Source organism: Euleptes europaea, chromosome 11 (genome assembly GCF_029931775.1).
Source record: "Euleptes europaea isolate rEulEur1 chromosome 11, rEulEur1.hap1, whole genome shotgun sequence".
Lineage (NCBI taxonomy): Eukaryota > Metazoa > Chordata > Lepidosauria > Squamata > Sphaerodactylidae > Euleptes > Euleptes europaea.
Window position 1 is genome coordinate 65674008 of NC_079322.1, and position 144179 is coordinate 65818186.

General features: G+C 46.0%; 2 protein-coding genes across 2 annotated transcripts; one reads left to right on the forward strand and one right to left on the reverse strand.

The window, feature by feature from the left end:
- The first annotated feature begins 18106 nt into the window (after positions 1-18106).
- On the forward strand, positions 18107-53903 carry PITRM1 (pitrilysin metallopeptidase 1). Its single transcript, XM_056858018.1, has 26 exons — positions 18107-18198; positions 20579-20685; positions 21205-21356; positions 22629-22743; positions 22838-22934; positions 24817-24977; positions 25251-25377; positions 26499-26587; positions 28196-28324; positions 29986-30099; positions 30785-30881; positions 32438-32572; positions 33899-34037; positions 34884-35000; positions 36221-36353; positions 38663-38787; positions 39764-39836; positions 41267-41432; positions 42596-42696; positions 43513-43633; positions 45836-45907; positions 47792-47904; positions 48890-49015; positions 51351-51496; positions 52893-52995; positions 53745-53903. The coding sequence occupies exons 3-26, from the start codon at positions 21227-21229 to the stop codon at positions 53836-53838; spliced, it is 2823 nt and encodes a 940-aa protein (XP_056713996.1). The 5' UTR covers positions 18107-18198; positions 20579-20685; positions 21205-21226; the 3' UTR covers positions 53839-53903.
- A 1685-nt stretch (positions 53904-55588) lies between these two features.
- PFKP (phosphofructokinase, platelet) lies at positions 55589-118738 on the reverse strand. The gene is made up of 22 exons (XM_056858017.1): positions 118654-118738; positions 104807-104880; positions 97258-97335; positions 94683-94872; positions 94194-94359; positions 92536-92580; positions 92348-92456; positions 91288-91383; positions 88396-88488; positions 87079-87204; positions 86486-86550; positions 84753-84822; positions 82166-82312; positions 79588-79658; positions 78792-78879; positions 72415-72567; positions 62722-62886; positions 60087-60148; positions 59467-59578; positions 59161-59260; positions 57463-57568; positions 55589-56139 (listed from the first exon to the last, which is right to left on the reverse strand). The coding sequence occupies exons 1-22, from the start codon at positions 118733-118735 to the stop codon at positions 56001-56003; spliced, it is 2337 nt and encodes a 778-aa protein (XP_056713995.1). The 5' UTR covers positions 118736-118738; the 3' UTR covers positions 55589-56000.
- Positions 118739-144179: the final 25441 nt, after the last annotated feature.

The window sequence follows — 144179 nt, forward strand, 5'->3', positions numbered from 1 at the left end:
TTTGCAATTTATCCAGCTTTCTATAATGTCTTGTATGCACAGGTTGCAGAAATCAGGTCTCTTGGTACAGAATTCTTATCGTTTTTAGTGCAGATGAAACTGGCTTGTCGAACCCATCCAGTTATTCATAACTCTCTTCAATCATTTATACTGGTTCCATCAGTCATAAGGACTTTTTGGGTGGCCTTAGGCTGATCAATACGGTTGCCAGCTCCGGGTTGGGAAATACCTGGAGATTTTTTGGGTGGAGCCTGAGGAGGGCGGGGCTTGGGGAGGGGAGGGACTTCAATGCCATAGAGTCCAATTGCCAAAGCGGCCATTTTCTCTAGGTGAACTCATCTCTATCGGCTGGAGATCAGTTGTAATAGCGGGAGATCCCAGCTAGTACCTGGAGGTTGGCAACCCTACTGATTGGCATTGGGGGGCAGCAGTTGGGGTGGAGGATTCCTTGCCCCTGGAGGGGGTCTGGCAACCCGGCAGTTGCCCCATAGCTAAGACTGCCAGTGTTGATATCCTCGGCTAAAGGATTTCAGATAACAGGCGATCTCTATCTCCACTCCTACACATGAAGCCTGCTGGGTGACCTTGGGCAATTCACAGTTCTTTCCAAACTCTCTCAGCCCCACCTACCTCACAAGGTGTCTGTGGTGGGGAGAGGAAGGTAAGGTGATTGTTAGCTGGTTTGAGACTTCTTAAAGGTACAGAAAATCAGGGTATAAATACCAACTCTTTTTCTTCTATATCATAATTCAGGGTTCGCACAGAGTTCTTAAAGAGGTGGAAGTGGCAGGGACATTATTGATAGAGATTTTGATGCATTTTTATGTAATATGTATCATTACATAGAGCATAAGTAATCAGGTTAACAACGTTCATTCCAATGAAGGAGAACTAGGATTATTACACAATAAAATAAAATGGGTACTGTTTTGTTAAAAAAGAAACTTTCTCCTTTTCAAAAATGTGTGGAAGCTATGACTACCAGCTGCTTTGCGAGTCCATTATGATATGCTGCGTTTGGCTCCCTCCTACGGCACATCTGCAAAATTAAAGCGTACAGTTCCACAACCTTGACCTAGCCTTGGCTATGGCGAGATGAATGAGCGAGAGATTGCCAAGCATGTCAGAAGGGCTACGGAGACACGCACGCAACCCCCTTGTTGGTTTGTGATTATTTTTTAAATGCTCCTGATCTCTGGGAAAGTTGAAAACGGGTCCCTGAGTCCCTCGTAATAGCTATTCCTCAGGTTTCCAGATGAATCAGAAATAATAATTAGGCTTCCCCCCTCCTTTTACCTATTCAGCCAAGGATCTCTCTCGAGCAGCTTCTTTAATAATTAAGCAGCGCGAGGTAGCAGGTCTTCATTAGGAGCTGAGATGAAAGGGAATCTTTCGCTTTAATGGACGAGCAGGAAGACATGTTCTGAACATAATGAACCTGATTCAGTGGGGGGGGGGGACGCGGCCGGCTGCCCTCCCTCCATTTGGGGGAGAAGACGATGAAGATGAAACGAGAAGGATCATACATCCTAGGGAAGTTCACTGAAAGCTTCAATCCACTCAATGAGAATCCTCGTTTTTCAGCTGATAAAGGCTTTGTCGGGTTGCAGGAGGTACATTCTCTATTTCGGAAGATTATTCAGGAGATGAATGACCTATCCAGGCCTGCCCGTTTCCCACGTCTTCCACCCTCTCCCATTTTGAAAACTTTGGTTCAGAATGATCAGGTGCACTTTCCACGCAGTTTGCCAATGTATTATTACCTGCCATGTAAGCTTTCCAAGATTCAAGCTCAGGGCCAATAGGAAGAGCAGGAGGAGGAGGAGGAGGAGGAGGAAGAACCAACCCGGTTCACCAGATTAGCGTCCGCTGCTCATGTGGAGGAGTGGGAAATCAAATCCGGTTCTCCAGATTAGAGTCCACCACTCCAAACCACCGCTCTTAACCACTACACCATGCTGGAGGAGGAGAAGGCATGAGAACAATTCGTCCCGGGCCTCACACTCAAAGGCAGCCACAAATTTAATTTTTTGGCATTTGCTAATTCCATAATTTGTCTCACTCTTTGATGCTTAATTTTGTTCTCGTGAGTTGTCATTTTTTAGTTTTTACTGTGCGTTTAATTTTGTAGCCTTAAAACTACAAACAACATAGAATACATTACAACATGACATACACAACACAATACAAACATAAAATCTAAAATATCAAAAACAAGCAATTCTGGGTGAGCATATAGAGTTTCAGTATCTTCCCTATTCTAGCTTTGTTACATTAAGTATACTACTTTTTATTAATTCTTACACACTCATAATCTTAATACTTTGCAATTACATAATGATTTTTTGGTGATTATTTTTTTGTCATTTTTTAGTCATTATTGTGGCCTTTTTTTGCCATCAAGTCACAGCCAACTTATGGCAACCCCCTAGGGCAGGGGTGTTAAACATAAGGCCTGTGGGCTGGATCCAACCCCTGAGAGCTCTTATCCGGCCTGCGAGCCAGCCGTGGTAGGGGCCCCCCACTCTCAATCTGGACTGGCAAGGCATGACCCGGCCCGACCAAGTGACATTTATGTCATATCCGGCCCTCGTAACAATTGAGTTCGACACCCCTGCCCTAGGGTTTTCAAGCCGAGAGATGAAAAGAGGTGGTTTGGCATTATTTGCCTTTGCCCAGGAAAACCCTGGATTTCTCATCCAAATACTAACCAGAGCTGACACTGCTTAGCTTCCCAGATTGGGTTAGCCTAGGCTATCCAGGATAGAGATGGGGCCTCAAAAGCTGGAAATGGCCTCTTTGGACCTCTGAAAGGGTCTGTTGCAGCTTGACAGATCAAAGCATTTTGTCATTAAAATAAACCTTGCCAATCCTGGGCGACTAAAATCAGTCTTCTGAAAACTAACCTTAGAATCATAGAATCGGAAGGGAGCACCAGGGCCATCTAGTCCAACCCCCTGCACAATGCAGGAAACTCACAACTACCTCTCCCCCCCCCACATCCCCAGCGACCCCTACTCCATGCCCAGAAGATGGCCAAGGTGCCCTTGTTGTGAGGATAACATGGGAAAAGGGGAGAATGATGTAAGCATTTTTGAGTCCCCATTGGCATTGTCACTTGCTAAACCTGACCTGCTAGCAGGCTTACCTAGGGGAGCCCCCTACCAGCACTCTGAAGTCGTGCAAGGGAGTAAAAGAGAAGACCTTTCCACAATTCAATGTATTATCGAAACGGATGTGGGGATTCTCAACCATGCCAACAACTGCGAATACGGATACAGAAAGTGGTAACTATTGTAATTAAGATAGAAAGCTGCCTCATGCCATGTTAGATTATTGGCCCATCTAACTCAGAACTGTCTGCTCTGATTGGGAGTGGTTCTTCAAGGGCTTAGGAAGGGAAAAAAATTTTCCCCTATCACCTGTTATCTTAAATCCTTTAACTGGGGATATCAACACCAGCGGTCTTTGCTATGGGGCAACTGCTGGGTTGCCAGACCCCTTCAAGGGCCAAGGGATCCCCCACCCCCAACTGCTGCCCCCCCCAATGCCAATTAGTAGGGTTGCCAACCTCCAGGTACTTAGTAATAAAAAAAATCCACCTCTGGTGCTGGTATAATTATTGGAAGATATTACAGCACACTTGCTCAATGTTATTCTAATAAAAAAAAATATTTCCAACCATCAATTCTTTTTTAGTGTTTTCAAAATGCAACAGTGTTACTTGCACACTTTAGATATTATATACAAAGTACAAACAAAGTCAAATAAAGCAAAACATAACACTCAGTGGACACTCTTTTACATCAAGTCGACACCAAATCAACACTTCTTTTTGGTGGCTGTTCCAATCTGTCCGTTTCATAGTAAAGTTCCCGTCTGGGAGGTCCGCAGCAGTAACTGAATGAAACTGACAAGCAGTTACTGCTGCGGGCCTCCCAGACATTGAGCAAGGGTGCTGTAATATCTTCCAACCTCCAGGTACTAGCTGGAGATCTCCTGCTATTACAACTCATCTCCAGCCGATGGAGATGAGTTCACCTGGAGAAAATGGCTGCTTTGGCAATTGGACTCTATGGCATTGAAGTCCCTCCCTTCCCCAACCCCGCCCTACTCAGGCTCTGCCCCAAAAACCTCCCTCTGGTGGCGAAGAGGGAACTGGCAACCCTACCAATCAGCCAGCGGGTGGGGGGACTTAAAGGCAGTGAGGGAGGCCTAGGCCGGTGACGTCACATGGAAAGGCTGCTTTTTGTCTCAGTGGCACATGCAAGTTGACAATAAGAAAAGGGGGGAAATATTAGACTTGGGGAGTGAGAAAAAAATAACTCACAACAATTGATGTAAAAGTGGCTTTCCTTTTTTTTTTTTTTTTTGAGTAATAGGCATTTAGATGTTCTTATGAATGGGAGTGGCAGAGAAAAGGGGCGGCTACCTCGGGCTGCACAACTGGTGGAAACAGATAAGTGGGGAGGAAACAAGCATCAGCTCCACACACAACATGACGCAAATAGAAAACTGATGCTAGCTGGAATAGATATTTGATTTCACTTCCCAAGGCTGGATCTTCTTTTTACAATAACCCTACACAGCCTTTCGGCAGGACAGGGTTTAAGGCAGCCAACAGTAGGTTCTAAAACGAGAATTCAACCCTAAAATATTAAACAGAAACAAAACAAACAAAAAATCGGATAAATTAAGCCCAAGCACTCCTACAACTTCCATTTGGGAATAACAATACTAACAGCGCAATCCTATGTAGAGTTATTCTAATGTAAATCCATCAAATTAATGGGCTTAGACTGGAGTAATTCTCTTTAGGATTGCACTGTAAACAACATCACAGGGCTGTTGTAAGCATTATATTGTATGGCCATGCAACACTTTTAACACTTGAAATTATATGAACACCAGAGTTATAGAGCCTGGGTCCCTTGCACCTGAGTAGGCAATATTGTGTTACTTCCTCCCCAGATCGCTATATTAGCATACCTACATCCCCCTCCCTCCAACGAAAAAAATAAAATGAAACTGGTTCCATGGTCAGAATTTCTGCCACAGGTGCTTATTTCAGGATTGAGCTCCGCGATATTGTCCAGTTCACGTCTAAAGATAAAGGTAGTCCCCTGTGCAAGCACCGGGTCATTCCTGACCCATGTGGTGATGCAACATCCCGACGTTTACTAGGCAGACTTTGTTTACAGGGTGGTTTGCCAGTGCCTTCCCCAGTCACCTTCCCTTTACCCCCAGCAAGCTGGGTACTCATTTCACCGACCTCGGAAGGATGGAAGGCTGAGTCAACCTTGAGCAGGCTACCTGAAACCGACTTCCGTGGGGATCGAACTCAGGTTGTGAGCAGAGCTTTTGACTGCAGTACTGCAGCTTACCACTCTGCGCCATGGGGCAGTTCACATCTACATGGAAGGAAGTAAATCCCGTGCTGTTCCACAAGGCTTATTCCTAAGTAAGATTCCCTAGGATCCCATCCCTTCTAGACATTAAAGTGTTGTGAGGGTTTTAAAATGAATTGGAGTCTAGTGGCACTTGAAACACACTTTGCTTTAATTCCAGCATCAACTTTCAAGGACTACAGACGGCTTCTTCACACCCTATGAGTGGATGCAATTATTTTATGCAATCGGCTACTATATGCACACCTTCTGCAAGTAGAATAGATACTTCCCCACTGAACCACATCCTTAAAGTAATTATGGAGCCCCCCCCCCATATTATGGGCATGGAGTAGAGGTTACTGGGGGCGGGGACGTAGTTGTGAATTTCCTGCATTGTGCAGGGGGTTGGACTCAATGACCCTGGTGGTCCCTTCCAACTCTATGATTCTATGAATTCAAATCTACTCAGGAGTAGCCCCAGAGCACGCTCACGAGTTTAGCTAAGAGGGGAGTGGACACATTCATGGAGGAGAGGGCTATCTATGGCTCCTACTCAAAATGGATACCAGTCATGATGCACATCTCCAGAATCTGAGGAGCATGCCATGGTGCAGTGGATAAGATTGGTGGTTTGGAGCAGTGGAGTCTGATCTGGACAACCAGGTTTGATTCCCCACTCCTCCACGCAAGCAGCAGAGGCTAATCTGGTGAACTGGGTTGGTTTCCCCACTCCTACGCATGAAGCCAGCTGGGTGACCTCGGGCAAGTCACAGTTCTATTAAGACCTCTCTCGGCCTCACCTATCTCACAGGGTGTCTGTTGTGGGGAGGAGGAAGGGAAGGTGATTGTAAGCCGGTTTGATTCTCCCTTAAGTGGCAGAGAAAGTCGGCATATAGAAACCAACTCTTCCTCTTTTTCTGCCATTATCTTAGTTGCTGTAGAACACAGGCAGGACTGTACTGCTGCAGTCGTCCTGTTTGTGGGCTTGGCCACTGTGTGAACAGACTGCTGGACTTGATGGACCTTGTTCTGATCCAGCATGGCCTTTCTTATGTTCTTATATTCTCTCCAGGATCAGAGGAGCATGCCCATTATATTGTGTGTGTGTGTTAAGCGCCGTCAAGTCGCTTCCGACTCATGGCGACCCTATGAATGAAAGTCCTCCAAAATGTCCTATCTTTGACAGCCTTGCTCAGATCTTGCAAATTGAAGGCTGTGGCTTCCTTTATTGAGTCAACCCATCTCTTGTTGGGTCTTCCTCTTTTCCTGCTGCCCATTATATTAGGTGCTGTGAAATACAGGCAGGATGGTGCTGCTGCAGTCGTCCTGTTTGTGGGCTTGGCCACTGTGTGAACAGACTGCTGGACTTGATGGACCTTGTTCTGATCCAGCATGGCCTTTCTTATGTTCTTATATTCTCTCCAGGATCAGAGGAGCATGCCCATTATATTAGGTGCTGTGAAATACAGGCAGGATAATGCAGCTGCAGTGGTCTTGTCTATGGGCTTCCTAGAGGCACCTGGTTGGCCCCCGTGCGAACAAACTACTGGCCTAGATGGGCCTTGGTCTGACCCAGTAGGACTTTCCTTATGTTCTTATATTCTCTCCAGGATCAGAGGAGCATGCCCATTATATTAGGTGCAGTGAAATACAGGCAGGATGGTGCTGCTGCAATCGTCTTGCTTGTGGGCTTCCTAGAGGCACCTGGTTGGCCCCCGTGTGAATAAACTACTGGCCTAGATGGACCTTGTTCTGACCCAGCAGGGCTTTCCTTATGTTCTTATATTTTCTCCAGGATCAGATGAGCATGCCCATTATATTGTGTGTGTGTGTGTTAAGTGCCGTCAAGTCGCTTCCGACTCACGGCGACCCTATGAATGAAAGTCCTCCAAAATGTCCTATCTTTGACAGCCTTGCTCAGATCTTGCAAATTGAAGGCTGTAGCTTCCTTTATTGAGTCAATCCATCTCTTGTTGGGTCTTCCTCTTTTCCTGCTGCCCATTATATTAGGTGCTGTGAAATACAGGCAGGATGGTGCTGCTGCAGTCGTCCTGTTTGTGGGCTTGGCCACTGTGTGAACAGACTGCTGGACTTGATGGACCTTGTTCTGATCCAGCATGGCCTTTCTTATGTTCTTATATTCTCTCCAGGATCAGAGGAGTATGCCCATTATATTAGGTGCTGTGAAATACAGGCAGGATAATGCAGTTGCAGTCATCTTGCTTGTGGGCTTCCTAGAGGCACCTGGTTGGCCCCCGTGCGAACAAACTACTGGCCTAGATGGGCCTTGGTCTGATCCAGCATTGCTTTCCTTATGTTCTTATATTCTCTCCAGGATCAGAGCATGCCCATTATATTAGGTGCTGTGACATACAGGCAGGATAGTGCAGCTGCAGTCGTCCTTTTTGTGGCTTGGCCACTGTGCGAACAAACTACTGGCCTTGGTTTGATCCAGCAGGGCTTTCCTTATGTTCTTATATTCTCTCTAGGATCAGAAGAGCATGCCCATTATATTGGTGTGGGCCAACGCAGGCTTGAATTGGTGCCAAATCCATATCCTAGGCAGATGTATTTGCTACAGGCTTGCGGTGCAATGTAGCACTACTGTATATCACTCCCCTCCCCCCAGAATACACCCTCCTTTTCAGACCAGCTGCTTGCTCTGCAAAAAGCTGGTCTTGCCCAGAATGCTTTGCATGCATTGCCTACTGAATCAGAGGGGCATGCCCATTATGTTAAGTGCTGTGGAGCACAGGCAGGATGGTGCTGCTGCAGTGGTCTTGTTTGGGGGCTTCCTAGAGGCACCTGGTTGGCCCCCGTGCGAACAGACTACTGGCCTAGACGGGCCTTGGTCTGACCCAGCAGGGCCTTTCTCGTGCAGTCTGGGATGCAGCCCCGCTCGGCGTCCCGGGCAGCGTCGAAGCGCGCATGCGCGGTCTCTCCCCGGCGCGGGCCGCCGGGGGAAGAGGCGGCGCCAGAGCAGCGAAGCCGCCGGGGTGGTGAGCCGCGCCCCGCGCATGCGCGCCAGGGGAGCGGCCCGGGCAGCGGCAGAGCGCGCGGCGCGAGCGGCCGGACGATGTGGGCCCGCTATAGCGCTGCGGGGCGGCGGCTCCAGCAGCTGAGCCACGGCCGGTGAGGAGCGGGGGCGGGGAGGTCGGGCGGGGAGGGGCGGGCCTGCGTTCTCCCCCCCCCCCACCGGCGCTCAGGGGAGCACGAGGCGCTCTGCACGTGCGCCGAGGCGCCCTTCGCCTGCTCCCGAGCCTTGCGTCTTCCCCCCCCTCTCTTTTTTGCTGCCTTCTCCCCTATTGCAACGCTGTGGACTTCTTCTTACGTGAAGAAGCCTGTTTTCGGGGGCGAAGGGTGGAATTCACATGGGGAGTTGCCTCTGGCCGCTTTGCATGCATGCTGTTCTTGCAAACTTAGGTGGTGGTGGCTGGGGGGAATGGCCGTGGCTCAGAGGTAGAGCCTCTGCTTGGCATGCAGAAGGTCCCAGGTTCAATCCCCAGCATCTCCAGTTACAGGAGCTTGGCAGGTAGGTGATGTGAAAGACCCCTGCCTGAGACCCTGGAGTGCCACTGCTGGTCTGAGTAAACAATACTGACTTTGATGGACCAAGGCTCTGATTCAGTGTAAGGCTCAGTGGTAGTCCCTCTGCTTGGCATGCAGAAGGTCCCAGGTTCAATCCCCAGCATCTCCACTAAAAGGGACTAGGCAAGTAGAGGATGTGAAAGACCTCTGCCTGAGACCCTGGAGAGCCGCTGCCGGTCTGAGTAGACAATACTGACTTTGATGCACCAAGGGTCTGATTCAGTATAAGGCAGCTTAATGTGTTCGTGTGTTCAAGCTCCAGTTGGAGCAGAATGCTGTGGCTTTGCTATCATCAGGAGCTAGATGGAGCATGCATTCTATCGGCTTTCCATCAAGTGGTTTCCGACTCATGGCGACCCTATGAATAAAAGTCCTCCAAAATGTCCTATCTTTGACAGCCTTGCTCAGATCTTGCAAATTTGCTTACACCCTACCCCTTCTAAAACAATCTTACAGAGTTTTCCTTAATGTACAAACAGGAGACTATACAGTTGTATACAGTTGATCCCCGGCATCTCCAGTTAAAGGGGCTAGGCAGGTAAGTGATGTGAAAGACCTCTGTCTGAGACCCCGGAGAGCCGCTGCCAGTCAGAGTAGACAATGCGGACTTTGATGGACCAAGGATCTGATTCAGTAGAAGGCAGCTTCATGTGGCTCTCCAGGGTCTCAGGCGGGGGTCTTTCACATCGCCTACCTGCCTGGTCCCTTTAACTGGAGATGCCGGGGATTGAACCTGGGATTTTCTGCGTGCCAAGGGGTCTTATGGGGGGGGGGGTGTTCTTGGACCAGTCTGACTGCATGGTGTTTTAAACAGGCAGCTTCATGGGTAAAGCAATAGTCATATTTGTCTAGCCTAGCAAAATCAAACAAAAAGACTTAAAAGACCGAGGGCCTGATTCAGTATAAGGCAGCTTCATGTGTTCTTTCCACCCAACCTTGGGTACCCAGCTTCTGTTTTTAGGTTGTGTTTTATTCCCCTCTTCTTTCTTCCACAAAGAATCGAGGCCGCCACTGGTTTTTCTGGAAAACCAAATGTCCCAAGCTTTCTGCTACACCTTTTTGCTCAGTCACCCACCACCCCCTTTAAAATGCTTTGTCATACCCTTTCAGTAATAATGCCCCGCACACACACACACTGGATTGCTAGAGGGGCTTGTGTACGCTGACTTGTGATTTTCTGCTAGGACTCACTGGGAGCTGGAGGCTCTTTTATGGCCTGCCAGCCCCCCACCCTCTATTCTGGGCATCGGGGTTAAACTAAAAGGGGGGCGGGGGTGGCAAAGTCCTGGATTTCTTAGTAGAGGAGAGTTTCTTGTTAAGAACTTTGCATGGACATAGGGATCCACGGGATTCTTGTCCCCCCCCCCCAATTAACTAGGAGCCCCATCATGCAATTGTTCTCCACCCCCATGTAGGTCACTCTTGCAACCCCAAGAGCAGGGCTGTCGAACTCAATTGTTATGAGGGCCGGATATGACCTAAATGTCACTTGGCCAGGCCATGCATGCCTCGCCAGCCCAGGTTGGGGCTGGGGGGTGGGGTGGGGTGGCTGGCTCGCGGCCCGGATAGGAGCTCTCAAGGGGCTGGATCCGGCCTGCGGGCTTTATGTTTGACAACCCTGCCCTAGAGCGCTCTCAAGATGTGATTGTTCTTCACCCCAGTGTGGGTCCCTCTTGCAGCTCCTAGAGCAGGGGTGTCGAACTCAATTGTTATGAGGGCCGGATATGACATAAACGTCACTTGTTATGAGGGCCGGATATGACATAAACGTCACTTGGCCGAGCCATGCCTCTCTAGCTCAGATTGCCTCAGCTGACTCGTGGGCTGGATAAGAGCTCTCAAGGGGCTAGATCCAGCCTGCAGGCTTTATGTTTGACCCCCCGCCCCGCCCTAGAGCACTTTCAAGAATGCGGGCGTCGTGATGTAATTTTTCTCCATCCCCATGTGGGTCCCTCTTGCAACCCCTGGAGCCATTTCGAGAATGTGGGCATCAATCACCTGCGAGTGTATTCTTGTGGTGCTCCTGCTTTCTGATTCTGGATTCGTCAGGCTACTGGCTCGGTCAGGCTACATGGCACCTGGTAGTCTACCAGGTGCCATGCACAAACACTGGTGGAAACACGGTCATGTTGCTGAAGGTCCTTCGCTACCTGTTATTGGGGAGCAAGGGGCTGACCCAGGTGGCCTTTTGGACTGATGAAGCCACAGGGCTGCTTATGTTGGGAGGCCATAATTGTGTAGTTTAATTCATGAATGTATGTGAACACACATGAACACATGGAGCTGCCTTATACGGTATCAGACCCTTGGTCCATCAAAGTCAGCATTGTCTACTCAGACTGGCCTTTGGGAATGAGGGGCTGTGGCTCAGTGGTAGAGCATCTGCTTGGCATGCAGAAGGTCCCAGGTTCAATCCCTGGCATCTCCAGTTAAAGGGACTAGGCAAGTAGGTGATGTGAAAGACCTCTGCCTGAGACCCTGAAGAGCCGCTGCCGGTCAGAGTAGACAATATTGACTTTGATGGACCAAGGATCTGATTCCGTATAAGGAAGATTCATGTGGCTCTCCAGGGTCTCAGGCAGGGGTCTTTCACATCGCCTACCTGCCTGCTCCCTTTAACTGGAGATGCCGGGGATTGAACCTGGGACTTGCTGCATGCCAAGGGGTCTTATGGGGGGTTCCTTGGACCAGCTGGGCCAATTCTGACTGCATGGTGCTCTAAACAGGAGGGAGACAGACGACTTCTAATTCCTACCATCTTTGCTCCACAGACTTTGCACGGATGGCATTCTTCCTAACCCACATCTTACACCCCTGTTTTCCATTTTATTCTTCTTTGCCCGTCCTGTACTGTTCTGCCCAATCTTCTCACCCCACCAGTGATAAGTCTACATGATATGCATCTCACATGTGATACGCATGTATGTGTGGTATACATATATACACACACTTGGGTGGAAACTAGGGTTGCCAGTTCTGGGTTGGGAAATACTTGGAGATTTCGGGGGGGTGGAGCCTGGGAAGGGCAGGGTGTAGGAAGGGGAGGACCTCAGCGGTGTGCGATGCCATAGAATCCACCCTCCAAAGAGGCCCTTTCTCCAGGGGACCTGGTCTTGATTATCTGGAGATCAGTTGTATTAGCAGGAGATTTCCAGGTGCCACCTGGAGTGTGGCAACCCTAAAAGTGACTCATACGAAGAGTGACTTCTGCAAGGCAAGACTGCGGCTTAAGGTTTGTGCCTCTCCCTGGCAGGTGCAAACTTGTGCCCCCTCCTGGGGAGGGGCTCTGACTCAGTGATAGAGCATCTGCTTGGCATGTATAAGGTCCCAGGTTCAATCCCCGGCATCTCCAGTTAAAGGGACTAGGCAAGTAGGTGATGTGAAAGACCTCTGCCTGAGACCCTGGAGAGCCGCTGCCAATCTGTGTAGACAATACTGACTTAAGTGTTCGAGAAAGTTGGCATATAAAAACCAACTCTGCTTCTTCTTCTGCTGCTGTCGGGTTTTCAAGGCAAGAGACATTCAGAGGTGGTTTGCCATTGCCTTCCTACACGTGGGCTGAGAGAACTGTGACTGGTCACCCAGCGGGCTTCATGCGGAGGAGCGGAGAACTGAACCCGGTTCTCCAGATCACAGTCCGCCCCCTTAACTACCACACCATGCTGGCTCCCTAGCCTATCTCTGTCCTAGCTCTGTCTGCGGGAACAGAGAAAACCCCTAATCTATTTCAGTATAGTTTTATACAGGGGTTTATCCACTGGTTCAGTGAGGCTGGCAAGTGGAGAACAAGACCAGTAGAGGTCTGTGCCCCCGCGGCTGATATTCTGAGATAAACTGCCTCTGAATATGGAGGTTCCCATTGGCCTTCTGGCACTGTGCTCCAGGTATTTTCCAAAACCTCAGACCTGTCCTTCAGGTATTGCCTGTTATCTCTTGTTTGTGTACTCTGATTCTCCCCACCCACCTTCTCCCAGTTGATAATCTGTGCAGAGATAAAATAACTTCATAGCAAAGGGATCTATACAGGGTACTCAGGTTTTATTGACATAGGGGATTTAAAAAAAAATCCTACGTGGATGCACTGAGAGTAGCCCCTGTTTTGACCTTCTGAGCTTTGGTCTGGTGGTGTCAGCCAGTTGTAGCTATCCTTTGCATGCAGGATTTCTTTTAGCCCCTTTCTGTGTAACAAAAGTAGGATAAAATTGAATAAAACAACCATTTTACATACACTGTAGCCATTATTATTGTTGTTGATTTTTATATGCCGACTTTCAATACCGCTTAAGGGAGAATCAAACCGGCTTACAATCGCCTTCCCTTCCCCTCCCTACAACCGACACCCTGTGAGGCAGGTGGAGCTGAGAGAGTGTGACTAGCCCAAGGTCACCCAGCTGGCTTCATGTGTAGGAGTAGGGTAACAAATCCAGTTCACCAGATTAGCCTCCTCCACTCATGTGGAGGGGTGGGGAATCAAACCCGGCTCTCCAGATCAGACTCTGCCGCTCCAAACCACCTTTCTTTTTCTTCTTTTTTTATTGCTACATTAGGCAGTGTAAATCATATACCATAGCTCCTGATTAATAACACTGAGATGTAGTGAAATGCAAAACCAAATTCAGAGAGAGGAGTGGGCATCTCATCTTTGCTCAGGACCCCAGGAATCTTTGATCTTCTTCTTTACAGCAGACTCTGTTAACTTCTGTGACCTGAATCAGGCAGATAACAAGGGCCAGAGGCATGAAGCATAGTCAGTAAGTCAAGTCAAGTAGCCTTTATTGGCATAAAATAAAATGTATAAAAGCAAATACATAAAATCCGTACAGTACAAGAAATTCCATAGTTTTTGCAGTAAAATCAGTTAAGGTGCGTTAGACAATTTAGCAGTACTAGGCCAGCATTATTTGGTGCACGAGCGCTCACGTCCTTGGATCGCGAACTGTAAGAATCTTGCCACCAATTCAATTTTTATGGGGTCCTGGGTGGTCATGAGGAAAGACAGCTTAATTTTGGCGGGTAACCATCCCCTGTCCACAAATAATGGGTCAATAAATTGAGAATGGCCCCTAGAATTTGAACGTGCTAGTTGGACAAATTTTATCGAAAGCAAAATTAGATCAATTGTAATCCCCTTGGACTCTTTGCTCTGCCTCACAGAGAAATCAGCTTTTGAGCTGATTAAGAACAGGCTTTTGGATATAGATCTGCAGGAGCTTAGAGGAGCGGCCTGCAGTAGATGCTCCCCTATACACTGGAAGCCCGGGACATACAATCAGTCCTTAGCATACTACCTCTCATGCTTAATTGATCCCCAACAGAGAAGGGTTTACATGCTCGCTAGATTTAATGCCCTTCCTTCCGCCTTGCTCTACGGAAGATTCAATAAGGTCTCATACGGATAGGGCTTGTCCTTGCGGGGAGGGCAAAATAGAATAGGTTTCCCATGTCCTCCTTAACTGCTCATTTTATTCTGATAACATATGATGGGCAAAGCTGTTGAACTCTGGTTTGAAATGCCAGTGTAACCAGAATTTGGTTGTCATGAGCCAGGCTCTGGTTTCCAAACGCATTTGGTTTGTTTCTAGACATAGCGATGCATAGGGGACACAGGATGGTAATCCTAGAATTTTCCTTAGGAATTTGAATTGCATTTTTTCTACATCCTGATTTAGAGCTTGGATCCAGATTGGAACTCCATATAAGAGATGAGAAGTTGCCTTAGCATTAAAAACTTTGAGAGCTGCAGGGACATATTGATGGCCCTTAGTATAGTAAAACCCGGTGATTGCCGAAATGCTATTCGTAACCATAGTTATTGCTTGTTCCTGTGTGTCACCCAACTGTCTCTATAGTGAAAGTGAATACCAAGGTATTTAAACCATTTTACCTGCTCGATCTCATTTCCTCTTATCCTCCATTTAAGAGGGGTCCATGATTTAGCAAAGACCATGATTTTAGTTTTTTCAAAATCCGCTGTTAATCTATTTTGATCACAGTACTCTAGGAATCACAGTACTCTAGGAATCGTGATAGCAGCCATCTCAGGCCAACTCTTGTAAGGGAAAGGGCTACCGCATCATCCGCGTATAGGAGTAACGGGACGTGTATTGAGCCCAATTTAGGGCTATGACAGTCAGGTGTACTCAGAAAGGGTGCAAGGTCATTTATAAACAAATTAAAAAGATGAGGTGCCAATAAACACCCTTGCTTTACCCCTTTGTTAATTGGAATTTTTTTTCTGTGAGCTCTCCTAAATGGGAATACCTAACTTGGCAGCTTGTGGAGGTATGGAGCCTTCTTATCAAGAACAGTAATCTCCTATCTGTCCCCATTTTTGAGAGTTTATCCCAGAGCAGATCTCTAGATATAGAGTCAAATGCTCCTTTTAAATCCAGAAAGGCCGCCAACAGTTTGGGGCTCATCCCACTGTTGCATTTATTAACCAGATGTGATAGAATAATACAATGGTCCAGTGACGATTTCTCTTTACAGAATCCAGCTTGTTCGGGTCCTAAAAATTTCTGCTCTGCCATCCATTCTATAAGTTTGTTACGCAAGTGTCTGGCGTATGGTTTCCCTATTGTGGAAAGCAGACTGATAGGTCTATAGTTGTTGGGGAGCAAGCGGTTGCCCTTTTTGTATATTGGGACCAGGATGGCATTTGTCCAGGCATCTGGGTGTGGCCAGTCTTATCAACTGCTGTAAACAGGTCGGCCAAAAAGGAGGCCCACCAATCAGGGAATTTTTTGATGGTTTCAGGGTTAATTGCATCTGGTCCTGCTGCCTTCCTCGGTCTTAATTGGTCAATAAGGCCTTTGACCTCCTTTGTTGTAACCGGAGGCCACTCCTCTACATCATCTAACTTGAGGCCCTCCTAGTCTCCATGTCCTCATAGAAAACCTTCATAAAATATTCTTGCCAAGTCTGTGACGCGGAAGCCAAGCGGATTGGCAGTCTGTCCAGGATAACACCATCAGAAAGTCCTCTGCTACTTAGAAAAGTGTAGTTTATTTCACAGTGCAAAGATATAATACAAATACTTCTTTCACACTCTCTGCTCTTAGCATCCCACACAGAGCTTCAGTTTCACTCCATTATATACACCTGGTGGATGCAACCACCAATCACAGTAGATGCTTAGTCATCCTGACATGGCTACTGTATTGCATCAGCCACCTGGCTATAACTGGATCAGGCCAGCTTCCTCTAGCTCTCCAGGGACTTTCCAGGCTGATTGCATCATTACTAGATCCATCTGATCTAACCTGCACCTGTCAAACTAATCTGACCTTGTAATATTGACAGTCTGTGCTGTAATGACCGCATTAGGGAGGCATCTCCCCCTAGTGTCATCTGACACTAAGGCCCAAAACTTTCTAGAGTCTTGAGTTCGTGGCCTGGATAAGCCTCTCTCACTTTTTTTCTAGGAAGGCTTTTTGTTTACATTTATATAGTTGCTGCACTTGAGTTTTTAAGTCAAAATATTCTTCTGGGAGAGTCAAGGCCCTAGACTCCTTATATTGATGGTAAATAGCATGCAATTGTGATTTCATTTGTTGGCATTCTCTATCAAACCAGCCACACTCAGCGTTGATCTTCATGTTGTTTTGTGTTCCAGGATGTCATCTAAGTACTGCAGAAATATTAGCGATAGTATTATCGTATTGTTTAATTAAGACTGTCACCTCACTTGTGTTTTTCATTAAGTCTCTAAGTATTAGTGGAGACACAGCCTTTAAGCAGTAGTCAATTTTTTCTTTTACGGACCAGCGCACATTGGCCAAACTGTTTACAGTAGGTCTCAAGTGTAAGGTCTGCCCTGGTGACCCCGGGCTGATCGGAAGTCTTAAGAATCAAGGACAGAGGTAGGTGATCGCTATCAGGGCGCTCACTTACAGCAAATGCTTCAACAAAATCAATTAGATGTGCAGGGATCAAAAAGTAGTCTATTACACTATTTCCCCTCCTAGATACAAAGGTATATTCTCCAGGAAGATTGTAAGGGGCAGACCCATTCAAGACCAGCTTATCAAAGCGGATGCAGAATTGGGCTATACAAATGCCTGCTTCATTTATGATGTAATCCTTGGAGGCTCTTGGGCTGGAGCAACATATGGGCAAGGAGTCATCGCGGTCAAACCCAAGCCTTCTTGCCAGAGCCGACCCATTAACACCGATCCTGGCATTGAAGTCGCCCGCCACTACCAATTCCGTGGCTGGAAACTTCAGCTCCAGGTCCTCAATGAACGATGTTAGGAGTTCCCAATAAAAGTGGACTTTTTGTCGGTCTGGACATGGGGGGGATGTATATGTTGACAATTATTAGGGCACAGTTCATAAATTCCAGCAGTAAAGCCTGGGTGAATGATTCACATGTTTGCAGATGGGTCATTTTAAATCCATTTTTATATGAGCATAGGAAGGATAACCCTGCTTGGAACCGCCCCTTTGGGTTTAACCTGTGGGCCGGGAGAGAAAACACCTCAAATCCCTTTAAATAGATATCATGGGGTACCCACGTTTCCTGTAGCAATATTAGATCAAACTCACTAATATAACTAATACAATCAGGGTTAAGGGCCTTATTTTTCCAACCAGCAATGTTCCATGATAAGATCTTGAGGGTTGGGCCATTATGGCTTTTTGAGCGTCAGTCCAACTCAGTTAGCTGTTTTAGATTTTTATGAGTATCCTGGAACACACTGCCATTTCTCCCACTCCAGCAGGCAGCCCTAGATTCCAGTTTGTTTCCTTTACTATGTGGAAGATGATCAGTCCCTTCCTTGTGTTCTCTTATTGGGGGGCTTATTTCATCTAGTCAGTAAGGCAGTCCAAGGTTTAACTCAGAGCTCCATCAGAGCCCAAAGCATCAACACAAGAAAGGGCAGTCCAAGAAGTCAAGGTACCAGGAGTCCAAAATACAGCAGAACCACATAACCAATACCCAGGATGGTTGCTCCCACTAAAGTTCTTAACCACTACAAAGTTCTTAACCACAATACCACGGTGGCTCTCAACTGTAGATTTTGGGGAAGCGGGGTATTTATTGACTGATTTGAAGCAACCTAAACTGTTTTCTGGTTTTATCCTTTTTTTAAAAAACTGCACCCATAGTTCCACATCATTCGGCCAACATTTGTGGAGATGGAAAAGCAGCGCTGCCAACGAAAGAGCCCTGCAATACAAGGCTGGAGACCATATCCAGGGGTTCACAGTAAACCAGGTACTGTGGCTTTTGTTCTTTGGCTATAGTCCCGCGGCTTTGTGATGCTCCTCTTCCAAGAATTTGGGGTAGAGATTCACTTTGGTACCCTGGATCTTAAAACAGATTCCGTGCCAATGCTGTAAGCTGTGCCATGTACTTGTGTAGAGTGCTGGACCAGGCCGTTGTTTGGTTTGACCTGGGAGTGCAGCCTAGAACACAGCCAGAGGTCACCTGGAATCATAGAATTGGAAGGGACCACCAGGGTCATCTAGTCCAACCCCCTGCACAATGCAAGAAATTCACAACTACCTCCCCCACACACACCCAGTGACCCCTACTCCACGCCCAGAAGATGGCCAAAATGCCCTCCCTCATCATCTGCCTAAGGTCACCTGTGGGTGCATGTTGCCAGGAGTAATGGTGGGCAAGCTGTCTTTTTGGGAAGCTGGCTTGCCGTTATCAGCCTTCTTCCAGGAATCTGTGACAAGCTTCCAAGTAGCGGTAAGAGTGTTGAACTCAGATCGGGGAGACCTGGGTTCAGATCCCTGCTTGCCCGTTACACTTACCGTGGTCCAGTCATTTTCGCTCATCCTAATCTAATCTCACAGGGTTGTGCGAGGAGAGGCAAACAACGTTTTCAGCCACCTTTGGGGTCTCCGTTGAGATAAAAGTGGAGCACAAATATCTGAAATAAATAAATGGCGCACTGCCTGACCTCTTCTTGGATAAAAACAGATAAGCAGCTGCTCGGAACATGGTATGAAAGCAGTGGCCCTAGACTCATGGCTCAGAGCCAGTTTGTGGTGTGTGCTGGGCTGGAAGCTGGCCTGTTGAGTTACTACAGCTCCTGTACACTGCATTGGTCAGGCCACACCTGGAGTATTGTGTGCAGTTCTGGAGGCATCACTTCGAAAAGGTTGTGGACAGGATGGAGAGGGTGTGGAGGAGAGTGATGAGGACGATCAGGGGCCTGGAGACCAAGCCCTATGAGGAAAGGCTGAGGGAGTTGGGAATGTTTAGTCTGGAGAAGAAGAGGTTGAATGGGGACATGATTGCTCTCTTTAAATATTTGAAGGGCTGTCACTTAGAGGAGGGCAGGGAGCTATTCCTGTTGGCAGCAGAGGATAGTACCCACAATAATGGGTTTAAATTGCGGGCGGAAAGGTACCGGCTGGATATTAGGAAATTTTGTTACAGTAAGAGTTGATGGACAGTGGAATCAGCTCCCTAGGGAGGTGGTGAGCTCCCCCTCACTGGCAGTCTTTTAGCAGAGGCTGGACAAACAGTTGTCAGGGATGTTCTAGGCCAGAGCTTCTTAAACTTTTCCCACTTGCGACCCCTTTTAGCCTGAGAAATTTTTATGCGACCCCAGGTATATAGGTATATAAGGCATACAAATCAAACATTTACTGATAAATGGTTCAGAAACCTTTCACTGTTGCCAGATGTTTCGCGACGCCCATATTCAGTTATACGACCGTATATGGGATCGCAACCCACAGTTTAAGAAGCTTTGCTCTAGGCTCATCCTGCATTAAGCAGGGGGCTGGACTAGATGGCCTTTATGACCCCTTCCAACTCCATGATTCTATTATTCTAGCCAGTAACCTGTAGCTTCACTTCTAGCTGGTTCACATTCAGAGCTGGCTTTGAGGGAGTGAAGTGATGCACAGGTTATGTGTAGGTGGGAGCTTTGTGTGTTTGTGCCGGCTGGAAGAGACTTTGTTCGGTACCTGCAAAGCTGATTTCTTAGTTTATTTTTAATTGTCTTCGCACGCTAGCCGAGGCTTTACAGCTATCGAGAGATCTACGCCACTTAGCTCCCATCTGCACCATCGGGTTGAAAGCTTTCGCGCAGCTGTATATTGCTCGTTTCTTCAATATGAGGCTGTTTGGGCGATAGTTGCTGAAACAGATGCATCCAATAAAACAGTATTGTGGGTAGCATCACACTCAATCCCCTCCAACAAGCAACTTAATGCTCAGTGCGTTGGAATGGGAGAGTAAACACAAATCCTCTGGGTACATCTAATGTTTCCTATAATGTGGAATAGTAAATATTAAATACTTAGTTGTGCCCTAGTAGAAAATGTGTATATTTGTTGATAAGCAGGCTGGTTGTTCTTGTCCTTTTCGAACACACGCAATGTTTTCCAGAGTATCAAGACAGGCTTATGAACTTGGTTATGGCAAGTAAGAATTCTCTCTGTGCAGGTAGACAGAAATGTTTCACGAACTAGAAGTTCAGTGTTGTGTTTGAATCTTCCCCCTTTACGGATTGTCACTGTGTCACAAAAGACCAGCACAGGAAGGCTACTTTATATTTTTGAGGGCTAGAAACTTTAGTGGACTTGTTTAATATTTAATGGAAACAACAAGGTATTCCCCCCCCATACAGGTGACAGCTGTACCTGAGTTGTTCTTAACTGCTGTTAAACTCGACCATGATCAGACAGGAGCCAAGTATCTGCACCTGGCACGAGAGGATTCCAACAATCTATTCAGGTATGTGGTTCTCCTGCTAATGTGGCACTGTTAAGAATCTGCTTCTTCTTTTTAAACCTATTGAAACTTGTGTCTCTGGACCAGGGTGGGAAAAAAGGACTCTGGAAAAGGGCCTCACTCCCACGAAGGAGGGGGGGAAGGGAGAAGGAGCTGGCCTGCTCCACATCTGCTTAGCTGGGTACAAGCAGCCATCTGCATGCTGCATCTCCCTCCCTCGTGCCAGGTGCCATCCTTCTACCCTGGATTGAACTGTCCAAGTGGTGGCATCTATAACAGCCCGTGCACCCCTGGCTATCACTGTTGGAAGCCTGTTGATGGCTCTTGTACACCTTTCAATCACATTTTCCCTCAAAAGAAGAGTAACTCCATATATTCCACCTTGGGTTTCTAAAGGAAAGCGTGAGATGCTCTTTTGATGCATTTTGCTGGGAAGTACGACATGTCAATCTCAGAAGCGCTTTATCGGTAGGACAATGCTGCTCAACTTTTAAACGCAACCATTTCGCGGGTCACTTTCAGCGTTCAGTTCCGGACCACCCCAATGGACAGCACGGGCGTCCCCCATATCCTGGAGCACACTGTGCTCTGCGGCTCTCAGAAATACCCCGTCCGAGATCCCTTCTTCAAAATGCTGAACAGGTCGCTCTCCACATTCATGAATGCATTTACAGGTGAGCTCAAGATGATCTACAGTCTCCTTGGTTTTGGGCAGGAAGTGGCAATTCGTTTTTGCGATGTGGCCCCACTTGTTAATGTGAACAGCTACAGTGTAACTGGGCCTTATGAAACCACGTTAGCCCATCCAATGCATTTCTTAACAGTGGTGAGAAAATTAGAAACTATCCAGCGAGATGCAGAGCCGTTTAAGTGGATAGACTTTTGCAATGGGGTTAGAACTCTATTGGTGCCCTGTTTCTTTCCTGAAGCGCGAATCAAGGCAAGCCTGAACATGCAAAACGTTCAAACATTTCAATCCTGAGCATGTTTCTTGGCTGCTTTTTCAGTCACTTTTTTTTGGGGGGGGGTTGAAAGTTTCTGCACAATGGGGGAGTACTGGTGGAGATTCCGGCTAAGGCATCTTAGTGAGGCTGGGAAAAGCCTCTCCCTGAGGTCTTGTAGAGCTGCTCCCACCAGTTAATACTGGGTTAGAGAGATCAACAGTATGACCTGGTATAAAGCAGCTTGAGCATACGGACCCGTGTTGCCTTGGTGAGCAGAAGTTAAGTGATGCTGCTACACCTTTATATACCATGCAGATTTCAGTTTGTAAATGGCTTGACAGATCTAAAGCACTTCCTCCGCTAGATCTGTAGTGAAAATGCTCAAGAGAAATGCAAACTTATTAATGCGAGTCCAGAGGAGGGCAACAAAGATAGTGAGGGGGTCTGGAGACCAAGTCCTATGAGGAAAGGTTGAAGGAGCTGGGTGTGTTTAGCCTGAAGAGGAGAAGACTAAGAGGGGATATGATAACCATCTTCAAGTACTTGAAGGGCTGTCATATAGAGGATGGTGCCAAGTTGTTTTCTGTTGCCCCAGAAGGTCGGACCAGAACCAACGGGTTGAAATTAAATCAAAAGAGTTTCTGTCTAGACATTAAGAAGAATTTTCTAACTGTTAGAGCGGTTCCTCAGTGGAACAGGCTTCCTTGGGAGGTGGTAAGCTCTCCTTCCCTGGAGGTTTGTAAGAAGAGGTTAGATGGCCATCTATCAGCAATGCTGATTCTGTGACCTTAAGCAGATCATGAGAGGGAGGGCATCTTGGCCATCTTCTGGGCATGGAGTAGAGGTGGGTGGGTGGGTGGGTGGGGGTGGGAGGTAGTTGTGAATTTCCTGTATTCTACGGCGGGTTGGACTAGATGACCCTGGTGGTCCCTTCCAACTCTATGATTCTTTGATTTTAAATAAATAATATTAATTGCAATATATATATGTTTTTCCCTACAGCTAGTGACTATACACTCTACCCATTTTCCACCCAAAACCCCAAGGATTTCCAGAATCTTCTCTCCGTATACTTGGATGCCGCGTTTTTCCCCTGTTTGCGACATCTAGATTTTTGGTAAGACTGTAGCATTTTGGCACGAAGCTTGTTGGGATGATCCAAAGTAGCGCTAGCAGAGGGTTTGTTAAACACGTTCCTTAATGTCTTGTAGGCAAGAAGGCTGGAGGTTAGAACATGAGAATCCAAGAGATCCTCAGACACCATTAACCTTCAGAGGAGTCGTTTTTAATGAAATGAAGGGAGCCTTTGTAAGTCCTTTTTAATGGTTTTTCTCTCTCTTAACAATTTGGGAGCATGTCAGCTGGGAATTTAAATGTACGCCTTCATACTGTTTCCCAGTAGCTGGATCCAAGATGGAACAAATGGAATTAAAATGGATTAAGAATAGTCTTGAAAGCCGGGGTGGATGGACAACCTCTTGCTGAATGTCTCAAGTTGTGGGGCACGCTGATTTATTTTTTATTTTATTTTACAAAATTTGTACCCTGCCTTTCTGCCCTCGTATTGACTGCCAAGGAGACCTCATGGCTTACCGCAGGTGGGGGGGGGGAGTACAAAAGAGTTTCCGTCTAAACATTAGGAAGAACTTCCTCACAGTTAGAGTGGTTCCTCAGTGGAACAGGCTTCCTCAGGAGGCGGTGGACTCTCCTTCCCTGGAGGTTTTAAACAGAGGCTAGCTGGCCGTCTGTCAGCAATGCTGATTCTGTGACCTTAGGCAGATCATGAGAGGGAGGGCAGGAAGGTTTGCATTAGTGTCTGACTCCTCATGGCCCTTTCTTGCATGGCCAGGGTTGCGCCAATCGCCACTTTGAGGTCAGGAAGCAATTTTCCTCCAGGCCAGATTGGCCAGGGATCCTGGAGGGGGTTGGGGTTTTTGGGGGGGCCATCTTCTGGGCGTGGAGTAGGGGTCACTGGGGATGTGGGGGGTGGGAGGTAGTTTTGAATTTCGTGCATTGTGCAGGGGGTTGGACTAGATGACCCTGGAGGTCCCTTCCAACTCTATGATTCTATGAGCTGAGCTTTCTGCAAAATCAAGGTTTCTTCCTCATCCACAAAGATTTCTGTCTATTCAGAGGACTGTACTGGAAGAAACTGTGCCACATAATGTGTGTGTGCCCAAAAGGGTTTGTGTGTGTAGGACTTAGTATCAGGTCCCTTTTGTGTAAGATGCTAAAGATCTACTATCTGTTTTAAACTGTACTAGGCTATTTGAAGCAATGTTCTAACTCAAGTTTGTAAATAGCCACTCACCTATGGCGAGTAAGAAGTTATTTGAGGTGACTACATAGGGCAAGTTCTGTCAGTTCTATGAACATATTTGCAAGGTTGGTTTAGCTATTTATGAGGATATTAATAAGTAACCTAGTCTTGAGTGACATTTCTGAAAACTAAATCAGTTCAATGTAGGCATCATACAAGACTATGGCTCAATGTAATTTATGGTTTGGAACCCATCAACCTCTGACTGTAAAATGGCAAACATGGTTTAGAACTTCTCATTCCCTTTAATTTTCAATTTGTTTATCATTGCCCACACTGCCATGCAGTGGGTTCTTGAGTTACACCCATGTTTAAAAAATTACAAAAATGCAGAAATAAAATAATATACCAATGGTTCATATAACCGAAACCTAATCTTGCTAATCCTGGCATGTAGGCAAGAAACAAGCCGTAGTTTGTGGTTTGTGTATAATTGTAATCTGCTGTTTGTTGCAGTCCAGGTAGTCTTCCATTTCTAAGACATGCACAAAGATTGGCATGCACACATTAGCCAGAGGACTTTCAAGGTTCACTCTCATCATGCCAAAACTACGACTTGGCCCAACATTGGAATGTAGCCTATGTCTTAACCACGGTTTGCCTTGATGCTTGAATTTAGCTGTTGTGTCTTCTTTTGGTCTCATAGTGCAATGATAAACCAGTTGACTTCAGTATGCTTCTTCACCTTGCTGGAAGCTGTTTCCACCTTTCTTCTCATGTTACTGCAACCTGTAAGGGGTTATGGGCCCCTATGTCTTACCCTTAAACTTTGTTCAACAATGTCTGGCTCCCCCCAAAAAAAAAGTATTGTAGTGATGATCACATGTGACTTGCCAGTATTTTTGGCCTGACTGAAATATTTCTTTTAAGACAGACAATGAGAGAGTGTTCTCTCAGCACCTTCAGAACAACATTCTCCCTGATCACACGTATGCGGTAGTGTCTGGTGGAGACCCTCTGAAGATCCCCGACCTTTCCTGGGAGCAGCTCAAACAGTTCCATGCCTTGCACTACCATCCCAGCAATGCAAGGTATCAAGAGTGCCTTTTCCTTCGTTTTTTGATAGCGTTATATGTGCTGTGATAATCCTGGATTTTGTTTAGCAAGGCATATGCAGACAATAAAAAGTGCTCCTAAAATTCATGGGACCGCCAGAACTACATTCGGCGTGGCATGAGGGTCTGCAGCCAGAAGGGGGAGTCGGTTCTGCTAGAACCGATTTTCAAGCAGGCAGGCCTTTGTGGATTGAGACACTTGTACAGAGCCTTTTCCTGTTATGACGATAACCTTGCATCGAATTCCAGGTTCTTCACTTACGGTAACTTTCCACTGGAGCAACACTTGAAACAAATTCACGACGAAGCGCTGAGCAAATTCCAGAAAATCAAACCAAATACGGGTGTCCCCCCGCAGCAACTCTGGAACAAGCCTGTGAGTCCCCCCCCCCCTAGTTATAAGATTTTTATCCGGCTTTTCCACGTATAGAAATGGAGCAGGCCTTTTGGAGTTGACTGCCGGGTACCTCCAAGTGGCCCATGCTGGGTTGGCAAAGCAAAGATCCTTCTCAGCCTCGTCTACCTCTCCTTTCAGTATGGTAGCAGCATGGAGGCCTCTGGAATAATTAGTTCCTTGCTGAAAGGGAGCATGGAGGGATTGAAAGTGGAATAAATGCAGGAGTTTGCCTCTCTGCTGTTCTTGCTGGAGAAAGGGGGCTTCTCACCTGGACATAAGTCCAAGTATGTATGTTCATATAAGGGTTCATGCCTATTATATTAGGTGTTGTGGAACACAGGCAGGATAATATTGCTGTAGTCGTCTTGTTTGTGGGTTTCCTAGAGGCACCTCGTTGGCCATGGTGTGAACAGACTGCTGGACTCGATGGGCCTTGGTCTGATCCAGCACAGCCTTTCTTGGAAGGCCTTTCTTTTGGAAGGCTTTAAGAGGGGAGTGGACATGTTCATGGAGGAGAGGGCTATTCATGGCTACTAGTAAAAATGGATACTAGTCATGATGCATACCTATTCTCTCCAGGATCACAGGAGCATGCCTATTATATGCTGTGAACACGGGCAGGTTAATGCTGCTGCAGTCGCCTTCCTAGAGGCACCTGGTTGGCCACTGTGTGAACAGACTGCTGGACTCGATGGGCCTTGGTCTGTTCAGCAGGGCCTTTCTTATGTTCTTATGAACTACTACTTTGCATCAAAGTCTCTTTCCACAAGGGAACCCTTTGCAGTTCGTGTTTGAGCTCCTGTCAGGACAGGCCGTAAACTGAGGCCACACACATGCTTTGCATGCGGAAGGTCATAGGTTCAGTCCCTGACATCTCCGGTTGACGGATCGTGGGCAAGGGAAGACTGCAGTCCGAGATTTTGCAGAGCTCTGCATTGCTCAAAGTAGATGAGACCAGAAGGTTTGACTAGGCCTCTTTTTTGAAATGTATTGTGCCAGCAGCATCCTAGCAAAATGCTAAATTGGGGGTGGGAGCTTTTTCTACAAGGAGAGGGAGCTGCATTCTCCCCCCCCCCCATTGTTTTCTTCTTGTTCCACAGAGAGAACGCCACGTAACGTGTGGCGCAGATTCATTTGCTACGGACCCTAAGAAGCAGACCATGGTCAGCGTCAGCTACCTCCTGGCCAAGTACGTGGGTTTGGAAACGAAGGGTTAAAGAAAAGTAAAGATTGTTGTGCTTTCTTTTTTCCTACAGAGGGTTCCATTGGGAGCATCTTCAGCAGTGAGGAACTGCATTTCTCGTTTGCACGTTCCCAGCATCTAAGCCCAGGCTCATAAATGGGTAACCCCAGTTACTGAAAACGGATTTGCTGGTTTGTGGCTCTCATGGAGATGCAAAGCCTCAGCTAGATAGTGCCTCAGCTAGAGAGCCAGTGTGGTGTAGTGGTTAAGAGTGGTGGTTTGGAGTGGTGGAGTCTGATCCGGAGAACCGGGTTTGATTCCCCACTCCTCCACGTGAGCGGTGGACGCTAATCTGTTGAACTGAATTTGTTTCCCCATTCCTACACATGAAACCAGATGGATGACCTTGGGCTAGTCACAGCTCTCTTAGAGCTCTCTCAGCCCTGCCTATCTCACAGGGTGTCTGTTGTGGAGAGGGGGAAAGATGGCCATGGTAAGTCGGTTTACAAGGTCGCCCAGCAGGCTTCATGGGGAGGAGTGGGGAATTAAATGGGGAATTGAACCCAGTTCACCAGATGAGGGTCCGCCGCTCTTAACCACTACACCAACACTTGGTATGCACCAGTAAAGGTGTCGGCAGGCACCGTGGTGCCCACAGGCAAAACATTGGGAACCCCTGCTCCAACAACTATATCACGGTAGCCCCTAATTCTTAACATGCCAACCTACAGTTCAGAGACTTTCTTGTGATGAGGTGAGCTCTGATCTTGGCTTAAGACATGCAGGTGTTCACCAGGATGGACACCAAGCTCCCCCCCCCCTCGGTCTTGCACAGTCTACTATGGCAATGTTAATTGTGCTTTCACCCTGTCATAACATCATGTGAAACCCCAAATTTTCACAGTTCTGGGTGCAGTTTTTAAAGTAGTATTCAGCGTCACTTGCATTTACAGCTTATTTGAGATGTAATTTTTTGGGGGGGGGGTGGGGCTCTGCTTTGGTGCTTCGCACGTCAACCAAGCTCAGGGCTGCGACTGTTGGTGTCATTAAACCATTCTGCTGAAAGTTTGGATTAAATACTGCAAGTCCTATGTGTCATGGAGAGTGCGTTCTTCCTGCCCTGCCTGCTGTTTTAACATGAAATTAGTCCAGCCCTTTCTGCTTGTTTTTGATCTGTATTTGTGGAGTAAGCAGCACTTACTGTGTGAGTTAACAAAATGGCTGTTCTTTGGTGAGTCATTTCTGTATTAGAAAAGAAAGTGAGAAGGAAGCTGGCACCCCTAAGTCGATTATATAGTAAAAAATAATACACACACAAATAGAATTATGTTGGTAGCTTGGTTCCAACTCTTACAACAGTAGGTCATGATTATTATCATCCCCCCCATGGGGGGAAGCTGAGGATGTCACTTGCCTAACTCCTTCTAGTGAACTTGTGGCAGAGATGAGGGTTGAATGGGGGGGGGGCATTCTGCTACTTAGCTCATTCTCTCAGTCACTGTGCTGTGGTGTAGCAGAGGTAATGTGTTGTGTTCCCCAAACATATAACCGTAATCAACAGATGTGTTTTGCTGACTCCCAAGGTGCTATTCTAAACTTTCCTGTGTTTTTTAGCGTTACAGATAATTTTGAAACCTTCACACTCAACCTGTTGTCGTCGTTGTTGGTGGGTGGTCCTAATTCGCCCTTTTATAAAGCTTTAATTGAGGCTGGCCTGGGTACAGATTTTTCACCAGATGTTGGGTAAGTCTGTAGTTCTTTCAGTCACGTAGAGGCACTCTGACGTGTTCCTTCCATTGCAGGATGCCCAGCAGAAAATTTCACTCATACCTTATGGTGGACATCAAAATGAGATTTGTGTGTGTGTGTGTGTGTTCAAAATTTTTATTTTAATCTTACAAATGACAATAACAAAACAGCACAACATCACACATAACAAACATTATTTTTAGTTGTTACCAAATGTGCCTTTCAATTTATGTCTACCATCCCTTAAAAGCTGATAAGTTCTTTAGTAAAATTCACATTGATTATACCCTAATTAAGCCTATGTTACATGTATCACTAGCTTCTTATCTAAAACGTTAATTTATTATCAAATGTATATTTTCGCTTGTTTAATCTCACAACGTACAATAAAAATCTGGATGAGATTTTTGATGTCCCTCGATTTGAATTTTCTCCGAATTCATTAATTAGTGTGCGTAAAGTTGGGTGAAACATCACCCCTGCTTGTTGAACTGGAACCTTCAGGCTCAGAGTGGCTCACGGCCTGTTAAAACAATCTAAAATCAATCCAATGTCATACATATAATAATAAAACCCATTAAACCCAGACGCCCATTCTATTACAGCAGCAAATAACAATACATAGTACCAGAGGAGCAATAACACTAACTTTCTATTTGTGGGGGAGATAGCAGAGGGGGGGAGGGGAGGCCAGCTAGATGGAAAACCATCACTGCCCTCAACCATATGCCTATGGAACAGCTCAGTTTTACAGGGCCTGTGGAATTGTTTTGGGTCCCGCAGGGCCTGAACCTCACTGGGCATTGCATTCTACCAGGCCGGGGCCAGAGCCAAGAAGGCCCTGGTCCTTGTCAAGGACAGATGGATGTCTGGGTTTTGATGTTCTCCTGTCGTTGATCTAAATGTTGAGTTTTTCAATCACATTTTTATCCCATCTTTTCTCCAAAGGAGCTCAGGGTTTTCCCCTCCTGTCTTCCCCCCCCCCCCCCCAGGGTTCTTGTGAGAATAGGTTAGGTTTCTTAGATTTAGACTGGGGATTTGTAGCTGGCTTTTCCTAACCTAGGGTTGCCAACCTCCAGGTACTAGCTGGAGATCTCCCGCTATTACAACTGATCTCCAGCCGATAGAGATAAGTTCACCTGGAGAAAATGGCTGCTTTGGCAATTGGACTCTATGGCATTGAAGTCCCTCCCCTCCCCAAACCCTGCCCTCCTCAGCCTTTGCCCCATAAATCTCCCTCCAGTGGCGAAGAGGGACCTGGAAACCCTATCCTAACCCTAGTCTGACATGCTGGACCACACGTTGGTGATGATGGAAAGGGCTCTTAAATCATAGCTGATTTAGGGTGACCACATAGGGTTTTCAAGGCAAGAGACTAACAGAGCTGGTTTGCCATTGCCTTCCTCTGAATAGGGACCCTCGTATTCCTTGGTGGTCTCCCATCAAAATACTAACCAGGGCTGACCCAGATTAGCTTCCGAGATCTGACGAGATCAGGCTAGCCTGGGCCATCCAGGTCAGGGCACCACACATTTGACAATGGCATAATTTCTAATGTAGTCATTGGTGGCTATTTTCCCCTTCCCCAGAAATTGTTCTGTCAAGAACCAGGTTCTGGGGAGTTGTAAGTGGCATTTTTTCCAACTGTGTTCCAGGTTTAACGGCTCCACAAGAGAGGCTTACTTCAGCGTTGGCCTTCAAGGGATTGCTGAGGGAAACATCAGCACTGTGAAGCAAATCATTGCTAGAACCATAGATGAAGTTATTGAGTAAGTTAAAGGCTTCCCCCACACACACACCTTTCTCAGGAACAAACTGTGTGCTTGCTAAGTGATTTAAAATTGCCTTTTTCTTCCATTTTTATGGAAATAGCGCTAAATGGCAAGCTGAAGAGCCAGCGTAATGTAGAGCGGCTAACTCTAATCTGGAGAACCGGGTTTGATTCTCCACTCCCTGCTTTTCTTTGCCATAAGGAGTCTCAAAGCCGTGTACAACTTCCTTCCCTCCCCCACCCCCCACAAAAGGCACCTTATGAGGCAGGTGGGGGATGAGAAAGCTTGGCGAGAACTGTGACTAGCCCAAGGTCACCCAGCTGGCTTCATGTGGAGGAGTGGAGAAACCAACCCGGTTCACAAGATTAGTGTCCGCCACTCATGTGGAGGAGTGGGGAATCAATCCCTGTTCTCCAGATTAAAGCGTACCGCTCCTAACCACTACACCAGACTGCTTAATGACTTAGAAAATGTCTGTGCTGCCTGTCCAGGAACGTTCGCAAGCACACGTCTGGATCGGTTCAAGTGTTGATAAGATGCCGAATTCTGTGGCTGGTTCTGTGTGTTGCACAGCTCGATGCTTCACTTCCATGAGCACACGGAGCCCTTTCCTCCTCCCTGCTTACATTGCCGAGTAAAAAGGGTTTACTTATCAGTTTGTTTTTTGTCTTTTCCTTCCAAGGGATGGATTTGAGGAAGAGAGAATCGAAGCTCTGCTTCACAAGATTGAAATCCAAATCAAGCATCAGTCGACTAGCTTCGGGCTTGCCTTAACCTCAGTAAGTGTTTTCTGCCCAATTAAAGTTTAAGGTATTCATTTAGAATATTTATACCCTGCTTTTCTCCCCAGTAGGAATCCAAAGTAGCTTACAATGTCATTATCCCCGCTTCTATCTTACCTTTACAACAACCCTGCGGGTAGGCTGGGCTGAGAAAGCGATTGATGTAAGGTCCCCTGGTAAGCTTTTGTGGCAGAATGGAACTTCGAAACTGGGTCTCCCAGATCCTACTCTTGACGCAATAACCTCTATGCATTGCTGGCTTTATGAGGGCCCTACTGGGCTGGACGTTTGGCTGGTCAGATATATTGTCAATAGATCACCTATTTTTATCAGATGTGTCCTCATAACTTGTGCGGCCAAGAATGCCTGCGCGTTGGTGACAATTTAACTTTTTAAAATTTATTGGGTGTCATTTGTTTACAGGAACAGGAAGAAGGCCTGCTCCCCTTCCGCCAATATGGTGTAGTGGTTAAGAGCAGGGAATCTAATCTGGAGAACCAGGTTTGATTCCCTACTCTTCCACATGAGCGACGGACTCTAATCTGGAGGACTGGGTTTGATTCCCCCCACTCCTCCATATGCAGCCTGCTGGGTGACCTTAAGCTAGTCACAGTTCTATCCGTTCTCTCTCAGCCTCACCTACCTCACAAGGTGTCTGTTGTGGGGAGGGGAAGGGAAGGCAATTGTAAGCCGCTTTGAGACTCCTGACAGTAAAGCAAGGTTATAAAAACCATCTCTTCTTCTCTACATAGTTAAAGCTGCTTCTACCAGCTGCCTTTTATAGCGGAACTGTTGATAAAAGTAACTTCTGTCAAGTTTCAAGTTTATTAGTACAGTCGACTGACCAATCACTAGCCAATACATCAAAATTTCCAGACACAATAGTTTTGCACCACAGAATCACAGACTGCCCGTACATATAAAGGTGTAAGATCAATAAAAGCAACCCCTGGTTAAAGTTATCACATTAAAATTGATAAAATTGTAAAATATTCAAACAATCATTCTCTAATAAAGCTCTTCATATTTTAATAGCAACAGCGCAGAACTTGGCAGTTTGGACCGTAAGCTGAGGGTCTTCTCCTAATAGGAGCTTCTTTGCCAAAAGCTCAACTGACTCATCAGGGAATTTACCAAGTAGGGGGGAAATAAGCTTTGATCTAACTTTGTGGTAGAATGGGCTACATATCAGTGCATGTTCAATGGTTCTAATGTCCCCTGCAACTTCTGTATTTGGTGTGTTGCTCTCACTTTCCTTTATTTCTGAGCTGTTAGGAGGAGGGGCGGGATAAAAATGCAGTAGAGCAGGGGTATCAAACATAAGGCCCACAGGCTGGATCCAGCTCCTTGAGAACTCGTATGCAGCCCATGAGTCAGCCGAGGCAGCCCCCCCCCCCCGTCTCGATCTGGGCTGGCGAGGCATGGCCCAGCCCGACCAAGTGACATTTATGTCATATCTGGCACTCATAACAATTGAGTTTGACACCCCTGCAGTAGAGTGTTCCTTCACAGACAGCGTGCCTGTCTGTCTCCCTGTCTCTTTCACCCCCAAGTATATCGCCTCCTGCTGGAATCACGAGGGAGACCCTGTCGACCTTCTGAAGATTGCTGAGAAAACCACCCGGTTCAGAGAGTGCCTCAAGAAGGATCCTCGCTTCCTTCAGAAAAAAGTAAAACAGTACTTTAAGGTGAGAAATGGTGACACACTATGGAGGGGGGGCTCCAGATTGCTCGTGAATGGGGCATACGATCCTCCTGCCCTACCCAGCATCCCCTGTTTTGTCCGTCGAAATACATTACTGGTTCTGCAAGGCCATTGCAAGGCCATTGCAGCACAACCACAGTCGCTTTTCCCTGTTTGACTGTGAATGCCAAGGGTTAGTACACTGCTCCCTGGCCTGACCCTCCCAGACGCGGGGCCTGCCTCGTGGTGTCCCCTGTTGATTAACTTTGACTGCTGCCTTCTGGGAGCTGCTACAGCACCATCCCTTCCCTTATTGCCAGGGTCACATCAGAAGTCCCACACCATGTGGGGGTTGATCCCATAACTGTAAGTCCCTCCTCCTGTTGGGGTTTTGTCCACTTTCCATAGGTTTGGCATTGGCTTGGAGAGGAGCTGTGGAATGTGTTCTTGTCACATGACCTGCATCTTCTTGTCTAACTGGATTCCCAAGTTACTTTTAATTACACTGTTTAAATAGGTGACCCTGACTGCCTTCTCCTTTCCGGCTGAGGTTCCTGTGTGCCAAAACTGAGCGCCACTTGATTTTAGGTTTTACATCAATATATTTTTTTTTAATGAGAGCCAGCGTGGTGTAGTGGTTAAGAGCAGTGGTTTGGAGCGGTGGAGTCTGATCTGGAGAACTGGGTTTGATTCCCCACTCCTCCATATGAGTGGCGGAGGCTAATCTGGTGAATTGGATTTGTTTCCCCACTCCTACACACAAAGCCAGCTGGGTGACCTTGGGCAATTTACAGCTCTGTTAGAGCTCTCTCAGCCCCACCTACCTCACAGGGTATCTGTTGTGCGGAGGGGAAGGGAAGGTAACCCGGTTTGATTCTCCCTTAAGTGGTAGAGAGAGTCGGCATATAAAAACCAACTCTTCTTCTTTTATTGTGCTATATTCTATGGTGTTTTTAACTGCTGTCAGCCACCCTGAGCCCGGCTTCTGCCAGGATAGAGGGAGGGATAGAAGTCTAAAAAATAAATAAATTTGTGGATGGGAGTGACTTTGGATCAGCTCCCATGCTGTTAGTACCATGTTACCGACTCTTCCCCAGCATCTTTGTTTACAGCTAGATTCTGGCTATAGGTGCCATTTCTTTTCAGTGCTTTTCCTCTCCCCAGTAAGGTTGGGCTCTGTTTTCAACGTCAGCTCCCATATTAACGGTGCCGTCACATCTAACACAATGGTACCATTAGCTGAGAGACCTTGGATGTGAAGGTAGAAGAGAAAATCCACGCACTCACTGATTTACCGTTTTGTCGTCTTTGGCATGGATCGTGGCAACAGGATAACCCTCATCAACTTACTCTATCGATGAGTCCAGATGCAGCTTTCTGTGACAAGCAGGCCGCTCTGGAAGCAGCCAAACTGAAAGAGAAGGTGGAGGCTCTTTCTGAAGAACAAAAGAAACAAACCTATGAAAAAGGTTGGTGCGTTCTGGCTTTTGATGCATTATTCTTTTGCACCACGTATATATGAATTCCTACTCTTGATTCACACGTGTACATCACATTCACTCTGCTTTGTGGTAGCGGGAATGGGTAATCTCTGGGCTCACACATCCTCTCTCCTCTCCTTTCTGAGTCAGGTACAACTCGGGAATCAATTATTTATCTCTGGCAAATCACAGTTGCTATGTCTAAACCATAAGCTATCATTTGTTCACTTGCCGCCAAACCTTGGTTTGGAATCCTGGCTTGGAGGCAGGAGGCTGAGGTGTAACGATAAACTCTGATGTGTCACAAAAGCCAGAATAATTAGTTTTGGAGTGAAGGGATGGGATAGACCATTCAAGCCAAAGGATTCCTGAGGTTTGCTGTTGTAAGGAAAAATAATTGTTTGTCATTACATGTGAATTATGCCTTAATAACTTTGTATAGAGAGCCCGCGTGGTGTAGTGGTTAAGAGGCGGAGGTTAATCTGGAGAACCGAGTCTGATTCCCCACTCCTGCACATGAAGCCTGCTGTTTGACCTTTGGCTAGTCACAGTTCTCTCAGAACTCACTCAGCCCTCCAATTGTGAATTTCCTGCATTGTGCAGGGGGTTGGACTAGATGACCTGGTGATCCCTTCCAACTTTTTATTTCTATGATTCTATGTTTTGGAAACAGTGCAAGAGACTGTTTTGACAGTTCCCTGGAGAACCTTGTCAGATTTTTATTATTTCTTCTAAACTGTGTTTCTGCTTGTCTGGCTAGCAAACAAAATAACCTATTGGATAGTCTTGATAGTGCTCCTGGCTAATAAATGAATGTTCTCCCATGTCTGCTAGGTTTGGAGCTGATGGATCTGCAGAGCAAGCCTCAAGACACATCCTGCCTTCCAGCCCTAAAAGTTTCGGATATTGAACCTAGAATTCCTTTTACTGAGCTGGAAACATCGCTTACAGGTTGGGAGTAGCTCAAGTGTTGAAAACCTGTGACTTTTACCTAAACGGCTATGCCTCTGCATTGCAGGATAGAATTGTAGCGAGATGAATAGTAGCTCGGTCTAGGATTGCATTCCATAGACATAAACAAATGGCAGTTTGTTCAAGGCAGGCACAAGCCTGTGATCCTTTTTTAATTCCCCTCGTGAGGGAGGGAGAGGGAGAGGGGATTCCTCCCCAGTTCTTTTTTTTAAGATGGAGAGGAGCCAGAGTGGCCCCAAATAATGCCCAAAAAACGTTTTAGCATTATCTGGGGTCCTCTTTGTGTGTGTGTGTGTGTGTGTGTGTGTGTGTGTGTTAAGTGCCATCAAGTCGCTTCTGACTCATGGCGACCCTGTGAATGAAAGTCCTCCAAAATGTCCTATCTTTGACAGCCTTGCTCAGATCTTGCAAATTGAAGGCTGTGGCTTCCTTCCGCTTTTTGGCTCCCTTAAATTAAGGTAAAGGTCCCCTGTGCAAGCACCAGGTTATTCCTGACCCATGGGGTGACGTCGCATCCCGACATTTCCAAGGTAGACTTTGTTTGTGGGGTGGTTTGCCAGTGCCTTCCCCAGTCATCTTCCCTTTATCCCCAGCAAGCTGGGTACTTGAAGAAGAGGTCCAGCAGTGATTACTAGGCATGGAACATCCACATCCAGAGGCAGCAAAACACTGAATACCAGTGCTGGGAGGCAACATCAAGGGACGGTCTTTGCCTCTATGACTTGTGGTTGGCCAGGAAGAGAAACCGGATGGTGAACTAGATGAACCAGTTGGTCTGATCCAGCAGGGTTCTTCTTACATGCTTAACTCTTATTTATTTATTTATATTTTCATCCCGCTCTACCCGACTAAAGCCGAGCTCCGGGCAGCTGACAGCATAAAATTACAATTAAAACGATAAATACCATATGAATAATTAAAACCTTAAATAGTAGCAAACAGTAACCGCGCCCCTGATCATGGCTCTCAGATGACATTATCGTTTCCAGGATCTGAGAAACCATGCATGCCTATCATGGGGAGCCAAAAGATGTTGATAGATGGGCATAAGATAGGATTAGGGGTAATACAAGTAGGGAAAGGAAAAGGGGAGGGAGGGGAAAAAGAGGAGGAAAGGGAGGGGGGAAGAGGGGAAGGGGAGGCCTGCTAAGAGAGCTTAGGGTGAGGGAGCTAATACTTTGTGTGTGTCTTGCCTGTAGCAGAGGATGTCCCGGTCCAGTACTGCGCTCAGCCCACGAACGGCATGGTGTACTTCAGAGCAGTCTCCAGTCTCAACACCCTCCCGGAAGAACTCAGGCCCTACGTGCCGCTTTTTTGCGGCGTCATAACCAAGTAAGGGGACTTGGCGTTTTGAGTCCGTTGTGATAACGTCCTAGCACATTCCGGTAAAGGGTGCTCGCGAGAGATCCCTTTTCTTTCCCCCAGCTGGTCAGTGCTTCTTTTTTATTTAGCCACAACGAAATGCAAAGTACTTTATACAGCTGGAGGAGATCAAGACAAATAAAACCGAGATTTTTAAAATAACAGATTCAGTTTGTACAATGCAGACTGTAGCAGCCCTCTTACTACAGGCAGGACAAAAAACAGCCGTGTTCTGTTTGGCTAGTTGGATGTTAATGTTATATTCATTATACTGAATATAAGAGATAAGATTTTGCATATTTGGAATGCTGCATTCCCTCAAGTCGCAAGGCATTAATGCTATTGCATTTGCAGATAAAAGCTTTTGAAAACCCCTTTTGTTATCTCCACTTTTTCCCTTTTCTCGCTCTGGGATGCGCTTTTCACCCTAGGATGATGGCCCGAATTAGTTGAGGGGCCTGATTGAGACTCGTGTTACAGATCTGGCTGGACGAGCAGCCATTTGCCCCTGTCTTAATACGAGCTTGGATTCGTAGCGTCGTCTTGGACGCAGCTGCACATGTCATCAGCTGATGTTTAAGAAGCATGACCTCAAAGCGTCTTGGAAGTCCTTTGTGCTGGTGGGGGCAGCGCAAGATACTTGGGAGTGGGAACGTTCCAGGGAAGGAGAAGTTTATGCAGCAGGCGAAAGCCAGAAAAACTGTTGTCTGCAGAATTTTAGCATTGCAGCCACCAGGACAGCTCTGCTAGCCAAAGAAAAAACAAGGGATCACAGTGTGACATACAAACCAGAAACACATTATGTATGTATGTGCGTATTTAGACTGACTGACTGATATCCCACCCTCAATCCCCGGCCTAGACCGGGCTCTGGGCGGGTCACAACAAATCAACTATCAGTAAATACAATGAAACTATAAAACATAATCCATTAAACTATGAAAACCGCATTACAGTGTTAATAAATAGACAGTCCAAAGAACAATAAATAGAACAAGATGGTGCCACCGAATATAAAAGCCGTCGCGGACCTGGTAGAGTTGTCAGGTCCCCCACTGTTTAGTAAAACTAAGAGTTGTGGGGGTAGGGAGTACACCATGTTAAAAAACAAAACCAAACCACACAATATTCATTTACTACGTCAAAGATTGAACAAGTAACTGACAGATGTCTACAAGAATTACAAAAATGTGGCCAAATAGTAAATAGCCAAAATGTTACCAACCATGTTTACAGTAGCAAGAAAAAATGTTTGGAGTAGAAGGTGCAGGAGAGTGTTTCTTGCCAGTGTAGTCAGCATTCGTCCTTGCTAAATTTGTGCTCCTGCCTGTTATCAAATCTTCACAAGCAGTTCGACAGGTAGAGCTCCCATCTTAGGATACTCCTAAGTATATCCTAAATATATCAAGAATTAATCTCTGGCTGATGAAGATTTTCAAAGCGGGATTACATCTGGATTCCTGTGCCTACTGCCCAAACACTTTGCAATACTACTGTAAACGTTGTTAACATTTTGGCAATTTACTATTTGTCCGCATTTTGTAATTCTTGTAGACGTCTGTTAGTTACTCGTTCAATCGTTGGCGTAGTAAATAATTGCTAATATGTTTTTTTATCACAGTGTATTGTGTTTCTGGTCTGCTAGCCAAAGAAGCTACAGAGAGGTAGGGAATGTCCAGACAATTTTTTTTAGCCACAACTGCTCTCCTACCAGTTGTAGGAGTGAAGCTGAGATGCCCCTGTTCTAATGTCAGTGTTGAAGAGCCAGCCGGGCTTAGAGAGTCGGAGTAGAATCGGGGAGGCCCAGGTTTCAGTGTCCACTCTGCCATGGGAGCTGGCTGGGTGACCTTGATGAATCACACACACTCAGCCTAACGGCTCCCATGGCAGAGTGGACACTGAAACCTGGGCCTCCCCGATTCTAACCTCCGCGATTCTAACCTCACAGGTAGGTTAGGTGTTTTATCTAGTAATGAAGTTGGGGCTGCTGTAACCTGGGCCTCCCCGATTCTAACCTCCCCGATTCTAACCTCACAGATAGGTTAGGTGTTTTATGTAGTAATTAATTTGGGGCAGCTGTAATTTGTGTGGTCCATTCCTGCTCAAGTTAATGCAAATAACTAGGAAAGAAATTACATACAGAATACATTTTGCATGCAGAGGCACTTGATTTGTGAGATGGATCGGCCGTTTTGAGGGGTGCTCTTTGGATTTTGCTGGCTGTGCGGCCCATCTGTAATTGCCAGCGGAGGCCCAACTGTCCTCTGTTCCTGTTGCAGAATGGGATGTGGAGCTCTCAGTTACAGAGAACAGGCCCAAGAGATTGACTTGAAGACTGGAGGGCTTTCTGTCAGCCCACGTATCACTGCTGACGACTCCCATCTGGATGTATACGAACAGGCGAGTGGCTCTCCACTTAGATATCTTGTGCTGATCTTCTCACGTCGGGTTTGAAGTGGATTGATGCTCCAGAGTATCGTACACAAGCCTTACCGAATCATTTGCTATTGTTTCATTACCTTAACCAGTGCCATATTCCCCACCCCCAATATAATATGACCCATAGGCAGTCTTGGGTCATCTTAGAGTGGCCTTGTTACAAGAGCTATTGTATTGTACTACGGGAAGAGCCGTAGCTCAGTGGTAGAGCATCTGCTTGGCATGCAGAAGGTCCCAGGTCCAATCCCTGGCATCTCCAGTTAAAGGGACTAAGCGAGTAGGTGATGTGAAAGACCTCTGCCTGAGACCCTGGAGAGCCGCTGCTGGCCTGAGTAGTCAATCATGACTTTGATGGACCAAGGATCTGATTCAGTATAAGGCAGCTTCATGTGTTCATGTGTAACACAGCCACTAAGTCATGAATCAGGAAGCTGCTGGTTCACATCTGGCAGCTGTTGAAATCAAGACGAAGGCAAGGCGAACAATTTCTGTCTCAGTCCCTGCCTGTAGTATGGGACTAAGAAGACGGGCCTGTTTTATAGGGTGGGTGGTAAGAATGACTGAGAGAAGTGCCCTGGGAACATTTAGAATACTCAAAGGCTCCCTCTCTCTACATTAGAGCAGTGGACTCTATTCTGGAGAACCGGGTTTGATTCCCCACTCCTCCACATGAGTGGCTGGGTTGGTTTCCTAACTCCACCACATGAAGCCTGCTGGGAGACCTTGGGCTAGTCACAGTTCTCTCAGAACTCTCCCAGCCCCGCCTACCTCACAAGGTGTACTTGTTGGTGGGGGAGGGAGGGAAGGCGATTGTAAGCCGCTTTGAGAGACTTTTCAGTAGAGAAAATCGGGATATAAAAACCAACTCTTCTTCATGGTGTCTGTTTTTTTTTTTACTTGTTTCTCTGACCTAATTTTTCACCCTGTCTCCTTCTAGGCAGTGCTCTTCTCTTCACTGTGCCTTGACAGAAATCTGCCGGACATGATGCACATATGGACGGAAATATTCAACCAGTACTGTATATTTTGGAAGATAACTGTGCTCTCTTATTGTTAATGTTTATTTTCCTGAAACCTGCCTAATAAGCTTGCTTTTCATACATGTCAAAGAGCTTGAAAATGTTACTCGGGGTCAGTTTGCATAGATTTAACCCAAGCATGATTGATCCTACTCATAGTCCTCCTTTATCCCTTCTCCTTGACATGGCTTAGAGATCACGGCCCTATCATTCAGCTGTCCTGAGCTGTTGTCACGTGCTGATGATATCATCAAAGCAAGATGTGCGAGTCTGGCACATGGAAGCTTGCTGTTCCTTGCAGGCCATGCTCTGGGCAGCAGTGTTTTCGCTCAGAAGAAATAACGCAGGCAGATTTTACTTTTACAAAAGAATCTGTAGGAATCAGTCTCAAACAGCTTCATGTTAGGATGCTGTACTTAGTGTTCGTAATGATTTTTTCTTAGAGCCAGCGTGGTGTAGTGGATAGCAGTGGCATACTTTAATCTGGTGAACCGGGTGTGTTTTCCCACTCCTCCACATGAAGCCAGCTGGGTAGTCGCAGTTCTCTCCGAACTCTCTCAGCCCCACCCACCTCACAAGAGGTGGGAGAGGAAGGGAATCTGAATGCAAAAAGGCCATGGATCTTCCTATCCCAATGTCATATCTTCCCAAACTTTCTCCCTGCTGCCTGAGATCTGTTAAATGCTAGGAATCTGAATGCAAAACCTTGTGTGTTCATGGCAGGTTCTTGACCACTGAACCATGAGTTGTCCACATGAATAAGCATGTCGCCCTCTTCCTCCATGTAATGGCAAACAGCTTACATGTAGTTTCCAGGCGGGGTCTCATCTGAGCAGCTCTGGAAGCCAACCGATAGATGCCTTTGGATTGTTTGCTGAGCCAAAATTATCCCCTCCACTTACTAGAAGACTTCTCTACATGACTGGGATATTCAGGCTTGGTTCATGGGAAGATGATGTAAATAAGGAGCTCTCTGCCAGTCCTAGGGGTTAAAGCAAGACTCTGGGAAGGCATTGGTCTTCAATGGGAAGGCTTGGTAGGGTGTAGTGGTTAAGGTGTCGGACTAGGACCTGGGAAACCCAGGTTCGAATCCCCACTCTGCCATGGAAACTTGGTGGGTGACCTTGGGCCAGTCACACACCGTCAGCCTCAACCCCGGCAAATATTTGGACGGGAGACCATCAGGGCAAATATTTGGACGGGAGACCATCAGGGAAGTCAAGGGTTGTTACACAGAGGCAGACAATGGCAAACCACTGCTGAACATCTGTTGCCTTGGAAACCCCACCGGGGGTCGCCATAAATCAGCTGTGACTTGATGGCAAAAAGGGGGGGCTTCAGAACATTCAGCGCTTGGATCATGCGATTTGGTTGCAGCGGGTGGTTCATTTTCCTTTTCTTTCTTTCCTCCCCCTCCTTTTGTAGCCCCCATTTTGAAGACGAGGAACATTTCAAAGTCTTGGTGAAGATGACGGCTCAAGAGCTGTCGAATGGGATCCCCGATTCTGGGCACCTGTACGCCTCGATTAGGGCTAGCAGAACCCTGACGCCTGCAGGAGAGTTGCAAGAAATGTTTGATGGCATGGAGCAGGTAAGGCCAGGGTGGGGCCAGGAGGTGCTTGAGTTTGGGCTGTGCTGGGTGCGACCTGTGGGTTTGGGGTGGCAGCAGGGGGCACTGTTGCAGGGTGAGTTCTTGAGGGAATTTCAGGCAGCCCAGTCCAATGGGCCTCTTTCACAGCAGCGTAGCTCTAACACACGAGATGGGAGATGCTAGTCGGGAGAGACACTACAGAGCTTGCATGAAGAAACCAGGGCCTCATAAGGAATGTTTTTTTCTTAAAACTAATCAGCTGGTGGAATTTGGATGGGATGCATGTTCCTGGTACGTTGACATCATGTCAGCGGTGATGGTAATTGTGATGCCCTAGAAAGTGGGAGCCGTGCAGGAAATACAAAACAAGGGCCCTCCGTCATGTTTTCGCTTGCTCTTTCATCGTTGGAACTGGAGCTGAGCAGATGTCCTGTTCCAGGCATTGTATAAAGAGCTATGAATGGGGAAATCCCCAGGTTGAGTCTCACCTCTGCCTCGTCCCTGTTCCCCTTAGATCAGGGGTGTCAAATATAAGGCTTCCCGGCCAGATCTGGATTCGCTGAGAGCTCTTATTTGGCCCTCGAACCAGACGGGGCCGCCACGACACCCTCACTGTCAATCTGTGAGGCAAGGCCCAGCCCAACCAGGTGACCATTGATGTCCTATCCGGCCCTCGTAACAATGTAGCTCGACACCCTTGCCTTAGATTCTAGGATGGGAATAGCCTGCCTGTTAATGATGTTATGGGAATTTTAGCATAGGAGTGGACAAGACGCATCTTAAACGCAAGACAGCACCACTGTAGAACACACACACACACACACGGTACATTGCTGCTGCTGGGTCCACTTCTGTCAGTGGTGAGGAGCCTGTTTGCTTGCAAGAGGTCACAGGTTCAATCCCTGGCACCTCCAATTCCAGGTGCTCTGGTCACAGCTGTTACGGATGGACTTGCTTGAGGCCCTGGAGAGCCATGTCCTGCTGGTCAGTTTTGAGCTAGGTGGACTGGACAGGGCAGCTTCATAAGTGGAACTTGTCAGGGATTCCTGGATCCACGCTTTGATGTATGTGTTAGCTTCTCAGTAACAGCGCCTAGTGGGTTTTAGATCTCAGATCTATATGCGCTTACTAATTCTTTTTTCCTCCCCAACAACTCATTTTAGGTGAAGCTGATGAAGCGAATTGCAGAAATGTCTGATATTAAGCCAGTGCTGCGCAAACTGCCCCGACTCAAGAAATACCTGTTAAACAGTGACAACATGCGGTGAGATTCTCTGGTCTGCCATTGCACATAGACACAGCATAGACTTGCCTAGGGAGGATCGCAGGCCCTCCCCTGGCTTTTCTGCCTAACCCTTTAAACAGTTTCTAAAGTTAATTGTGTTGTGTGGTGTCCCAGGCAGGGCTAGCTCTCTCGCCACCACCCCCCACCTCACTGGGTGTCTGTTTTGGGGAGGAGAAGGGAAGGCGATTGTAAGCCGATTTGATTCTTCCTTAAGTGGTAAAGAAAGTCAGCATATAAAAACCAACTCTTTTTCTTCCTATGCCTTCCATTGGTGTTGTACAAATCAATGGCCGCAAGATCTCAGCCAATAGATGTCAGTGGAGTTTGACAAGGGCCTTTTGTTCCAAAGTACCTTGAGATGGGGATTTCATCTTGCCTTCACTGCATCATGCTGAGTTTAAAGACTATAATTCTTACATAAGCGGTCATGATGAAACAAAATCATCCATACTTTTCTGCCATTGCGCTTCCTGGAGGGCATAAAATGCGTATGGAATCACACCTAAGAAAGAAATTGTGTACTTTTCCAATACAGCCAGTTGACTGGAGAGCGCTTGACTTTCAAAAACGATACTTGTGAAGTTGGTGTCTCAGAGCAGAGGGGGAAAATAACCTTTGAGCACATCTCAAGATTACAGTCATGAGAATCCAAGTGTCTGGACATTGATCATACATTGTTAAGGATGGTACAATTCAGCCTAGGCAGGTGGCAGTTTTGAGGCCAAAGATTTCCCCAGGCTCCAAAGAACTTTGTTTCTGGCCCCTGACTGTGCATACGAACTTGTTTCCCAACAGGTGTTCGGTGAATGCCACTCCGCAGCAGATGCCCCATGCTGCGAAAGCCGTAGAAAAGTTCACAAAGGATATCGCAAGGAGTAAAAAGGAACGGAAGCCTGTCCGTCCACATGTGGTTGAGGTAAGGGGGAGACGGAGTCCTCTGCATGATTCCTTGGGAGCAAGCCCCGTTGAGCTCGGCGGGGCTTGCTTCTGAATAAATTTACATAGCATGGGGCTGTGCTTTAATATATAGAAAACTGGTAGGAGGACACAAGTTATTCTCATTTTTCAATTCTTACTCCAGTGGGAAGCATAATTGGTCATATAACTAACATATATTCTAGTGCAGCGGTTCCCAAACATTTTGAGTCATGGAGCACTTTTCAAGAGAGAAATTAGTCACGCAGCACTAATTTTCACCTAGCACCTATATACTAAACCGAATAACAGTAGTATTTTTCTTTCCAATCTCTTCATGGAGCACTAGGAGATGTTTCATGGAGCACAGCTTGGGAACCGCTGTTCTAGTGGCTAAGCAACGGTAGCTTACTTAAATACAAGTCTTGTGGGATTTAATGTATAGGTTTTAACGAAGCTGTAACCGAGGCAGGGGGCGGGTACCCAGATCTCGCCTCTACTACAAACTCACTAGGTGCTCTTAGGCAAGCCTCAGCTCTCCCTCTTTGCAATATGAAGTTAATAATCCTAGTGTGCCTTGCTGGGTTGTAAGAATTACAAGAGGATGTGAAACTCTGAACAAAATAAATGTTAAATATTTATTTGCCCCGGGCATCTGTTGATTTAATCCTACCACCAGGAAAGTGACTAAACTAAGGTTATTGTACTTTGGTCACATTATGGGAAGAGTGACACATTATGGGAAAATACAATAATGCTAGGAAAAGTCGAAGGCAGCGGGAAAAGAGGAAGACCCAACATGAAATGGACTGACTCCATAAAGAAAGCCACAGTCCCTCAGCTTGCCAGACCTGAGCAAGGCTGTTAACGATAGCATGTTTTGGAGGACATTGATTCATGGGGCCGCCATGAGTCAGAAGCGACTTGACAGCACTTGGCGCAAACACCCCCCCCCCAGAAAGATCACAATGGGTAGCTGTGTTAGTCTGTCATTAGCAGTAGAAAAGAGCAGGAGTCCAGTAGCACCTTAAAGACTACCAAAATATCTGACAAGATATGAGCTTTCGTGAGTACAGCTCACTTCTTCAGATCTAGCTGTATCTGAAGAAGTGAGCTGTGGCTCGCAGAAGCTCATACCCTGCCAGAACTTTTGTTTGTCTTTAAGGTGTTACCGGACTCCTACTCTTTTTTGTGTGTGTGTTAAGTGCCGTCAAGTCGCTTCCGATTCATGGCGACCCAATGAATGAAAGTCCTCCAAAATGTCCTATCTTTGACAGCCTTGCTCAGGTCTTGCAAATTGAAGGCTGTGGCTTCCTTCATAGAGTCAATCCATCTCTGGTTGGGTCTTCCTCTTTTCCTGCTGCCCTCAACTTTTCCTAGCATAACTGTCTTTTCCAGTGACTCTTGCCTTCTCATGACGTGACCAAAATACAATAGCCTCAGTTTAGTCATTTTAGCTTCTAGGGACAGTTCAGTCTTGATTTGATCTATAACCCACTGATTTGTTTTTTTTTGGCAGTCCACGGAATCCGTAACACTCTCCTTCAACACCACATTTCAAAGGAATCTATTTTCTTCCTATCAGCTTTCTTCACTGTTCAGCTTTCACACCCATACATAGTAATAGGGAATACGATGGCATGAATTAATCTAGTCTTGGTGGCCAGTGACACATCCTTACACTTCAAAATCTTTTCTAGCTCCTTCATGGCTGCCCGTCCCAGTCTCAATCTCCTTCTGATTTCTTGGCTGCAGTCTCCCATTTGGTTGATGGTGAAGCCAAGGAATAGAAAGTCTTGAACAATTTCAGTTTCCTCATTGACAACCTTAAAATTGTGTAATTCTTTTTTACACACCAGAAAAATACCTAGGGACATCCCCATATGTTCTAGCCTCCCAGCCAGTATCTAGTGATTAGCAACAGAAGCCCTTCTCTGTGCACAGAACCTTTTGGCCTCCAAGGGCTGTCTGTGCACGCTTATACGTGCATCTCTTTGCATGCAGAAATGGCACATAGAGATCTGGGGCAGGGATCAAGGAAGCACCCTTGCCATATTGCCTGCCATCACATTTGATGTTGGTTGTACTACCTCTAGTGTGAGTGTATGGAGGGGGCTGCAAAGGAGGTCCACGGGGAAGCGGCATGATCAGCTAAGGAAATGCACGGTGTCTATTGCATCTCAACCAAGTCTCTTATTTACAGAAACCTTTGGACCCCAAAGCTACTGCAGGTGGGGCGCTCGCAAGTGCTCAGATCACAAGGAAACTGATTACAGTAAGTCCAGCTTGTTTGGATGAGATCGTTGTTGCCAGTATCACACCTCACTATGCTGTGAATTCTACTTATTGTGGCCCACGGGGAGATGCCATAAATTTAGGAGAGCGGATCCATGTGCCCCTCCCTGAGTTCCTTGGGAGAAGGGTGGGGAAAATGAGATAGGTTGGGGTACTTATGGTACCTCCCTGTAAGATCTCAGTTGTTAGTGCCTGCTGTGTAATAGAAGCATTCAGATGGGCTTTGCATGGAACATGCATGTAGTTGTTGCCCGTCTGTAGGAGTCCAGAATATTGGATTCCTTTCAGGTCATTGGCTTCCATAAAAGGGAAGAATGCTATACTGTCCCTCCACTGATATAGTTAAATGACATTTGGATTGGGCCACTAGCATAGTTAAATTGTGGAACTCCCTGCCCCAGGATGTGGTGATGGCTGCCAACTTGGAAGGCTTTAAGAGGGGAGTGGACATGTTCATGGAGGAGAGGGGTATTCATGGTTTCTAGTAAAAATGGATACTAATCATGATGCACACCTATTCTCTCCAGGATCAGAGGAGCATGCCTGTGATATTAGGCGCTGTGGAACACAGGCAGGACAATGCTGTTGCAGACGTCTTGTTTGGGGGCTTCCTAGAGGCACCTGGTTGGCCGCTGTGTGAACAGACTGCTGGACTTGACAGGCCTTGGTCTGATCCAGCATGGCCTTTCTTATGTTCTTAAAGCCGGGGGGGGGGGGGGAATGTCCTTTGTGGTGATACTTGGGAATATTGGTCACCTTGGTGAACTCTTCCCCACCCCTCGGTTCTTTCCCAGTCCTGAACACTGGATTGAGGCAAATGGGTGCCAGTTCTGAAATGGCATCACACCATCCCAGTAGGGTTCACAGATTCAACTTCTCCAATTACAATGCTTGCCTGAGCATGTCTGTTTAAATTGGCTTTCGAACTAGAGAGGCAAAGTCTCCGCTCGCTGAAATCTTTTCTGTTCCCCTTGGATGGTATCGCTAGATTGGAGTCCAGCAGCACCTTGAAGCCCAACAGGATTTTTGACGGAGGGATATCTGACGAAGGGACTTCGGCTTCCGAAAGCTCATACCCCCAAACAATCTTGTTGTTCTCTAAGGTGCTGCTGGACTCAAATCTGGCTGTACTTCTGCAGACCATCACAGCCACCCTTCTGAAACTAGCTCCGTGGATGATATTGGTCCCTGTGCCACCCCAGGTACTCTCCCAAGGAACCCAGGCTCCCCACAGGGGTCTGGCCCCAGTCAGCCTGCCTGGTGGTGGCAGGAGCAAGTGTCCAGGGAAAGGGGTGGAGAGGAAGCACCGCAGGGGAAGCGAGTCAGAGGGGCACTCGGGGAGTTGGGCGACAGGATGCCCGAGGGAGCACAGACAAGGAGAGCACAGGGGAACCGGGTGCCCCTGGGAGGAGACAGCTGCAAGAAGGGGAAGGTGAGGGGGACAGGGGGGACCCGGGAATTTTACTATTTTGTGCTCTGTCGAAACAGTTGTACAGATTTAACCATTTAGCACGGTGTACATTTTAAAAGCTCCTTACTGCCAGCATGGTGTCGTGGTTAAGAGCAGTGGACTCTAACCTGGAAAACCGGGTTTGATTCCCCACCCCTACAATTGAAGCCTGCTGGTTGACCTTGGGCCAGTCACAGTTCTCTCCGAACTCTCTCAGCCCCACCTTCCTCACAAGGTGTCTGTTGTGGGGAGAGGAAAGGAAGGTGTTAGGCAGTTTGAGACTCCTTAAAGGTAGAGAACATTGGGGTATAAAAACCAACTCCTCTTCTTCAATGCATAAGAAAATGGAAAGTGTGCTGTCTACGACTCTGTTTGCAGTGTTCTAACAGAAGAGGAATTATTTTGTTTTTCCAGGATCCCACTTTCATTCCATGTCAGATGAAGACCCATTTCCTGCTTCCCTTCCCGGTGAATTACATCAGCGAGTGTGTCCGAACTGTTCCCTTCACCACCCCGGACCATGCAAGGTAGGAGGATGGAAAAGATTAGCAGTGAACTGCCAAGCTGCGTTGGAGATGCTGCCCAAACTTGAAACTGCAGGTAGTGGAAAGAAAGAATTGCAAATTGCGATAGCGCTAAGGAGGGGATTCAGTATCAACAGCGGGGCTCTCACAAGGACTTCTGTTACATAGCACTGGCCGGTTTTGTGACATGCAGGTGCCGCTGAGCAGCCGGAGAAAGCTCTGCTTTCCTCTTCTCTGTTACGTTGCAGCCTGCCACTCTGCCAAGTAGAACAGGAACCAAGTCACTGTGCCGAATGGTGTGGTCAGTGCAGAAATGGCCCTTTGACCACTGCCAGGGTCTGAGCCGGCCCTTTTCCCCTGGGAGATCTTGGCAAATGGGGCAGCCCAGACTGCTGAGCGGTGTTTTCTGAGCCTGCAGTATTTGAGCCCTCCCAGTGCTCGATAAAGGGAGGGACCTCCTCAGAGCCCTCCGGGGTTGAACACATGAAGCTGCCTTCTACTGAATCAGACCCTTGGTCCATCAAAGTCAGTATTGTCTACTCAGACTGGCAGTGGCTCCCCAGGGTCTCAGGCAGAGGTCTTTCACATCACTTAGTCTCCTTAACTGGAGATGCCGGGGATTGAACCTGGGACCTTCTGCATGCAACACAGATGCTCTGCAAACGGAGCTACAGCCCCTCCCCGGTGGGAACAGCAGGCTGGATTCTGCTCTCCGGTCAAACGTCCCTACTGTGTGGGAGGTTTGATGTAGAAGGGGGAGGTTGGAAAACTCATGCACAACTCCAAGGAACAACCGATTCAGACTAGGGGCGAACATGAGGGGAAGTACCCATGCATAAACGGCCATACTGTCTAAACTTCATTTTATGATGGACAAGTATGTGCTAGTATGAATTAAACTGTACGTAAAAAGAAACAAGAGGCCAGTGGGTACGCAGGGGATCTTCAGGGCAACCCTCTTATTCATCGTATTCCCTTCTCGTTTCAGCCTTCGCATCCTTGCCCGTTTAATGACTGCTAAATTCCTACATGTGGAAATCAGAGAGAAAGGAGGAGCATATGGAGGGGGAGCTCAGCTGGCTCACAACGGCATCTTCAGGTTCTATTCCTACAGGTAAGTTTTTGAGCAGTCCCTCCCCCCCACCCCCCGGCAGTTTCTGCTTCTCAATTTGAGTCAGAATTCTTGGCATCTTTGAGTGGAGAGGGGCGTACACCCTCCTTCACAGGTCCGCCCCCCCCCCCCGGCGGTTTCTCTGCTTCTCAGTTTGAGTCAGAATTCTTGGCTTATCTTAAGATGCCAAAGAAATGGACTGGGAATTGGAAACTGAGTAGATATGGGATGACTTAAGAGAAGGGAAGCTTATTGCCACCTGTAAGGGCATGTCAGAAGCAGCTGGACAGCCTGCAGGAGGGAAAATGCCCGAATTGCTTCCATGGCCAGAATCACAGCACTGCATGGCTTGCATTTAAGATGTGTGCTTTCTACGATGGGGTTTTCAAGCTTTCAGAATTCAGGAAATGCATCTGCATTGACGAACCGCGTGCAGGGGATTCTGGAGAACGCTTGGAAAGGAAAACATTCACTTGCTGTGAATGTCCATTCTCGGTTGTATGGGGTGGGGCTGCCTCTGCTTCTGGGGTGTAAAGAAGCTGTTGGGTGGGCTGGCATGCTGTTACTCCCAGTTGGGACATTTTCCTGCCAAGAAGCAGCATCCATTGAAGCTGAAGTACGGGAACCCAACGCTGAGAGAAGACATGAACTGGTTGTCAAGTGTGACCACTGGACATACTAGCCCCCTAGAGGAAGATCCATTATGTGTCACAGAGCAAGCCCTTTCCTACGGAAGATGGCAGTCATTTTTTCTAGGGCTGCTGAGTGCATGTCCTCAGCTAGATAGCCCAGGCTAGCCCGATCTCATCAGATCTTGGAAGCTAAGCAGAGTTGGCCCTGTCTAGTATTTGGATGGGAGAACTCTAAGGAATACCAGGGTCATGATGCAGAGGCAGGCAACAGCAAACCACCTCTGACTGTCTCTTGTCTTGAAAACCCTGTGGGGTCACCATAAATCAGCTTTGACTTGACAGTACTTTCCATCACCACAATGAGTCTAGACTGATACGGCATGTCTAAAAGGTGCAAGCATCAGGTCATTTACTAACCCACGGGGTGACATCACATCCCAACGTTTACTAGGCAGACTATGTTTACGGGGTGGCTTGCTATCGTCTTCCCCAGTCGTCTACCCTTTACCCTGGGTACTCATTTTAATGACCATGGAAGAATGAAAGTCTGAATCAACCTTGAGGTGGCCACCTGAAACCGACTTCCGTCAGGATCGAACTCAGGTCATGAGCAGAGCTTTTGACTGCAGTACTGCAGCTTATCACTCTGCGCTTCTCATAATCCATAATCTTGACAGAGAGGATTCCTCATTCTGGGAAGAACTGTTGAAGAGGCAGGCCGTGTCTGAGACCTTCCAAAGGCTAGACACACGGGACTTTATGACAAAGCAAAGCTTTGGGTATTTCAGGCAGGAGCAGGGGGAGAAATGGAATCTCTTCCAAGTGAGAGCAAGGCCTACAGCATGCTCTCTGCTAGCCAGACAGGGCTGGACTGGGGATTTTTGAGGGAAACCTCTCTGGCTGGAGCCACCTGAAGACCTGCCTGTCACTAGAGGAGGAAGTGCTTTCCCTGCCCCAGCCACCAGAAAATGTACCCTGGTTTCATGAGATGCTACTAGTTTCACCGTTGGCCTGCATGAAGGGAACATTGGTCCTAGAACAAACCTGGTGATTTTTTGTGGCTGTATGTTGTGGGGTAGCAGCCACCAAACCGATCTTGCATTAAGGAATCCCTGAAAGGCTTTCCTAGAACACAATTCGAAAACGGTTATCCTAAGAAGAATACCTGTGCAAACGAGAGTTGGCTGGTCATAGAATCATTGAGTTGGAAGGGGCGATACAGGCCGTCTAGTCCAACCCCCTGCTTAATGCAGGATCAGCCTAGAGCATCCCTGACAAATCTCTGTCCAGCCTCTGCTTAAAGACTGCCAGTGAGGGAGAGCTCCCCACTTCCCTAGGTAGCTGATTCCACTGCCGAACAACTCTTAACTGTTAAAAAAAATCCTAATAACCAGCCGGTACCTTTCCTCCTGCAATTCAAACTCATTATTGTGAGTCCTGTCCTTTTCTACCAACAGGAACAGCTCTCTGCCCTCCTCTAAGTGACAGCCCTTAAAATCCTCAAAGAGAGCAATCCTGTCCCCCCTCAACCTCCTCTTCTCCAGACTAAACATTCCCAACTCCCTCAGCCTTTCCTCATAGGGCTTGGTCTCCAGGCCCCTGATCATCCTCGGCTCTTTCCTCTGCACCCACTCGATTCTGTCCACATCCTTTTGGAAGTGTCTTTTGCTTGCTTTCACTCTGTGTTAACCAACCCTGAATTTTAGGGATCCAAACTCCATTGCAACTCTGGGTGCCTTTGAGAAAGCTGCTGAATGGGCCAGGAGGGGCAATTTCACGCAGCAAGACATCGATGAAGCCAAGCTGGCTGTCTTTGCGGCTGTAGACGCTCCAATTGCACCATCTGACAAAGGTAGGGAGTTCCCTCTCCTAGTCTCGAACTGAATTAAACCATATGTGCTCTCCCGAAATGGAAGCAAAGAGTTCTTGCTAACTTGGCATGGCTTGGTTTGTTGGTTAGAAAGTACTGGTCTGTAACAGAATTAATCCTTTTAATGTAGCATGTACTTGCAGTTAAAGAGAAACACGGTGGTGAAATGGAAAAGAAAACTCAGGGTTACACTTCCTTAAAACTGATAGTGCAAGTTAGTGAATAAACATAGGTATTGTTCTTTGCTTGAGTGCAGCCATAAGAATGGATACAGTTAATGCAGTACTCATGGTAAGAATTCCAGAGAAGTAGTGTGAGTCTGTCCTCGCACTTTAAAAACTGACAATATATTACAGCGTGTGCTTTTGTGAGTCGGAGCTCACTCAGATCCATCAAAGGGTACATCCATTAAGCCTGGTTTTAAATACCCAGCAGAGGTGGCAAGGTATGTACCTCCCCCACTCTCCTCTTGGTATTTAACTAGGCCTAAGGCATGTAAGAGAGCCAGCGTGGTGTAGTGGTGAAGGTGTCAGACTAGGACCTGGGAAACCCAGGTTCACATCCCCACTCGTGCCATGGAAGCTTGCTGGGTGACTTTGGGCTAGTCACACATTCTCAGCCCTGGCTAGTATTTGGATGGGAGACCTCCAAGGAATACCAGGGTCGTGATGCGAAGGCAAGCAATCCCAAACCACCTCCGAACTTCTCTTGCCTTGAAAACCCTCAGGGGTTGCCTAAGTCAGCTGTGGATTGACGTCACACTCCACCACCACCAATGCATGTTTGCTTCTGTGCGTCTGAAGAAGTGAGCCCCGACTCATGAAAGCACATGCAGAAATACATTTTGTTAATCTATAAGGTGCTGTAGGACTCCTGGGTAACAGTTCCTGTGGTCAATGGAAGCTTTAGAGTTACACTTCTGGAATCAGTCGTATACTCTTCTCAGAAAAAGCCATTGGGCTTCTCAGGGCTCACAACCATGCGGAAATAGCAATGCCAATGTAAAATTGGTCCAAATCCTATGGAATACGCAGCCTTGCCCAGTTGGAAGGCAGCAAGTCAACTGTCCACAATTGGTAGGCAAATCCAAAGCTGCTGTTCAGTGAGAGCACGTCTGTGTCATTCCAACTTGAAGACTGGCAAGGAGAAGGTTTTGGAACAGTCTTTTCACTGCCTGGGACGATCTTGTGTTACGTAAACCAGCCATCTGAATCATTACAAGGCAGCTTCATGTGTTCCTGATTCTGAGTAAATTGGGAGTGGTGAGCCGAATCATGTTTACCTGTATGATAACCCTATGCACTAAGGGGAGGGGGTTGCCACCGCCTGCCTGCTGTTTCCCAGTGAGTTCCTAATCATGATGAATTCTCTTTGCTAGGGATGAATCAGTTCTTGCACGGAATCTCCGATGAGATGAAGCAACAGCACAGGGAGCATCTTTTTGCCGTTTCGAGGGATCACCTGATGGATGCAGCCAGCAAGTGAGTTTGGGTGCTTTGCCGAGAAACGTTGCGCAGAGCCTTGCAAGAGCCACGAGGGGAAGGGAAGAACTTGTTTGGTGTGTAATTGTGCCCTTGTGTGCCCTGCCAAATCTTCCCAAGAGCAAAAAGCCTGCCCAGCCACACAACCAGAAATTGGGCTGAAATAGGAGGGGCTGAACACATGACGGTTTCTTTGGTGGTTCTATGACTCGGCCTTTTCTTCAGAATGGGGATGGCCATATTGTTCCATCTTGGGGGATGGGGTGTCCTGAACCTGCCCTGTTTTCCCAGGCTGTGGAAGGTATCACCCCCAGAGATTGGAAACATAGAATCATAGTTGGAAGGGACCTCCAGGGTCATCTAGTCCAACCCCCTGCACAATGCAGGAAATTCAGAACTCTCTCTCCCCCCATACCCCCAGAGACCCCTACTCCCATGCCCACAAGATGGCAACCAAAACTCTTCCAGGATCCCTGGCCAATCTGACCTGGAGGAAAATTGCTTCCTGACCCCAGAGTGGTGATCTGTGCCGTGAGAGCCAAACACCGACACAACCCTTCCTGCCCTCCCTCTCCTGGTCTGCCTATATTGACAAATCAGAATTGCTGTCAGATGACCATCTAGCCTCTGGTTAAAATCCTCCAAAGGGGAGCCCACCATCTCCTGAGGAAGCCTGTTCCACTGAGGAACCGCTTTGTTAGAAAATTCCTGATGTTTAGCCGATTAATAACATGGGGTTTGTCTTTCAGATACCTTGCTGCCGGGAGGAGCACAAGAGGACTGGCTATTCTTGGACCAGAAAACCCTGACACTGCCAAAGACCCTACCTGGATTATACGATAACACCTGCTGTCAAATCTGTTTAGATGGGATAAACCAGTTCATATGCCAAATAGCAAAATAACTGTAAATCCTCCTCCCCGTAGACATGCCTGCAAGCAGGGACGAGGAACTGTTGTGCGCTGTGTTTCCGAAAAAAGCCCTACAACAGTGTTCATCGAAGGAAGATGTTGCTCTGTGTCTATCTTTCACTAACCCTGTAGCGGCTTTTTCAACTGAAGTTCTAGCCAGTCCACCTGAAGTCAGTTGTGCCTTTGCGCCTAAGTACCATTGGAGCACATTCGTTGGGACGAACGTTTCACTGCTGATTTTTGGTTGGTCGTGCCTGATACAAATAATATGCAAATCAATATTTTATAGAAGCACCAAAATTTAAGATATCAGGTAATTTACCTTAAATCATGTCAAATTAGTAATGCCAGCTATTCTTTTTTTAAGCAATAAAAACTTTTGAGATTCTGCAGTGTTCTTGGTTGAATATTTTGCATCCACTTTGTAGCATTAAATCTCCCCCTTTGAATTAATACCTGCATTCCTTCTCATGGGACTTTTGTTCTACATAAGGTGATAGTGCCTTTCTCTCTAACTGACTCTACTTTGGAGAACCGGGTTTAACTTCCCACTCCTCCACATCAGCAGCGGACTCTAATATGGTGAACTGGGTTTGTTTCCCCACTCCAGGTAAAAAGCTGGATGGGTGACCTTGAGCCAGTCGCAGTTCTCTCCGAACTCTCTCAACGCTGCCTACCTGACAAGGTGCCTGTTGTGGGGAGGGGAAGGGAAGCTGATTGTAAGCTGCTTTGAGACTCCTTAAAGGTAGAGAAAGGTATAAAAACCAACTGTTCTTCTACGTAAACAATTGTTCCTAGTATCTGGCTGTGTAAGCATTTCACATAGAGTTGGAAACTATAGGACTTGGTTTGGTAATTGAATAGTCTTGTCTTGACCCCGGTGTGATTGCAGTTTTCAGCTTCTCCCTATTGTGGGGGGAGACCTTTAAGTCTAAGTTGCATTGTATTCCTGCAACTTCTTGTGTTCCAAACTGGCTGTTAAGACATGGCTGGGGCTTAGGCCACGAAGAAGAAGAGTTGGTCTTTATATGCCGACTTTCTCTACCACTTAAGGAAACCAGCTTACAATCACTTTCCCTTCCCCTCCCCACAACAGACACCCTGTGAGGTAGGTGGGGATGAGAGCTAAGAGAGCTGTGACTAGCCCAAGGTCACCCAGCTGGCTTCATGTGTAGGAACAGGGAAACAAACCCAGTTCACCAGATTAGCATCCACTGCGCATGTGGAGGAGTGGGGAATCAAACCCGGTTCTCCAGATCAGAGTCCCGCTCTTAACCACAACTGCCCCAAGGACAGGGAACCCACCATTAACTCCGTGGCCATTCTCACCCTCCCAGCTACTTGAATGTGTGAGGAAGAGGCGGCTACGCTACCTTGCGGAAACCTGCAATGCAATCCAATGCAGAGTTGCTCCAGTCTGCACCCGTGGATTCCATGGGCGTAGACTGGAATAACTGCACAGGATTGCACTGCTGGACTTGAATGCTGAGGACATCCTCAGTCAGAATTATCGGTTGTGATTTCCGAGAAGGCTGACTCTGGGAGCTCTTGCTAGAAAGACACCTCAAATGAAAACCATTTTTAGCCAGGGCAGGTGAATTATTCAGCTGAGAAGAGGAGGGGTGAGGAGGCTGTCGCAGGACGTTGGGTTTTGTTTGTGCAACAGATTGGCCCAAACCTTATTTGTAATACAGTATTTTATTCCACTTGGGGTAGACATACATTTTTTTTTCATTTAATTTGACATAAAACTAAGCCGCTCTAATATTCATTGAGTGTAAACACTATCTCTGGTAAAAGTGCAAGAGATAATAACATCAAATTTGAGTGCATAGACCAGTTTTGCACAGGTTACTGGTAAGGGTCACATTGGTAATTGGGTCATTAGGCGCTAGGTTTGGTGTACGTATAGAAGCCTAAGACAAGGCCTGGTAGAAAACTTCTGTGACACTAACGTTTTGTTTTTCCCACATAAAGTGCTGGTACAATAACTTAGATGTTACAAAAAGAAGCTGTAACGAGTACTCTAAAGCATTGTGGACACACAACGGAGAGCAATTGCAACTTTGGCGTTGCAACTCCTTGGTCACCCGCTCAGGCTTCTGTAGGTTTTGGTCTGTGCAGGTGCTCGAACTGGCCTGAATCTGAAATGTCGTAGCTGGTCTTGTACTTGGCCAGGATTTTCATCAAGGGACGGAGCTTCAACCACCACTGTTCCTTAGGGATTCGGTGCCTGTTGAGGGCCAAGCAAAAGCCGTCACTCATCTTTCAGCTCGTCATGGCCTTCAGTTTGTTGAAGGACTTTTAACACACAAGCAAGATTTGAGTCCAGTAGCACCTTAAAGACCAAGAAAATCTCCAGGGTGTCAGCTTTGGAGAGTCAAAGCGCCTTTAGTCACATCTGATGAAGGGAGCTATGACTTCCAAAAGCTACTGTACTTGAATTTTGCTTTTCTACTGCAGACCGGCATGGCTACTTGCCTGAAACTTTTAACACATGAGGCTGCTTCTAAACTCAGAACAGTAGAACTGGTAAAAACAGAGCTGCTTGCCTGTAACTGTTGTTCATCTGCGTGGTCTTTTGTGCAGGCACACAAGGGAACTGAGCATGCGCAGGCTGGCCTGTGCATGCACAGTTCTCATGTGGGACTGCACAGAGACCAGGCAGATGAACTATGATGGCGAAGCTCTACCAGGGAGGGGAGCAGGCACCATCCTCATACTGTCCTTACGAGTAGCTGGCTTCTACCGACAATACTGACAATTACCACAGGCGGTCCATTTGAGGGAGCTGTCAGCTCACACCAGCTAGCTATGGGACTTGAAAACAAAAAAAGTCAAAGGGTGATTTCTGTTTTGCATCTGAGCAGTTTAAAACAAGTCTGCCACTAGCTTATCGCTAGGAATAGACTGACTTGAGACTACTGAGCCATCAGATCTAGCACGATCTACTACATATGCTGTTTCGCTGTGCTATATTCCAGTCTCCTAGCCGGCTTCTCTAGGATCTGAACTCCGTGTCTTTCAACCACAACAAATCATTTCCCTTGGGCCAAAAAGATCTTTCCCATATCACGCGCAAGTTGGCCACTCAGGCATACAGATAACTGAGATTCATTTAGATACATGCTCTGGAGTCTCCATATAGATTACAACAGGAATCTTGTCTGGAGAAGAATTGCGTGCACACAGCAGTTCTGTGTGTGGAAGTGATCTTTAAAAGACCCTACAATGCTTCCTGGGAAGAGAGTCTAACTTAATGAACAAAACGGGGGGATTTGTATGCTAGAGGATTTCAAATGAGGCGTGATGTGTGGCTGGCATGGCTGAATAACCCACATTTGTTGGTCTTTGGACTGGCTTTCTATTCATAACTTTCAGTGCAAATGTATAGGGTTTTCCTGACAGACACAAAAAGAGAGAGACCCACCCCCCTCTGCATCCACCAAGCCTCAGGGCCAGTGGTGGCTTCCAATCTGTGCCAGGCTGTGTGCAACTCTAATCAATTCCAATGGGAACCTGATGACATCAGGGTTCTTTACCATATTTTACTTACTCGAAGTCCGTTTCATCCCTCAGCTGGCCCACAGGCTGGAAAACAAGATTCCGCCGTCGCATGCCCAGGAGGCAGACAGTGTCCTCGGCGTTGGTAAATACTTTTCCTGAAAAAAAGTTTTTTTTCCTCAGCTATACAAAAGGTAACAAGAAAAACTTGTGTGTGCAAAAAACAATTTAAAAAGTGAAATACTAAGAATAAATCTCTGTTACACGTTTAGATCTTGAAATACTACAGTGAATAATAATTTGAGGTGGATCGTGACTGGAGAAGTATTATGGTGGGCAAAACTTTGTTGCGTGTGAATGTTGTGTGGTGTACTCATTTTCACAAAGAGATTGGACATTTACATCACCGGCCAATATTTAGCTTTCATTTCTTATTGGGATGTTTCTCAGCATTTCCTGAGTGGCATGAAAATGTAACATATAAATGTAAAATGAAAACTTTACCACATAAAGGGATAATATCTTTAAAAAATAGAACTACATTACCTTGCTCTGTGATTCCCATGCAGCCACCAAGAAAACAAGAGAGAAAGAGAAAATACTTGTAACGATGATACTGTGAATTCTTACACATTTACAAATTATACAAGAATGTAGGGATTTTGGTGGGATAGAATTCTGATATTACACACTCCATCTCTCATTTAGATGAGAAACTACCAAGTGTGTGTGTGTGTGTTGTTAAGTCACAGCTGACTTATGGCAACCCTGTAAGGTTTATTTTATTTATTTTTTTCCTGGCCAATGCTGGGCTTAGAGCGGGTTTTCAAGGTAAGAGAGGTTCAGAGGTGATTTGCCATAGCTGCCTCCTCGCCACAACCTTGGTAGTCCTTGGAGGTCACCCATTCAAATTCTAACCAGGGCCAATCCTGCTTAGCTTCTGAGATCAGGCTGTGTGTGTGTGTTAAGTGCCATCAAGTTGTTTCCGACTCATGGCGACCCTATGAATCAATGTCCTCCAAAGTGTCCTATCCTTAACAGCCTTGCTCAGAACTTGCAAATTGAGGTGTGTGGCTTCCTTTATAGAGTCAATCCATCTCTTGTTGGGTCTTCCTCTTTTCCTGCTGCCCTCAACTTTTCCTAGCAGAGATCAGGCTAGCCTGGGGCTATTCAAGCCACCTACCAAGTAGCAGCAGCCAAAATGATTCTTTTAGGGACTGAGCAGTCCAATCCCACTAGAGCTCCATGGGACCTATACCCAAGCCAGTTTGCCTAAGGATCGCAGAGATAACTTTCCTTGGAAAATTAAAGGATGAGTTGTATGAAGGTAAAAGAGCCCCTGGATTAAGAAGAACTTTTTACTTGTGCTTGTACATGTAAACAAAGGATTGCTTGATTCAGTATTTTGAACTGGCAGCCTCGATTACTACTAGAGTACACAATCCCATTTACTTAATGGAAACTACAGGCACTTATTTCGAAGTCCCACTGATCCAGTGGAACAGCCTAACTGGTTATAGTCAGACTGAATAATGGCAAGTGGTTCTTTTCTCATTTTTAATAATTTTCACCAGCCTTCCCACCCTAAAATGGGCTCATAAGGTACCTTACAAACACTGAAAGTTATACCATCTAAAAACAATTCAAAACAGCCAAGGATTTTTTTTAAAAAAGCAACAAGCAGAAGATGACTTCTTAGGGATGGGGCTAAAGCTTTGGAACATCCAAGGAAATGCTTGCAGCCGCTCACCTTTTTGATAGGATTCTTTCAGCTTCTTCGAGAGCCACAGCACGGCCTTGGCGGCAATTTTGGTCCCAAAGTTTCGATCAAACGGAGAAGGGGCGCCACCCTGTGAAATTCAAAAATTGGACAGTCAGGTGGAGTTTCAGTTCCAAAAATCAAAATCTACACATGGGGGACCAGTAATAACATGGGGGTTGTTGTTGTTTTTGGATGCCAAAGGTATCTGTGTAGGTTCCGCGATGGCAAGCCTTCATATGCATATCGCCCCAGCTTGGTCAGTTTTCAGTCTCTCTTTCCAGCATGGGAAATTACCTGCTGCATGTGACCCAGGACATTCTTTCGGCAGTCAAAGACTCCTTGCCCTTCCTCAGAATACAGCTGGTAAATGAAATCAGTGGTGTAATTCTCGCTGCTGTTTTCATTCCTGTATTAAAGCAACAACAAAGGAAACTTTCTGGGACTTTACAAGAGAGACGCTCGATAAAAGGCCAAACTACTGCTAGATTCCATACAACTCCCTGTAACTTCTCTCTCCCAAAACGTGACCAGAACTCTTATATGGGGGTGGGGAGGAACTATGCCCAGTTGGCATGCAGGGGACATATGTGCATGTCCGGCTACCAGCCACCTTATGCAGTGTGAGACCACTGTCCCATTGAGCCCTGGATTGTCAGCTCTGACTGGCAGCTACTCTCCAGGGTCTCTGAGGAGGGGTCTTTCCCTGCCTTGTTCCCTAATATAATTCTGCTGTACGTTCAGGACTGAACCTAGGGGAAAACAAAGGTTCCCTCACTGAGCTCACAGTACCCCCTACACTTTGAAAACGGGGGGGGGGGGTCGTGGGGGTTGCCATTCCTCACCCTTCTCTGTGCCATTTCCCCAAGCAACTCTGTACTTGATTTTTCAGTACATTCAGTAAACCACCAACTTACCTCAGCACCAACCCACGCTGAATAGTGGTTTTCATCTTCTCAGTCAGATGTTCTACGTTGGCCTGTGAACAAGCATTTTCCCCAAGTGAGTCACGCCATGGAAGATTACCCATTGCTAACCTTTGCTTCCTTAACATTCCTAAGCGTATTCAATCTGTTACCAAATTTTGCCTTCATATGTAATTCAAGTCTATGCTCCTCTTTTATAGTCATCTATGCTGAGAGATGCCTGATTGCAGGCAGGCTGGCTTTTGCCCTGTTGTGTCTGGTCCAGCTGAGTGGTTTAAGTTGCATTTTACAAAGACCCTTCCCACAATCCCACCCTTGGCATTTCAAGTTTAATCCTCATGCAAAACAACAGAGGTGTGTTAGCTATGCACATGCTAATGGCTATGCAAACAGGAACAAAGGAGCAGGCGAGTGGGGGGTGGAATTTCTCCTTTTGCATTGGGACCGTGAATAGGCATTTTTAAGGTCGCATTTTAAAAAAGAGCTTTGAGCGAACATCAACATTGACTATGCAAAAATGGCCAGACAGTTCAGAGAGAACTGTGACTAGCCCAAGGTCACCCAGTGCCATGGGGCAGTCCCTGGAGAATGGGTCCTCCTCAGAGGAGGAACTCTACCAGGAGAATTCAGCCCCAATGGAGCTGCCTCTGACCTCACAGCCTGAAGTGGGGCCTGATTCAGCACAGCCTGGCGAGGAGGCTGACAGCCCTGAAGCTAGTGACTCTCCAGACTTGCAGTCAGAAGTCATGGCAGAACCAACCCCGTCCTGCTCAGAGCCTGAATCCAGTGGCCCAGCTGTGAGCCCTCAAGCTACTAAGGCAGCAAAGGCTGACAGGTGGAGGCAGCAGCAGAGAAAGGCACTGGTGGCTAAAAGACATAGTGCCCAGCTGGTTTGGTAAGTACTAGACCCGTGTTGGCGAACCTATGGCACGCGTGTCGACTCCGGCACGCGTAGCCCTCTCTGGCGGCACGCGTGGCTCAACTGGGCGGTGAGGACTTTGAACAGTTCAAAGCCCCCTTCCCTGCACTCCCCGCCGCCCAGCTGGGAAGAAGGGCTTAGGAGGCAGGGGCTTAGTACCCCCCCTCCTCTTGGATTCCAGGCGTGCGGTGGGGAGGAGGCATGCGCTCGGGCGGCTTTTTTTCGCCTCCGCGGCCGGTTGCTGCTGCTGCCACTGGTGGCCAGAAAAGCCCCTCCAACCTCCCCGCCCCCCCGCTCCAGTCTGCCAGGGCTTCTGTCCCGGGCAGCTGCTGGGCTGCTGCGTTCTCAGCTGCTACTTTTGCATTTGCAAAGCCTCTCCCGCCACCCCGCCACGTCCCGGTCCCAACTCTCCGGCGGCTGGCGCAGGGACTGGCAAGAGGGGCCAGCTGCAGCAGGCGGCGTGGTGGCTCCTTCCAGCCGCTTCCCATGGCGCGATCCTGAGCCCGGGCTGCTTAACGTTTGCAAGGCAGCCTGGGCCGCCCGAGCGCTCTCTCGATGCAAACGCGTTGCAAACAGGGCAGGGTTTGGGGGGAAAATGGAGCAACGCGTGCATTTTGCAAAATAAAAAAGTGTTTGTGGGGGGGGGGGTTTGCACAACTAGTGGCGAGCCCGATTTTAAAAGCTGATAAGAAAACCTTCGTCTCTAGAGATCTGAGAAAGAAACTGTTTTGTTTGCAAAATCGGGGGCGAAGGAAACGACCAGGAGGGATTTAAAAGGCAGGGATCTGCAAGGGAATGTGCCGCTGGAAGATCTGGGGGGCGAAGGGGAGCGGAGTTAACGCGGCCTGGGGATCGTCCCCCCCCCCATGACTGTTGGGGGGGATTGTTTTCTTCAGGGGTTTGTTTTTAAGGACTGCGCTGTCTTTAAACGGGCGTTCCTAAGCCTGCTTACTTGCTAGCAAACCCGATTTAACTTAGGGGTGCTCACTACGATAGGAGATCGGCCGTCCATCCGGCACCAGCCCGGGGATGCTTACTCAGGGGTAAGCCGCTGAACGGTAGGAGGAGGACCAGAGCAGTAAATCTTCCGAGGAAACCTGCGCAGGGGTGCCATTTGAACACGATCCCCTGCGCGCCCCGCATGATCTGCGTGTTTACTCGGGAATAAGGGAAGCAGGGTTCCGAGCGACCCGTTGCAGCGGAGCAGTTCAAAGCCCCTTCCCCCTTCCCTGCACTCCCCGTTGCCCAGCTGGGAGTCCAGGGAAGTTGTTTTTTCTAAACTGAAACCTCAGTATTCAGGTTAAATTGCCGTGTTGGCACTTTGCAATAAATAAGTGGGTTTGGGGTTGCAGTTTGGGCACTCGGTCTCTAAAAGGTTCACCATCACTGTACTAGACTCTGATATCTGGCTTTGACAAACGGACTTGTTCTTTGAACTCTGCTTTACCCTCTCCCTGCTGTCGCCAACTGCCTGGAGTAGTATCTCAGAGACACTGAAAGTGGAGACCTGAGCTAGCCAGCACACCTAGCAGGCTTCATGTAGGGGAATGGGAAATCAAACCCAGATAAGGGTTGGCCACTCCTAACCACTACACCACGCTGGCTCTCCAGCATGAGATAAGGCATCAGCTGGTACATATGCAGGTATAACTGGCTCACAGGCACTGAACTTAAAACCGAAGTGGGCAAGATATGGGTTCTGCATACCTGGAGCTCCCGGATATCAAACTTCTCTTCAAAGATGTACGCAACATCAGCTCCTGCAGCCAGGGCCCCCATACTCGCCAGGTACCCACAGTAGCCACCCATGGTCTCGATGATGAACACTCGACGCTTGGTCCCGCTTGCTGACAGTTTGATTCGGTCACAGGTCTAGGAAGGGACAGGCCATTAGTGACTAACAAACCCAATTCTTACCGTTTGAATGGTTAGTTTTGCCACCTGCTGGGCACATGCTTTTTCTATTAGTTACAGCCAGAACAATCATGCATTGTCAAACCTAAAACTAATGTACAGAAAACACAACTTGTCATCCAGATGGTATCTGCAATATTAAATTAAATATTAAATCTGGGCACACACACAAAAAATAAACTCTTGCATTAGTATTTTGATAAACCAGAAACCTAATTGTTTTTGAATCTTATTTCTGGATTGAGACTCTGAGTTATGGTTTTTAAGACTAACGGAAAAACACAGGCTGACCTCCAGTGGTGAAGGCATAGCTATAACAGATAGCAAAAGGGGCAAACTGGTTTTGCAGAGGAACGCTGCAGTGCTCCGCTTGCCATGGGAACTGCAGCCATGAAACTATCAAGCAACTTTCTAGTTGTACAGGCTGTTTTTGGATCCTTTGTCTTCATCTCTGAGCCCTGGGTGACAGCAACCAAGAAGGATTTGTTTTTACGTTGTGCTTTTAAATTTTTTTGCACATTTTTTTAATTGAAGAGCATACTCAATACAAAACTAGCACCAAAAGCCTTCAGTTTATAAAACATTAAGCAGGTTTTAGGGGGCTGATCTATTCACAAACGTTTTCTGTAAGCCCTGCCAAATCATAGAGTCTCTCTTTCTCCTAACTTGTCCACTATGTGCCGCCTCCCCGCCCAGATCTTTGGTATTGGCTAGACTTTCCCTACTCTTAAACAAGACATTTAGTTTAGCCATGACATTCATTTGAAGCACCGGAAATTCTCTCCTGGCAAGAGGTCTTCATATACTCACGGCCAGCTCCAGGTTTTGCCCCTTGCACACATACAGCCCATTCCTGAGCTGGCGATGGCCGGGGACAGTGGGGAGGAGGCGCCACTGCGCTGCCTCCTAAGTCGTTCCACGGCCATCAAAAGACAAAAAAAAAAAAACCTTTTAGAGGGCTTTTTGCCCCACTGAAAAAAGCAAGGCTGTGCCTGCTAAAAAGCAGGTGCAGCCTTGCTTCTCTCGCTGCCAGCATACCCGGGGAGAATGGGGACAGGAGGCTGCCTAACGGCAGCTCCTCCCCCCCCGGAATGCCCCCGGGATGTGGAAGGCCCCGCTGGGCAGGGTGGCACAGCTGCGGCAGTGCCTGGTGCATGGTGTCTGGCCCTCCTGGCTGGCATTGGGGCCACTTTCGGCAGCGTATGTAGCCCATACGCTGGCATGGAGGGCCCCAACGCCAGTGCAGCGCCTTCCTGGCATCCAAAGGGCTTTTGCCCTTAAAGGTCAGGAATGTGCTGTAAGTGTACTAATCATGTGATGCAAAGACATGCATACAATCTCCAGACTGGGGGCAGCAAGCACAACGCACCAATTTGGTACTCGCGATCAGGAGAGGGCAGGGCTGTGTTCAGCATGCCCAGGATTGCACCGATTGCCACTTTGGGGTCAGGAAGCAATTTTCCTCCAGGCCAGATTGGCTAGGGATCCTAGAGGGGTTTTGTTGTTGTTGTTGTTTTGGCCATCTTCTGGGTATGGAGTGGGGGTCACTGGGCTGTGGGTGGAGATAGTTGTGAATTTTCTGCATCGGGCAGGGGGTTGGACTAGATGACCCCAGTGGTCCCTTCCAGCTCTACGATTCTAGGAATTGGGAGTTCAGTCTAGAGATCTCTGTTCTATTTCAGAAAGTCATCTTGCACTTCTTATGGAGAGTATGGTAGAAGCAGCAGAGTGTGGCTCTTGGGGAGTTCTTTTCGGTCTTGCCAGCACCACTGGGGCTTGAAAGAATACCAGCTCTCCCACTGACACTGTCCCAGTGGAAGATAATCAGTTAGGGCAACCAAGGCTTTCCCCATCCCAAACCCAGGTCTCAGTCCAGACTGAAATTGATCTAGATAACCTGCCTCCTCCAAGACCACCTAAAGCTGTGTGGCCACCACCCACTCAAACATCTTTCTCCAGAAGTGGCATGTTGGCCTCAAGCCATAGTTGTTTAGGCCAATTGGGTCCAGGGATGCCTTCTTCAGGAGGGGTCGCATGTAGGGTTGCCAACCTCCGGGTACTAGCTGGAGATCTCCTGCTATTACAACTGATCTCCAGCTGATAGAGATCAGTTCACCTGGAGAAAATGGCCACTTTGGCAATTGAACTCTATGGCATTGAAATCCCTTCTTGCCCCAAACCCCGCCCCAAAAATCTCTAGGTATTTCCCAACCAGGAGCTGGCAACCCACATGTCTGCCCCTTTGAAGGTGATTCTAACAACACCCTTCCACGGAGAGATGTTTATTACATCCCGGACCCATCTGACAAATCCATCTCTGCTTAACACCAACAGCCACTAAGGGTGAAGGGTTGAATCTTGGCATGGTGGGCGGCACCCTTCCAAGGCGCTTGTGCACTTCGTCAAGTCTCATCAACTGAAAGCCATCCATACAACTAGGATGATACTGCACTCCTGCATCAACTAAGGAATCTACGTTGTGGCAAAAGCAAGTGGTTTTATCTGCAAAATGCTTTGCCAAAGCATCACAGTGGGCCTGTGTGTTTTCCAGGCCTACATTTTCAGGAGCCTGGGTTAAGAGTCCCTTTACCACCCGGAAAAGCTCCGCTGGATGGTACGTCACTGGTGCAACGACGGCAGAGAAGTCAGCTTGCTTTCACAGCCATCACCACCATGGGGTCGCCAAGATAACATCCTCTCACCCAGGTTCAGTCACATTCACTTTGAGGTTTCCTCCACTCACATTCCTACTGTCTGCCCGACTGTGGCGACGTTCCCGACGATTTATCATAATCCTAGTTCTTGGGTTTTAATAAATCAACTTGAAATCATTCAAAAAGCTAAAACCTAATCCAAATGTTGGAATTATCTTAATTTATCTCATCAATTACATTTACTGCATCAATGAAGCATCATGCAGTATCTTACTCAAATTTCTCTATGAACCAATTAACTTTAATAAATCCCTTGTGGTCCATCCCGTTATATTTAGATAGGATTCTATTTGATATGCCTGCTAAAATTTTGTAATCTTTATTCAGTAACAAAATAGGCCTCCATGATTCAACCTTTATGCGCGTCTTTTCCTTTTTTAAGCTCAGATTTGGACCATGAGTTTGAAAAAGCCATTTTCCATTCCATAGTTTTATACTGGGCCTAAATCCATGCTAAAATATTTTATGTTTTATAGAACTCCATTCCCTAAACCCTCAAGCTTCTTGATTTCATAAAAGACCCGTTGATGGGTTATGGGAGGATTCAGTTCCTCCTACTCTCCTTGAGAAATCATTCACAGTGGGTAGTCGTGTTAGTCTGTCTGCAGTAGTAGAAAAGGGCAAGAGTCCAGTGGCACCCTAAAGACTAACAAAAATATTTTCTGGTAGGATATGAGCTTTCGTGAGCCATAGCTCACTTCTTCAGATCTTCAGACACTTCATATCTGAAGAAGTGAGCTGTGACTCACGAAAGCTCATACCCTACCAGAAAATATTTTTGTTAGTCTTTAAGGTGCTACTGGACTCTTGCCCTTTTCTACTACTGGGAAATCATTGTAAGCAGAAATGGCTGAAAATTGCCCTCTTATGCAGGTTTCATATGTGTGTGTGTGTGTGTGTGTGTGTGTGTGTGTGTGTGTGTGTGTTAAGTCCCATCAAGTCGCTTCTGACTCATGGCGACCCTATGAATCAATGTCATCCAAAATGTCCTATCTTTGACAGCCTTGCTCAGATCTTGCAAATTGAGGGCTGTGGCTTTCTTTATTGAGTCAGTCCATCTCTTGTTGGGTCTTCCTCTTTTCCTGCTGCCCTCAACTTTACCTAGCATGTCTGTTTTTTCCAGTGACTCTTGTCGTCTCATGATGTGACCAAAATACGATAGCCTCAGTTTAGTCGTTTTAGTTTCTAGGGTCAGTTCAGGCTTGATTTGATCTATAACCCACTGATTTTTTTGTTTGTTTGTTTGTTTTTTGGCAGTCCATGGTATCCGTAACACTCTCCTCCAACACCACATTTCAAAGGAATCTATTTTCTTCCTATCAGCTTTCTTCACTGTCCAGCTTTCACACCCATACATAGTAATAGGAAATACGATGGCATTAACTAATCTAGTCTTGGTGGCCAGTGACACATCCTTACACTTCAAAATCTTTTCTAGCTCCTTCATGGCTGCCCTTCCTAGCCTCAATCTCCTTCTGATTTCTTGGCTGCAGGTTTCATAGGTTCCTGTATAGTTTTGACACCTATGCTTCATATCGATTTGGAAAAATAAATAATGCTTATTTCTGATTCACTCTTTAATATTACTGTCCTGAAGGAGTAATGGGTCCAACATCCATATAAATGCTTTCTTACTACACTTCTACACATTTCATATGCCAAAGCATGGTCTGGAACCAATCTAGATCAGGATTCTCTAACGGGCAGCTCACCAGCTGCTACCAAGTAGTTCACACATCCCAAGAAGCCTCAGGAAAAGGTCATGAAAATATCTTCTCTGGGCTTTTTTTAAAGCTTATTTTTCATGGGGTTTTCTCTTTACCAATAGTTTCATTTCTGGTGCTTTTCCTAATCCATGGACTTTTTTGCATTCTCTTTTTCCTTGTCTTGAAGTTCCTGTTTCTTCAGGGTTTTTTCATCACATATTTTGCTCCCTCTAATGGTTGATTCGACATCACACGCGTTTTTATGAAGAGCAAAAAGCTGTTGCATAAATCGGCAGGGAAATAAACTAGACTTACTCTTTTGCTATATCAAATCGACCACTAGAGGCATTAAAACACATGTGGAACTTTAAAAACGCACACTGAAGAAACAGAAACTTTTAAGACGAGGAAAAAGAGAATGCAGAAAATCCCCGTGTTCTGTTTTAGGGTAGAAAAAACTTGGCAACATGGGGGGAAGTAGCTCAGGATATTTTTCATAAGTATATTCATTCATACATTATAGGCCCTTCAAAATATTACCTTATCTAGAATTATTGTTGATTAAGCCAAAAAAGATTCACCATCATGTATTTACTGCAGAATTTGTTTTATTATCTACTAACCTCTTCAACGATAAATGTTTTCCATCTCCTTCAGATATATCTCTAAATAAATACAAAGTTTAATTTCAAACTAATAAGTCACTATACCTCTAGTTTGTGTGTTTCCACCAGACAGGTATTTTACCTTTGAGCAAATCATCCAGCAGGTAAGCTTCATGACTTCTCAAATGTTTTTTGTTGAAGAAATAGTGTCAGATCCTTCCAATGTCAATACTGGGTTTTTTTGGTTTTGTTTTAGTGGGATGGTTTAATCCACTCCCATCCTAGTCTACTAGTGTGCATGTGGGGGTGGGGGAAGAAAGTAGGATTTCTATCTACTGAAAGATAGGGTTGTCAACAACCAGGAGGGAAAATATGCCTTGCCCCTTTAACAGACACTTAATGTATAGAACTGGGCAGTTGAACCTTTTCATGGTATAGAGGTAAGTAACATCACCTGGCCAATATCTGTTAAAGAGGTAGGGCATTTTTTTTCTCTAGGCTGCTGAAAGAAACAATGACTATCATGGAATTATAAGTCATGTTGGCCTTAAAAGGCTCACGTCGGCATTTCTTTTCCAAGCCACTTACCAAAAATCAAGAAAGATAAAACTAATTTAATATTAAAAAGTTAAAGGTAAAGGTCCCCTGTGCAAGTACCAAGTCATTACTGACCCATAGGGTGATGTCACATCCTGACATTTACTAGGCATACTTTGTTTACGGGGTGGCTTGCCATTACCTTCCCAATCATCTACACTTTACCCCCAGCAAGCTGGGTACTCATTTTACCGACCTCAGAAGGATGGAAGGCTGAGTCAACCTTGAGCCGGCTACCTGAAACCGACTTCCATCGGGATTGAACTCAGGTCGTGAGAAGAGCTTTTGACTGCAGTACTACAGTTTACCACTCTGCTCCACAGGGATCATATAATACTAATAACATATCATTGTTAATATAATATTAATATAATATAAAACATTGATATAATATTATGATTAACCTGGGTATTATTTGACATTTCTATTCCTTACACTGGTTTGCCGCACTTCGCTTGTTCAGTCTCCTAGATTTTATAATCTAATCCATAAGGGAAATCTCATCATACAGAAGAGCCTGCATATAAATTTCAAGAGTTAGGCTAGGTAGCCGCCACAGTCCACAATTCCAGATCAACCCCAAGGTATTAATTGCATGAATAGACATTATTTTAAACAGTCAGGCTCCCCAGCATCAATGCAACTTGGAAACTTAGCATTTGTTTATTTATTTTTTAGCTCTCTTACCTCCACCAGGCAATTCAGAGCGGTGTCAGCACCGATACTGAAGTCGCTGCCTGGCACATTGTTGCTAATCGTGGCAGGCAACACGCAGAGAGGGACGCAAAACTCCTCAAAGTGGGATCGCGCTTCAGCTAACTGCAGGCAGCCCTGATAGGCCTGAAGCAGCGGTACAAGGAATGATGAGCAGCAGGCTCGGTGTCCTTGCTTTGCACAGTCGTTAGGTAGGGTTGCCAGCTCCGGGTTGGGAAACATCTGGAGATTTTGAGGGTGGAGCCTGAGGAGGGCGGGGTTTGCAGAGGGGAGGGACTTCAATGCCAAAGCGGCCATTTGCTCCAGAGTCCAGGGGAACTGATCTCTGTAGCCTGGAGATCAGTTGTAATAGCGGGAGAACTCCAGCCACTACCTGGAGGTTGGCAACCCTATCATCAGGCCTTCTGATAGTGACTCCTTGTGTGTGGCAACGGAAGGGTAGACTTTCCAGTGGTGCAAAGGACATAAAGCGAGTGATTTTTAAGGATGGATCCCCCTCACGTAACCCTGCAACGGATCACTGAATTTGCATTGATGCAGAAGAAATTCAACAGGAGTTAGTTGAAAGAGGAAACAATTGAAATAGGGAAATAGAGTAAGGGAGAAAATAAGGGGAAGGTGGTCATACTTGGAAGAGAAATGCTTCTAGGACCTCACTGAACTTAGTGAATTCTAAAGCCCAAAAGGAAAAGAAGTTGGCTGGGAACAGAAATATAAAACGCCAGTGGCCACGAAGTCCACAGATCTTGGCATGGCTTACTAAGCAGTCCTAATTTGTAGTCAACTCACTCCTTCAGATGCTTTGCACACTCCACACAACTCTGGGTGGTGGTCTGTCAAATCACACTGGGGCTTTGGAGTGGGCATAAGCTGTTTGATGTCTAAAGACGTTGACTGGCTCAGAATAACCCAGAGTAACTTCATGGCTAAACGGGGACTTGAACTGAAATCTCCCTAGACTACTGCTGTATCAACTATGCCACACTGGCACACCACTATAAACAGCTTTCACTGTATTTACTAACAAAACTAAGATGGTAGTAGATATAGAGAGCCCGTGCTGTTCACATACTTACAAACCCTTATGGAGGTCCATCACGAGTCCAGGGAATTTGTCTGTATCCATCCATGAGCAGATACTTTACATTTCATCCAGCTTTCCTATCTAAAGCTTCCCACGTAAACCCAGCATAACTACAGCTTTTGTTTCTCAGTTGACAGACTGTTTGCATTTTAATTTTGCCTGCAAAAGCATTTAAGACAATGTAGTGGAATTCTTCTTTTAAAAGTTTCAGATACATTTTGGATGACAACATTTATCTGGAGACAGTATCTCAATCAGCGCTTTCCAAATTTCCTCTCCTTGGGAGAACTCTTCTAAACCGACTTGCCTGATGAGGAACCACTTTGTGTTGGTTGTGGAACCCTTTACCAGTTGTACAGAATCTGAGGCAGCTTTGGGAGGCACATACAGTACACATGTCATCATAGCGAGGCCTACTGTGAACAGAGAGCACACCCTAGCATGCATCCCCCATAGGGTTGCCAGCTCCAGGTTGGGAAATACCTGGAGATTTTTGGGGTGGAGCTGGAGGAAGGTGGGGTTTGGGGAGGGGAGGGACTTCAATGCCATACAGTCCAATGGCCAAAGCGGCCATTTTCTCCAGGTGAACTGATCTCTATCGGCTGGAGATCAGTTGTAATAGCAGGAGATCTCCAGCTAGAACCTGAAGGTTGGCAACCCTAATCCCCCATGACTGCACATGGTGGTGAGATGGAAGCTGTTCTTCAAAAAAACCTATCCACCATTAACTGATCTTATTGAGGATCCCTTGAACAGCCCTGAAGGAATTCTAGTGTTCCTGATTTAAGCAAAATGAATAAAAACGGTCACAACAATCCCGTAATAGCAAAGCAACAGCAATTTTAGGATAGTGCCACTACTCTCTCTGCCGAAAGAAATCTCAGAACTATCATCTGGCATATCTGCAAGCCACATTTAATGCAAAGAAACGAAGTCTTGACTACGTGCAAAAGTCTGCAAGTCCAAACAACGCTAGTTAGATGAAATCTACAAAGCAGGAAGTAGAGCGAAGAAAGCACAGCCCCACGCAGACAAGCATCGCCTTAGTTTTCCTTCAAAAATGGAGGCAGAGAACTTTATGTACCGGCACTCAAAGCAAATGTCACATGCGTGTCACAGCATGCAGTACAGACTGCTACATCATTGTCAAGTGTTCCATGCCCTGCCAAATAGTAACGTCAGAAGGAAAACCAGAAGTTCTTTCAAGTTATCTAAGTCCAATTAAATTTGATGTGTATTTCTACAGATGTCCTCCCATTGACGCCTAATGCAGAAGGTAAAATGGGGCTATTTCTAAAAAAAAAAAAAAAAACCAAAAAAAAAAAGTGCCTAGGTAGGGAGAGGAACAAAACCCTGCTCTTGCCCACACCTTGTTTTACTGGAGTGTGTAAGAAAATAAGTTGGTTTTTATATGCCGATTTTCTCTACCTTTTAAGGAGAATCAAACCAGCTTACAATCGCCTTCCCTTCAGGTGGGGCTGAGAGAGTTCGGGGAGAACTGTGACTAGCCCAAGGTCACCCAGCAGGCTTCATCTGGAGGAGTGGGGAACCAACCTGGTTCGCCAGGTTAGAGTCTGCCGCTCTTAACCACTATGCCAAGCTGGCTCTCAGTGCTTTTCTTGGTGTCCAGTTCTGATATGGGACGTGAGCTGGACTGGAAGGAAAATGCTGAAAACGACACTTCACAACCAGGTAAAGCAGGGAAAGGGGGAAGCATTTCATTCCTCTAGCCTGTATGCTTCACTTGTGTTGGAAAACACACCCATCCCATCCCTTGCTTTACACAATGAAAATTGTGACTTCTTTGGATTCCAGGTGTCACTTGCTAAAAGTTGGTGTGTGATGGTTAAATGGACTTGCAGCTTTCAAGTTTTGGGAAACTCAGCCAATTGGCTGATCATATTTTTTTCTGGGTAGGCATGTGTGTGTGTGTTATTTATCTTTAGTTGCTTTGTGAACATGGTTCATGGTGCTCTGATCCAAAAAAGCCTCCAGCTCTGGCCACGTTCAAAGGAAACCCAGGCGACGGTGTTAGTAAACATGCACTCAAGTGAGGAGAAACTTACATCAGTAATAGTGTTCAGAGCAGTGTCTGCACCAATGCTGAGATCAGAACCCGGTACATTGTTGGATACAGTTGCAGGAACCATAACCATGGGGATACAGAACGCTTCATAAATCTCCCGGGCAGCAGAGAGTTCCAAAAGTCCCAGGTAGCCCTGATGGGCATGTGGTAAGTATGCAAAATTAGAAGGGACAAAAAGAGGGCAAAGTTTAAATTGTAGCAATACAGATGAGGATTTGGCACAGATATTTGGCTACCCTAACGCGCACACACTGGCTGGAGACAGACAATAGTTTTCCCCCCCATCGAGAGTTCAAAAGAAGGATCATTTCTGATTATGTATATACTTATGATCGTTCCTCTGGTTAAACAGGTTTTTAGCATTGTTTCAAAAACCTGCAACACCTGATTGACCAGAAGGACTGGGGACAAAATAAGTACGTGCGTATTTCATGGGAAGCAAGGCTTCTCTCAAACCACTCTCAACATTCTTACAAACTATTGTCAGCTTCTTGCCACTGAGGGTCACTAAAGGAAGACCTCATATGAAACACAACACATAAAATGGAGACAAGCAAAATACATCCAACATCAACTATTATTATTATTTTTTAAAAAATTTTAAGCATCCTTGCAAGTTCTGCCCAATTGTACAACACCACTAAAAATATAAAGTTACTTTTTCCATTCATAAATGGATTGCGACAATCTTTCAACACTGGTTGGCCTCATTTAAGAACAGGTTTATGGAACTCATGTTCAGGAAAGCTATAATTTAAACATGGTTGTATAATATAAAATGGCTGGTTTTCCTCAACAGGCATATAGCTTTTAGCCATGTCTTATGATGGGGAAATTCTTATGAGCCAATTATGTATGATTCATTTTCTTACGTGACACCTCTAAGGGTAGACTCACAAGGCATAAAGAAACGTATTACAGGTTGAGCATCCCTTATCCGGACTGCTTGGGACCAGAAGTATTTCGGATCTTTCCGTATTGTGGAATATTTTGGAATTTTTGCATATGCATAATGAGATATCTTGGGGATGGGACACAAATTCATTTATGTTTCATGTATACTTTGTACACATTACCTGAATGTAATTTTAAACAATTTAAAAAATAATCCTGTGCACATTGAACCGTCAGAAAGTAAAGGTGTAACTATCTCACCAGAATACCTGTACCAGCTGTTAAACAAGAGCAACAACAAACCAACTAACAATGGCAGTCTCCACCTATGATGCCGTGTACACTGTGTTTTATTTTTTTAGGTGAGAGGAAACATTGAAAGCAGGCAGCATGGAACTCTCCAGGATCAGAGGAGCATGCCTATTAAATTAGGTGCTGTGGAATACAGGCAAGAATACGCTGCTGCAGTCGTCTTGTTTGTGGGTTTCCGAGAGGCACCGGGTTGGCCACTGTGTGAACAGACTGCTGGACTTGATGGATCTAGGTCTGATCCAGCATGGCCTTTCTTATGTTCTTATGATCTGCCTGCATGCCCGGTCAAAGGGTCCGGTTTTCGGATCAGTCCAGATATGGGGTGTCTGGATAAGAGATACTCTACCTGCACTCTTTCTGAAATAGGCACCCTTACACTGGTGACTCTGGACACTATCTGCATTTATACAGTTCACTGCTTGTGAATTGTGTCCGTAGTTAGTACAGCAGATTCTGCAACCGCAGACACTGTCAGACCTTGACCTACTAGAAGAATTTGTGTGTTTTAGAGAGTTCCTGCTGTAGAACCATGTCTTTATATACAGACTAGAAGCTGGAACAACTTCAGACCATTTGGAGATGGCAGAGGGAACAGGAAGAAGAAGAAGAGTTGGTTTTTATATGCCGAGTTTCTCTACCACTTAAGGAAGAATCAAACCAGCTTACAATCACCTTCCCTTCCTCTCCCCGCAACAGACACCCTGTGAGGTAGGTGGAGCTGAGAGAGTTGTAAAGAGCTGTCACTAGCCCAAGGTCACCCAGCTGGCTTCATGTGGAGGAGTGGGGAAACAAACCCGGTTCTCCAGATTAGAGTCCACCACTCCAAACCACCGCTCTTAACCACTACACCATGCTGAAGCACCTTGAGAGCTCTGTTTGTGGAACAATGAGATGTACAAAACTATCCCTTCAATGGGAACATGCACAGAGGAAGGAGTGAGTCTCACTTCAGATGTTATGGAGAAGCACAGAAAGAGGAACCGTAAGGAACTTGTCTTTCCTGTTGCCCCTCCATTTCTCCAAGCATCCAAACTGGAACCTTGAACACTTACCAAGAAGGTTCCTTCTGCTCTGAGTTGCACAGGCATCTTGAAAAGCTGGGTGATTCTCGTCTGCTGCTCGGGGAGGCAGGAGTTAAAAAGTTTTGGCTCCCTGTCTCCTGACGCGAATCTCCAGTTACTTCCAGTTTTACTATTGACAAGCTAAAAACAATGGTCAGGATAACAGCTTAACTCTACTTAACTTTGTATAACCTTATAACTGTAAAGAGACAATTGAGCGTCGTAACTGTAGAAACATGCATATAACAAACAGCGTTAATAGAAAAAATGCAACATAAGAGTTGGAGAAGGAGGCCTTAGATGGCTATTTCTCTTTTTCTTACTTAAATTTCTGGCTATTTTGAAGTCAGTCATAGTATGGGTTGAGCCCAGCCATGTTGAGTAGAACTATGAGGATGATGAGCTGTCGCTTCATGGGTGGGCAAGATGCCCGTGCAACTCAGAGCAGAAGGAACCTTCTTGGTAAGTGTTCAAGGTTCCATTCCCGCTGAGTGCAGGGCATCTTGAAAAGCTGGGATGTCCAAGCGCTTTATTGCTGGATGGGAACTAATCCTCATCATCTCCCACCACTTGTTGTAACACTCGTCTGCCAAAGGCTGTGTCTGCCAAGGCGTCTGTGTTTATACGACAGTGTTTGACAAACTTCAAGATGGAGGACCAGGTTGCGGCCTTACAGATTTCGTCGATAGAGGCTTGTTTATTGAATTTTGCTGTAGTGGCCGCACTTCGGGTAGAATGGGCCCTGATTCCCTGTGGCACGGGTAGGCCCGTAGACTGGTAGGCTTGTATGATGCATTGCCGGATGGCAGCGCTAATGGCTGGTCGTGACATCTTGCGGCCTTTGCCCGATATGGAAATGAAGAGGGAATCTGACTGCCGTATGGAAGCAGTTCTGCAGATGTAGATCCTGAGAGCTCTCCGCAGATCCAGAGTGTGCCACTCCTTTTCCTTCACATTTGACGGATTAAGGCAGAATGAAGGAAGATGTAATTCCTGGACCCTGTGGAAAGAGGTATCCACTTTGGGAACGAAGGTGGGGTCGGGTCGTAGCACCACCTTTTCTCTGTGGAAAACGCAAAGCTCTTTTCGAATGGAAAGGGCGCCAAGTTCCGAAACTCTCCGTGCTGACATGATGGCTGTCAGGAACAGTGTTTTCATCCTCAGAAAACGTATGGGGACTTCTCTTAATGTTTCAAAGGGTGGTCTCGTCAATGCATTGAGGACCACGTTCAATCGCCACGTTGGAACAACCGGCGGGTTGGTCTGAGCCGCCCCTTTAGGAATGCCCGTATCTGTGGATGGTTGGTCAGTGGGAAACCTTCTAGGACAGGAACGACGGTGGATATTGCAGAAATCTGCTTTCTTAACGTGGTGGCTTTTAATTTTTGATGTACTCCGTCTTGTAAGAAGTTGAGGAGTTGAGGAAGAGATTGAGACACTGGTTTTCTTTTACACCAAAGAGTGAATGCTTTCCACGTATAGTTATAAATTTGTTTGGTGGAAGGGCGTCTGGCTTCCAAGATGGTGTTGGTGACGTCTGCGCTTAGGCCCAGGGCTAGGAGCCTGCCCCTTTCAATTTCCAGGCGGTTAGTCTGTACCACTCTGGGTTCGGGTGTAACACAGGACCCTGATGCCGAAGATGCTTGAGGATAGGAAGATGCCACGGATGTTGTTGTGACATTTCCATCAAGGCTGGGTACCATGGTCGACGTGGCCAGTCGGGAGCGATTAAGATCACAGTTGCTTGTTCTGACCTGATCTTCCTTATCACTCTTGGGAGGATAGGTAGGGAAGGGAACGCGTATAGGACTTCTTGTGGCCATGGTGACAGGAGGGCAAGAGTCACTGGAAAAGACAGTCATGCTAGGAAAAGTTGAGGGCAGCAGGAAAAGAGGAAGACCCAACAAGAGATGGATGGACTCTATAAAGGAAGCCACAGCCTTCAATTTGCAAGATCTGAGCAAGGCTGTCAAAGAGAGGACATTTTGGAGAACTTCATTCATAGGGTCGCCATGAGTCGGAAGCGACTTGACGGCACTTAACACACACACATGGATGGGCTAGCAGAGCCACCTTGGCTCGGAAGTCTACCTGCCATGGTCTCAACCACAGAGCCCTGTGGCCGTGGCCCGGGCCGAGAAGGTGAGAGCGTCCAAGGAAGCATCCGCCAAAAAGGAAGAAGCTTGTAAAATTCTCGACAGACCCTCTGTCACCCTCTTATCTGGGCTGGGGACCAGCTGAACTACTTTCTTGGCTCAAACAATAGAGGCTCTAGCCATAATGGCTGCTGTAATGTTGGCCTGAATGGATAATGCAGATGTCTCATGCACCTTACGTGAGTGAAGTTCTGCCCTTTTATCTAACTGATCCCTGATGGATCCAACTCCATCTTCTGGCATTATGTCATTATATTGCATTGCTGCCACAGGGCCATCTACTACTGGCAGCTTCAACATTTCCATGGCACAGGGAGCCATGTCATATAGCCTTCTGGTGCTAGCTGAGAATTGTCTATTGGATGTGGGATTATCCCACTCTGCTTTGATAACCCTCTCAAAATGCTCAGGAAGTGGTACTTTCCTAATTTGAGAGTCGTATTGTAGAAAATATTCTTTCTTTCCCTTGCGTCCTGACTTACTTTTGGGCTCAGTAGGTGTGTCAGGGTCATCCGTCAAGTCAAGGGAAAACATAGCTTTTGCCAGCAAGGACTGGAAATCATCAGGGGAGAAAAGCCTTGGCTGTTCTTCCTGTGTAATCGAAGCCTCTTCGTCAAACACAAATTCCCCTTCTTCCCTAACTTCTTCGCTGGAGTCCTGATCCAGAGAAAGACAGTCCTCTGCACACTGTGCCTCATGTAGTATGTAAGGGCCACTGCACGCCTTGAGCAGAGTAGCTGCAACAAGGTTCCACTGCAGCAGCGTTTGCAAAAACCTGGGCCTGCAAAGGGGAATTAGTTACAGAAGCAGCATAACCTGGGACCACAGAATAACCTGGAGGAGGCATAGGGAATTGCATGGCTTGTATAGCCTTAAAGTGGTCTTGCAAAGCCCAGCCAACATCTTGGACACTTCTTCGCGAGTAAAGGTGTTCTTACTCACTGTTGCGTTGCCTGCAACCCTCAGGTTTGGAGCCTCATCAAAATGTTCCCCGCCAGTCTGCTGAGCGGTGCAGGAGCCATCAGGGACCTCATCGGCCATCTTTTTATTGGTTCGTTTCTTTTTCGCGGCTTTTTTACCGGGCTGATCAAGCCGTGGTTTTTTGGGCGCCGTTACTGCCGCTTCTCCCTCTTTCACCTTATCTTGGTCCCGCATGTCGCTGGGACGATTATTGGAGGGTTCACCTGGGGTTTTACTGGCCTGACGGTGCAGGGCTGGGTCGTGGTCGCCATCAGAGAGAAAGCCCGCGTCTTCCCCCCCCCCTTGTATTTGCAGCGGCGCCCATTTTAAGTTTTCCTTCTTCCAAGGAAGAAAGACAGAGATTTTTGAGAAAGGGCGGGTTAAGGTTAGATGAGGCTTTGGAGGGTAATATAGTAAGGGTCCAAGTAAGAATAGGGTAGAGTAGCATAGGATAGGCTAAATACAGATAGAAGAAGACCTTCCTAGCTCTCACTAATCTAGCAGCGGCTAGAGATATGTGCTCTCCCCGGCTAAGGCAGGAGGAAAACTGGAAGTAACTGGAGATTCACGTCAGGAGACAGGAAGCCAAAACTTTTAACTCCTGCCTCCCCGAGCAGCAGACGAGAATCACCCAGCTTTTCAAGATGCCCGTGCAACTCAGAGCAGAAGGAACCTTCTCGGTAAGTGTTCAAGTTCCAGTTTGGATGAGAGTTCTACTACGTCTGAGAACTGGATCTGACTGCGACTCTACTTAGAATTGTTCCAGTTACAATTCTACCGCCTGTTTCCATGCAGTACTTCACATGGTAGGGCCTGAATAACAAAGAGATTAGGTTTCTATCAAAGTCTTTTTGGGATTTTTACAGGCGAATCTTTTCATGAGCTCTTGACATCTCAAAACACTGTAGTTGTGGGAATTCTTTTACGATTCTGCTAACAAAGATGAACAGGAGAAACAAAGAAAAGTGATGTACCTCAAATCCACCAATAATTAGGAGGGCGTTGATGTTATTAGCACGCATCTGTTCTGCAATGTTGTTCAAATACTTTCCAGGGAGCGTGCTAAAATATCAGAGGGGGAAAGACACTCTCAGCAATGTACTTAGCATTTATGATTAAAGCCAGCCTTGGTTCTCCCCCCCCCCTCAAAAAAATCTTAACGTTTATAAAACTTTGAGGCCATTTATGCTTGGTAATTAGCAGCGCGTTCCAAGCTGAATTGCCCCGCATATTTTTTTTGTTTTTCGCGGTGAACCGTCATTTAGGAAGTGACTGCGAAGCCGGTGGATACCTGCTTCGCATTACTGAAGAGCCCCTTTAACGCAACCTTTTGTCTTTGCTCTGCCCCCGCCTCGAAGGATCCCCTCAAGGAAGCATGCAAATCACAGCTGCAAGTTAGCTATGCAAACAGTGGTTGGCTAATGGAAGGAACAAAGGAGCAGGCGAGTGGGGGGATGGAATTTTCCCTTTTGCGTGGGGACCATGAATACTCATTTTAAAGGTCGCATTTTAAAAAATTGACCCTGCATAAATGGCCTGAGAGTTAACTACATAATCTTCCTATTCCATGTGATGTCAACGTTTCAAATGTTCACCGGAGTGGCAGCCATGCAGCACACTCAAACAACCATCAACCCTAAGTTTCCACAACAACGATTTTTCTTTTCATCTGCTATAACATCAAGGCCATATACATTTTCATACACTAAATTACTTGCCAGGGTTTGTTCAATTTGCAGAAGGATACGTTACCCAATATTTTCACATTACCGTTTGGTGCCAAGAATTGAGCCTCCTTGGCCAGTCCAGCCCCCAACGTCGCCCCAGCTAAATTCTTTGATCTGTAATTTGAAACCAAACAGAGGGAGAAGAAGTGATGTTTTAAATATGGCGCCATTATTTAAAATAGATGTTGGACGTTTCTGCAGCACACACAAAAATGAGCCTTGCCAAGAATCAGACTTCTGACAGTAACCATATCAGTAAGCCAATTGCATTTAATTTCAGTTTAGTTTTGTCTGTCTTTCTCAGTGCAAATCTGTGTTTCTTATATGCATTCATTGCACCTTCCCAGAATCATGCATTTTTTAAAATTCTATACAGCTGCACCCCTAAACACCAAATTCCCTGATATAGTTGACATAGTGTGATTGATAGGGTTGCCAACCTCTAGGTGGTGCCTGGAGATCTCTTACTATTACAACTGATCTCCAGCCGATAGAGATCAGTTCCCTTGGAGAAAATGGCCATATTGGCAATTGGACTCTATGACATTGAAGTCCTTCCCCTCCCCAAACCCCGCCCTCCTCAGGCTCCACCCTAAAAACCTCCCACCGGTGGTGAAGAGGGACCTGGCAACCCTAGCTGTGGTCCTAATTAGAAATGGGCCCCGTGCATATGATTTTTAAAGGAAAAAAAAAACATTAGGGAACTCTCAGCATTTTTTGTAGTTGAGCCCTTTGTAATTGAACTATTTGGGGAGGGGAACTCTGTAATGATTTTATAACCTTTAAAAGAACCCTCCAGGAACAGGAGCACAAAACAATGGACTACAGGATATGATATGCCTCCTCCCTGCATGATTTTAAATGGCAACTCATGAAAAAAAATACATCACTGTGAATGCACTTATTGACTAGAGATCCATTTCAGTTTCCCTCAATTTTGTACCCTTTCCACAGCTATCTACCCAAAGGAATGGAATCCTGTAATTCTGGAAGGAGTCACAATGTGATAAGAAGGAGGCAAAGACTCCCTGACAGATTTGGCCAGTTGCTGAAGTGGCTGAGAAGGAGGCTTGAAATTCTTCAAACTTAAAATACATAAAATGGACTCATCAACATACTGCAACAGAAGCCTCAGGATTAGGCATACTATAATAACGTATGTCATAAACACTTCCTTAAGGCAAGAACAGAAATCAACTGTTACAGCATATTGCACGATAACTGCCTTTCATCCTTTACTTATCTAGCCTTATCTCTAGATACTTTACACTCCTGCAGCTATTTTCATTCAGGCAAATGGCCAAACTCAACCTCCTGCCAAGGTCATCTGAAAGCTGGCCTCTAAACAAATAATACAGAATCTGACAGAGAGAAAAAATCTCAAGAGGTATCCAGGAGGCAAAATCTTTTTATAAACATGGCCTTCTTTTTGACAGAACACTTATGGTATATTTAGAAGTAATATGGAAGCAGCAGCTGCAGTGCAAATGAGCATGATTGAGGATCCAGAGCAGTAAAAAGATTTAAATGGTTTATAACAACCTTGCAAATAGTTAGTAGCCTACATATTTTTTTACAGAATCCAGCACTAGGCAGCCTGACCTCTAGCAGCGATAGGGTTGCTAGGTCCCTCTTCGCCACTGGCGGGAGGTTTTTTGGGGTGGAGCTTGAGTAGGGCGAGGTTTGGGGAGGGGAGGGACTTCAATGCTGTAGAGTCCAATTGCCAAAGCGGCTATTTTCTCCAGGTGAACTGATCTCTATCAGCTGGAGATCACTTGTAATAGCAGGAGATCTCCAGCTAGTACCTTGCTATTAGCCTTCCGTTTGAATTTGTGGTCACGTACTTCTTGGCAATATGATAGATGTTCATCAATTGCCACAAAAGATATTATCCCGATAGACAAAACTTTGGCGAAATGGAAGTCATACCAGGTCCCCATTTCGGGAATTAACAAGACTTTGGGAATTTGCAAGATTTCTCACCACTCCGGGATACTGAAAAGCAGCTCCCGGCTGAGGGATTTTGCGCTCCTTTACACGCAAGGAGCATCACTATTGCCGGGCTGACGGGAATTGCACCTGAACGAAGCTCACTCCTGCAAGAGGAACTGCGAGTCATTAGTGTGGCAGCCCTAGGATTCCTAGGTTGACTTTTTCATTATTTCAGGACTTTACAGCAACAATGTTGGATGTATGATATTGTGAATTTTTGTTTGTATAGTATTGTAGCATATTGCATTGTAAGAAATTAATAAGATGATTCTGGTTTGCTTTAGCCATCAGTGCTTTTTCTTTTTTATAGTACCTGGAGGTTGGCAACCCTAAGTGGCAAGGACTATACAATCATGAGTCATTTGGGTCACTAATTTTCAAGGGATGTGTAAAAATTATTGAGGAATGTTATTAACTTTCAAGGACCTCCCTCAAAACTCTACTTTGATTTAAATGATATTTCAGTAGTCGCTCTATTTCTGATCCATTTTAAATCTATAGGTATTAAATTGTATTTTAACGGTGGGGATTTTTAAGCTGCTTGAGTGGTTTGATACTGGGGGTGTGAGAAAGCCTAATCATTTTTTGGGGGGGGGGGGAGGGAAACAGAATAGAGAATATTTGCTAACCTGCCCTTTGGAAAAGCCTTCAAATCCATCCGCGACAGCAAACATTTTATGTCCTTCAGTTATACCAATTCTTACAGCAGCGCGAACAGCAGCATTCATCCCCGCTGCCGGAGCGCCGACGTTTAAAACAGCTACATTGAAGTTACTCTGCAAGACAAGGAGAGAAAATATCCTTACGCATATAACACACATTGCAGGGTACAATAATATGACAGCAAACTCTGGACCAAAAGATTTAAAGTAATCCATAGTGCAAAAAAATGAATTTGAACATACTTGATCCAAACTTTAAGAACACTACTGCAAACAAACTGTACACATGGCATGAAAATCAGATAATTTAAGACAGTTAAAATGTCAGGGTTCCTCTGCCTGTATCTGAACGTTGTGCCAAATGAAACCACCAAAACATTATTTTGAAAAACAGAAACAGGAAATCGCAAACAAAAGCATCATGTAGTGATGTCAATATTTAAATCAGTTTTTGACAAAGAGTAAATATAATTTAGTTTTTGATAGAGAAGTATATTGAGAGAAAGGACAGGACACACCTTATCTGCTGAAGATGGTAATGTCTCACACAATGTAATGCACACAAAGTAAGTGTAGCAAAGCATCGGATAAACAAACATAGCCTGGTGGGTCTAAGCTTGTGTGTCAACTACTCATTGGACTCATAAAGCCTTTATTCATCATTAGTGATGTCCAAATGAACATGTTATGCATGGTACTTCATAGTACAGGTCTTGGTGTATCATATGTCCAAGGTAAAAAGAAAACCTTACTAACAAATACCCTCAGAACAGGTACTGTATTCAAGAATTGCAAGTAATCATTTACCATATTTACTTGACAGGACGATGACCCTGAATGTAAAATGGCCCCCTTAAAAAAGTAACACACACTGAACAAAATTCTTATTGGACGTAACTATAACTTTTATGGGAACGTAGGGTGATGCCCTCTTTTTTACAGCATACTTGTGAAAAAACCTAGTCTTGCATTTTAGTCAATATTGTACTTGCAAAAAATGTAGTTTCCTAGTCATTCCAACCAAGGAATGGGATATTTTATATCACTGGTAGGCCTGTGATTTAAAAAAAAATACTTTTGCCATCTAAAGGGGACAGCATTTGAAAGTGCATGAGAACCGTATAAAGTTGGCATGTGACAGTCATTCCCCTCAAGCTTGTAAAATGACTTTCATGTGATCTGCCTGGGGTCCTTCAGATCACCAAGTTGTACATCTGCTTTTTACTACCATTTAAGCACCTTTGATGAGTATATGAGCCAGGAAATGAATCTTCTGGAGTTACAAACCAAACAGTTATTTCCAGCCAAGAATAATCTATCCCAAATGATTTTCTCCTATGTAAAACAATTTGTCTGGTTTCTATATTCTCATTTTCTCCCATCCTATTACCTTTGGGAGGATTACATTTATAATATAAAACATTGCCTACTTATCTGGCCATTATATATAAAAGTGCAGAGATCCGAACCCTATCCTACCACTCAACTGAGCAAAGGTTGAAGCCCTCCTCCAGCCTAAGTAGCCCTCCTTTACCTTAAGTGGTTCTTACACTGAAAAACGTTGGCGGAAGACTCCTTTGGCTGGAGAAAAGCTCCTTGAGGATGACTGAACTGACCCCAGTACGTTTCTTTCCCCCAACGTACATACTGGTGCTAAATGAAATCTTAATTTAAAAATGCTACTCAGTCTCTTCCTCGATCTTTGCCCAGGAGCTTTGAAAAATCAGGCCGTCTTAGGGATGCCAGCCTCCAGGTGGGACCTGGGGATCCCCTGGAATTACAACTCATCTCCAGACTACAGAGAACAGTTCCCCTGGAGAAAATTGATGCTTTGGAGGGTGGACTCTATGGTATTTTACAAGGGTTGACAACCTCCAGGGACTAGCTGGAGATCTGCTAATTCAACTGATCTCCAGCTAATAGAGATCAGTTCACCTAGAGAAAATGGCCGCTTTGGCCATTGGACTCGATGGCATTGAAGTCCCTCCCCTCCCCAAACCCTGCCCTCCTCAGACTCCGCTCTAAAACCTCCCACCGGTGGCTAAGAGGGACCTGGCAACCCTACATTGTACCCCACTGAAGTCCTTGTCCTCCCCAGGCTCCATCCTCAGATCTCCAGAGGTTTCTCAGCCTGGATCTGGCCACCCTACCAGGGGAGAGACCTCAGTGTGGTATAATGCCATAGAATCCACCCTCCAAAAGCAGCCATTTTCTCCAGGGGAACTTACCTCTACCATCTGGAGACCAGGAGTAAATCTGGGACATCTCTAGGCCCCATTTAGAGCTTGGCAACCCTGATCTAGGGGTAGATGTAATAATCTTGTGTCTAATTAAAGATTACACATCTCTGCCTGCCACACTTAGATTCACTGCACAAGTCATGATCAGTTGTACCCGCCATAGCAGATGTTTGCACGGATACAGGTTTTTTTTCTAAATTTGGAACATTTTGCTCCCTTTTGTTTTTGATTGACAAAGCGAGCAGCAATGCAAGCCATAAATACTGTGGGTGCTAGGAATGAAACAGACAACTAGACAGTCATTCAAAACATACCTTAGGCAGCTCTTCAGCTGGTTTCTTGTTAGACAACAGCTTGTAAGTATTCAAGTTATTCTCAAAACTCCTAAAAAAAGAAAAGAAAAGCTACGTTCAATTAAAACAGTTGTTCTCAACCTTTTTTGCTCCATTCCCCCTTTTCACCATTGTTCAGAATATAATCTGGGGGATTTCTGTCGGTGCCAAGAAGCATCTACAGACAGGGAGGCGTCTGCCGTCCCCTCCTTATCAGGCAAAGGCTGCTTGTCAGTTTTTTGGCTCTTTTTGCCTTTCTGGTCCTTTTTATCGCCCTTAGAGTCCTTCTTATCAACTTTTTTCTTCTTAGATTTAGCAGAATCCGAAGCAGGTTTCTCTGGCAATACCGGAGGTTCAGTAACCTTTTCAACCGGCAGAGAAGAGACAGAAGGGGCTTCCTGCCGCTCCTGTAACTTCGAGGACCGCTTGGGCTGGTCTGCAGCCAAAAGAGCTTCCTCCCACAGGGTAGCTTTAAGGCGGGACGCGCGGTATTGTCTAGCCTTCGGGGTGAGAAGCTGACAGGCTGAACAAGTCTCTGGGACGTGCGTCTCACCAAGGCAAAATAAGCCAAGATCGTGCTGGTCATTTGTGGCCATTTTAAAACCCCACTGAGAACATTTTTTAAATAAGGCCATTATAGATGAGTAGGCTCTCCTACAACGGCCCACCAGCTCTGAGGAAAACTCGTCAGAGCTCATGAAGCTGTGTCCTAACTCCATGGCACCGAAAAGAGAACTCGCACTCAGGGCTGGACGAGGGGAAGGGGGAGCGATCCAAGTATTTTGAAGCTTCTAGAAGCTTTTCAGAACGTCTCCGTGGCCGGCCTGCTCCTGCTCGGCTAGCACACACGTGAAGAACACTATCGTACTTCCCACGCAGCTGCACAGCTTCAAGGAAGACAAGCAGATGAACTTCAATTTTACAGATTGTACATAATCTACAAAACATCATACTTTGCTGAACAGTGGTCCCAATTCCCCCACCCCCCGGAACCCTAAAATCCCCCCCAGGGGGGAATTTCCCACTTGTTGAGAACCCATTAAATTAAATTAAAAAGTAGTTTCATTTGTAAGGAAAAGAAGCAAGGAATCTGCATATACATTTTTTGCATTCTCCATAGCAGTGCAGTATCATGCACATTCAACAAAGGCAACACATTAATGTGATCTGATTCCTGAGAGGATCTTTTAGGAAGCAAACGTATTCGTCTGCATGTGCTCTCACAACTGATGACCATGCATTGCCCAGGGACATAAACGTCTCAGCTGTAATGCTCTTACTGTCAGTCATGCTCATTAAACAGCATTTTAAAGCTGGCAGAGATAACATTAGCATTTCATTTCTTCTCTAGTACCAAATTAGCCGAAGAACAAAATCCCATAACTTGGGAATTTTTAGGTAAAAAGAAATGCTGGCAAATCAAATGTATTGTCTTGTTTTTCATGTATGTGGGTTGTTAAAAAGAAAACTCAGTGCAGACAAGACCAGGGGTGTTGAACTCATTTGTTACGAGGGCCGGATATGACATAAATGTCACTTGGTTGAGCCGGGTCATACCTCGCCAGCCCAGATTGGGACGGGGGGTGGGGGGGTGGATGGTCTAAAAAATTCTGCATAAGTAAATAAAAAAACGAATAGGGTGTTGTAATGCAGTATTCATGGAAAACAACACAGCATTGTCTCGGCTAGCACACACATGAAGAACACTATCGTACTTCCCACGCAGCTGCACAGCTTCAAGGAATTTTCTTCCATCCATGGCTTTCTGCACTTCTTGGGTCTTTGGAAATTGAACAAAAAATAGAATTTCAAACATTAGGAATGAATGGTTGATTAAAGTCAAAGACCAGCACAAAAATAAATCCCTTATCATAGAGTTCATTGTGCTAAACGTAGATGAGCCTATAGCCTATCTCTCTCCTTTTAAGGAGGAGGAGGGCGAGTTGGTTTTTATATGCCGACTTTCTCTACCACTTAAGAAAGAATCAAACCGACTTACAATCACCTTCCCCTCCCCTCCTCACAATAGACACCCTGTGAGGTAGGTGGGGCTGAGAGAGCGTGACTAGCCCAAGGCCCCAAGATTGCTTCATGTGGAGGAGTGGGGAAACCAATCCAGTTCACCAGATTAGAGTCCGCCGCTCATGTGGAGGAGTGGGGAATCAGAGTCCAGATTACTCCAAACCAGAGTCCAGATCACTCCAGTTCTCCTGATCAGAGTCCACCACTCCAAACCACCGCTCTTAACCACTACACCATGCTGGCTCTCTTAATCAACATGTAAAATGGCTCACTTTCAGTGACTCACCATCTGCACACATTCCATTAAAGGCAGGCGGACAGCTTGGTTTCCAGATAGGGACACAACACAGGCAGGCGTTTTAGAAGTGGCCTCTAGAAGGGCAAGGACAGCCTCCACACCCATGCGACTTGCCTGAGAACAAGACAGATATTCACAAGTCTTTAAATACACAAGCAAAATCGGAATGAGGGTATACTGTCTTGGACACCAACACCTACAAGGCGCCGGCGAGATTTTTTACATCATCCTGATAAAATTAGAATTCATGCAGAAATAGGAAGACAGCGATTCCTAGACCCCATTGCAACAGACACTTCTTGTGCTTCAAGTGTCATCAAGTCATTTCCGACTCATGGCGACCCTATGACTCAATGTCCTCCAGAACGTCCTATCCTTAACAGCTTTGCTCAGGTCTTGCAAACTGAGGGCCGTGGCTTCCTTTACAGAGTCAATCCATCTCATGTTGGGTCTTCCTCTTTTCCTGATGTCTTCAACTTTTCCTACCATTATTGTCTTCTCCAGTTACTCTTGTCTTCTCATAATGTGACCAAAGTAGAATAGTCTCAGTTTAGTCATTTTAGCTTCTAGGGACAGTTCAGGCTTGATTTGGTCTACAACCAATTTTTTTTTTTGGGGGGGGGGTTGTTCCATGGTATCCACAACACTCTCTTCCAACGCCACATTTGTCTCTTTTACCTATGGAGTCAACCACTTAAATAACACCTTTTAGAGGGTTTGGATTTGGCCCAAAGACTGCCAGTTGCCTACCCCTGTGCTATGTTTTTATTTACCTTGGATTGGTACCAATTTGGTGAAATGCTACATGGGAGGACAGCAAACGGAACTTTAGATGTTATTATACAATTGGATTATTAGTAATGATATTATTCACATTTGAATCTTCATACTGCCACCCCACCCCACCCCGCTATCACAACCTGGAACTTAAGGTGGCTTCGATGGCTTTCTCATCGCAAAATCCTTATCTGGATTGACAGTGACTGCCCAAAAATTCACCAGAGAGCTTCATGGCTAATGAGATCTCATAAACACATGAAGCTGCCTTATACCGAATCAGACCCTTGGTCCATCAAAGTCAGTGTTGTCTACTCAGACCAGCAGAGGCTTATCAGCGTCTCAGGCAGAGATCTTTACATCACTTACTTGCCTAGTCCCTTGAACCTGGATTGAACCTGGGATCTTCTGCATGCCAAGCAGAGGCTCTACCACTGAGCCACAGCCCCCCCCAAAACACTCCAACCCCAACACTCTCCCATCTCCATCATACAGCAGATGGCCACTCTTTGTGTTGCGTTCACTCACCAAAATCCTATCAAAAGCAGAGGGAGTGCCTCCTCTTTGAACATGGCCAAGGATAGTGACGCGGGTATCGTATCCCAACTGCTGCACCACAAGCTGCAGAAGAGAATAAAGTACAAGTTAAAGAAAGGTCACAGATTTATAAACAGCAGCCGCTGTGCTTGCACTCGCGTATTATTGTGCGAGGATAACGAATGGAAATCCTACCATAAACCTTTAAGAATGCTTAGCAGACATAAAGCTGGTGATAAATTTTAAATTCGCACCACCCCCATTAGTTCCAATGTAGCTAACCTAGTCTCTAAATTCTTTCAGTTACGCAGGAAGCAACCCCAAATTTAAAGAACAGCAGGCCACGAAGCGGAAAATCCAACTTGACCAAGAGTGGGATAAAAGACGTGAGCTCTATCACACACCACCTTTACGGGGGGGAAATACATATAATTTGTTTCTGGCCTGACACAACATTTCCTATAGCAATATGAATAAAACATTTTGGTGAAATTGTGTGATAAAAGAGAGGAAACAAAAAAGGACCTATGACCCATTTTAGAAGGCTGAGGTAAAAATATCTTCTGCTGAAAGAGGAGTAGGGTTCCCAACCTCCAGGTACTAGCTGGAGATTTCCTGCTATTACAACTGAGCTCCAGCCGATAGAGATCAGTTCACCTGGAGAAAATGGCCGCTTTGGCAATTGGACTCTATGGCATTGAAGCCCCTCCCCAAACCCCACCCTCCTCAGGCTTTGCCCAAAAACCTCCCACCGGTGGCGAAGAGGGGCCTGGCAACCCTAAAGCGGAGGCATAGCAACAGATCCAAGAGTGGAGGAAGATGCCCTGTTTCATTCCATGTTGCCATTATGTTCTGCCTCTCTGCCCAGCCAAACCTAGAAAAACCGCTCTTCTTGGTTTAGGCATTTCCAAACACTCCCGTTTATTTCAGGCTCTCTTTTCCAACGAGACCAATAACGTCAATCCAGCAGCAGTGAAGAGTGAAAAGGGCAGTGAAAAGGGCAGCAGTAAAAGAGGAAGACCCAAGAAGAGATGGATTGACTCAATAAAGGAAGCTACAGCCTTCAATTTGCAAGATGTGAGCAAGGCTGTCAAAGATAGGACATTTTAGAAAACTTTCATTCATAGGGTTGCCATGAGTCGGAAGCGACTTGACAGCACAACACACACACACACACACACACACACACACACACACACACACAGCAGCAGTGATCTCTTCTCCCGGGCTTGGAAACTGGGCAGTTTGGCAGGCTCTGGGAGTTTGTTCAGAAATTGTCCTTGTCCTTACCTCACATGGCAGGATTGAGAACAGGCCTCAAGCGTGGACATTTTCTACCCCCCAGCTCCCCTTCTTCACAACATAACGGAAGGAAAACCAAAAGGCAAAACCCCCCTGCAGTTATTTGAATATGGGATCTCTCCTGACCCCAGAAGCTGCAACTGCTAGTGAAAGAGGTTTCAGTATTCAAGATTAGGGATGTTCCCAGACATTGGAACTGCCTGCTCTAGGCATTCACCTCTATGCATGATGAAAACTGGCACAAGGGAAACCCAAGACACAGTCACAGTACAATGTGGGTAGGGTTGCCAGGTCCCTCTTCTCCACCGGCAGGGGTTTTTTGGGGTGCAGCCTGAGGAGGACGGCATTTGGGGAGGGGCTTCCATGCCATAGAGCCCAATTGCCAAAGCAGCCATTTTCTCCAGGTGAATTGATCTCTCTCAGCTGGAGATCAGTTGTAATTAGGGTTGCTAACCTCCAAGTACTAGCTGGAGATCTCCTGCTATTCCGACTGATCTCCAGCTGACAGAGATCAGTTCACCTGGAGAAAACGGCCGCTTTGGCAATTGGACTCTATGGCATTGAAGTCCCACCCCGCCCTCTTCAGGCTCTGCCCCAAAAACCTCCTGCAGGTGCCGAAGAGGGACCTAGCAACCCTAGTTGTAATAGCAGGAGATCTCATGCTAGTACCTGGAGGTTACACAAAAGTAAAAACTCACAATCACTGTTAATCTGTATTGGCAATAAAGAAACAGTGCAGGCTAACTATATCAAAAACATGTATTCGGTGAAAAGTGCAAACATGAACATACACATACAACAGTGCTAACATCAACAGTGATATCTATCTAAGGAATACAAAAATGTACACAAAAGCTGTTCATAATATGATAGCAATGATATATAAGAACAATGGCTGTCTCCAATGAGACTAAGAAAGTTCAGTACAAAAAGTCCAAAGTCAGTAGCTTAATAAGCCAACGTTTGAAGGAACAAATTCGCTGCTCCCGGATATTCTTTAGCGCTTTCACCATACGCTTGGCTTCGTCAGCCTCAACAATAGAGGTTAAAGCCCACAAGTGTGTAATCCTTTCAAGGAGGTTCTTCAAATGAATCAAAAGATTTCAAAATATATATTTTTAGTTTTATTTTCAGCTCCCAAAAAAGTGGGCTGCTAAAGGATTACACACTTGTGGGCTTTAACCTCTAACAAGCCAATGAAAACATGCCAGGGCATAAAAGCAGAATAAAGAAAATAGGACAGTGTAAAATAATATTGATAGAACAGTCCTCAGGCTCAGAGCAGACCTTAGATCAGCTAAAGAAGCTGGAAGGTAGTTAAAAGATTGGGTAAAGAGGAGTGATTTGGCCTGCCATCTAAAGGAAAGTAAGGCAGGCCCCAGGCAAGCTTCAAGGACAGCACTCCAAAAGTGAGGGGCCACCAGTGAAAAAGCCCTGTCTCTGGTCGCCACCCACCTCCCCTCTGCAGAGGGGGACACAGAGAGCAGGGCTTGAGAAGAGGATCTTAACTGGACTGTACAATATGAGAGGAGGAAGTCTTGCATCATCAGTAAACTGCATGGTTGGGAGTTTGAGACTTACATCTTTAATTTGCTCTGATGTGATAGCTTTGTTATGGCAATCAATGGCACCTTCTGCTACAATTATAATATTCAACCTTTTCTTTTGTGCACGGTTCTAGGAAGAAAGAAGCACAAAAAGCATTAGAGTAAGTACTACAAGCATAGAGTTGAACATGAAACTCTGGCTGTGCTTAGAGTCTTAAAATAATTTCAACTACAGGTTGAGTATCCCTTTTCCAGACTGCTTGGGACCAGGAGTGGTCCCTATTTCGGATCTTTCCTTATATTGGAATATTTTGGAATTTTTGCATATATACATAATGAGATATCTTGGGGATGGGACCCAAATTCATTTATGTTTTATATTCACTTTATACACATAGCCTGAATGTAATTTTAAGCAATATGTTTAATAATTTTGGGTACATTGAACCATCAGAAAGCATTGGTGTAACTATCCCGCCAGAATACTTGTATCAGCTGATAAACAAGAGCAACAACAAACTAACCAATGGCAGGCTTTCAGTCTCCACCTACGATGAAGTGTACACTGTCTTTTATTTGTTTAGGTGAGATGAAAAATTGAAAGCAGGCAGCACGGATCTGCCTGCATACTGGTACGAAGGGTCCGGTTTTTGGATCAATCCAGATATGTCTGGATAAGAGATACTCTACCTATACTCCCTCTGCTCAAATCAACCTGTGGACCCTACCGAACCACTGTTTTGTAGCACACACCAACTGAACACAAATTAACTGATGCTAGGCCAATTTGGGGTCTGAAAGAATTGTTCGATAAAGTAAAACAGTTTTTTTTTCAGAAGCAGGGTATTCGTTCCACATTAACTCGTTGTCTCAGGCATCTCTGCATGTTTGCCGCGGACCCTAGCCCATTTCAGTGGATTCTGGGAACTAAGTAAGGAACAAGTTATGAAGGCAACATAATCGTCAGCGAGATAAAAACACACAAGATGAAAATGCAGCCAGAGCTGCCCAATGAATTTGCCCTCCACCAAACAGGCCCCCAATTTTAGCTCAACCCCAAGGACCGTCCAAAAGTCACTGTAATAAAGGTTTACCGCAGAAAGCTTTGTGCACATCCGTTCTTCCCAACCTTGCTCAGGTGGATATTCAGGAATAAAAACCCAATCTGCACCACAGGCTAAGGCACTAACAAGAGCTAGGTACCTAGGACAGAGTCAGAAAATTCAAGTAAGTTCATGAGCTAGACACTGCTGCAATGTTTACTGTTGAGGAAAATACGTACCCACAGTGTCTTCCCATCACTTCCAGGACGAAAGTCCTCTGATGGCTATAAAATAGACCAGAAAATCAATATGTATTAATTTATTTAAATATTTATTACCCACCTTGCGCTCAATGAAGCAGAAAGGAAGGAGCAACATTAACTAGTTTGATTAGAACACTAGAATCATTAGCCCTCATGCCTTGTCTATGCTCTTTCTAAGCAGAATATTTTTTTTAAAATGTTCTTTTTTTAAACTTGCAGGGCAGCTAAAAATGTAAATGTCGTACTCCTTTTCTAAGACATTTCCCCCTTTAAAAATGTCCCCTTTGGAAAAAATTTTAAATATACTTGTCTCCTGACATTATTCCAAAGAGTTCAGAACAGGAAACTGTGATGTCAGTTAGGCTGAAAGGCTACGACTAGTTCAAAGCCATCTAGAAAGCTTCCTTCTGAAACGTTCTTTTCCTATATCCAAGCTCAGACTTGAGCTACTACGCCCCACAAAAGTTGATCCAGGCCGACAGATGAAAGAGACAATATGCAACAGACACTCAGATATGGCAAGGATCCAGAAGCTGTTTGATAGTTTCAGTGTCTTTCTTGGAGGTAGTAAGCACACATGAACCCTTCCTTTGTGGATTTCATAAAAAGATGGAAGTGAGTGCAGGAGTAGGTAGAAAATGCAGTGTGGTAGAGCAAAGGAGCCCTGACCTGGATGGCCCAGGCTAGCCTGATCTCGTCAGATCTCAGAAGCTAAGCAGGGTCAGCCCTGGTTAGTATTTGGATGGGAGACCACCAAGGAATACCAGGGTTGCTGTGCAGAGGAAGGCACTGGTAAACCACCTCTGTTAGTCTCTTGCCATGAAAACCCCAAAAGGGGTCGGCATAAGTCGGCTGCGATTTGACGGCACTTTACACACACACACACAGAGAGCAAAGGAAAGAGTCCCGTGGCGCAGAGTGGTAAGCTGCAGTACTGCAGTCCAAGCTCTGCTCACAACCTGAGTTCGATCCCAACAGGAGTCAATTTCAGGTAGCCGGCTCAAGGTTGACTCAGCCTTCCATCCTTCTGAGGTCGGTCAAATGAGTACCCAGCTTGCTGGGGGTAAAGGGAAGATGACTGGGGAAGGCACTGGCAAACCACCCCACAAAACAAAGTCTGCCTTGGAAACGTCAGGATGTGATGTCACCCCATGGGTCAGGAATGACCTGGTGCTTGCACAGGGGACCTTTACTTACTTACTTTAGAGCAAAGGCCTGCTGGCATAAACAGCAACCCATGTCGATTTCCTTCTTTCCACGTAGCATGCAGTTTGGGAAACATCTGGCATGAATTAATCGTGTTGCATTTCTCTGGGCTCTACTCCACATTATCGGCTGCATTAGGGCAGGGTGCCACTGGAAAAATGCTCAATGTAACTCCATGACAAAAGTTTCTATAAATTATGTTATAGAGAGAGAAGGCAAACATGGAGTTGCTGTTTGTGTCAGCTTTGTCAGGTTTCCTCAAGAGATCTCTGTGCGAATGACCTTCTCTGGAGTCCTCCAAAATGCTGCAATGAACCTTACATCGATACACTGTAAACACCGGGGATCTCAGCCTTTGCTCGAGCCATCCATTAGTGGCATTTAAAATGTGAACAGCTGTCCCAATGCCCTTTCTGAGATCAGAGTACCTTTGAGCAGTGGTCATGATGGCATCCACAACTTCGATGATTCTGTGCAAGGCCGAGTCAGTGCCGATGGTCATATCTGTGCCACAGAAGTCATTATCAATGGAGCCGACCATTCCCACAATGTTGAGGTAAGCGTACTTCTTAACAGCTTCGTCATTAATCTCCCCTGCCAAAAAGAACAGCCACTAAATATATATCCTAATATTTGAGGAAAGCATGGAGTGTCTGCTTTCAAAATGAAGTACTGAGCAAGATGAAGTGCAGTTACATTCTTTTGACGGGATACTTTCATTACACCTTTTTCAAATCATGCAATAGCTTGGAATGCTGGCTCTAGTACCAATTCTATTTCAAGGGAAATAGAATTAGAATTTCCTGCATTGTTCAGGGGGTTGGACTTGATGACCCTGGCGGTCCCTTCCAACTCTATGATTCCACGATTCTATTCTATGATTCTACGATTCCCAAACGCTCAGCAGCAAAACTTACCTTTTTTGGCCAGCTCATCTAACAGGCCACTCCATTCTTCGCGAAAGAGGTTAGCACCTGTTAAGCTGCCGTCCCCACCAATCACACAGAGGTTCGTAATCCCACGCTTCACCAGGTTGCAGGCTGCCTTCAGACGGCCTTCCCGGGTCCGAAAATCATTGCAGCGTGCACTGCCAATCACCGTTCCTCCCTATGAAGAAGAAGATGATGATGAAGAAGATGATGATGATGAAGAAGAGTTGGTTTTTATATGCCGACTTTCTCTACCACTTAAGGAAGAATCAAACTGGCTTTCAATCTCCTTCCCTTCCCCTCCCCCAACAGACACCCTGTGAGGTAGGTGGGGTTGACAGAGATTCGAGAGAACTGTGACTAGCACAAGGTCACCCAGCTGGCTTCATGGGGAGGAGTGGGGAAACAACCCAGTTCTCCAGATCAGAGTCGGCTGCTCCAAACCACCGCTCTTAACCACCACACCACGCTGGCTCTCCAGCAAGAGAAAATAAGAGGGTTCTCTTTCTATTTGGGTGCCGAGGGCCGTAAATATTTATCTTGTCTTTGGGTTTTTTTCCTGCTGTTCTCCCACGCTGTGAGACTCACCAAGCCTTCTGTGGGGGAAAAATCCCACTCCCTTTGCCATAAGCACCATAAGTCTACAGGTGAGTCTCCCTGTGCTAGAAGCGCATGGTCTAGGGGAAAAGCCTGGGTGGGTTGGTTATGGGCTGTAAGCTTTATGTTCCCTATCTGTTTTTTATCCATTTGGCTAAAATATAAGATGTTGATGGAAATGCTACACAAGAGCATAATGTTCTTTACCTGGGAAGCGGAGAACACTTTCACCAACCACATTTCCTCTGTGACTCGGTGACGATAAAATTAACCAGTTTATTCTCTGGACAGTTCATGGGCACTGTTTATCTGATATACCCTCACTGTGGAAGTAGTGTGATAATTTTCTACAGGGGACATTTCACTTCAGATCTATTGAACAAGAAGTTTTTGTTTTGTAGAGTCATGCAGATCCAGGGAGATATCAGGTATAGAACCTAAACCAGCAGGTCTCTGGAGCAAGAGGCAGCAGGAGGGATTTCTTCCTTATGCTCAGGCTATTTTAATTGGGGCTCAAATGGGAAAACGGGCCACAATCACAAACATGTGCCTTGTGTATGTTTCTTCCTGATCCCACACAGCAACATACCACACCCACTGTAGCAGAGCAGTGACATTTCACCTAAGAAGAATTATTTGGATCTGACAGTTACCTTCCTTGCATCATTATTGCACTATCACTTCCCTTTACTTTTTAAAGTGGATATTGGTATTCCCTTCCACCACACCCTCAGCACTCCTACTGTGTATGCAAACACAGTGAAATTGGAAATCCAGAAGGAAAAGCAAGTCAGGTGCGTCTTATGAAAGACAGAATTGTCTGGGTGAGTTTGACGTGCAATTAGGAAGTTATCGATCCCCTTGCTCAATTTTTTCATCCTATTGTTGTCCTTGGCAGATGTTCCGTCACCTATCAGCAGCACGAGTGGAATGCTTCTGCATAGCAACGTGTAACGCTGATGAAAGAGAGAACTGTTCTATAAATCCCTCGACTGAAAACATGTTAATGATTAGTTGCACAATCCTAATCCATCTTCTCTGAGGCAGGAAAAGGAACCAAGGCTGTGTCCAGAGTTCGCCCTTAGAACTATGCCAGTTTGCTATGGCGCTAAGCTCTTTTGATTCCCAAACATCTCTTGGCACGGTCATGCTCTTACGTGATGCAGTTCACATCGGGCAGGGAATGGCCAGAGGAATGCAGAAAAGAGGCACGGAATTTGCCTCTAGCAACAGGAACTCCGTTTCACTGTCATGAAAGCAAGCAGGCGATTTAGGAAGGGTTTTGTAAACTGACATACTAAAGGAGAACAGGGGGAAAACTAAAAGAATGCACCAAAGCTCTGCTGCTTAGCCAGCCACCATAAGCACAAATGCTATTCCGTTGCTCATCTTGGGTAGTGGATTTTCCCAGTTCAGAAGAGAATAAGGAGTCCTGGCTAATGCAGCAGATCACATGAGCATAGGGTTGCCAGGTCCCTCTTCGCCATCGGCGGGAGGTTTTTGGGACGGAGCCTGAGGAGGGCGGGGTTTACAGAGGGGAGGAACTTCAATGCTATAGAGTCCAATTGCAAAAGTGGCCATTTTCTCCAGGGGAACTGATCTCCATCGGCTGGAGATCAGTTGTAATAGCAGGAGATCTCCAGCTAGTACCTGGAGGTTGGCAACCCTATCACCTCTGCATTGGTATGGTACAATGAGTACAAGAAATGCTGGAGAGGAGCAAACAACTGGAATCCAAAATACATGAGCACAGGAAATGCTGTAGAGGAGCAAACAACTGGAATCCAAAATATACATATTTGGGACTTTCTTTCAAGGCAGAACATCTAGCGCTGAGTCAAAAGGCTACACAGGGCCACACATTTTGCTTAATTATTCTGATGGTACCTTTAAATTTTCAGGGCTTATTTGAAAACAATAAACATGTAACCACTTTTCTAAAAATTGTCCTTGGTTTGTTTCTTACCACTTGGAGGATGCTTGAAACACTTTCCCATGAAACTTCAGCAATGTTGTCACCTCCGTCCACCATGCCTTGGTATCCCTGTAGCAAGAGGGAAACACTTCAGAAGCCTGACAAGCAACAATAAACACTTACGTAAGGTAAAATTAATGCCACGTTTGATAAAATGGAAAGTATGCTAAATGCATATTCAAATAAGGCCAGCAGGTAAGATTTGGAATGGTCTTGCAGATAAGCTTCAAGTCAGAAGATTTAGAATGCAATCCTTTTGCTTCTCCGATCTACCGCTTCACTGTTATTTAGGCTTAGTTTAAGATGAATCGTACATTTAAAGCCACATTATTTTTGCAGTGTTGGACACTGGCTTAAGACATCTGGCTCTAAATGCTCTCTTTGGTTCAGCATTATATCATACGTCATTATATAGAAATGAATTTGGTGGGTTTTTTGTTTGTTTGGTGGGGGTTTTTTTGTTTGTTTTTTGGTTTTTTGGTTTTAGCTTTACAGTAAGTTCCATAGTCGCATTCACACATAATACCAAACTATGTCCTTATGTGAATGAGCTTTATAAAGATGCAGGTTTGCACACTCTCTCCCCTCACTGGTGGCTCAGAAATTAATTTTCATTTACAATATACCTTATTTTGTTGTTTCACCCACATTGCAAATGATTATTTTCTCCCTTTCTTTCTCTCTCTCTGGGAGGATTTCCAAGGCTTGTTCTTATCGCAGCAAACCATGATTCCTCAATACATGTGAATGCAGCTCATACAATAAAACCTATTTACACACCAATCCTATGTATGCTTACTTAGACATAAGTTTTAGTATCACAAAGGTTACTCCCAAGCGAGTGTACATATGGTTGCACAATTAAGTACCTTTCATTATAACAAGGGTTTCAACTTTTCTACATTTAACATTGCTCAACCTTTGAGTTTTAATGAGAACTAGGCATTACATTATTTTTATAAAGAGCTTCTTGTGGATCTCACTATGTGGTAAGATTACTTTACTTTAATGGTACTGCTCATTTAGCCTACAGGCCTCGAGTAATGTCACACTAGATACAACACTACTAAAGATTATGTGGCAGGTGTTTGCAGAATTGTGTGCCGTTATCTGTAGAAAGGTGACACTTCATTTATTGTAAACCTGATCTCCTAGGAGACCTGCAAAAAAACTTGAGCTCATTTATCATTGACAGGGGAAGGGCTGTGGCTGGCAGGAGAGGGGCTGTGGCTGGCAGGGGAGGGGCTCAGTTTGTAGAGCCTCTGCTTGGCATGCAGAAGGTCCCAGGTTCAATCCCTGGCATCTCCAGTTAAAGGGACTAGGCAGGCAGCCGATATCAAAGACCTCAGTCTGAGACCCTGGAGAGCCACTGCTAGTCTGAGTAGACAATACTGATTTTGATGGACCAAGGGTCTGATTCAGTATGAGGCAGCTTCATGTGTTCATGTGACACAGAATAGCTTTGAGGACAGGCTGTGGCTCAGTTTGTAGAGAATCTGCTTGGCATGCAGAAGGCCCCATGTTCAATCCCAGGCATCTCCAGTTAAAGGGACTAGGCAAGTAGGTGATGTGAAAGTCTGAGACTCTGGAAAGCCACTGCTAGTTTGAGTAGACAATTCTGACTTTGATGGGCAAAAGGTCTGATTCAGTATAAGGCAGCTCCCTGTGTTCATGTGTTAACTAAGCTTCTTGTTTACAATCCATTTAACCTTGATAGCTTTGTTTGCTAATCTACAACATTTTAATCTCTCGCTGGGCTACAAAGAATAAATGAGGCTAATATTTTGAATACCAGTGGAATAATCTGACCACATGAGATTATTTTCATATCAATGTTTTGACATGCTGTATGATTTTAATTTTAAAAAAAACTTAATTAGACTTTTATTCTGCCCTCCTCTCTAGCCTAAACCGGGCTCAGAACGGCTACCAACGATTTTCTTCCTCCAAGAACGATTCAGGAACAGTAACAGTTTCATGAAGCTGCCTTCTACTGAATCAGACCCTTGGTCCATCAAAGTCAGTATTGTCTACTCAGACTGACAGTGGCTCTCCAGGGTCTCAGGCAGAGGTCTTTCACATCACCTACTTGCCTAGTTCCTTTAACTGGAGATGCTGTGGATTGAACCTGGGACTTTCTGCATGCCAAGCAGATGCTCTACCACTGAGCCATGGCCCCTCATCCTTCTTTCCCCTGCCGAGTAGCTGAAGCCACCCACCCACTCACTGACCTACTAAAGGTAGACTGCAGTCGGATGAAGCCAGGCGTCACACAAAGGTTAAGGCACAGAACTATGAATCAAGATGTGCCCAGTTTCAATTTCCCCTCTACAAGGAACTCACTCACTGTCCTTGAGCCAGCCACTCTCTGCCTCACTCCTCCATTTGCAATAGGGAAATAATAAATCAGACCTATTTTACAGGGCAATTGTAAAAAGAGAAGGAGAAGGAGAAGGAGGAGAAGAAGAAGAGTTGGTTTTTATATGCCGACTTTCTCTGCCACTTAAGGGAGTCTCAAACTGGCTTACAATCACCTTCCCTTCTCCTCCCCACAACAGACATCCTGTGAGGTGGGTGGGGCTGAGAGAGTGTGACTAACCCTAGTTCACCCAGCTGGCTTTGTGTGTAGGAGTGGGGAAACAAATCCAGTTCACCAGATTAGCCTCCGCTGCTCATGTGGAGGAGTGGGGGGAATCAAACCCGGTTCTCCAGATCAGACTCCACCGCTCCAAACCACCACTCTTATCCACTACACCATGGTGATGAGAGTGAAGTGCTTTGGACACTCTCAGCCTCACCGGTGAAAATTTGCCCAAACAAATAAAATGAACTAAAGCTCATACCACTCAGCATTGATGGTATTTTTCACCTGCACTGGGCCAAAAACAGTTCTGTTGGTATCATTTATTTTATTTTATTTTATTTTATTTTATTTTATTTATTATTTAACTTATAGCCCACCCTCCCCAGCAAAAGCCGGGCTCAGGACAGCTCATGTAGTATTAAATGTTAACATACAATAAAAATTATAAACTTGTAAAACCAGTTAATTAAAATGGCCCTATAAAATGGTATAACATAATAACAATTAAGTTGTTTTAAAGAGCAATGAGAAACTTTTACATGCAGCAGTTCCAAATTATTCTTTGTGCGTATCTCAAAATGTTTCCAAAACATGACTTCAGCCATTTAGCATGCAGAGAAGGGTTAATTTCTAGTGGCAGCTGGATATGTGGACCTGTAGTATATAAATTCCAACCAGCACTGGTATTCAGAATTTTGCTGCCTGTGTATATGCAGACTCCTTTCAGACACCATAGCTAGTAGCCACTGATTGACCTGAATCAATGATTTCATGAATCAATGATTTCATGAATCTGTCTAACCCCCTTTTAAAGCTATCTATGGTGCAATCAAGAAATCAGAAGGAGATTGAGTAGGGTTGCCAGGTCCCTCTTCACCACCGGCAGGAGGTTTTTGGGGCGGAGCCTGAGGAGGGCAGGGTTTGGGGAGGGAGGGGCTTCAATGCCAGAGTCCAATTGCCAAAGGGGCCATTTTCTCCAGGTGAACTGATCTCTATCGGCTGGAGATCAGTTGTAATAGCAGGAGATTTCCAGCTAATACCTGGTGGTTGGCAACCCTAAGATTGAGACTGGGAAGGGCAGCCATGAAATAGAAAAGATTCTTAAGTATAAAGATGTGTCACTGGCAACTAAGATCAAGTTAATTCATGCCATCGTATTCCCTATTACTATGTATGGGTGTGAAAGCTGGACAATGAAGAAAGCTGATAGGAAGAAAGTAGATTCCTTTGAGATGTGGTGTTGGAGGAGAGTGTTACGGATACTGTGGACTGCCAAAAAAATCTATTTTAGTACTTTGATGCCAGTACCTGTGCTCTAAAGTTACCATTTGTGTCTCTAGAAGCCTAGAAATCTAGAAATCTTTGAGCACAAGCAGATGCATCTTGAATTTTAGGTATATACCGTCTGCCAGTTTACACTCTATAGCTGGCAAGATAAGAACATAAGAAACGCCCTGCTGGATCAGACCAAGGCCCATCAAGTCCAGCAGTCTGTTCACACAGTGGCAAACCAGGTGTCTCTAGGAAGCCACAAACAAGACGAGTGGAGCAGCACCATCCTGCCTGTGTTCCACCATGCCCAAAATAATAGGCATGCTCCTCTGATACTAGAGAGAATAGGTATGCAGCATGACTAGTATCCATTCTAACTAATAGCCATGAATACCCCTCTCCTCCATGAATATGTCCACTCCCCTCTTAAAGCCCTCCAAGCTGGCAGCCATCACCACATCCTGGGGCAGGGAGTTCCACAATTTAACTATGCATTGTGTGAAAAAATACTTCCTTTTATCTGTTTTGAATCTCTCACCCTCCAGCTTTAGCAGATGACCCCGTGTTCTAGTATTATGGGAGAGGGAGAAAAACTTCTCCCTGTCTACTCTCTCCAAACCATGCATAATTTTATAGACCTCTATCATGTCTCCCCTCAGCCGCTTTCTTTCCAAGCTAAACAGTCCTAAGCGTCTTAACCGCTCCCCATAAGACAGTTGCTCTAGTCCCCTAATCATTTTGGCTGCTCTTTTCTGCACCTTCTCAAGCTCTGCAATATCCTTTTTTAGATGTGGTGACCAGAACTGTACACAGTAGTCCAAGTGTGGTCTCACCATAGATTTGTACAAGGGCAGTATGATATCAGCAGTTTTATTCTCTATTCCTCGTCTAATTATGGCCAGCATGGAATTTGCCTTTTTTACAGCAGCCACACACTGGGTTGACATCTTTATTGAGCTATCCACTACCACCCCACAATCCCTTTCTTGGTCTGTTGCTGCCAGCACAGATCCCATCAGTGTATATGTGAAGTTGGGATTTTTTGCCCCAATATGCATCACTTTACACTTACTCACATTGAATCTCATTTATCATTTTAATGCCCATTCTTCCAGTATGCAGAGATCCTTCTGGAGCTCTTCACAGTCCGATTTAGTTTTAACCACCCTCAATAATTTGGTGTCATCTGAAAACTTGGCTACTTCACTGTTTAACCCCAACTCCAGGTCATTGATGGACAGGCTGAAAAGCACCGGTCCCAACACAGATCCCTGAGGCACCCCACGGTTCACATCCCGCCATTGTGAGAACTGACCATTGATTCCTACTCTCTGCTTCTTATTTTTCAGCCAGCTCTCAATCCATAAGAGGACTTGTCCTCTTATCCCGTGACTATGAAGTTTGCTTAGCAGTCTTTGGTGGGGGACTTTGTCAAAAGCTTTTTGGAAATCCAAATACACAATATCCACAGGCTCATTCCTGTCCACATGCTTATTGACGCTTTCAAAAAACTCTAATAGGTTAGTGAGACAGGACCTACCCTTACAGAAGCCATGTTGGGTTTTGCCCAGCAGACCTTGCCCTTTTATATGCTTGACAATTCTATCTTTAATAATGCTTTCCACTAATTTACCCGGAACAGATGTTAAGCTAACTAGCCTGTAATTTCCTGGGTCCCCCCTAGAACCTTTTTTATAAATGGATGTTACATTGGCCATTCTCCAGTCCTCTGGTACAGAGGCTGATCGAAGGGACATGTTACATATCTTTGTTAGAAGTTCAGCAATTTCCCATTTGAGTTCTTGAAGAACTCTAGGATGAATACCGTCTGGTCCCTGTGACTTGTTAGTTTGCAGTTTGTCTAGACGTTCTAGGACTTCCTGCCTTGTTACCACTATTTGCCTCAGTTCCTCATTTTCCCCTCTTCAAAATCTCTGTTCAGGAGAAGGAATCTGCCCTGTATCTTCAACAGTGAAGACAGATGAGAAGAATTCATTTAGTTTTTCAGCAATCGCTTTATCCTCCCTTAGAGTTCCTTTACTCCCATTGTCATCCAATGGTCCAACCGCTTCCCTAGCTGGTTTCCTACTCCTAATATACTTAAAGAATTTCTTATTGTTTTGAAAACAATAAGACCCTTCAGCTGATTTGAAAAAGTGTTTACTTGTATAAGTTTGATTTAAAAAAATAATGCGCTTGAATTGAAAGAAATATATAAACAAATATATACGTTTATGCTATCAATTTTCTTTATACAAAACTAAGAAGAAGAAAAAAATATATATCTTGCTTTACAAAAAGTTGTTTAATATATTATTTAATTGCCACATGCTGTATTTTTGAATAACTACAAGAGCAGTTGAAAGTTAGTTTTGCTGACAACCTCCAGGTGATGGCAGGAGATCTGCTATTACAACTGATCTCCAGCCGATAGAGAGCAATTCACCTGGAGATAATGGCCGCTTTGGCAATTGGACTCTACGGCATTGAAGTCCCTCCCCTCCCCAAACCCCATCCTCCTCAGGCTCCACCCCAAAAAACCTCCCACTGGTGGCGAAGAGGGACCTGGCAACCCTATCGCTGGCCCTTCAGCCCTCAGTCAATTCAAAAAACAACTCTCTTTAATGCTACGTAACAAACTTAGAGAGCAGGATGGGCGGGGAGTCAAGCAAATCTGAGGCCAAGTCTGAGGCAATGGGGGGTACCGCACTTTGTATTCCCAGCGATGTATTAAGACTTTGAAAATGTTATTAAAAACATCGCTTTAAAAGGGTTTTTGGATACCATGGCTTATAAATGGTTGGAAGACGTCTTCACAGCTAAAGGGGCCAAACAAAGTGCGAACAGTATTTTTTATAACGTTTCCAAAATTTTAATACATCGCTGGGAATACAAGTGCGCTAACCCCCAATGTTTTGCCGTTTTGAATTCCAACCCAGAAAAAGAAAGGGGGGGGGGGAAGAAAAGGTTTCTTCCAGCCATGAAAGCAGTACGCTTCCTTCAGTCGGGAGACATGAGAAAATACTTGTGAGTCGCAAGAGAAACTCCGAATACTGGCAGGCTCGTGATACACTGAATAAACAGTCAGTTGCTGTAGCAATACCACAAAGGGGCTGTGGAGAACAGTGCTCTTTTTGTTTGGACACTCTTGTCTCACAGCTCTCCAACAGCCGAACTGGAAGAGCAGACAGACGTGGGCTTGCAGTGGACAGAGTCAATCTGACAAAAAAATCTGGCACACAGAGACAAGCACATACAGCAATGTGCTGCTTTGCAGCCACGCAACAGAAATCCTTTCAGACGCCTGAAACGCTGAAAAGGTTTACTAACTTAAGAAGGGAAAATGGGTTGGATCCGGCCAGTTATGTCACTCCGTCTCACCTAATTCCTCTTCTTACTACAGCACCCTTCACATAGCTTTTGCAGGTCTCCTGATCCCTGCTTTCGGTGAATACAGACACACCTCACTTTATTGCGCTTCACAGATATTGCATTTTTAACCATCAGCAGCCATCCACATCAAAGCAAGGCCCTCCATCAGCAAAGAGATTACGACTCGCTGAAGGCTCTTCAGATCTCCGCCTGCCACTATGAGGATCGCTCTTTTGCTTTCTCTTTAAGACCTGCTGAAGGTACCCTACTAAGATAGCAGTGGAGCAGAAACAAGTACATATGAATACCCACCTCATAGATAAAATACACTTTGGCTTCAACATAGATTCCCATACGCACTACGGCACGGACTGCTGCATTCATACCTGGAGGGAGGAGACACAGAAAGGAAAAGCTAGTATTGATACCAATCAATCTTTAACAGTGAGCAATTGTCATGAATGAACAACATATTAGGTTATGAATGTGTGTAGCAAAAGGACAGCGGACACCGGCATGGTATGCTTTGTTGCAGTGATTACATGGCCCGAACGAATGCACTCTTCAGTAGATTTAAGCTGTGTGCATTGGCCTATTTCGTTTATACGCAGGCATTCTGAGCCTCACAAGGTGTCTGTTGTGGGGAGAGGAAGGCGATTGTAAGCCGCTTTGAGACTCCTTAAAGGCAGAGCAAATCGGGGTATAAAAACCAACTCTTCTCCTTTTTCAGTCATATCTACGGGACAGTCTCTCCAGGTACGCCCCCCTCCCGTGAGCATTGTGTGTGTGTAAAGTGCCTTCAAGTTGCAGCCAACTTATGGCGACCCCTTTTGGGGTTTTCATGGCAAGAGACTAACAGAGGTGGTTTGCCAGTGCCTTCCTCTGCACAGTAACCCTGGTATTCCTTGGGGGTCTCCCATCCAAATACTAACCAGGGATGACCCTGCTTAGCTTCTGAGATCTGATGAGATCAGGCTAGCCTGGGCCATCCAGGTCAGGGCTCCCCTGAGCGTCACGCTCTGCCAAAGCCAACTTACTGGTTGTCCCTGGCCCCAGAAGTGTCCAGCTCTCCTCAACCAGAGCCAGGGCTTTTTCAGCCTGGCCCCAGCCTGGTGGAACCCTCTCTCTAGTGAGTCCAGGGCCCTGCGGGATCTAACGCACTTCTGCAGGGCATGTAAGACCGAGATGTTCCACCAAGCCTATGGCTGAGGGCAGGGACGGTCCATCATATCTGGCCTCCCTTCCCCCTCCCCTTTTCTGTTCTTCCATCAGATTTCTAAGGGAGACCAAACTGCAATCCCCAGGCAAGCAGCGACCCTGTGTGCTGACATATGAGCGCCTACCTGTTTGATTCTTTGAAATGTTGGTTTTAAATTGGGTGGAATTTTTGTATTATATTGATGTTTATTAATGTATTTTATATGATGTTAGCCGCCCTGAGCCCGGCTTTGGCCAGGATAGAGGGCGGGATAGAAATCCCCAAAGAAGCAAACAATCTCCCAGCCTCAACAAGCCTCTTGCTGCCAATGCCACTGATTCCCCCCACAGATCCACAACAACATGTGCTGCTCTTTACTAAAAGTGCCATAACTGAAAACAAACGCTTCTCCAGGTATAAGCCTCCCTGTACTTAACCAAGGCAGAACATCTAATAGAATGCATGTTGCCCTCCGCTGAGTTCTCCACATAGTGGGAAAGATATCTGTAACCATAGGGTTACATTGACCTGTTCTACAACCCATGTCTTATTTCCTCTTCCCTCTCATTCTAAAAGTCAAATGTGACTCCAATATCAGATGCTTGAATTGTCCATTAGCCCCCAATTTCTATCAATAACCGGGTCAAACCAGAGCCAAAAGAAGGGGCTTTCTTCATTTTACATTAAGCGTGACCCATTATACCGTATCTTAAGTGTCTTCAATAACAGTATCCATATTTATTGATTAAATGGAGCTCTGATTTAATCAAAACCAGGTTATATGCCATTAAATATAACATCAGAGAATACAATTCTTGCTTGCTCTTTACAGTTTCCTGCAGCTACGATAAGCTTGTAAGTTATGGTTAAAGCTGCTTAGCCTGGATCTCTCTAAAGGGAATCCAAAATCCACCTGCAGGGTAGTGTCCTAATTGTACTGCACTTGGCCTACTACCTCTTCTATAAAAAGCTTTCTTCCTAATCATATAAGGGAAAAGGAAACTACTGAGTTAATAGGGTTACATTTCCCTCCTTCTGCAACTCCACTGTATTAATGAGCATCAGCTACTGCTTGGGATCTCGGCTTCCTGTTTGATGGCACACTAACCTAAGGGTTTCTGATCAGCTCTTGGGGTCATCTCTTAATCTACTCATAACTATTGTTGGAAGTGGAAGGCAGCAGGAAAAGAGGAAGACCCAACATGAGCTGGATTGATTCTATAAAGGAAGCCACGGCCCTCGGTGTGCAAGACCTGAGCAAGGCTGTTAACGCTAGGACGTTTTGGAGGACATTGATTCATAGGGTCGCCATGAGTCAGAAGCTACTTAACGGCACTTAACACACACACACAATTTTTTGCCTGCTGTCTTTGAGCAATTTTGTTAGTTGCTAGGTCTCAGCCCAGCCTCCCTGTTTTCCATACCAGGATACAGTGGGGTTACCAACCTCCAGGTACAAGCTGGAGAACTCCTGTTATTACAACTGATCTCTGGCAGATAGAGAGCCGTTCACCTGGAGAAAATGGCCGCTTTGGCAATTGGACTTTATGGCATTGAAATCCCTCCTCTCTCCAAACCCCCCACTCCTCAGGTTCTGCCCCCACAAAACCTCCTGCTGGTAACAAAGAGGGACCTGGCAACCCTAGGATACAGCCATGGAGTATGTGTGTGTGTGTGTGTGGGGGGAGAATAGCAGTTCTGACTATTTGTGGATTGCATTTCTTTCACCATTGCAGTTGGTCCCTAGGATCAGAGGTCAAGAGACTTCTAGGCCAGAGGATACCAGTTCAGCTAAGCTTCAGCCTAGGGCCTCACTCAGAATTCAAGAATAATTAGGGCTGTCTTAAATTACTTGTTTGAGCAAGCCAAAGGTTCATCAAACTTATTGAATTTCCAGGAGTGGCAAGCTAAATGCCCAGGAAGCTCACAAACAGGGCATGACAGTGATAGGTTTCTCCCATCCGCCACCGGCAGGAGGTTTTTGGGGCAGAGCCTGAGGAGGGCGGGGTTTGGGGAGGGACTTCAGTGCCATAGAGTCCAATTGCCAAAGCAGCCATTTTGTCCAGGTGAACTGATCTCTATCAGCTGGAGATCAGTTGTAACAGTAGGAGATCTCCAGCTAGTACCTGGAGGTTGGCAACCCTAACCGGGGGAGGTCTATTTAGTTATTGCAGTAAGAACTATTGAGATGTGGATCATATACATCCCCATCCTCACACATATGGCATTGTCATTGGGGGTATTCACCTAACAGGAATCAGGTATATTACACATTGGTACTCCTGACCTACCACATTCAAAAGTCGTGCTTTATTTCTCTATTTTTTTAAAAAAAGTGCATAAACTGTTTCCAAAGGCTTCATGTGCTCAGCACAGCCATGGAATAAAGTGTCAATATTCAGCACCTCTCAACATATTACAGCTTCTCAGAGAACTTATCTAGGACTTTTGTTACCACTTCCAACTGCCACTTATATCTGAAAAATTCTGACCAGGCTAAAATAATGCACAGACAGACACAGGGATAATACCACCGCTGTAGCTTTAGGGGGCAAATGAAAGGGCATGCTATGTAATGCTTTCTTTCATAATTGCTAGTTTCTTCAGTGTTGTAATGGAAATGCAGATCATATCTACAAAAATGTAATTATGTTACCAGTTCTGGAACATGAATGTTCTCAACCTATAACACTGCTCACTGATGCACAGACCCACAAGGTTACAGAGTAGGGTTGCCAGGTCCCTCTTTGCCACCGGTGGGAGGTTTTTGGGGCGGCGCTTCAGGAGGTCAGGGTTTGGGGAGGGGAGGGATTTCAATGTCACAGAGTCCAATTGCCAAAGAGGGCATTTTCTCCAGGGAAACTGATCTCTGTCAGCTGGAGATCAGTTGTAATAGCAGGAGATCTCCAGCTAGTACCTAGAGGTTGGCAACCTTATCACAGAGAGAAGTTACAAGCAGTAGTTTCAATGCTAAAGTGTCCACACCTATACAAAAGCAGAGCAATAAACTGATATCTCTCTTATATATTAGACCTTTCCACAAACTTTGCTAATAAGGTTTGCACACTTCCAGAAGAAAATGCCTGTCACTTCTCCATTTCATATTCATGACTAGGGCTGCCAGGTCCCTCTTTGCCACTGGTAAGAGGTTTCTGGGGTGGAGCCTGAGGAGAGCGGGGTTTGGGGAGGAGAGGGACTTCAATGTCATAGAGTCCAGTTGCCAAAGTGGCCATTTTCTCCAGGTGGAGATCAGTTGTAATAGCAGGAGATCTCCAGCTAATGCCTGGAGGTTGGCAATTCTGCCCAGCTTATAAAGTCAATACTTCTGACTTTTGCCAAAACTTGAGTCACCAACAATATTAAACACAAGTAAAATTAAGAGTCCTGGACCCGGAAAGTAAACCCTGCCTGTTCAGACAAATGGAAAAAAAAAATCAACACAGGACATTAGAGCAGGGAAGCAGGAAACCCTTTGTTCAGCTCTTGCTTATCATGAGTTTATTGTGCCTTTTCTCACTCCCCTTTCCCATGCAATATATTTGTTGCAAGGATTACTGAGATATAAACGGGGAACGTTTGAAAAGCATAATACAAATGGTAAATGTTGTTCTCAATTGTACAGCTAACAAAAACTGGCCCCCCACTAGGGTTGCCAACCTCCAAGTACTAGCCGTAGATCTCCTGCTATTACAACTGATCTCTAGCTGATAAAGATCAGTTCACCTGGGGAAAACGGCCACTTTGGCACTGAAGTCCCTCCCCAAACCCCACCCTCCTCAGGCTCCCCCTCAAAAACCTCACACTGGTGGCAAAGAGGAACCTGGCAACCCCACACCCCACTGTGCTCAGCTATTTTGGCTCACTACGTGACACTGCACAAAAGCCGGTCACCACGTGGAAAATTGCCAGTTCTCACCATAGCAATTACAGCCTCTCTCTCTCAAACACACACACAGTCAAAATGTGAGCTTCTACTTGGATACATTAATGGGTTGCTTCATTCTGAAAAGGGGGTGTGGTGGAAAGTGCCGTCAAGTCATAGCTGACTCATGGCACCCCCCTGCCCCAGGGGTTTTCAAGGCAAGAGACGTTCAGAGGTGGTTTGCCATTGCCTGCCTCCACATCACGACCCTGGACTTCCTTGGTGGTCTCCCATCCAAATACTAACCAGGGCCGACGCTGCTTAGCTTCTGAGATCTGACGAGATCGGGCTAGCCTGGGGCTAACCAGGTCAGGGCCTTGGGACCACTACCGAGGGAGCCAGTTTCGGAAATTGATTAGCATATAAAAATTGTCAATAGATCAAAAACAACCAGCATGAACGGTGGCATAGAAGCATAATAAATAAATCCACTGTTGAATACTGCGAAATTACAACAGATCAACAAAATAGTTACATCAGAGGCACCAGAACCCAGCAGGAATTAATCTAAACTGTTAAGTATAGATTAATTCTGTATAGTACCTAAAAGAAAAGCCCCTGAAATAAACGAAGTAATCTATTTTACCCCAAGAATTTTCTGCCATCAGAGGCTGTCATAATTCCCCATAGCGTAACAGCTTATAAAAGACAAGGAGTTAAGGAGGATGGGAACACTGAACTGTCTGTCATTGGGAAGGACATTCAAGGCATTTGTCTTAAGGATGAGGGAGTCCCTAAAAACTGGTGATTCTCAGTGAGTCAAGATCAAACAAGATCTGAGTCACCAGATCTGCAGGAGTGGGTGTGAGGGAGAATACCAATGACTGTGATGATATCTGTATGTTTTACTAAAATTGGTGGGGATTTTATTGTGTTACAAGCTGATTTAAGTGCAAACAGGTGCCACATAAATAATAATAAGAGTTGGTTTTTATACCCCGATTTTCTTTAATTTTAAGGAGTCTCAAACCGGCTTACAATCACCTTTCCTTCCTCTTCCCACAACAGATACCTTGTGAGGTAGGTGGGGCTGAGAGAGTTCAGAGAGAACTGCGACTAGCCCAAGGTCACCCAGCTGGCGTCATGTGGAAGAGTGGGGAATCAAGCCACTGCTGCTATATTTCTAACTCTAAATGTATTTTTTTAAAGTTTTTGCAAACTTGGAGCTTTTTCCAGATTTAGAGGAGGGGAATCCCCCCTGTCTATCCCTAGTCCCACTGTGTGGAGTTTTTCATCCATGCTCTATGACCTATTTCAGAATTAGATATATCATGCAAGGGACCTGAGATACTTATGGGTAGAATCTCATCCCCCCCCACACACACACACTTACTCTCAACCAGCCTGCCTGCCTTCTTGAAGTAAGATTTTACCAGCTGTTCGAAGGAATATGCCCGCAAGCAGCCCACAAATGAGAACCAGTGTTGTGTAATGTTTAGAGTGTCAGACTAGGATCTTGGAGACCCAGGTTCAAATCACCACACTGCCATGCAATCTGGTTGGGTGACCTCACAGGGTTGTTGTGAGGATAAAATGGAGGAGAGCAGAGTGATGTAAGCCTCTTTGGGTTCCCATTTCAAGGCCTTCTTTGATATGTACTTTAGGATTCCTTTGCAGCAGAGCCTGTTTTTTTTTTTTTAAAGAGGTACCGATGTCATATTATGACCTTCATAATGTCTGGACATCACAAGGATGTCTTTTCTTTCAAACATACCCGGCAATGCATATGTATACTCAAAACTAGGTCACTTGGAAAATGCTGACAGCCTCATTCGAAGCACGTCTCCTTAGAAATGGAGAACTGAATTATTTTACAATCCCAAGAACATTTTTCTGGGAGTAAGCCCTAATGAATAGATCTGTCGGACTCTGAGTAGACCTGCTTAAGACGGCACTGTTACTCCCTAGTAAGTATATTTCAGCCTTAGCTCCTGCCTTTTAAAATCATCTATGCACATACTCCAGATATGCTCAAATCCTCGTCTTGCTACATGCATATACAGGAAGAGAAATCCAGGAAACTATAAAATGGTAAGAATTACGAGGGAACTGGTACATAGACATATAAATATGTCTGAGATGTTGGTTTAGTGAGTCAGTGAAATCAAAAACTCAAGCTGACTGTGCAATTGTGACCCACCTGATAGAGATTTAGGTCATTTATGGAAGGGAAATTTGCATTTGGATTGCTGCAGTTTTCTGCTCCAAATTCTCAAGCATCATATGCACGAAAGATCCCCCCCCTCCAATTCCAGGAGTACCTTGTGATTAATTAGGCATCCCCAGTGAATCAGTTTCTGAGTCCCTCCCCCTGAAAACGGAACATTGTTGCACTTGGAGGGCGTGGGTCAGCTCCTAAAGGGACTCTGTGTGCTTTTGCTGGGTATTCCTCCCCACCTTTCTTCAACAGCTCCCTGTAGGGAGCTGCCTTCCAATCTTTGCAGCCTTCTTCAGTGTCTTCCTGCACATTTCATGAAGGGTCAACTCCCTCTTTTGTGCTTTGCTTTGAGGGAAGGGGTTGGATGGGAGAAGCCAAAATGGGCATGGGGAGAGAAACCTGAAGTTAAGAGCTGTGCATGGAAATAGGGAGAATTTGCGTTGCTCTTGCCTCAAAGCAGTATTTAAATTCATCCTAAAATAGGACCCTAGAACTGCGGTGGAAGGACGAGGCCGAGGCCAGAGGGAAGTCACGTCTGAAGGTTGGTAAAATCATGAATAATGCAAAAGAAGCCTTGAAGCAGTCCAGCAAGGACTGCGAACTAAATACCCCTGCATAAATGGCCATTGTGTGCAGCAGGTTGTTTTCACAAGCTATGCTCTAATTGGCTATAGCATCTTCTGAAAGATCAATTAAAAGCCTACACTTGTTGCCACATTTCACCTTAGCTCTCCTCTGTTTCCATTCCCCAGTGAACTATGTTCCCGGTGACATAAAGCCGTTCACAGTATCTAAACCATAACATACATCTCCTCTAAAAGATGTGTGCTTTGATATTGAAAACCAGCAGCTCTAAAGTAGAGGTATGTGCAAGCATTCTCCTGCTTTTAGCCTCTTTCATCCTAGAATGACTCAATATTACAAATATTACTCAGTACACACTTGTTCCACGTTGTCTCAATGACCTTGAAATGACTCATAGATGCCCACTGCATGCCTGTTCCCAGAATGCTAGCACAACACGTATTCCATATACACTTTGCCCACGGTTGTTTCTAATAAAAACAGACCCCCACCTTTCCTCTCCCCAGAGAGAGAAAGAGAGACTCTTCAGCTGCCTCCAGATAAAAGAAACACTCAAAGCCTTTAGGTTGGATTCTCTCTTTTATTTCTTTCCTCCTGCAAGAAAACAAAACGCTGCCGGAACAAGAGGTTTGGCTGCAGTCCCAGTTCAAGCTTCCGGACCTCGCCTTCTTCCCTATTGGTTTTTCACATGCTACAGTTATCATTCCGCTCTTTATAGTGACACCCTAAACTTTCCCTGAGTACAATGGGACTTACTCCCTAGTTAAGTGCATTCAGGATTGCAGACGTTCAACGGCCGTTTATGCATAGGAGGTTTTGCCTAGGGTTTGCCGCTCTCCAGATGCTCATTTTCCCCATCCAAATTCTCAACACAACAAGCCCCCATGCAGAGTTTTGAGAATTCAGATAGGGTAACTGTGCATCTAGAGAGCGGCAAATCCAAGGCCAAACCTCCCAGGCATAAATGGCCTTAGATAAGCAAATCTAAGGACGATGGCTTCGTTTCAGGAAGTTTAGATCTTGCAGCAGAGAAAAATTATTGTTTCCTCATGCAGGCAGTTTCGGTTTTGATTATATAAGTTCTAGTCATGCAGGAATGAGCGCCAGGATTCACCGTGGCTGATGCAGATTTATTTCCTTTTTAAAAAGTGGACTTGGGGAGGCAATTTCCACCACCCCTCCCCAAGACTCCAGCTTTCCTGGCACAGAACAGGCACCATCGAGGAAGCTGGCTTCTAACAGTCACGTTCTCCTGCTGGCACGATTTATGTAAAAGATCACCGGTCCATTTCCATGTTTGGAGAAACGGCTTAGCAGCGGTCTCCAAAGCAACCCGGAGTATCCGCAACAGGGGCAAAGGAGCTTGATCCCCATGCACGTTTGCTCAGGACGAGGTCCCACCGCGTTTGGCAGAGCTTACTTGCTCCCTGGCAAACGTAGGAGGATCAGGTTTGCGCTTCGTCTGGAAAAACCCTGTCCCTGGTCACAAATATGCTTGTGGTCCAACTAGTCGTTGCGTTCCACAGAAACCAGAAAGTAGGGTTGCCAGGTCCCTCTTTGCTGCGGGGGGGGGGAGAAGGAGATTTGGGGGGCAGAGCCTGAGGAGGGCAGGGTTTGCGGGAGGGGAGGGACTTCAATGCCATAGAGTCCAATTGCCAAAGCAGCCATAGAAATCACCTGAAGATCAGCTGTAATAGCAGATCTCCAGCTACTACCTGGAGGTTGGCAACCCTGCCAGAAAGGAATTCCACGCCTGGACTCAAATAGGCCCTGCTCTGGAGATCTCAATTACCATTTATGCACGGGAGGTTTTGCCTTGGATTTGCCGCTCGAGATGAACATTTTTCCCAGCCGAATTCCCAAAACTCTGCACGGGGCCTGATTTTTGAGAATTCGGATGGGGGAAACGTGCATCTGTGTGTGTGTTAAGTGCCGTCAAGTCGCTTCCGACTCACGGCGACCCTATGAATGAAAGTCCTCCAAAATGTCCTATATTTGTGCGAATTGAAGGCCGTGGCTTCCTTTATTGAGTCAATCCACCTCTTGTTTGGTCTTCCTCTTTTCCTGCTGCCCTCAACTTTTCCTAGCATGACTGTCTTTTCTAGTGACTCTTGCCTTCTCATAATGTGACCAAAATACGACAGCCTCAATTTAGCCATTTTAGCTTCTAGGGTCAGTCCAGGCTTGATTTGATCTAGAACCCACTGATTTGTTTTTTGGGCAGGCCACGGAATCCGTCACCCTCTCCTCCAACACCACATTTCAAAGGAATCTATTTTCTTCCGATCAGCTTTCTTGTGCATCTAGAGAGCGGCAACTCCCAGGCAAAACCTCCCGGGCATAAATGGTCCTATGCATAAATGGCCAACCGTCATTTTTCCACCCCCAGACCCGGGAAAAACCCGGGGCAAGGCGCGCACGCCTCTCGTTTCCCTTCCAGCAGAAATGACGCACGGAGGCAGCAGCCGCAGCGACTCGCCGCGCATCACGTCCGCACGGGAGGCGGAGCCGGCCGGACACGACGCCCAGGAGGCCGGGGATGGGAGGCCGCAGATGCTGCGCTGCGCTCCTTGATGAGCGTACGCTTTACGACTTCTGCGTAAAGGCGCTTAGGAGCGCGTCTCCCTGTGTTACGGAGACGGAGCTCGGCGGCCTCCGAGCGCTGCCCACGCAAGCGACGTGCGTCGCTTCCCCGCCGGCCGTCTCCGCGAGCTCGCTGCTGCTTGGCCTCGCGCGACCTCTGCTCGCACGCCAGCAGCCAATCCGCTCTCTTTAACCCCTTTCCTCTGAAGGGGCTTCACGAGGGTGGGTTTTTTTTTTTGTGTAATTTTTTTTATTTTTATAATATAGAACAATACAAACAAATACAATAATAACAAAAACATAAAAAGAAAGAGGGCATCTTGGCCATCTTCTGGCCATGGAGTGGGGGGTCACTGGGGGTGTGGGGGGGAGGAGGTAGTTGTGAGTTTCCTGCATTGTGCAGGGGGTTGGACTAGATGACCCTGGGGTTCCCTTCCAACTTTATGATTCTAAAGCCTTGCGCTCTAATGAAACTTGGCCGGGTTGCAAATCCCGGACTAACAGGTGCACCCGCGGCTGTTCCGGGGAAAGGGCAAGAGGGGGAGTCGGCTCTCGCCTGCATAGAAGTTGAGCGCCTGGAAACCCGGAAAGTGCCATGGGCCGACCCGTTTGGCATCCCAGCCTACTAGTCGCAACTATTGGGGCCAAGAATGCCTAAAAAGCACAAAAGAAATCCTGGCTGCTGTTGGATAAGGGTTCGGGATGCCAGCCTCCAGGGGTGGACCTGTAGATCACCTGGAATTACAGCTCATCTGCGGACTGCTGAGATCAGTTCCCCTGGAGAAAAATGGATGCCTTGGAGGGTGGACTCTATGGCATTGTACCCCACTGAGGCTCCTGTCCTCCCCAGGCTCCATCCCCAAATCTCCAGGAGTTTTCCAACTTGGATCTGGCAACCATACACCCCGTTTCCTGCCAGTGGTTGGGGGTGGGGGGCACCTGGTAACCCTAATAGAGATGCCTGAATTCCAAGCAAGCTTTTTCTTGATTCCTTATTACTCCATTAAAAGTACCTATTGGAGATCACTTAACCATTGTCACAAAGACTCCAGAAGTGAATTTTAATCTGCTACAGCCAGCCCCACCCCCCAAAAAGAGTGTAATGCTCAGTGTGGTGTTGTGGTTAAGAGTGTCAGACTAGTCTCTGGAAGACCCAGGTTCGAATACCCACTGGTTCCATGGAAGCATGCAGGGTGACCTTGGGCCAGTCATATGCTCTCGGCCTAACCTTCCTCACAGGGTTGCTGTGAGGATAAAATGGAGGAGAGGAGAATGATGTAAACTGCTTTGGGTCCACCTTGGGGATAAAGGTAGGGTACAAATTAATTAAATAAAAATTAAAGCCTGACTGGTTTATTGTGGCATAAACTTTGCCAGATGAGTACATCAGACGCAACTTTAAGAAGCCACAAATTCATTTTGACTTATTGGACACTTTGAAATTGATTTTGTTCACCTGGAGGCTCCAGGTATGTATGCAGGTTGTTCTGATTTGCAGACCCAAAAGGGAGACAATTACTCTGGATTAATTAGTCCAGGCTGAAACTGTGATTTGGTATGTGCTAGTTTGTTTCTCTTTTGCAAAGCCCCCTTGCCCCCTCAAGACTTTCCTGGATTATTTTAAGCATACGGGACTTTTCTGGAGTAAGTAGTTTATGTCCTGGCACCTTTAGCAATTGATGGGTGCCTGGGACAGCTCATGTTTGGCATCCTGGGTCCATTTTTTAAATGTCCTAAAATGAAGGGGAAGATGTTGGATCTCAGGGTGGCGGAACTCAGGCGGCTCGGTTTTCTCTTTCCTCCATTAGCATGCCGCCCCACCGCTTCCTTGGTTACATGCTTTCAGCCAAACCACACAACGGATGCCTCGGCCATCTCCCTCTCCCGCTGTTTACCCCTGGGAGAGAGGCTTAGAGTGATAACACAGCCCCCAGGGAGCTCTTGATACTCGGTCCTCTTGGAAGAAGGTCACCCGTTTGGGAATGTGAGGGGAGGAGGGAGCGCTTTCCAGCCTGCCTCCAGCCAAGCACGTTTGCAGCTCAGGCACTGGGTGAGCCAGAAATCCCAGAGCTGCGTCCCCCTTCCCTTTTCCAAGTTCTTCACAGATGCAATCCATACCTCCTGGCGCTACTGCACCCCCTCCCCCCCCCCAAGCATGCTTCCGCCTGTCAGCCCTCATGCTCCCAAAGGGTTAAACCTTCTAGACTTCTTCCTGCCTGCCTGCAGTTTCCCATGGGCTTTTTTTATTTTATTTTTTTGGTGTCCAGCCATTCTATTTATGCTGCCATGAGCTCCATGCGGACTCCATGAATTCCATGTTTCACATGCACGAGTTCATAATCATCTTTTTTTTGTGGGGGGCCTATACCTGTGGCTCAGTTTGTAGAGCCTCTGCGCGGTGTGCAGAAGGTCCCAGGTTCAATCCCCGACATCTCCAGGCAAGTAGGTGATGTGAATAGACCTCTGCCTGAGACCCTGGAGAACCACTGCCGGTGAGACAGCAAGGTAGACTTCCCCTGACTATGGAAGATCCACCGAGCAGACGATACTGACTTTGATGGACCGAGGGTCCTGATTCGGTATAAGGCAGCTTCATGTGTTCAAAGGCGGAATAAAAACATCGGCCATTTATGCCTGGGAGATTTTGCCTTGGATTTGCCGCTCTCAAGATGCCCATTTTCCCCATCTGAATTCTCAAAACTCTGCATGGGGGGTTATTTTTGAGTTTTAGCAGTTTGGACGGGGGGGGGGGGGGAACTGCATCGAGAGAGTGGCAAATCCAAGGCAAAACCTCCCAGGCATAAATGGCCACAGTGAACTAACCCCCCACTCCGCACTCCTCAATCCACAGGGGCAACTCTCTTGTATCCCTTCCCACCAGCCCCACCCAGATCGGGAGCGCAATTCGGATCCGCCGCACGTTCCCGTGTAGACAGCATCCTGTGTGTGTGTTAAGTGCCATCAAGTTGCTTCTGACTCACGGCGACCCTATGAATGAAAGTCCTCCAAAATTTCCTATCTTTGACAGCCCTGCTCAGATCCTGCAAATTGAAGGCCGTGGCTTCCTTTATTGAGTCAATCCATCTCTTGTTGGATCTTTCTCTTTTCCTGCTGCCCTCAACTTTTCCTAGCACGACTGTCTTTTCCAGTGACTCTTGTCGTCTCATGACGTGACCAAAATACGACAGCCGCAGTTTAGTCATTTTAGCTTCTAGGGTCAGTTCGGGCTTGATTTGATCTAGAACCCACTGATTTGTTTTTTTGGCAGTCCACGGAATCTGCAACACTCTCCTCCAACACCACATTTCAAAGGAATCTATTTTCTTCCTATCAGCTTTCTTCACTGTCCAGCTTTCACACCCATAGATAGTACTAGGGAATGCGATGGCATGAATTAATCTAGTCTTGGTGGCCAGTGACACATCCTTACACTTCAAAATCTTTTCTAGCTCCTTCAAGGCTGCCCTTCCCAGCCTCAATCTCCTTCTGATTTCTTGGCTGCTGTCTCCCTTTTGGTTGATGGTGGAGCCAAGGAGCCAAGACAGCATCCTACCTCCCCCACCCACCCCCCAACGTACACACCCGGACTCCCGTTTCAATCCGCCCCACACCGCCCCCTAGAGGCGTCTCGCCTTCAGATGCATTCCCCCCCCCCGTCCCCAAGGCTGGGCACGGATCCCGCTCCTCGCCCCGGGGTGGGAAGGGCGGCTTACCTTGCGCATCGCCGCCGCTGGTCAAGACCCCGATGGCCTTCCCGGCCCCCGACAGGTTCTCGAAGAACTTCTTGTCCGGCATGGTGTAGCGAGCGAAGCGGTGGTCCCGGGAACCCGCCGGCTCCTCCTTGGCCGAGGAAGGGCGCGGACTGCCCGGCTGCTGCTTGGCCGGAGGCGGGCTCCGCGCTGGGGGGAGAACGGCAAGCTTGGGGTCTGGCTTTGCGGAGCGCGATCGGGGGAGCTGCTCTCCGTCGGGGGCTGGCGGGGATCGAACCTGCGACGGGGGCGCGAGTCCCGGCCCTCCCACCCGAGCGACCACGGGCTCCCCTTCCGCAGCCGCGCCAGCCTCGCTCCCCTCCCGGTGACAGGCAGCTCAGTCCGCGCGAAGCCGCCTTGGCCCCGCCCCTTCCTTGAGCCAACCGCGGCTCCGCGCTCTGACGGGCGGGCGGGGAGAGCCAATGAGCAGAAGGGAAAGCGGCCCGGGTTGGGGCTGGGGAGCTTGCGGGGCCTGGGCTGCGGCGGGGATGCTGGACCGGGCGGGGATGCTGGACCGGCAAGGGGAAAGGGAAGATGCTTCGGGGAGAGACTGTGGCTCAGGGATTAGAGCCTCTGCTTGGCAGGCAGAAGGTCCCAGGTTCAATCCCCGGCATCTCCAGTTCAAGGGACCAGGCAAGTAGGGGATGGGAAAGACCCCTGCCTGAGATCCTGGAGAGCCGCTGCCGGTCTGAGTAGACGATACCGACTTGGATGGACCAAGGGTCTGATTCAGTAGAAGGCAGCTTCATGGGTTCATGCTCAGGGAGAGAGGGAGAAAGAAAAGGGAAAGAAAAGAGAATTTATGCCTGGGAGGTTTGGCCCAAGGTCACCCAGCTGGCTTCATGAGGAGGAGTGGGGAATCAAACCCGGTTCTCCAGATTAGAGTCCACCACTGCAAAACACTGCTCTTAACTACTACATGCTGGCCAATTGGCTCAGAAGTTCACCCCACTGAGTTTGGGGGCTTACTCCCAAGTAAGGGTGCACAGGATTGCAGGTGGAAGCGGATCGGGTCCCCCCTCCCCAATATTTGAAATGAAATTATTATAGAGGGATTTTAGAGGACACGCTTGGTTTCTTGGTAGGGTTTTGGTAAGCTATATTAATTTTATTTCTTGAAAACAGTTTAAAGCCACCTTTCCATGTAATTTAGGGTCCCCGGGATGATGCCTATGAGAATGAAAATTAGTATCGGGCCCATCCCTAAGTTGTACCCAATGCTACTTAATTGGAATCAGTCTGAAAGTGAATGCGGAAGGGTGGGCGATAGCATCGCGGTTAGCCGGACAACTTGGTCTACTGTGCTTTTAGTAGAGATCTGAGATGTAGAAATTAGCAGCTGGACATTTTCATGTCACGGGGCTAAACATGAATACCTCCTAGTTGCTAACGCTCAAATAAATGTTTTTATTGCATTGCTTTGTTTTGCAATATTGACCTTGCCAACGTGGCTCCATAAATGAGGGGGGCACTGCAGAAAAGGCCATGCTCTCGGTTGTCATCACTCCAGCCTTTGACAAAGCTTTCGGTAGGCCCGTAGCAATGGCTAGCTAGTAAGTATGTTGCCACATATTGATCCAAATGGAATTTCTAAACAGTTTTCAAAAAATCCCCCCTTAAAGGATGTGTCAGGAGTCCTGCCTGGATGTTTCCAAAGCACGTAGTGCTGTAGCTAGGCCACTGTTTTTTAGCTGCAGTTGGTAAATCAGTTTCCGGGGATAAAATGCACTTCTGGCAATGACTACTACCAGTAGTTTCAGCCCTAGGTCTAGACGGCTCTGCAAATTATTCATGTGATCCTTCAGAGGGATTGTGATCCTATCCAGAATAGGGGCCCACCACCTTCCAGATCAATTCCTGCCATAAACATTTCTTATCATGTATAGGTTGTGAAAAGGGCAAGTACAAGGACCGGTTTAAAAATTGGCAATCCTATCCAAATTGGGCCTTGCAGTCAGAAAACACCATGTAACCTGAACTGCCTCACAGTAGCGGTGGTTCTACGTGCAGCTATCAGATGGATGGGGCATAATACTGTTTAAGTTAATCTAGTTACATCCTACTTGGATCATGTGCAAAACGGGAAATGCAAGGCTGTGTGGCAAAATCCCCTCCATCACTCTCACACAAATACCAGTTCAGGAAGAGCTCATGTCCCCGAGAATGAATTATCATTCTTACTGATTATCATTACTGATCATCATTGTATTGACCTTTGGCTTACAGTTCCAGTACACCTTCTAAATATTTCTTTATCGATCTGGTAGGCAAAGATGTTTATAAGTTTTAAAAAAGAAACATCCGTGAGGACGTTAATTCACTATGACATTATTTCACTGGAAAAGTGATGACGACTTAATTATGTCATTCCTACTACATATCTAGCGAGGGATGAGATAAACAGATGTAGTGAAAAACATCCAGACAGCCAACTCCTGTTTGTGTTTATTTTAAGCCAAACAACGCTTTGCACAGGAGATCTGTGATCTAATTTCCCAAATTCTGACTTCAAAGTTGACTTCAAATTCTGTCTTCAAAGGGTGCATGGAGGGAATTAAGTGTATAACATACCCCTCAAAAGAGGGGGGGGGCAAGAGAAAAGAGAACATACCTGGCACTTTGGAAGCCATATTTCAAACGTCGATTGTCAATGTTTTTCTCGATGTGTGGTTATCCTTACACCCTGTGGATATCTAAGAGGAATGATAGACATGTTAGATACGATTAGGGTTGCCAGGTCCCTCTTCGCCACCAGTGGGAGATTTGGGGGCAGAGCCTGAGGAGGGTGAAGTTCGAGAAGGGGAGGGACTTCAATGCCATAGAGTCCAATTGCCAAAGCGGCCATTTTCTTCAGGTGAACTGATCTCTATCGCCTGGAGATCAGTTGTAACAGCAGGAGCTGCTCTCCAGCTAGTACCTGGCGGTCGGCAACTCTAGATACGATGGGTTGTATCTCTGTCCACTCAGCTAAGGCAAGTGTGTTTCATTGGCCGAAGTCACATTGTCAGTCAGTCATTATACCCCACTGAGATCCCTTACTTCCTAGGGTTGCCAACCTCCAGGTAGTAGCTGGAGACGTCCTGCTGTTACAACTTATCACCAGCCAATAGAGATCAGTTCACCTGGAGAAAATGGCCGCTTTGGCAATTGGACTCTATGGCATTGAAGTCCCTCCCCAAACCCTGCCCTCCCCAAACCCTGCCCTCCTCAGGTACTGCCCCCCAAAGCTCCCGCCGGTGGCAAAGAGGGACCTGGCAACCCTATCCCTTCCCCAACCCCTGCCCTACCCACGCTCCAGCCCCAAATCTCCAGGAACTTCCGAACCTGGAGCTGGCAACCAGAGGAACAAGGGTTAACTCTTCTTGGATGTGTGCATTGGTAACCGCAAACCGCAAACCCTCACCCCCCTGCCTAGGGTTGCCAACTACCTGGTAGTAGCTGGAGATCTCCTGGTATTACCACTGATCTCCAGCCGATAGAAATCAGTTCTGTTTTTTCTATTTTATCCCCTTAGGGCCTTTCCCCTCAATTTTTCTGATGGGAAATTTCGGGGAGTGTTGGGGGGGAAAATCCTATGAAATATTTTCTATTTTGAAGTGAGTGGAATACTTTTTAAGACACCATTTTTCTTACAGAAAATGTATAGCATACATTTCTTGCTGAAAATGTACAGCAAGTCTGAGGACTTTCCCCCATTTTTCTGATGAAAAAAGCGAGAGATTTGGGGGGGGGGGGACACAGGAAAAAAAAACCTATGCAATATTTGCTCTTTCCAAATGAGTGAAATGCTTGTTTAAACAAGGATCATCTCACACAGAATGTACAGCATGAAAAGTCCCCAAATGTAGTTTGCCCCTCAGGCAGAGGTAGGGTTGCCGGGTCCCTCTTCGCCATTGGCAGGAGGTTTTGGGGGCAGAGTCTGAGGCGGGCGGGGTTTGGAGAAGGGAGGGGCTTCAGTGCCGTAGAGTCCAGTGGCCAAAGTGGCCGTTTTCTCCAGGGGAACTGATCTCTATCGGCTGGAGATCAGTTGTAATAGCGAGAGATGTCCAGCCACTACCGGGAGGCTGGTAACCTTAAGTTTGGCCGTGAGGCCAGGAAAGAAGGAGAAGTTTATTCACAACGATTCACTCCTGTTCTTACTGTGTAAGTGATAATTTTGTTTGCTTCTAAAATGTGGATGTTTTCTCACATCTGCCAGATGCGACTCCCTTGGGCAAGGAGTCTAAAATGTCGTGAAAATTATGCAGAAACAGAGATGTTGCCGTTTGGAAATGTGTTTCCCATTGCAACCAATGGGAACAAAAAAATGGAATGAATAAATAGGAGACTGGTGGCAATTTAAAGACTGACTACTTTTATTTCTAGCATAAATTTGGGCTCACCTGATGAAATGGACTCTAATATATAAAAACCTGTTAAGAGTAAAAAACAAAAGAAATCTTTAAAGTGTATCAAGACTTCTTCTGCAACAGACTAACATAGGTATCCCTCTGGAATAAAGACTCTAAACACATGTAATAATATACGAAAGGTAATTGATAACATTTTGACAAACAAAACATAATCCAAATACAATTTTTGGTCAAACCCCTAGTTATCATTTATGCTATAGGAAGACCCATATAATTCCATAACTGCTACACTGGCAGCATAATCCTATGTGGAGTATGCCCGTTTAAGCCCATTGATTTCAATAGGCCTAGAAAGGTTGCCAACTCCAGGTTGGGAAATTCCTGGAGATTTGGCGGTGGAGACCGCAGAGGCCAGTTTTGAAGAAGGGAGGGACCTCAGCAGGGTACAATGCCATAGAGTCCATCCTCCAAAGCAGCCATTTTCTCCAAGGGAATTGATCTGTAGTCTGAAGATCAGTTGTTATTTAGGAAGATTTCCAGTCCCCACCTGGAGGTTGGCAACCATAGATTGTACTGGAAAAATATCTCACACTACCATTATTACTTGTGGAGAACAGTTGAATTCAGTTGGCTGATGAAAATATATCACTCTTAATATTAAACATTGACTATTAGCCTGGCACAAATGGTATTTTAAGATATTAGTTTGTATAGTTTGGCGTAAATGCTTGTATTTAAAAACCATATATTTTTGTTTAAGTTGAATATTTGCATTTACTCTCACAGATACAAAAGAGAATGTGCAGATATTGCTGAATATTACGTAAAATCTATGTTAAAGATGATGCTCACACATTAAGAAATGTTATAATCATATTGGACACTTTACCAAACATGTTCTGCTTTCTAGATACAAGCTATCTTCAGTCCATCAGTTACTTTTGCTCTATTTTGTGACGTTTCTACGTGCATCTCTTCATCATTGTCTGACAATGCTGAGATTTTTTTCCTCCTTTTTGGGGGGAAATATTGTATTTTCCCTTCCTTCCGCTTCATTTTCCACCCCTGGTATTCAGACCATGGCCTGGTGCCTTAACTTGAACTTGAAAATAACTCCAAAAAATATTTTTACCCTTTCTTGCCTTTTGGGGGTTATGAAAACAAATTTTATTATGCTTTTCTGGACTATCAATTTATCCCGCCCTAAATTAGTTTGAACCCTGCCTCTCCCCACTTTTTCTGTGTTTATCGTTGCCAAGGGAAGATATGTGAACACTACTATAGACTTACGTTATTTTCTTTTATTGAGTTTATTCTATAAATTTCACTTAACAAAATTTACAATTCTTCTCCTATCCATATCCTTCATTTCTCTTTATTTGAACGCCTACAGTCCCTTTTCAGACTTTAAACAGTGGCTGCCCATTCAACTTGGGTGCCTCATCTATCATTATCTAACCACCTGTCTATTTTATTCCTCGTTTGGGGGGGGAGGTATTTTTTTAAAAAAATAATTTTTATTTTCTTGATTTAATATATCAACATATAAAACAATACCCAATGTTAAAAGATAATAATACTACTACAAAAAGTTTTTCTAAATTAACAATAAATTGACTTCCCCCTCTCCCTCTTCCATCTAAAATAAATTGTGTAAACTTTTGCTAACAAAACTAATCCCTACTATTTTAATTAACATTCTTATCCTATCTAACATTATTCAATACCTAATATAAAACTGATAAAAAGTGTATATAAGGAATTAGATCAAAAAGTATCCTTTAAACGGTCCCATTAAAAATTAAATTTTCCCAAAAATATTAAACATATAGTTTAACCATTAGAGATGAACAGTAAAAAACAAAAACAAATAAGAACCATTATTAAAGATATTTGCATATAATCAAAAAAATTAAGATGAACAATAAAAAACAAAAACTAATAAGAACCATTATTAAAGATATTTGTATATAATCAAAAAAATGTTAATTTCCCCTACACCTCCCTCCATTTCCATTAAAGATTAATTATTTTATAAGTCCTCCATGGGGGGGGAGGTATTGATCTAGGCACAACAGTATGATCCTTAAGATTTCTTTCTATGGCCTAGGGTTTGTCGTATCACTTTACTAGTATACTTTCCCCTTCACCTTCAGAAATTAGTGTGTAGCTCAATTGTTAATCCTGACTCACAATGTCAACCACAATTGTGAACAATATCAGCTTCGATGTGTCAAACCAACTGTCACTTTCAACTGTAACAAACCGTTTCCCAGCTCAAATCCTTTTCAGTAACATTCTGTCTTCATTCATGCAAAGTATTCATTCTTATTATTATTTCGCAGCGGGGCGGGGGGGGCAAACTTTAAAATATTATTGATGCCTACCCAGCTGACCAACTCTAGCACATAGACTAACTTATGAGTATGAGATGCTGACGATTTTATTTATGGCTGAAAGAAATATAACATCCCCTCTTTTAAGAGGGAAGCGCCCACGGGGATTAGTCTCCCATTTGTATGGAAGCCTTAAACAGAGGAAGACATTTTGCATTTATATATATTAATTGTAATCCTGCAAACACAACAAACATATAGTCATAAAGATTTTTAGAAAGTTATGCATATTTTTCAGTCTGGAACGGTGATTGTTTAGACCGCTGAAGAAGGCTGTATGGCCGAAACGCATATGGTCAGAGTCAAATTGTGTGATTTTATGTCTAATTGTGTTACATGATCATGTTGATTTGGTAGGCTTTTGCAGGGCCTTGTATGTATTACATGTGTTATTATACATATTTTGTACTGACATAACCTTTAGATTGTATAACTTTTGGCTGTGGCTGTTTATTTTTTCTTGACGTTTGGGTACTTAATTCTTTTCATGAAAGCTCATACCCTGCCAGAAATTTTGTTAGTCTTTAAGTTGCTGCTGGACTCTTGCTCTTTTCTAGCATAAAGAGTACACCTATTGGATGGCATATGTGAAGAAATAATATATTCTGCCCATCACATTTTGATTCCCCTGTTCCTCCAGGAAGTTCAGGGCAGTGTAAATAGTTCATCATTTTCTTAACATCCGATTTTGGCTTGTCAATGCAACGTCATTAGTTTTTGCAGCGCTACATTAATGAATGGAGCCTATCTTATTGAGAATTCAGAGTGTTCCCTTGCAGGGTGAAGCCAAAGTATCAAAAAGGAGGAATAGGTTGAAGGGAGGCTGTTGGAGCATTTGCTTATGTGAGAGGAAAGTTTCCAGCCTTTGCAATGTGTTTGTGCCTACGTGCTTGGTGCTAAAGGAAAGGGGGACCACTGGGAAGCGGCTTCCGTTGTTTTGCTTGTAAGCAGCTTACGCGTGTAGCTTGCTTGTATATCTGAATGTGATGCAGGTATGATTACTCAGGCACAACACCCTCAACACTAACTAGGGTTGCCACCCTTCAGGTGGGGCCTGGAGATCTCCCTGAATTACAGCTGATCTCCCGACTATAAAGATCAGTTCCCCCGGAGAAAATGGCCGTTTTGGAGGGCGGGCTATGGCGTTATATCCCACTGAGGTCCCTGCCATCCACCCCCAAATCACACAAAAAAAATTCCCAACCTGAAGTTGTCAAGCCTGACCACAACCCTGTGAGGAAGGCCAGGCTGAGAAAAAGTCATGAGCCAAATATCACTTTGTGAGATTCATGGCTGAGTGAGGAATTGAACCGAGATTTTCCCAGTCCAACGTTCTAACCATTACCCAACATTGGCTTGAAAATCGTTATGCAGAGTATATTCGTTGTTTGCATCTTCCATGTAGCCATCCATCAGGGATGGGATCTGTGCAGTAGTTATGGCAGCACATTGAACACATGACGCTGCCTTATGCTGAATCAAACCGTTGATCCAATAAGGTCAGAATTGTCTACTCAGACTGGCAATGGCTCTCCAAGGTCTCAGGTAGAGGGGTCTCGCATCACCTACTACCTAATGCTTTTAACTGGAGATCCTGAGGATTGAACCTGGGACCTTCTATATGCAGAGCAGATGGTCTACCACTGAGCTATGGCCCCTCCACAAATTTTGGACGAAAATTTGGGAGACCCATGTTCGAATCCTCATTCTTCCATGGAAGCTTGTTGGGTAACCTTGGGCCAGTCACTCTCAGCCTAACTTACCCCACAGGGTGGATGTTGTGAGGATAAAATGGGGGAGGGGAGCATGACATTGTAACCTGCTTTGGGTCCTCATTGGGAGAAAAGCAGGGTATAAACATCTAGATAAATAAAATTACCGAGGTCAGAATTCCCAGTTTCCTACGTCAAGGTGTATGGCATTACGCTGCAGTGGGGAGATGAAAACACCCAGTCAAAAGGGTAAAAGATCTTCTATCAGATATAGTAATAAAATAATAAATTAGTAATTTATAGGTCTGCTTTCACTAATTAGAGGGCAAAGTTGAGAAAAGATTAATGGCAAGGTTCAAAGACCCTGCTGTTACCGTAAGTGCATTCAAGATTATACAGTCAAAAAAGTTATTTTATGAATATTTGTTGAGATGCAGGCCCTCCTGAGGAATAGTAAGTAATATGCAGTATGTGCATATATGTGTGTATATTAGGATTACCAGCTGAGCACCGGTAACTGGTGGGAGATGCTGGGGGCGGGGGCAACTAAAGTGGCATCACGCCACTTTACTGACCTTCTGGCGTCAACCTTAAAGTAATGTCACCATGTTGGGACAAAGCTCTAGGATTCACCTGAAACTTACCACTGAGTTTTGGTTGAATCCTAGAGCATCGCCCCAACATGGTGATGTCTCTTCTAGATTCAGTCCCGAAGTGGCATCACTTCCCCCCCTCCCCAAAAAATGTTCCCACTGCTCCACCAGGAAGCAGCAGGGCTTGGGGCAGGAAGCAACCATCGTGTATACCTTTAAGCCGGCTCTCAAGAACTAGTTTCTGTTTTCCATTCAAGGCCTGTCCATTGGGATGCCAACCTCCAGATCCAGGTTGGGAAACTCCTAGAGATTTGGGGATGGAGTCTGGGGAGGACAGAGTGGGATACAATGTCATTGAATCCACCCACCAAAGTACCCATTTTCTCCAGAGGAACTGATCTCTGTCGTCTGGAGATGAGGTGTAATTCTGGGGGATCCACAGGTCCCACCGGGAGGTTGGCATCCCTTCAGTCAGAGCAGACAATACCAGCTGCTGACCCAGTATGAGGCCGTTTCATGTGTTCAAAGTAACCTGAAGAAATATTTCCCCTTTGAATAAGCCAAGGAACAAAGTACACTGAACGCTGCTGTGTGTTTTTTTAATAAGATGTGTGATGCTTGGGGCGGTGGGGGGGTGGGGAATTGGCTGCCAACTAGTGAGTAGGTGGAGGAGCCAGTGCTGGTATTTATATCCCGGCAGTCAGCCTGAGCCGAGTGAGACAGCAAAAACTTGTGTTTGAAAGAGAAATTGTGTCGTAATGCTTACTGGATCGAAGTGTGCCTTCTTAGAAGGAAACAAAACCACAGATTTTGGGACTGCCAGTTAGAGGGCAGCATGGGAGAGGGGCTCAGTGGTAGAGCATCCCCTTTGCATGGGGCTGAGGGTCCCAGGTTCTCCAGTCTTTCCAGTTAAAAGGATTAGGTACCCTGGAATCCCTTGTTACTGTCGGTCAGACAGTACTGACCTCAATAGACTAGTGGTCTGGTTCAGTGTTAAGGCAGCTTCGTGCGTTCAGTAGAAACGCCAGTGTTTCCTTGGAAGCGTTCAGGGAATCCACAATGCATATTTTAAAATTATCGACCTAGGACAAGCTTGCCTTGCGGCCCTCCAATGAATCTGCAGTCCACACTAGGGTTGCCAGGCATTTATCATGTATTTTAGGCATGAAAAAACCTGGGCTGGCGCTTAAAAATTTGGCCCTAGTGATTGGGTTTCTATCTATCACATTTTGATCCTACCCTTCCCCCAGGGAGTGCAGGGAGGCCTACGCCATTCTCCCTTTCATTTTATCACAATAACCCTGCGAGGTAGGTTAGGCGGAGAGAAAATGACTAGTCCAGGGTCATCCATCTGGACTAATTCCCTTTGGAGGAGGATAGAAATGCTTTATAAGAAGAAGAGTTGGTTTGTATACCCCGCTTTTCTCTACCTTAAGGAATCTCAAAGCAATTTACAGTTGCCTCCCTCCCCCACAACAGGCAACTTGTGAGGTAGGTGGGGCTGAGAGAGTTCGGAGAGAACTGTGACTTGCCCAAGGTCACCCAGCTGGCTTCATGTGAATGGGGAAACCAACCTGGGTCTCCAGATGAGAGTCCACCACTGTTAACCACTACGCCATGGTGGCTCTCATTTACAAATGTACGTGTGGGTGCTAAGAGGCACTTATGCAGGGCAGCAGGTCCCCTTCCCCACATCAGTTCCCCAGGGAGAAAGAGAGCTCCTGCACCCTCAGAGTGCTTCAGCTTTCTCCCTCGAGTATCTGTCTGCTTCTCTTTTTGTCAGAATTAAAAGTGCCTTTTCTTCACAGCCAGACACACATCCACCCCCTCCCCTCAGCTGGGTGGGGTCAAGCCATGATAGGTATTTGGACAGAGCCATTTTTTAACAATTAAGGCCCATGGAAGAGATACCTATAGTCCTTAAGAAACATATTTGCAATTTTTTTTTTTTGGCTGACTTATGCCAACCTTATGGGGTTTTCAAAGCAAGAGCCATTCCGATGTGGTTTGCCATTGCCTGGCTCCTCATGACCCTGGTATTCCTTGGTGATCTCCCCTCCAAAGACGGGGACTCCACCCCCCTCCCCAGGCAGTGCATCCCACTGTCGAACCACCCTCACCTTCAGAAAGTTCTTCCTAATGTTTAGGCAGAATCATTTTTCTCTTAGTTTAAATCCATGACTCTGTGTCCTAGTCTCTGAAGCAACAGGGGATTGGCTTCCCCACTCCTCCACATGAAGCTAGTCACAGCTCTGTTAAAGCTCTCTCAGCCTCACCTACCTCACAAGGTAGGGTGAGGTACCCTTCCCCCTGTTGAGGGGAAGGGAAGGTGAATGTAAGCCGGTTTGATTCTTCCTTAAGTGGTAGAGAAAAGTCGGCATATAAAAACCAACTCATCTTCTTCTCTAGGGATGCTTGCAAATTTCACTATTCTAAATCCCTGATTTGGTCATGCTTCTCCCTTGTGTGAACTTCTCTTGTAATTGTGTACATTTCGACACATGGAAGCCTCTTAGTTGTCAATATATACCTACAAATAGAGCATTCTGAACAAGACTGCACTGCCTCGACATTGGCCGGGCCTTCTGTCAGAACAGAGAAAAATGCTGAGCATGACCCATCAGGACAGTACGGGAGCTTGCCGCAGCATATAGATTTAAAGGCAGCCCTGGAAGCCCATTTGTTTATCGGTGCGCGCGCACACACACATACTGAGTCACTCATGGCAGTTCAAACGAGGATGTGCAGTGACTCAGCTTGAAGAGAGACATATTGTCTACCGAGGCATCTAGAGACTCAGGACAAGAGCACGTTGCACTTTGCTTATGGCAACGCGTCCTGCCTGGAAAATTGGCCTCATGCGCCCGCTGTACTTTTCAGATTATTTTTTCACTGATGGAATGCTTAGAGACTTTACAGTCCACTTTGAAAACATTCAGTGCTGAATACTGAGGGTCACGTCCAGCTAGATCTTGGATACTGGGAAAGTGACGAGAAGAGAGAAGCGTCTTCTGCAGGTGTAGGTAGGCAGGATTTTCCTCTGGTTTAGCATACAGACCTCAAGTTGGCCCAGAGACCGGGGAGAGCTCCCTGCGGGCCACCAGTCAAATGAGTTAGGGGTTCAGACTGGAGATGTGCCATTTAAAAACGCTATTTTCCATTTTAAAATGTAGCTCTGGTTTGTTTCATTGATGCACATGTTCATTTTACATTCCTTTTGGTTCCCATTGAAATCTCTGAGGCTATCATTGTTGCCCTTCTTCTTCTCCCTCGCTTTCTTCCCCTCCCCAGCAACACCTAATCGATGGCCACAGTTGCTGCTGTTACAATTGGTGCCAGTGCAGAACACATAAACACACATGAAGCTGCCTTATACTGAATCAGATCCTTGGTCCATCAAAGTCAGTATTCTCTACTCAGACCGGCAGCTGCTCCCCAAGGTCTCAGTCAGAGGTCTTTCACATCACCTACTTGCCTGGTCCCTTGAACTGGAGATGCCGGGGACTGAACCTGAGACCTTCTGCATGCCAAGCAGATGCTCTACCACCGAGCCACGGCCCCTCCCCAAGAGTACTCCCAGAAACATTCTTGAAGCTTCAGGCCATCCAGCTGAGAGGCTGGAGGATGGGAAGAGAATCTCTCTCCATCTCTCTCCCTCCTTCCCATCTCTCCTCTGGCACCTCAGATGCATCTGAGACTCCACATTTGCACCCTGGGGGATATAACACTCCAAGAAGAGTGAAGAAGGAGGGAACAGAAGACCGAAGAGGCAGAGCTGCCTGACCAAGGGTTGCCAGCTCTGAGTTGGGGGATTCCTGGAGATTTGGGAGTGGAGCCTGGGAAGAGCCGGGTTTGGGGAGGGACCTCAGCAGGATAATAGAGCCATAGAATCCACTCTCCAATCATGATCTCCAGGGAAAGTGATCTCTGTAGTCTGGAGATCAGTTGTAATTCCAGGAGATCTGCAGGCACCACCTGGAGATTGGCAACCTAAGCCTGACCAAATCCAGAGACTGCCTGGTTTCATAGGCGTCCATACCTTGAAGCTCCATTGAATTCCTAGCGTTATGCTATGGGGCCCTTCGCAGGCTCCCTTTGATACCCAGAATGTTCAGCGAAGCTCAGACCACTATTGAAGAAGAGTTGGTTTTTATATGCCGGCGTTCTCTGCCGCTTAAGGAAGAATCAAACCGGCTTACAATCACCTTCCCTTCCCCTCCCCACAACAGACACCCTGTGAGGTAGTTGGGGCTGAGAGAGCTCTGAGAGCTGTGACTAGCCCAAGGTCACCCAGCAGGCTTCGTTTGTAGGAGTGGTGAAACAAATCCAGTTCACCGGATTAGCCTCCACCACATCTGTCTTGTCTGGGGCTTCTAGTGGGAACTCTCCCTGATCCTGCAGGGTCAGCCTCTCCTATCTGGCTTTGCCTGAAATCTGCTATCGGTTGCATGATATTTGCTGGTCCCTGCTGGGTGACCCTTGCTTCGGCGGAGCACAGTTCTGAGTTCCGACATTGCCGCGCAGTGGCCCTTTCGAGGATAGCTAGGCAACCACAACGACATTGTGCAACCTTCCAAGCCTTGGTTTCTGCCAGTCACAGGCAGGGAGGGGGAGAGGCTGAAAACGGTAAATGATGGGAGGGAAGGAAGCGGGGAAAGAGGAGAAAACTGGGAGAATCCAGATAAAATGGCTGCTTCAGAGGGTGGACTCTATGGCATTATATGCCAGTGAGGTCCCTCCCCTCAATAAACCCTGCCTTTCCTAGTCTCCACCCCCCCCAAATCTCCAGGTATTTCCCAACCCGGAGTTGGCATCCCTACCCTGGACTGCAGCTGCTTAGTCATTCTCCAGTTATCCACTGAGGAAAAGTACCTGGAGGCAGCAAAGGAAGCAGAAGGCGAGAGAATCACGCCTCCCTCCGGCACCCCTCCCAGTCACCCAAGAGGTTCTTGCAACCCTACATTGCCTCTTTTTGTTGTTATTATTTTTAGGTCACTAGCAAATGGGACTAAAAGGGGTGGGGGCCTCTCTTCACTCCCTATAGCAGCAGTGGGGTGGGGTGGGGTGGGGTGAAGGCAATGGCAAGGAGGGGGAGAACAGAACCACAGTGGGGGCAGAGGAGCTTTAGTGAGTGGGGGGAGAGAAGAGAAGAAACCCTGTGGACACCCAGTGTCAACGGAAGGAAGCCCGGAGCCTGCACCCATTTTGGATTCCATGCTTTTTTTATATCACAGGGAGAAGACATTGTACTTCCATGCAGTCCACCTTCTTTCTTATTATGTAATTCTCTCTGATGACTCCTAAATAATTAACTTCAGTACCATAATGTTCTTACTGCGCTCAAAGCAGCATGGGCTAGATCCACATTCTCTATTAAACATCACTTGTGTATACATATGGGAGAAATATTTTAGCCACATTTATACTCAGCCGCATTTACACTTATAAATAACATTTTGTAGCACACAGTCAGGCTCTGCAAGGGTAACCGAGAGCCTCTTTCTACTGTTGATGGAGAGCCATGTAAAAGCCTTTGAAGTAGGGTTGCCAACTTCCAGGTGGTGAAGGAAAATAAAGACACCTCTGCACCCGTATCAGGAAGATGAGAAAATCAGTACAGGAGTATAGCTGTTAACAAAGCCAAATATATTGTAGCTGTATTTTTCACAGTATGTGGTAAAACAACCACCCTTAACAATTCTATATACTACAATAAAATTTTACATAACAAAATATCCAAGCAGGTAAGACACAATAATATCCTCTATCAGGTAAGTATTGAAGTACAGTTTACAAAAAATGTTCTTATAGGATGCTCTATCCTTATAGCAGCAAGGTGTGCATTGAAGAAGAGACACGAAGTATTCTTTTAAGATGCTCTTTTTTCACACAACAGCAAGTTATGCATTGAAGGAGAAAACGATCGTTTCAGGGCATGGAGCCCAATTCTTCATCAGTTCTTCTCCAGAAATTGGGTGGTTTTGTTCAAGCTAACAAAACATGTGAGGGAAAATGTAAGGGCATTTTTTCCCAAGTCAAATCTCTAACCGAGTCAGAAACCAAGTGCTCTACTGTGGATTCCCAGTTTTAATACTTTTCTTATTTTGAATGTTATGGATACCAACAGCACTAGTTCTGAGAGTCCATGGCCACCCAATTTCTGGAGAAGAACTGATGAAGAATTGGGCTCCATGCCCTGAAACGATCGTTTTCTCCTTCAATGCATAACTTGCTGTTGTGTGAAAAAAGAGCATCTTAAAAGAATACTTCGTGTCTCTCCTTCAGTGCACACCTTGCTGCTATAAGGATAGAGCATCCTATAAGAACATTTTTTGTAAACTGTACTTCAATACTTACCTGATAGAGGATATTATTGTGTCTTACCTGCTTGGATATTTTGTTATGTAAAATTGTACATCTTTTATTGTAGTATATAGAATTGTTAAGGGTGGTTGTTTTACCACATACTGTGAAAAATACAGCTACAATATATTTGGCTTTGTTAACAGCTATACTCCTGTACTGATTTTCTCAACTTCCAGGTGGTGGCTGGAGATCTTCCCCTGTTACAACCGATCTCCAGACAACAGAGATCAGTTCACCTGGAGAAAATGGCCACTTTGGAAGGTGGACTCTGTGGCATTATACTCCACTGAAGTCCCTCCCCTCCCCAAACCTTGCCCTCCTCAGGCTCCGCCCCCAAAATCTCCAGATATTTACCAACCTGGAGCTGGCAGCCCTATCTGGAAAGGGCCTGCTCCCTCCCCCTGCCTTTTACTGGCAGAGCCAAGCCTGGAATCTGTGGTTGCCTACCAACATTCACTGAGGAAAATCCATTGCTTAAAGCTACAGACACTCCTTTTATCATTTTTGGCTTTTAAAAACTCTCCAATGCATTTTTTATTGTTATTATTATTTTTAGGTTTCAGATTTTTCAGGAAACCTGGGGCCCTTTTCAGGTTTGTAGAAAGATCTGTTTTGTCTGTTCGCAGTTCCAGCCACCGGATTTAAGTATCCAAAGATTTGCCAACTTCACTGTTAGATATGTGTGTGTGTGTGTTTAAAACATGCCTTTTAAAATGATCGTGCAACGTGCAATTCAACTATTTCTTCTTTCTGAATCTGCTAAAAACCAGGCTTCTAGCTTTGGCTGTCCTGCACTCAGCTAGGAGGAGGGGAGAGAGAGTTTGAAGTCGATGTCTCTTCCAACCCTGTGTCCCTATACATCCATTCTGTGATACCAGCTTGGCTGCATTTGCTGATCATTCTGAAGGGCTCTCTTATCACAAGGCAGAGAAAGCTGGAAAGGATCTAAGTGAAACCCACAAGAAAGGAGGCAAATTAGTGGCTAATTTCCCCTATGCCTTCCCCGCCACTAGGAAAAATTAGCCACTGTGGAAGGAGATTAATAGCAGACCAGGCGGGCTTCCTTCTTCCAAGTGCGGCTGCACTGTTCTCCAGGTTTCCTTGCTGGCTGGCAAGAGAGACTTCAAGAATTCAGTTTCCAAACAAACAGAACCAGACTGCTCTCCTGTGGCAAGGAGTGCGAATAGCCTGCCTGGACCTAACACTGCTGTGATTTCCTCTTCATAATCCTTTTCCGCTCATGGCCACATGGCGGCAGTGAGAAAGTTGAGCTTTCAAGATTAAGACAAGACAAGCTTTGGAAAATCAAGGGACGTTTGCTGTTGAATTCTTTTTGCGGTGCGCATAATGTGCACCTCTTGTTTCTGAGAAGAAGAAAAAAAAACCAGGAATGGATCCTTTGGTGAGCAATCAACTATTTGCCGAATGTCATGGAAAGTGACAAGTTTATTGTTGTGGTGGTGATGATGTTATGGTTGTTGTGCCTACATAGGTAGGACACATCTCTCTGTGTTTTGCAAGCACCACATTTCAGGGCAGAATGGGGAAGTGGGAAGACTGTGGTAGGGTGGCCAACCACCAGGTACTAGCTGGAGATCTCCTGCTCTTACAACTGATCTCCAGCAGATAGAGATCAGTTCCCCTGGAGAAAATGGCCGCTATGGCAATTGGACTCTATGGCATTGAAGTCCTTCCCCTCCCCAAATTCCGCCCTCCTCAGGCTCCACCCCAAAAACCTCTTTATGGAAACCATGGAGTTTTGGCCAGGATCGCTAGAGTGTCCCCGTCACTTTTGGGTTAAACTGGAAGTGACGTAGGTGCTTCATGCGGGGCACGCAAGTGCACTAATGCCACAGCCTTGCAAAGCTCCCGCCGGTGGAGCTGCGGGGCCTGGCAAGCGTACACCGGTGGCTAAGAGGGACCTGACAACCCTAGTCTGTGGGGAAGGTGGATGGACCTCTGGATAAGTGTAGTGCCTTATGAATGCCTCCCTTATGAATTCCACTGCCTCATCCTTGAAGAAATCATGACGGAGTAGGAAAAATGAGTGACAAGTGGGCGTCTTTTCTGTGTCTCTTTCTATAAAAGGCGTTTATTATCGCTAGTTTTGGAAACAAATATGTTTGCGTAGATATATATTACACACTATAAATCTATATCGCTACGTGCTTTTGTTCATAGAAGACTGTGGCCTTCTTTCCTTCTTCACATAAATTCAAAAAGGGCAAGAGTCCAGTAGCACCTTAAAGACTAACAAAAATATTTTCTGGTAGGGTATGAGCTTTCATGAGCCACAGCTCACTTCTTCAGATACATAAATTCAAGTCGTTGAAGAAGCGTCATGGAATTCCTGCTAACTGTTTGCCAAGCACAGCGACTGTCCTCATGCTTTAAAAAAGGAAATCAGACATTGGTTTACTGCTTTAAAGATCTACAGTGTGTTTGACAGATTTAGGTTTGTTCTACACCATGCTGCTTGGATCCAACCAGCTTTTCTGCTGGTGAAAAAAAAAAGAAGGCATCATCTTCAACCACCCCCAAAGGGCAGAAAATCACGGGACCTACATGGACAAAAGCCATGTCGGATGGGAACTGTAGTGTGGAGGGGAATGATGTGTGACTGACTTTTAAAAAGCTGGCTGGATCTAACCCTATATGTCATATTTCTTATTTGGCCATTTTTAAGACAAATTCAGAATTGCCTATAACATCATAAAACTGCACCCAAGCAAATTCAGACCTCATTGAATAAAACATCTGGGTGTGGGACTTTTAAAACATTATCAGATCCAAACTGTTTGGTTGCTTTTAATGCTGCAGCCTGCCTCCAGTGGAAGCAGCATAGAAGACTACCAGCGGAAGGGGGTCCATCATTGGATCTAACCCTACTTAAAAATCAGGTAGCTGCAGAACAGAAAGAGTCAGCAAATATTAGAGAGTGATGGAAATAAGTTCCAGGAATTTCAGCTGACATGCTGAAGATGCCGTTCTGTAAAGTATACATCATGATGTTTAAATGGATAGATGTGATGATTTTGTACAGCCAGTATGTTTAGATCTCATTCTACAGCAGTCAAGATGCTCATGTTTCAAAGGTATAATATTGACTAGACTCACACAGCCATCCTATGCATGCCTGCTCAGAAGAAAGTCCCACTATGTTCATTGGTGCATGTTCCCAGGTAAGAAGAAGGAGAAGAAGAAAAAGAAGAAGAAACAGAAAGAGTTGGTCTTTATATGCTGACCTTTTCTACCACTTAAGGAAAAAGGCTTACAAAATCAAACCGGCTTACAATCACCTTCCCTTCCCTTCCCCACAACAGACACACTGTGAGGTAGGTGGGGCTGAGAGATCTGTGACTAGTCCAAGGCCACCCAGCTGACTTCATGTGTAGGAGTTGGGAAACAAATCCATTTCACCAGATTAGCTTCCATTGCTCATGTGGAGGAGTGGGGAATCAAACCCAGTTCTCCAGATCAGAGTCCACCGCTCCAAACCACCGCTCTTAATCATTACACCATGAGCTAGCCTTGCACACTCATTCATACATCTATCAATTTCCCTTCTAGCTTAGCCCTTTCGCTTCTGCTTCTGTATTGCATGGCAACTGCCATGTGAATATAAGCACAGTCTTTCACATACACAAGAAGGGAGGCTCTCTAGGACCCCCTTGCATGCGGAAAAGACAATAATATAAATAATTTATGCAGTTGGTCTGCATAGCTGAATGGGGATCCATGGAGTGTCCAATGAATCATTAGAAAATACAGATTCCACCTAAGAAGCACTCAGTTTACTTACATTTTTCAAACATGCATACAGGTGTTGGAAGCACTCTGTTACTCTGTCATTGTGCAAAGAAAGATCGATGTTCGGTTGTAACTGTGAATAAAGTGAGAAAATAATTTGGTCATGAACATCTAGAGGCTAGCTGTGTATTTGGCAAAACAGTGTCCTTCATGGCCTCTGAAAGAGTGTCTCTGTGGTACAGAGGACAATATTTTGGTGCTGATTAGCGGCAGCCCAGATTTAAATCTCTTAACTGCCTCAAAGCAAGTTGAGTGATCTCAGGCAAATTACTTCCTTCAGACTAATCTGAAGGAGAGCAGTGGTCTTAGAAGAGGTGTTCCTACTTTTCTCTCTCTCAAATGTCTCTTGTCTTCTGCCATTGTGCTTGCATCCAAAGTGAAACACCAAATAATGGGTTAAATTAGGGATTAATGAATAACTGATGAGCATAATAAGACTTTCCTTCCAGCTGTGAATTAATGGCAAAAAAAATGCAAACCATCCACATAGGTCAGACCTATTTATGTTAACCACATCCCAAGAATATCAAGCAAAAAAAAAAAGTGAAAAGTGACCAAAAAAAAGTGAAAAGATCCTCCTCACTGCCAATCTGGAGGAGATTGCAAAAATTCCAGTTTAGACTCTAGGCAACTGGCTAATCCCACATTATACATCGGGGAAAGGAAGAACGTAGCAGATGCTTGCAATAGGAGGAGGAGCCTCCCAACTCATCTTCCTATTGGCCAGGTGCCAGCTCAAGCTTTCCAATGGTACTCCATGCCTCATTTGAAAAAAGTACTGTGCACCACACCAACCAGTTCTCTCCAAAAAGCTGGGAATTAATTCTACATTTACGTTTAAGACTTTAAAAACAACAACCCTGCTACCTGATGACTTGGTGATACCCTTTAGTCCATCTCTGGACTAATCATTCTTTCTACTTACACAAGTCTTTAGGTCGTCACGTGCCTGAGAGATGTCTATCAGAAACCCTATCACATCAGGGAAGGGGGCTCCTGCCCTAAAAAAGAGCCTTGCAGTTTCGTTGAGTACTTGAACGACGGCCGCATGGTTAGAGAGAATCTGTAAAAGGCCAAAATATGATATTGGGAATCATACCTATTTACATTTTAGGGAATTTCTTTTGGTGCAATATCAGTTAGGCATCCCTCTGTTAGATTAGAGCCGAAACCAGATGGAAGGAGGAAACATCTTATGTCAATTTATAAACGTTGTAGCTTGGAATGATAGAATCATAGAGTCGGAAGGGGCCATCTAGTCCAACCCCCTGCTCAGTGCAGGATCAGCCTAGAGCAGTGATGGCGAACCTTTTAGAGACCGAGTGCCCAAACTGCAACCCAAAACCCACTTATTTATCGCCAAGTGCCAATACAGCAATTTAATCTGAATACTGGACATTATTGCTAGGGTTGCCAGGTCTCCAGCCACCACCTGGAGGTTGGCAGCCCTAGTAGGGGAAGGGGGAGGGATGGAGAAAGGAAGGAACTGGGAGAGGAAAGAGAATGAAGGAACTGGGGATGGAAGGAAGAAAGAAAGGGGGAGGGACAGAGAAAGAAAGAAAGAAAGAGAAAGAAAGAAAGAAAGAAAGAGAAAGAGAGAAAGAAAGAAAGAAAGAGAAAGAAAGAAAGAAAGAAAGAAAGAAAGAAAGAAAGAAAGAAAGAAAGAAAGAAAGAAAGAAAGAAAGAAAGAAAGAAAGAAAGAAAGAAAGAGAGAAGGAAGGTAGGAAGGAAGGAAGGAAGGAACTGGAAAAGGAAAGAGAAGGAAGGAATTGGGGAAGAAAGGATGTAAGGAAGGAAGGAAGTGTCCTGGGTCGGGCCTCAAGCCCCACCCAGGACTTGCTCCAGGATGCACACCCAAAGTTCTCCCCCCCCTTACCGGCAGCTCTGGGGAGGCGGAAAGGCGACGGCGCGGGACAGCGGAGATGTTGGGCCCCGGCGCGGCGGCATTGGGCACCTGCTGTCGGGGGCAGGGGAGGAGGGGGCGGCGAGGGCGAGCGCGCCAACACTTGCGACCCCGCCAGCCTGCGGGCGACCTTAGGGGGCGGGGAGGGAGAAGGCAAAGGCCACGCAGCCACGCCCAAGCCGGAGGACTCGAGGGTGGCTCCGGCTACCCCACAAGCTTAAGGAGTCAGGGACGAGTGCGAACGGGGGAGAGGGGGAGGACGGCGGGAGATGGCAGGCCTTTCTCCGGCGGACGCGCGGCTGTTGAGGGGCCGCCTGGCCCTCCACAAGCGCCCGGAGGAGGCGGGCAAAAACTGCCGGGGGAGAGGCGCCTGAGGAGGAGGACGATGGCGGCGGCAGCCTAGAGCTGGACTGCTGGGAGCCGCCTGAGGGGGACAAGGAGGAGGAAGGCGGTGTGGACGAGCTGCTTCTGGAGCCTAGAGGAGGAGGCCCCGCCTCGTTGCTGCTGGCCTCCCCGCCGCCTATCAGCTGTTGCGGGGCAAGAGGGGGGGAAGAGGAAGAAGCCAGCTGCCTGCGTGCGAGGCAGGAAGCTGACCCGCTGACGCACGCACGGTGGGGGGGGGGGCTCAGCTGAGAGAGGGAGGAGCACAGATGACCCAGGAGGCCTTTTGGAGCTCACCCACGCGTGCCGGCAAAGAGGGCTACGCGTGCCGGAAGTGGCACGCGTGCCATAGGTTCGCCAACACGGCCCTAGAGCATCCCTGATAAGTGTTAGGGTCCTCAAGGTGGCTTAGATTAAAAACTTTAACATATCTAAGCAGTTAAAAACACAGTTAACATGATAGACATGCTTATCAAATGGTTGTTGAGCTCAGACATTCACGCTCCAAAATTAGCAGAAAAAAGGCTACCAATACTTCTGTACGCCGATGATGTGGTGATTCTTTCACAAACTAGGGTCTGGAGACCAAGTCCTATGAGGAAAGGTTGAAGGAGCTGAGTATGTTCGACTGAAGAGGAGAAGACAGAGGGGATATGATAACCATCTTCAAGTACTTGAAGGGCTGTCATATAGAAGATGGTGCCGAGTTGTTTTCTGTTGCCCCAGAAGGTCGGACCAGATCCAACGAGTTGAAATTAAAACAAAAGAGTTTCTGTCTAAACATTAGGAAGAACGTTCGAACAGGGCGGTTCCTCAGTGGAACAGGCTTCTTCGGGAGATGGTAAGCGCTCCTTCCCTGGAGGTTTTTAAGCAGAGGCTAGATGGCCATCTGTCAGCAATGCTGATTACATAAGATCATAAAAACATAATAAAGGCCCTGCTGGATCAGACCAAACAAGTGTTGCTTCCCTAAAACTAAGAAGTAGAATATTCACAATCCTGTAATGGAGCATGTTGTTGAAAATAGCCTTGTGCCACTTAAGAACATAAGAACATAAGAAAGGCCCTTCTGGATCAGACCAAGGCCCATCAAGTCCAGCAGTCTGTTTACACGCTGGCCAGCCAGGTGCCTCTAGGAAGCCCACAAACAAGACAAGGAGGGCAGCATCCTGCCTATGTTCAACCTAATATAATAGGCATGCTCCTCTGATCTTGGAGAGAACATCAGAGCATAAGAAAAGCCCATGCTGGATCAGACCGAGGCCCATCAAGTCTAGCTGTCTGTTCACACAGTGACCAACCAGGTGCCTCTAGGAAGCCCACAAACAAGACGACTGCAGCAGCATTGTCCTGCCTGTCTTCAACAGCACCTAATATAATAGGCATGCTCCTCTAATACTAGAGAGAATAGGTATGCAGCATGACTAGTATCCATTTTAACTTATAGCCATGAATACCTCTTTCCTTAAAAAAAACTAACTGTGCACTCCTATGCAGAGTTACTCCAATCTGAGCCAATTAAAATGAACAGGCTTAGACAAGAGTAACTCTCCTTGGGATTGCACAGTAACACCTAGTGCAGTCCTAAGTAGGGTTGCCAGGTCCTTCTTTGCAACTGGTGTTTTTTTTTGGGGGGGAGAGCCTAAGGAGGGTGGGGTTTCAGAAGGGGAGGGACTTCAATGACATAGAGTCCAGTGGCCAAAGCAGCCATTTTCTCCAGGTGAACTGATCTCTATCAGCTGGAGATCAGTTGTAATAGCAAGAGATCTCCAGCTAGTACCTGGTGGTTGGCAACCCTAGTCCTAAGCAACCCTAGTGATGGTGGAAAATGCCGTCAAGCTGCAGCCAACTTATAGTGACCCTATACAGGTTTCAAGGCGAGAGACGTTCAGAGGTGGTTTGCCATTGCCTGCCTCTGCAGTGCGTAGCAACCGTGGTGTTCCTTGGTGGTCTCCCATCCAAATACTAACCAAGGCCGACCCTGCTTAGCTTCCGAGATCAGATGAGATCAGGCTAGCCTGGGTCAAGCAGGCATACTCAGAGTAAATTCGGATATGTTAATTGGGACTTGCTTCCCATTGAGGAAGGGATATGGCTCCATGGTAGAGCTTCTGCTTTGTTTGCAGAAGCCCCCTAGTTTCAATCCCTGGAATCTTCAGCTTAAAAACGATCAAGTAATGTGTGTATGTGTTAAGTGTTGTCAAGTCGCTTCCAACTCGTGGCGATCCTATGAATCAAAGTCCTCCAAAATGTCCTATCTTTGACAGCCTTGCTCAGATCTTACAAATTGAGGGCTGTGGCTTCCTTCATTGAGTCAATCCATCTCTTGTTGGGTCTTCCTCTTTTCCTGCTGCCCTCAACTAAAAGGATCAAGTAATAGGTGATGTGAAAGACCTATTCCTGAGGCCCTGGAGAGCCACAGCCTGTCTTGAGTAGTCAATACTGACCTTGTTTCGGTATAAGGTAGCTTCTTGTGTTCAGGTATGCCATACTTCCTAATGAGCATGCTCAGAATTGCAGCTTTATTATGCTATAAACTGCCTGAATTAGCCAGACTAGCAAGAGCTTGCCAGAGCTAAACAGGGTCAGCCATGGTTAGTACTTTGATGGGTGGCCATCAAGGAAGACCAGCATTGCTATGCAGAGTGGGGTTGCCAACCTCCAGGTATTAGCTGGAGATCTGCTGTTACAACTGATCTCCAGCCGATGGAGATCAGTTCACTCGGAAAAAAATGGCTGCTTTGGCAATTGGACTCTATGACATTGAAGTCCCTCCCCTCCCCAAGCCCCACCCTCCTCAGGCTCCTCCCCAAAAATCTCCAGGTATTTCCCAACCCGGAGCTGGCAATCCTAATGCAGAGTCAGGCGTAGCAAAACCACCTTTGCTATCTTGTGCCTTGCATATCCCATGAGAGGTTGCCATAAGTTGGTTGTGACTTGACGGCACTTAATTATTCATTACGTTTCCATGTGCTAGACACAACTTTGTTGGATGCATGTAAAGAAGTTTCAGGAAATCAACTACTTTCTATCACCCTATTAAAATGACATTCATTGATCAAATTAAATAACAGAAGCTTGAAAGTGGTACGGAGCATCCTAGTAAACATCTGGTTTTCTTCCCTTTGGATTGCGTTCTCATGAAAAAGAAATCCTATTATTTTTCCTTCGCTTTGGGGCAAACTGCCAATAAAAGCAGAAAGCACAGAGAGTAAATTTCACAACGATAATCTGCACTTTTTTTTTTTTGACCAACCAGATACTGTAATGCCTGACACACAGAACAATATTTAGATAGCAGGCAAACAACCCAAAACTGTTTTCTGGTTAACATCTTACCTGCTCTATCTGTGCCTGGTCACAAAAATTACACCTCTTCATAAAAATGCATTCCGAATAACTGTTGTTGTTCTTAAATAAAAAAAAGACAAGTTAGGACTAGAGAAGGAAAACACAATGGTTAATGTGGAAATTGAGACAATGGATCATTTCACCACTAATGGTCAGTCCTTCAAAGTGTAGCGCTTCATTATATCTGTTCAAATCTGTATTTAGAACCTGGTGGTCTACTCTCTTCCCTCGGCTTGTTTTTAGGCTCATAGAACCAGGGTCATCTAGTCCAACCCCCTGTAAAATGCAGGAAATTCACAACTACCTCCCTCCCACCCTTAGTGTGGGGTTGCCAACCTCCAGGTACTAGCTGGAGATCTCCTTCTAATACAACTGATCTCCAGCTGATAGAGATCAGTTCCCCTGGAGAAAATGGCAGCTTTGGCAATTGGACTCTATGGCATTGAAGTCCCTCCCCAAACCCTGCCCTCCTCAAGCTCCGCCCCCAAAACTGCCCGCTGGTGGCGAAGAGGGACCTGGCAACCCTACCTCAGTGACTGCTACTCCATGCCCAGAAGATATGGGGGGGGGGGAAAACTTTGAATTAAAAAAAACAACAACCTCAGTGGATTTAACTGCATTCATTT

What these genes read in the sequence shown, in the direction of transcription:
- PFKP (XM_056858017.1), bottom strand. Translation starts at nt 118,735, where the DNA reads ATGCCGGACAAGAAGTTCTTCGAGAACCTGTCGGGGGCCGGGAAGGCC. An exon ending in TCAATTCTTGGCACCAAACG is followed by an intron (nt 78,880 to 79,587) that starts GTAATGTGAAAA and finishes CTGATATTTTAG; the next exon opens with CACGCTCCCTGGAAAGTATT. An exon ending in AGGGATGAAACGGACTTCGA is followed by an intron (nt 56,140 to 57,462) that starts GTAAGTAAAATA and finishes GGCCCTCAACAG; the next exon opens with GCACCGAATCCCTAAGGAAC.
- PITRM1 (XM_056858018.1), top strand. Translation starts at nt 21,227, where the DNA reads ATGGACAGCACGGGCGTCCCCCATATCCTGGAGCACACTGTGCTCTGC. An exon ending in AAGTAAAACAGTACTTTAAG is followed by an intron (nt 32,573 to 33,898) that starts GTGAGAAATGGT and finishes TCGTGGCAACAG; the next exon opens with GATAACCCTCATCAACTTAC. An exon ending in GCTGGAAACATCGCTTACAG is followed by an intron (nt 35,001 to 36,220) that starts GTTGGGAGTAGC and finishes TCTTGCCTGTAG; the next exon opens with CAGAGGATGTCCCGGTCCAG.